Source organism: Carcharhinus amblyrhynchos, chromosome 9 (genome assembly GCF_965287045.1).
Source record: "Carcharhinus amblyrhynchos chromosome 9, sCarAmb.v2.hapA, whole genome shotgun sequence".
In the NCBI taxonomy this organism is placed as follows: Eukaryota; Metazoa; Chordata; class Chondrichthyes; order Carcharhiniformes; family Carcharhinidae; genus Carcharhinus; species Carcharhinus amblyrhynchos.
This window is the reverse complement of record NC_137332.1, coordinates 37942749-38058411: the sequence shown is the minus strand read 5'-3', so window position 1 is coordinate 38058411 and position 115663 is coordinate 37942749. Positions and strand designations below refer to the sequence as shown.

Sequence of the window (115663 nt, the reverse complement as noted above, 5' to 3'; positions counted from 1 at the left end):
GGTTGGCTTTTAATGATCCTCTGAAATGGTGTGGCAAGCCACTCGGTTCAAGGATAATTCCCCTCTAAAAGCTATGATTGAGCATGCTTCCATTTCTCACACTTGTATGGTGCTTTCCAAATCTGACCACTTGCTGTGTAAATATTTTCTCCTCATGTCTCTGGTTCTTCCGTCATTCAAATTTAAATGTGTCCTTTGGCTAGTGGGATCAGATGTGCTCTATCTTGACCTCTCATGATTTTGAATACCTCTTTTCAAATTTCTCTTCCTCCAGCAAAGAGAACACCTCCCTTCCCCCACAGGCCCACGCCTACAATCTATCCATATAACTGAAGTCCCTCATCCCTGGAGCCATTCTCATTTTTCCTGCATCCCTTCTAAAATCTTCACATTCTGAAGCGTGGTGCCCAGACTGGACAAATATTCAGTTGAAGTTGAACCAGTGTTCCATACGTGTTCATAATCTCCTTGCTTTTATACCCTCTGCCTCTATTTAAAAACCACTTCCTCAACGTGCCATCTTCAACAATTTGTGCACACATACCCCCATCTCGCAATTTGTGCATCTGCTTTAGAATTGTACCTTTTTTATTGCCTTCAGTTCTTTCTATCAAAATATACTACTTCACCTGTCTGCGCATTACATGTCATCTGCCATTTGCCTGCCCATTCCACCAATCTGTTGTCCTCTTGAAGCCTTATCGCTATCCTTAAAATTGAAGTACTTCCAAATTTTGTCATCTGCACATTTTGAAAGTGTGATCTATGCACCCAATTCCAGATATTAAAAAGAAGCAGTGGGAGTTCCTGATACAGCCCCTAAGGAAACCACACTTTATGCTGTTCCCCACTCTGGCAAAACAAACACTTGTCACTACTGTTTCCTGACAATCAGCTTCCAATTTCACATCCATGCTACTTAGTGTCCCTTTTATTTCACAGGCTTACTTTGCTAGCAGAACTCTTAGGTGGCAATTTATCAGTTGTTTTATACCCTCAACCTCTTACCTCATTAACAAAATCAATCTTGTTAAAATGGCCTGCCTCTAAGAAATCAGTGCTTTCTTTCCTTAATTAAGCAATGCTTGTCCAAGTGATAGTTTTGTCCCAGGCGATTGTTTCTAAAAGTTGTTCACACCATTAAAGTTAAAATGACCAGCCTGGAGTTGCTGGGCATCATTGTACCCATTTTTGAATAAGGACATAACATTTGCAATTCCTTGGTCCTCTGGCACTACTCGATGTTTGAGGAGCAGTCAACAGTTCTGGATAGTACCTATCTGTACCGCTTTCCTGATCTCATCCTGGTGACTTAGCTTAAATGTAGCCAGCTTTCATAGATTCACTGACTTCAGCATTTCCCTTGACAAAGACATGTAAAATATTCACTAAGTGCTTCAGGAGTGCCATCTTCCACCATATGTTTGGTGTCTCAGTTCCCCTACCTAACCTTACTTACCCTTTTATGATTTATAATGCAATAGAAGACGTTGTCAGTCTGTTCTCTCACTTTCCCTTTGCCTCATTGCAGAGGAAGAAGTAAAAAAGAACTTGCTATGTTGAGTCTGATTCTTGCTTTGTATCATCAGCCTGGCATCAATTGTACCAAGGTGTTCATTGCTTCATCTTGCTCTCCATCTCTTTATCCAGGTATTACCAGCTTGGGTTATTGTGGGAATATACCTCAGCTAATCTAAAACATTCTCATTTTTAAAGACAGTTCATTGTTATTGATTGGCCTGCCAGTTATTGATTGCAATTTACCGGTTCTCACTGATCTGTTCTCACTCCTCAGGAATCAACCCTTTTCCAATTAAAAGTGTTCCTGGTCTTTTTCCATAGCTACTATAAACCTTACAATGCTATGATCACTGTACCCTAAATGTTCCCCCACTGCAAGCAAAAATATATGGCTCATGGAGTTTTTCATTTGGCTTTCAAGTTGTACTGTATCTGGGCCATGTGATCAAGAGGACCCAGGAAATATTGAGGAGCAAGTGTCAGAAACTGAAGTGGGGAGACCCCAATATTTTATTCAGTGACCTTTGTCAGAGGACAACAAGAAGTGTTTCAAGATAAACTAAGGAGTGATGGTTGGATTGGAGGTGGGCTTTTTATGCTGTAGGAATGGAGTGTAGCTGCTCTGTGAAGAGAGGATGTGGACATGGAGGAGCATTGGGAGCAGTACACAGTTTTGTACATTTGTACAAAATGTAAATAACCCTTTGTCTCCTGTTTTCTTAGAAATATTTTCATTGATCTGGCAAGCGCATCAGTTGCTCTGATTTTGCTGATATATTGATGAATAATTGTTTCATCCTAATCCCCAACAAAGACAATATGAGAACAAGGGGTCGCAGTCTCAGGACACTGGGTAGGCCATTTAGTATTGAGATAAGGAGAAATCTCTTCACTGAGGGTGGTGAACCTGTGGACTTCTCTATCAGAGAAGGTGGAGGCCAAATATATTTAAGAAAGAGATGGATTTCTTGCCTCTAAAGGCATCAAGGGTATGGGAAAAGCATGGGAGTATGGCATTTGAGAGATTAGCTATCTTTTCCGTATTAGGATAATCACAGCCCCCCATTACAACTAATCTATAATTTGATACTGCTAATTCCACAGTAACTTTGTTTTGAGATTACCACTGTTGTGGAATTAACTTATCATTCAAATTTTAAACAGGCAAATTAAGGTGTTTCAGCTTCAGATTTTTTTATGGAAGTCTTTCATGGGGGAGGAAAATGATCATAATTAGAAGTGGAGGAAAGAGGAGAAACTCTGGTTGAAATTACAAGTTAGAAACATCAGAAAACTGGCAATCTGACTTGTTCGATAAAGAGAACAACTGCAGAGAGTGGAGGAAAATATCCTAACTTTGCAATGCGGAATACAATTGGCTTTTTATACATGTAGCAATGGTAGTGACAGAATAACTTCTTGTGATGTTGCATTCCTCTCTCTGATGGAAGAGGGTTTTATGTTGAGGCCACGCTAAGCACGCTTTGTCAGCAGGAGGGCACCATTTCTATTGGCTTGTCCCACCCTGTTTTTTCCAATAGTTCTGCTCTGGATGTCAGGGTTGCAGCTATCCCTGGCATTGAAGTCCCCTATAAGGATGTTTTTTTCCTTCTTTTTGATGACAGTGACCTTGAAGTCTTCAGAGTAAAACTTTTTAACATCTTTGAAGTCAGGGGCAGGAGCAAAAGTGCAGATGATGATGGCATATTGGTTACAGCTGAGCTGTGAACTGAAGCATCATGAATCTTTCATTTATACAACTGGCATTGTTTTGGCATTGTATTCAAGTTCCTACTGCAGATGGTACTAATTCTTCATTTCCACAAGATTTGGCTTTTGGACATTGTTGGAAGCCTGTACTTGACTCTGTTTAACATGGGGTCCTTGGGACTTTATCATTGTTCACACAATCTTGACTAATGTTATTAAAATGTCTGATTTCATGATGAATTTGTTTTGGCACTAAAACATTTAGGTTAGGATTGAAGTTTTGAAAATAAGATAATGGTAGCACCTTGTTTGAGAGTTTGGCAAACAAAGACTGAAGTAAATGTTTGTTTAATAAGGTCAAAATTAGAAGTTTGAAAACATGAATAACGGGTAACCTTTCTGAGTCTTGGCTTGGGTTGGCAACCCTCTAGGATTGGCCTGGAGTCTCCAAGAAGTGTAGATCAATCCTCAGGACATGGCTCTTTGCAACCCTAAAGAAATATCATCAGGACATCCAAGCAGTATTTCTTTTCCATTTTTTTAAAACATTTTCCTTAACCAGATACGAAATGTAAAAAATGGGAAATCAGGTTGTTTGGCCGACAGTAAAGCATCACCGAATTGGGTAATGAGTCCTTTTGCTTTCCAAGTGGCATTGAAAGGCAGTGTGTGCCAAAGATGGATGTTTTGGTAGACTAATAGCTGGAGCATGGGAGCAAATTATAAGAACATATAGGAATTAGGAGCAGAAGTAGGCAAATCAGTCCTTTGGGCCTGTTCTGTCATTTAATCAGGTCATAGCTGATCTGGCCTTAAATCCACATACCTGTTCCGTATCCCTTTAAACCATTTTTAAATCACGAATACATCTATCTCCTCCTTAAAAACATTTAATGATTCAGACTCCACTGCGCTATAGGACAGCAAGTTCCACAAATCCACCACCCTCTGTAAGAAACAGTTCCTCCTCATCTCAGTTTTAAATCTATCACCTCTCTACCTGTGACTTCTTGTTAAAGATTGCCCCACAAGGAGAAACATTTAGTCCAACTTGACTTATTAATCCCTTTTAGTATTTTATATATCTCAATCAGATCCACTCTCACCCTTTTAAACTTCAGCGAGAATAAACCCCAACTGTTTAATCTCTCCTCGTACATCAACCCTTGCATCCCCAGAATCAATCTGGTGAACAGCCTCTGAATTGCCCCCAATGCCACCACATCCTTCCTCAAGTCAGGTGATGAAACCTCCAGGAATGCAAGTATTCACAGTTGGCAACCCCAGTATTGGTAGAGATAAGGACCTAGACTTTCCAATCTGGAAAGAAATGCACACTTAGTTCCTATTTTGCTGAGTGATTTTCCAAAGGAGGATCATTTACATCTGATCTGGTGCTGAAAATCTTGTAGGGAGCAGCATATAGAACCTGTGTGAAGCCACATCGCCTTTCATGGTGCTAGCTGCTGTATTTGGCTGAGGAAAAAGTTTAAATATCCCGAAGTTGACAAAAGGGAAGGGAGTAGGGTGGCAACTAGATTGGGAGAGTTGGGTCAGATCGTGGGGGTAGCGTTTGGGTCAGAGGGCAGTGTGTGTAACTGAGGAGCCCATTGTATAATTAACCAGGTATTGGACCAGGTTTTTCTTCTGTTTAACATTCCCTGGGTAACTAAAGAGGTAAGTTTGAACTGTGAAATCTCCAACTCTAATTCAGAGTTGGAGACTTTTATGTTGGGCCCTGGGGAGCATGAAAATTGTCCATCAGAGGCAAACCTTCTGAGCAATTCCCACAGAGTCCTTCTATTAGGATTTCAAAGGAGCCCGAAACACAATTTCTGGGGTATATCTGTTCTTAGACCACTTAAAGATCAGAAGATTTGGACTAATATGCCTACAGCTGTCCTCAGAGGTGTAAATTATTCTTGTGAATCCCAGGTCAAAGAAAGGTTTGCAAGCAAATGGGAACCAAGGGAACATCCTTAAGTATCAATCAATTTTAAGATCAAGGACAAGTTTGGGAATTGATGCTAATTAACTGAAATCTTCATCTGGGATATGTGTTGCCATGGGAGTAGGTCGAATAGAGACCGTCTTCTGTTCTGAATGTTTGTTTTCCTCACAGAAACAGTCAATGTGGAAGGCTGTGAGAAGACTGTTATGCATTTGCCAGCAGTTAGAACATGGAGCAAAGAGGCTATTAGGAATCTGAGCGGTGTTTCTGATCTGGAGTCAATAAGCAGGAATTGAGAGTAGGGCTCTTGCTTGGAATGAGAAGTCTAAGTGAATGAGGAATTTAAATTGTTAGATCTGCCTAATAAAATTTGTGGACAGACCTGCAGTGGAATCTTTGCACGGAAAGAAAGGACTCTGGAAGTCTTAAGTACCAGACTGGGAAACTGAGTCGGTGAATTCCTGAGAACTGTGGCACACTTTGATTTGGCCCTGAGAGAGTAAAGGAACCCTTGAGATCCGTATAGAACACTGCCTTGTTGCTATTTTTGTGCTTAAATAATGATTTACGAAATAGTGTTAATAGTACTTTCGGGTAGAGGTCCGTAGGCAATTTAGGGAGTTGGGGTCCAAACTAAAGAGCAGGACCTCCAGGGTGGCACTCTCTGGATTGCTGCCCAGTACTAGCAGGGCAAAGAATGATGAGATCATGCAGTTGAATGCATGGTTGAGGGATTGGTGTAGGGTAGAGGGCTTTACTTTTGTGGATCACTGGGAGGTGTTTAGGAGAGAAGGGCAACTGTACAGGAGGGGTGGGGAAAATTTGAACGGGAGGGGAACTAGTGTCTTAGTGGGGAGGTTAGCTGGGGTGTTCAGGATTGGTTTAAACTAATAGGGAGGGGGGGTGAGGAGGTGGCTGGGAGAGAGTCGGGTGAAAGGAAAATTATCAGGGAGAAGGAGGTTCCGAGGGACACTTGTGGGTTGAACTGTGTCTGTTTCAATGCTAGGAGTGTGGCAGGGAAAACAGATGAGCTTAGGGCCTTGATGTTTGTGAGGCAGTTAGATGTGGTGGCTGTAACGGAGACGTGGTTACGGGAACGGCAGGACGGCAGTTGAATGTTTCTGGGTACAAGTGTTTTAGGTGTGACAGAGGAGGGTTGAAGAGAGGTGGAGGGGTGGCACTGTTAGTAAAGGAAAACATCACAGTAGTGCAGAGGGAGGACGATATGGAAGAGACAGGGATTGAGTCGCTGTGGGTGGAGTTGAGGAATAAAAAGGGAGAGATCACATTGCTAGGGGTGTACTATAGGCCACCCAACAGCCCGAGGTCGGTGGAGGAAGGCATTTGCAGGGGCATTTTGGACAGGTGCAGGAAGAATAGAGTGGTTGTAGTGGGTGACTTTAATCTTCCAGGAGTGAATTGGAGGGGGCCTAGAGCTGGGGGTATGGAGGGAGAGGAGTTTGTGAGATGTGTTTTGGAAGGGTCACTAGAGCAGTATGTAACTAGCCCGACTAGGGGAGGGGCTATACTTGATTTAGTGTCGGGTAATGAGCAGGGGCAGGTGGGGGAGGTAGAGATAGGCGAACATGTGGCTAACAGTGACCACAAGTCCGTCTACTTTAGGTTAAAAATGGAAAGGGATGAGTGCCGGCCGAACGGGAGTGTGCTGAACTGGGGAAAGGCGAGCTATAGCAGGATTAGGAGGGAGCTGCAGGACACTGATTGGGAGGGACTGTTAGCTGGCAAGTCCACAGTTGGCAAGTGGGAGGCTTTTAAGGGCAAAATGAAATGGTTGCAGGGGAGGTATGTTCCGGTTAAGCAGAAGGATGGGAAAGGTAGGATTAGAGAGCTGTGGATTACAGGGGGTATTGAAGACTTGGTCAGGAAGAAGAGGGAGGCGTATGTTAGGTCGAAACGACTGGGTACAGAGAGTGCGCTGGAGGAATATAGAGAGAGTAGGAGGGAGCTAAAAAGGGGAATTAGAAGGGCAAAGAGAGGGCATGAAATGGCTTTGGCTGGTACGATTAAGGAAAATCCAAAGGCATTTTATTCCTATATTAGAGGCAAGAGAGTAGTTAGAGGGAAAATTGGTCCTCTTAGGGACGAGAGTGGAGAGTTATGTATTGAGTCGGAGGGAATGGGGGAGCTCCTGAATGAATACTTTGCGTCGGTATTCACGAAGGAGAGGGGTTCGGAATCGTGCGGTCTCTTGAAGGGAGCTGAGGATCAGTTGCAGGAGATATCTATTACGAGGGAGGAAGTGCTAGGGCTTTTAGGTAGCGTAAGGACGGATAAAGCTCCGGGGCCTGATGGTATTTATCCCAGGCTGCTTAGGGAGGTGAAAGATGAAATTGCTGGGCCTCTGGTGCAAATCTTTGTCTCTTCTTTGGACACAGGTGAGGTCCCAGAGGACTAGAGGGTAGCAAATGTGGTACCGCTGTTCAAGAAAGGTAGTAGGGATAACCCTGGAAATTATAGACCAGTGAGTTTGACATCGGTGGTAGGGAAATTAATGGAAAAAATACTTAGGGGTAGGATGTATGAGCATTTGGAGCGTTGCGATCTGATTAGGGATACGCAACATGGTTTTGTTAGAGGGAGGTCTTGCCTTACAAATCTGGTGGAATTCTTTGAGGAGGTGACAAAAACGGTTGACGATGGAGAGCCGTTGATGTCATCTATATGGATTTCAGTAAGGCGTTTGACAAAGTCCCTCACGGTAGGCTGGTAGAAAAGGTTAAGGCGCATGGGATACGAGGCCAGGTAGCTAGGTGGATTGAGAACTGGCTGGGTAATAGGAGACAGAAGGTAGTTGTGGAGGGGACCTTGTCGGGCTGGAGGCCAGTGACCAATGGTGTGCCGCAGGGCTCAGTACTGGGACCTCTCCTCTTTGTAGTATACATAAATGACTTGGAAGAGAGCGTAGGTGGTGTGATCAGCAAGTTTGCTGATGACACCAAGATGGCAGGGTTGGCGGGTACAGAACTGGATTGTCAGGTGATACAACAGGATATAGATAGGTTGGTGCATTGGGCAGATAGGTGGCAGATGGAATTTAATCCTGACAAATGCGAGGTGATGCATTTTGGAAGGAATAATGCAGAGAGGAGCTATGTGATAAAAGGTAGACAGATTAGGAGTATAGACATACAGAGGGACCTGGGAGTGCAGGTTCACAAATCCATGAAGGTTGCGTCACAAGTTGAGAAGGTTGTTAGGAAGGCGTATGGAATGTTAGCCTTTATAGGAAGGGGTATAGAGTATAAAAGCTGCCGTCTGATGCTTCAGTTGTACAGAACGTTGGTTAGACCGCATTTGGAGTACTGCGTCCAGTTCTGGTCACCTTACTACCGGAAGGATATGGAGTCTCTGGAAAGGGTGCAGAGGAGGTTTACCAGGATGTTGCCTGGCATGGAGGGGCTGGGTTACGAGGAAAGGTTGGAGAAACTGGGACTATTCTCCTTGGAAAGACGGAGATTGAGGGGGGACATGATAGAGGTATATAAGATACTGAAGGGAATAGATAGAGTTAATAGTGAGAGACTGCTCCCTAGACTGGGTACAAACACGAGAGGTCATGATTTAAGGGTGAGGGGGGAGAGGTATAATTTGGAAGTGAGAGGAAGGTTCTTTACGCAGAGAGTTGTGGGGGTATGGAACGCGCTACCGAGTAGGGTGGTGGAGGCAGGAACGTTGGACTCGTTTAAGGTTCAGTTAGATAGACACATGAGTGAAACGAGGATGGAGGGTTATGGTAGGGGCTATTAAATAAGGTTAGAACCTCGGGAGACACCGGAAAAGCAGGCTTGTAAGATTAACGTTTTTGTCTTTTTATTCCGCAGGTGGAGGTCCACCTCGTGTCAAACGAGGGGCATGCACACGGTGGGTCGTGCGTGGGCTGCTCTTGGAAGTTCCGGGAGTGGCCTAGTACTTTGTGTCGGTGTGTGTGCTTGATCCTGGACCGGTAGACGAGCGCCGCAACAGCTCAGTGACTAGCACTGCTAGCTGTGCAGATACATGGATTTGGGCCTGTGTCTGTGGGAGTTTGCGCATTCTCCCTGTGGTTGCGTGGGTTTCCTCCGGGCGCTCCGGTTTCCTCCCACACCCCAAAGATGTGCTCTTAGGCTGATTGGTTTTACCAAATTGACACTATTCTCCCCTGAATCTGGCTAAGTTAGGGGTTCCATTCGTAGACATGCAGGGTAGAATAGGTGTAGGGTGATGTGGCGGTGCGGGCTCGTTGGGCCGAAGGGCCTGTTTCCTGTGCTGGGTTGTTCTTTGTACTTTGTACTTGCTTTGTTTAATTCTTGTACAATAACAGTTTTTGTTTACAGCATGAAATCTTGTGGTATGATCGTTTCAGTTAATAACTGTGAGTTTGAAGTTCTTTTTAAAAGTCAACGTTCTCCCCTGAGAACATAAGCAGAAGTCAAATTTTTGATGATGTGCCAAACCATGACATGTTGCATCTGCCTTCAGCTTTGCATCCAGTGAGATACACGATCTTCCTTCACATGCTCTGTTGTTGAGGACTCTGAACTCCAATTTGTCTGGCATCGTTCTGAACCTTGCCATCATGGGTGGATCTACCAGGAGCAAGGAGCTCCTATGGTATCACTCAAGGGTAAGAAGTCTGACAACACCAGGATTAAGTCCAACCAATTTATTTGATAGTAAACTCGCAAGCTTTCGGGATTTGCCCCTTCGTCAGGTGAATGGAGAGTTCTGGCCTCAGACAGAGCATATAACAGCACAGACAGTTTACAGATTACTGATAAGGATGCAAGTCTTTACACCTTACCTGCTATTCAAGTCTTAAAGTGGCCAGCAATGTGAGTGAAAGGAGCATTAAGCCCAGGTTAAAGAGATGTGTATTGTCTCCAGACATTCCAGTAAGTGAGGTTTAGCAAACCCAGCCAAGTCATGGGGGTTACAGATTATGTGACATGAACCCGAGATCCCTGAACAGTACTGTACTGTCTGGAGACAATACACATCTCTTTAACCTGGGCTTAATGTTCCTTCCACTCACATTGTTGGCCACTTTAAGACTTGAATAGCAGGTTATGTGTAAAGACTCGCATTCTACTCAGTAATCTGTAAACTGTCTGTGCTGTTACATGCTCTGTCTGAGGCCAGAACTCTCCATTCACCTGACGAAGGGGCAAACCCTGAAAGCTTGCGAATTTACTATCAAATAAATCAGTTGGATTTAAACCTGGTGTTGTCAGACTTCTTACTGTGTTTACCCCAGTCCAACGCTGGCATCTCCACATCATCACTCAAGGGATCTTGGAGACAAGTCTCTTCATGTCAAGGTGGCAGTCCCTGGCAATTAACATTCTGAATTATGTTATTCTTCAGGTCAGAGATCTAAGTGATGTCTTTGTCATTCAGTTCACATGGGGGACTGATGCCTGCTGGCAGATCATCAACTTGTTCAATCAGTGATGCATATCTACCTAGCACCAAACATTGTAAGGTGCACAAGTCCAAGAGGAAGGAGTAAATGTTTTGGTCCTAAAACAGCCCAGTTTGAAGGTGGGAATTCTATGTGCAACTCAAAATCAATCTGAAAAATCTTCAAACATCCCACTCTTAAATCCTAGTCTTCTGGAATTAAGTCAGCTGTGGTAAACTTCGATGTCCAGACATTGGGTTTGAGCATAATTGCTTCTAGGACTGGTTAGGCAAAAATGATGCTCAAATATGCAACCTCCTGGAACAAAAAACTACCATTTTTGCTTGACTGAGTAATCCAACGTTCTATCAATCAAGTCTGATGTCCAAAGAAAACGTGGTGGGCAGAGAGGGCCTGAGAGATCCAACATGATCATCATGATAGACAAAGCTTTTTCTGAAGGCCATCTATAGACCAAGGTCAAAAGAGTAAAATGCCCTTCATTCATGACGGCGCTTGTCCTATTGAGAATGGCAATGCCTTCTGCCAGTGCTGGAGTGAACATGTTCAGCAACTCAACTGTGAATCCACACTGCTCTCCAGGCTTTTCCCCAGAACCCTGTGGTAGAATCCATGGATAAACCACTATCAATGGGAGAGATGCAGCAAGCAATCAAACGTGAAAAGCAACAGTCTGTGGTCCTGGTGGTTTTCCAGCTGAAGTCTTCAAAGCTGCTGGAGCTTTGCTTTCTTCAAGACTCCTTGCATTAATTACTCCTATAGGTTTGGCAGGAAACATCTCCCCCTCTCACATGTCTTCAGGAATGTAACAATTGTGACTGCCTTCAAGAAGGGAATGAAATCTATAACCTATGAAAACAAGGGAGGTGTTTCCCTCTTGTCTACAGCAGAAAAAATTCTGACATGGATTCTCCAGAATTGTCTGCTTCCTGTGAGTGGGACAGTTCTCCCAGACACTGTGACTTTTGATTTTCCAAAGGAGATTGTGACTTAGTCTTTGTTGCCAGATAAATGAAAGAAAAACTTTAGGAATACCAGGAACACTTCATTGCATTAATTGACCTGACCAATAAGCATTTGTCTGAGTAAATTGTGAGGTTCTATGGACTGTGCTCCAAAGATTTGAATGTCTGAAATTTATCATAGCTGTCACTGCTTCATGATATGACTCCAGCGATCAGGAGTGGGAGATCTGAAATGGGCACCTACAAAATCTGAGTTTTAATTCATTTGTGGGACCAGGGGCATCGCTGATTGACTAGCATTTATTGCTCATCCCTAGTTGCCTGAGGGCAGTTGAGTGTCAACCATGTTGCTGTAGCTCTGGAGTCACATGTAGGCCAGATGAAGTAAGGACGGCAGATTTCCTTCCCTAATGGCCATTAGTGAACCAGATTGGATTTTCCAATAATTGACAGTGGTCATGGTCATCAGTAGATCCTTAATTCCAGATAAGAACATAAGAAATAGGAGCAGGAGTAGGCCATCTAGCCCTTCGAGCCTGCCCCGCCATTCAATAAGATCATGGCTGATCTGTTGTGGCTCAGTTCCACATTCCCGCCCTCTCCCCATAACCCTTAATCCCCTCTCTTATCAAAAACCCATCAACCCGCGTCTTAAAAATATTTAGCCTCCACCACTTCAACAGGCAGAGAATTCCAGAGATTCACCACCCTTTGAGTGAAGAAGTTCCTCCTCAACTCCGTTCTAAACCGCCCCCCCTTTATCTTGAGGCTGTGCCCCCTAGTTCTACTGTCCTTTCTGAGCGGGAAGAGTCTCTCCACCTCTATCCTATCCATCCCATTCATCATCTTATACGTCTCAATGAGATCTCCCCTCATGCTTCTAAACTCTAACGAGTACAAGCCTAGTTTATTCAGCCTCTCCTCATAGCTCAACCCCCTCAACTCTGGCATCAGCCTAGTAAACCTCCTCTGCACTCCCTCCAAGGCCAAAATATCCTTGCGTAAGTACGGCGCCCAAAACTGCACACACTACTCCAGCTGCGGCCTCACCAATGCCCTATATAGCTGCAGCAAGACCTCCCTACTTTTATATTCAATCCCCCTTGCTATGAAGGCCAGCATCCCATTAGCCTTCCTGACCACCTGCTGCACCTGCAAGCTGGGTTTTTGCGACTCATGCACAAGGACCCCGAGGTCCCTCTGCACCGCCTGCTGCAGTTTTTCTCCACGTAAGTAATAATCCTTCCTACCATTATTCCTACCAAAGTGTACCACCTCGCACTTGCCAACATTAAATTCCATTTGCCAGTTCCTGGCCCATTCGCCCAGCCTATGTAGATCCTTCTATAGACTCTCCACACCCTCTGCGCAATTTGCCGTTCCACCAATCTTGGTGTCATCAGCAAATTTCGACACCATACACTCGGCTCCCTCCTCCAGATCATCTATATATAATGGTAAATAGCTGAGGCCCCAGCACCAACCCCTGGGGCACTCCACTAGTCACCATCCGCCAATTCGAATAGCACCCATTGACCCCCACTCTCTGCCTCCTATTTGACAACCAATCCTCTATCCACACTAACACCCTACCCCCAACTCCATGTCCCCTGACCTTCTGCAATAACCTCTTGTGAGGAACCTTGTCAAACGCCTTCTGAAAATCAAGAAAGACCACATCCACCGGCTCTCCTCTATCCACCGCCCTAGACACATCCTCATAGAACTCCAGTAAATTTGTCAGACACGACTTCCCCTTAACGAAACCGTGCTATGTCTGCTCTATCAAGCAATTCTCCTCAAGATGCCTCGCTATTTCCTCCTTGATGACGGATTCTAACATTTTACCTACTTTTTATTGATTTTTTTATTGAATTCAAATCATGGAATCCCTATAGCGCACAAGGTCATCATTTAGCCTATCGAGTCTGCACCAACCACAATCCCGCCCTATTCCCATAACTCTCATTTACACTGATATTTTTCAAACCCTTGATTTGAACACACTTCTCCCAACTAGCTCAATGTTTTGATTGCAAATGAGTTAAAAGCTTATGCTTAAAAGCATGAGTTAAAAGGCTTATAGATAAACTGTTCCAACAAGAGTTCCATATTGTTGCCTTGCACTGGGGACCTGCTAAGGGGCTGTCATCATAACAATACTTTGCCTTAGTCTATTTGCTGCTCAGATCCTCATTTGTGCTTTTGTTATTTCCAGACTCAGCTATTCCAACTCTTGTCCACCCTCCCTTTTGCTACCCTTTATCTAATTCTGTTACTCCAAAACTCTGCTGCCCAATTTTATTCCTTACCAAGCCTAGCTCGGCCATTATCCTCCTGTTTCTGGTCTTGCTCCTCCCTATCCTGGTAACACTATACTTTGCCTACCACTACAATAGGTCCACAGCAGATGCCATCTCCCTGGTCTTGCACTTCAACCCTGAACACCTAGATAACAAGGACACCTATGTCAGACTCTTATTTACTGACTATAGCCCAGCCTTCAACAATATTATTCCCATGAAACTAATCTCCAAATCATGGCCTGGGCCTGGGCACCTCCCTCTGCTACTGGATTCTGAACTTCCTAACTCACAGACCACGATCAGTAATAGGATCATCCTCAACACTGGTGCCTCACAAGGCTGTGTTCTCAGCCTCCTACCATACTCTTTATATACCCATGACTGTGTGGCCAAATTCCCCTCCAATTCGATTTTCAAGTTTGCTGAAGATACCATTCTAATGCGTCAGATGTCAAACAATGATGAGACAGAGTGCAGGAATAAGATAGAAAATCTGGTGAACTAAAGTGCTGGCAGTCTCTCTCAATGTCAACAAAATGAAAGAGCTTGTCATCAACTTCAGGAAGTGTAAAGAAGATGCCTCTGTCTACGTCAATGGGGGTGAAGTAGAAAGGGTTGAGAGCTTCAAGTTTTTGGTGTCCATATCATCACAACATGTCGTGGTCCCCTCCATGTTGACACTATAGTTAAGAAAGCCCACTAACACCTCTACTTTCTCATAGGACCAAGGAAATTTGGCATGTCAGCTACAACTCTCACCAACTTTTACAGATGCACCATTGAAAGCATTCTTTCTGGTTGTATCACAGCTTGGTATGGTTCCTTATTTGCCCAAGATGCAAGAAATTACAGAAGTTCGTGAATGTAACCCAATCCAGCACACAGACCAGCCTACCATCCATTGAGTCTGTCTACACTTCCTGCTGCCTCAGCAAAGCAGCCAGCATAATTAAGGACCCCACACACCCCAGACGCTCTCTTCCACCTTCTTCCATCGGGAAAAAGATATAAAAGTCTGAGGTCAGGTACCAACCAACTCAAGAACAGCTTCTTCCCTGCTGCTGTCAGACTTTTGAATGTTCTTACCTTGCATTAAGTTGATCTTTCTCTACACCCTAGCTATGACTGCAACATTACATTCTGTGCTCTCTTGTTTCCTTCTCTATAAACGGTATGTTTTGTCTGTATAGTGTGCAAGAAACAATATTTTTCACTTTTAATACATATGACAATAATAAATCAAATCAAAATCAAATCAACATAGAAAATAGTTAGGCCATTTGGCCTTTCACCATGCAATATGATTATGGTTAATCATGCACTCTCAGTATCCCACTCCTTTCTGTTCATACTCCTTGATGCCTTTGGCCACAGGGGCCACGTCCACCTCTGTCTTGAACATATCTAATGAATTAGCCCCAACAGCTTTCTGTGGTAGAGAAGTCCATAGGTTCGCAACTCTGAGTGAAGAAATAGTTCCTCATCTCAATCCTGAATGACTTGCCCCTTATTTTTAGATTGTGACCCCTAGTTCTGGACTTCCCCAACATTGGGAACATTCTTCCTGCATCTAACCTGATCCAATCCCATCAGGATTTTATATGTTTCTATGAGACCCTCTCTCATTCTTTAAATTCCAGTGAATACAAGGCTCGCCGATCCAGCTTCTCGTTATATGTCAGTCTTGCCATTCCAGGAATCAGTCTGGTGAACCTTCACTAGACTCCCTCAATAGCAAGAATGTCCTTCCTCAGACTCAGAGACCAAAACTGCGCACAATACTCAAGGTGTGGCATCACCAAAACCCTATTTAACTGCAGCAAGACATCTTTACTCCTATATGCCAATCCTCTTGCTATGAAGACCAGCACGCCATTCCTCGCCACCTGCTGAACCTGTACACCAACCTTTCCTTCCTGTTTTTGCCACTGAAGTGCATAACCTCACATTTATTCACATTATGTTGCACTTGCCAAGTATTTGCCTGCTCAGCCAATCTGTCCAAGTCACCTTGCAGTTTCTTAGCCTGCAAATTTGGAGATATTGCATTCAATTCCTTCACCCAAATCATTAATGTATATTATGTATAGCTGGGGTCCCAGCACTGAACCTTGTAGTACCCCACTGCCTGCCACTCTGAAAAGGACTCATTTATTTCCACTCTTACTAACCAGTTCTTTATCCACATCAATGCATTACCCCTCAATACCATAAGCTTTAATTTTGCTCACTAATCTCTTGTCTGGGATTTTGTCAAACGCCTTTTGGGAATCCAGATACACAACATCCACTTGTTCCCCATGCCTACTCTACTGGTCACATCCTCAAAAAGTTCCAGAAGTTTTGTCAAGCACGATTTCCCTTTAGTGAATCCATGCTGACTTGGCCCAATCCTGTCACTACGCTCCAAATGCTATTATTGCATCCTTAATAATTGACTTCAGCTCTTCCCCACTACCAAAATAACCTCCTACTATCTTGAAAATTCTCCATTCTTCCACCCCTCCTAACCTCACTACTGGCATCTATGTCGTCAGTTGTCTGGACCTAGGTTCTGGAATTCTCTCCCTATACTTCTACATTTCTTTCTTTTAAGACCCAGCTTAAAAATTTAAAAAGTCATCATTTAGCTACCCACCCTGCACCCCCCCCCCCCCCCCCCCGGCCGGCAACACTGGAAATAGGAGTAGGTCACCAGATCCTTCAAACCTGCCCCACTATTCAATATGATCATGACTGATCTATATCTGCCTCACTACCTTTTCTGTGGCATTTTCCCGTAGCCCTCTATTCCACGAACTATCAAATATTTATCCACCTCCACTTTAAATACTTCTAATGATCCAGCTAACTCCAAGGAATACAAACCCAGACTATTTAGTTTCTCTTGACAGGACAGCCCTCTCATTCCCAAAAACTAGCCTGATGAATATCCATTCGACTGCCTCCAATGTAACTATATCCTTTTTAAGGTTAAAGGGACCAACGTTAGTAATCCAGATGAAGCTGCACGAGCAGCCTATTATATCACCTTTAGTTCAGTATCAATGTTTGGCTGATTACACTCTTGTGAAGTGCCTTGGGACATTCCCATATGTTAAAAGTGCTCTACAAAATGTAGGTAATTATATCAGGAAGTTTTACATATAAGCTATCTTCATGAATATGAAAATCAGGAACAACATAATTATACAACTAGCATTCTAAAACTTTTAATCATTAAACAATATGAAGACAGTCTTAATTTACTTAGTTCTGAATCCAGCAGAACATCAAATGAAGAGTCAAAATTCAAATATTTCAAGTATTAAACAAATTACAGCAAGAATACATAAGAACTTGGGAGCAGGAGTAGGCCATTTAGCCTTTCTGCCGTTCAGTAAAATCAAGGCTGATCTGGCTGCGGTCCCAACTCCACTTTATCTTCTGCTCAAACTCTCATTTCAGACTAGCGTGTTGTGCAAATTCAAACTTTGACTGTTCTTGCATAAGTCTGAACACAAGGTGAAACACTAAATATGAGGAGAGGGAAATGTATTACAGTGCAGAACAGAGGAAAGTCTGAATGTGTGAAGATAGAAATGATAGACGAAATTTTTCAATTTGTTAACATGTCCCAACACATTACTTTTTGACCAAAGCAAGATTTCATTTCACACAAAATCTAGATGTCCTTAAACAAAAAACTTCATTGTTTTAGGTTAATGAACAGTACAGTGTACCACGCTGTTAGCAGTTACAATTAAAGATGAAAAGCCAATAAGTACTTGCATTTAGTGTATTTGCATTGAGGGCTAATACTTGATCAATATAAGATGCAATAACAGTAACATTTTAGTGGTTGCTAACCCATCCCATGTCCTAGAATTGCCAGAGCACTATTGTGAACAATCCAGGAGAAAAAAATATACTATGTCTTTTCTTTGAAAAAGAGGTTTTTCATTTTATTTAAACACTTATTTATATGTTGTTTGGGGGGGGGAGGGTGGCAGGGATATTTGAATGGGACATGTGATGTAACCTCCAAAATATATTCATACTGAGTTGGCAACCCTAAGAATTGCTAGATCACAAAACTCTCCATAGGCTGGCAATCTTTTTCAGAAAGGGCAAAAGGTACATTCGAGAATCGGGGGGAAAAAAAATCAACTGGTATGTTCGACTATTTGAGATTGTGATTTTAATGTGATGTTTCAGCATGCAAAAATTGCTTTGCTTTCCATCAATGTTGCATTTGGCCTAAAGTGTTTGTTGCTGAAACTAGAAAATAAATTGAGGAAATTGTTTCTTTGCAAGACAGATGTCCTATTTATAAATATATAAAAAGGAAGAGGCTGGCTAGGATGAATGTTGGTCCCTTAGAGGATGAGAAGGGGGACTTAGTGGTAGGGGATAGGGATATGGCTGAGGTCCTGAATAACTTTTTTGTTTCTGTCTTCGCGGAGGAGGATGTGAATAATTTGCCGGGTGTTAGCGATGGAAAGGTGTTAGGACTGGAGGGTCTCAATGACATTACTGTTATTAGAGAGGAGGTGCTCGACAGACTGGAGGGAACTGATTGTGGACAAGTTGCCAGGACCGGATGGAATGCATCCGAGGGTTCTGAAAGAGATGGCGGAGGTGATAGTGGATGCCTTGGTGGTTATTTTCCAGACGTTGCTGGATTCCGGGGAAGTGCCGGAAAGCGGCTAATGTTATGCTGTTGTTTAAGAAGGGTGCCAGACAAAAGGCAGGGAATTATAGGCCGGTTAGTTTAATGTCTGTTGTAGGTAAAATGTTAGAATCCGTCATCAAGGAGGAAATAGCGAGGCATCTTCAGAGGAATTGCTTGATAGAGCAGACGCAGCACAGTTTCGTTAAGGGGAAGTCGTGCCTGACAAATTTACAGGAGTTCTATGAGGATGTGTCTAGGGTGGTGGATAGAGGAGAGCCGGTGGATGTGGTCTTTCTGGATTTTCAGAAGGCGTTTGACAAGGTACCTCGCAGGAGGTTATTGCAGAAGGTCAGGGGACATGGAGTTGGGGGTAGGGTGTTCGCGTGGATAGAGGATTGGTTGTCAAATAGGAGGCAGAGAGTGGGGGGTCAACGGGTGCTATTCGGATTGGCGGATGGTGACTAGTGGAGTGCCTCAGGGGTCGGTGCTGGGGCCTCAGCTATTTACCATTTATATAGATGATCTGGAAGAGGGAACCGAGTGTAGGGTGTCGAAATTTGCTGATGACATCAAGATTGGAGAAAAGGCAAATTGTGCGGAGGGTGTGGAGAGTCTGCAGAAGGATCTAGATAGGCTGGGCGAATGGGCCAGGAACTGGCAAATGGAATTTAATGTTGGCAAGTGCGAGGTGGTCCACTTTGGTAGGAAGGATTATTACTTATGTGGCGAAAAACTGCAGCACGCGACGGTGCAGAGGGACCTTGGGGTCCTTGTGCATGAGTCGCAAAAACCCAGCTTGCAGGTGCAGCAGGTGGTCAGGAAGGTGAATGGGATGCTGGCCTTCATAGCGAGGGGGATTGAATATAAAAGTAGGGAGGTCTTGCTGCGGCTGTATAGGGCATTGGTGAGGCCGCAGCTGGAGTACTGTGTGCAGTTTTGGGCGCCGTACTTAAGCAAGGATATTTTGGCCTTGGAGGGAGTGCAGAGGTTTACTAGGCTGATGCCGGAGTTGAGGGGGTTGAGCTATGAGGAGAGGCTGAATAAACTAGGCTTGTACTCGTTAGAGTTTAGAAGAAAGAGGGGAGATCTCATTGAGACGTATAAGATGATGAATGGGATGGATAGGATAGAGGTGGAGAGACTCTTCCCGCTCAGAAAGGACAGTAGGACTAGGGGGCACAGCCTCAAGATAAAGGGGGGGGGGGGGGCGGTTTAGAACGGAGTTGAGGAGGAACTTCTTCACTCAAAGGGTGGTGAATCTCTGGAATTCTCTGCCTGTTGAAGTGGTGGAGGCTACCTCGCTAAATATTTTTAAGACGCGGGTTGATGGGTTTTTGATAAGAGAGGGGATTAAGGGTTATGGGGAGAGGGCGGGAATGTGGAACTGAGCCACGACAGATCAGCCATGATCTTATTGAATGGTGGGGCAGGCTCGAAGAGCTGGATGGCCTACTCCTGCTCCTATTTCTTATGTTCTTATGTTCTCACTTTAACAAATACAAAAGCTCCATGCTTCAATTTCATTTGCAACGTAGACCAGTTCCAATTTTAAACAAAAATGAGCCTTGAAACCTTAGTTACTCAGAGCCAACTCTGGGCCTATTTACTTACAGTAGCATTGGCTTAGAAGATTTAGAGATTTCAAAAATCTCCTGTTGATTATTATGTCTGTCAGCTGAAGAAAAGTGGGAGCATGTGTTTAAATTATGCAGAAGTAGGAATTGATTGGATGTTAGGGGTGGTTCTTTCCCTTGAACCTGTGGAATGCACTGCTGGATGGTGCAGTGGGCACTAACCTTCAGTTGGGAGTTGGTCCAGTTCCCAACTGGAGCAGAGACCATATTATTCCAAAGTTGCATAGGTTTACAATTAACATAGACAGGAAGGAATTCCCCCAAATTGGTCCTGATTTTTTTTTTGTTAAACTCTCCTAGTTATTACATACTGTGGAGGTTGGAAAAGTGAGAAAACATTCATTATTTATTCATTAGATGGTGAAATAATTGGTAGCAGAGACTTAGCTGAGGAATAAAGAGAAATAAAATTGAATACAGTGCCTGTCTGTCATTTCCCAAATGTTATGAAGCAACCAAAGGCAGCAAATTTTACTGTTTTATTTTGTTAATGTCCCATATTTTTAGAGGAGGTAAATCTGAGTATGAAATTGATGGTATGACTATCGGGTTTATATTTTTCCCCATTGCCTTACCTCTCCCACTGACCCTTGTACTTAATGTATTTGCCTTTCTGAATGCAGTCACCAATGATTTCAGTGTCCACATTGATGCTAATCCAAATGACCTACTATACACATTGGATAGTTTTACATAAATGTATATAGCTAATGAGAAGGACAGAAAGTGTAGATTTAATTGTAAGTTACAATAAGTGTGGGCAGCATAGTTGTTAGCACTGCTGCTTCAGTGTTGGAGACCTAGGTACAATTCTGACCTTGAGTGGCTGTCTGCATGCATATTCTCCTCATATCTGCCTGGGTTTCCTCCAGTTTGCTCCCACAGTCCAAAGATGTGCCGGTTACATGGATTGGCCATGCTAAATTGCCCCTTAGTGACCCAGGATGTGTTAGGTTAGGGAAATTAGGCAAAGTAAATATGTGGGGTTACAGGGATAGGGCCTGGGTAAGAAGTTCTTTCAGAGAGTTGGTGCAGAGTCACTGGGCTGAATGGCTGCCTCCTGCACTGTTGGAATTCTAGGAAACGCCTGACATTAAATTATGCAAGTCAGCAATACTAAACGTGAACCAAGCTTTTAAGTATCATGTGAAATATTCTGTTAGAAACTAATTTTAAGAAAACTGAAAGCTGCCCCGTTCATGCATTTTTTTAAATCACTGTGTTCACAATTTCTTCAAATATGTCCAGTATGCCACAGTACTTAAATGCAGAATAAGTATAATATGTAACTGCACTTCAACTGGAGAATAACTGCTCGCTTAACAATTGTTTCTGCTTGAAATTGGTTACAGCATGTTAAGCCTATGTCTTTGTAATTGACAATAATGGAAACTGACGTGCTATTTTCCTAATTCAAGCAAGGGCAGTTTGTGGTGAGTGTGATCAATACATGGAGGTGAGTGGGTGGGGAATGGGGACTGGCGGGGTGGGGGTAGAAAAGAGAAATGTGTGACAACTGTGATTGTAGCTTTCATATACCTACTGTCTTGTGCAATTACATTTGCAGATGGAATTATGTATTTACATTTTTACAAAAACAAGTTTCTAAATTATGTAGATCACCAACACAATAATTAACAGTTTCCCTGAGACAGTGTAAGGCACAATGGTGTACATAAACCCTGTGACCCTGCATTCGGTGATTATGTACCACAGTAAATAACAACAGTGTACCTTTGAAAATGCTTACCAGGTCTGTCAGCATCTGTGGAGATAAAATTGAGTTAACATTTCAAGTTAAGTACAACTTCCAACTCTAAACATTAACTCTCTTTTTCAACAGACGTTGCCAGACCTGCTGAGTATTTCCAGTATATTGTTTTCACTACAGATTTCCAGCATCCACAGCATTCTGCTTTTGTTTTAGATTAGCAGTAGATGTGAGTATCAATATACCATTCTTCAAAAACTCTTGCTCATGTCATTGTAGCTCGTGGTTCTCTTGTTTCAATAATTTAAACGTCTTAAGCTTCAGAAGGCAATGAATGATTTCTATTTTGTGTATGTGATTTCACTTTCAGAAGAGCAGCTTGAATTCGAAAATGTGTCCTTGACTCCATAGAATAATTCTTGTAGTTTTGTCTGAAAGAGAGTAAGTAACCCAGTGTGAATTCTCCAAGAGATTATTGGTATTATCTGGATACATTTCCCTAAAGAGCAAGGACATGCACAAAATTATTTGAAATACTTTGAATCAAAACACTTATTTACACTGCTTCTCTATATGCACCCATTTTTGATAACTCTGGTATTTGTTGCTCTGTATTATGCTTAGAACTGTAACATAGAGGCAGCTGGGAAATAAACATTTGTGCTGAGTTTTCTTCCCAGTAGCTTCTGGCATTATGAATGTGGACAGGAGATATATTTCCTCCTCTTGGCGTCAGTGGGCAAACATGAATCCTAAGCTGAAATGTAACTTTAACTCCTTCATTCACAGCAAATGTAATTCAGTTTTTAACTAGGTGCTACGAAGATCATAAGAGGACTCCCAAGGAGCAATTTAAACTTATATTTACACAATCATATTAATGTGGCTTTTGGGTACACCTTTTACCATCTACCTCAATTTGGATAACTTTTAATTCAACTACACAATTTTAATTAATACAAATCCACTTTACCCTGATACAAATTTTGTGCTATAATCATCCTATAAGGTGATGCAATGCAGTTTACTTGCCAAGATTTCAACACACCTCCCAAATTCTTCCCCCAACAGTTGAGAGAACAATGAGCACATAAGAGCTCCATCATCTGCAAATTCCCATTCAAGCCAGACACCAACCCAACTTAGAAATACATACATAGATACTACACACTGCAGCTATTGTGGGCCAGTGGAGAGAGTATCAGTCAAGCAGACTGCATTTTCTTGACTGCTGTTATGAATCTTCAGCATTATTAGAGTTGCTCTAATCCAGGCAAGTGAATAGTATTTCATCAATGTGGACAAACTTTGGGGAGTCAGGAAGTGTGATTTGCCAAAGAATATCTAGCTTTTGACTTACTCTTGTAGTCACAATGTGGGTGGCTGCTCCAGTTAAAACTTCTTAACGGCTACGTCCTAATGCAGCCAAAAGCTTCCATTTGGCTCATGGAATTCAGATTTTCCCCACACAAATTATCTAGTCCAATCTTACAATCTTCATCATTCCCCCAACCTTTGTTTTGTTTCAAGGAAACAATATTAAATCTATAATCCTTTCTTAACAGCAAAGGTATATGGCAAACAATTCTAGATTCTAATCTCTTTGGGGTGGCACAGTGCACTGCTGCCTCAGTGCCAGGGATCCAGGTGCGATTCCCAGCTTGGGTCACTGTGTGGAGTCTGCACGTTCTCCCGGATTTCCTCTGGGTGCTCTGGTTTCCTCCCACAGTCTGAAAGACGTGCTGGTTAGGTACATTTGCCATGCTGAATTCTCCCTCAGTGCACCCCTACAGGTGCCAGAATGTGGCAACGAGGGGATTTTCACAGTAACTTCATTGCAGTGTTAATGCAAGCCTACTTGTGACACTAATAAACAAACAATTGCTTTTGTCACCATCTGAATTGTAGCAATTACTGTTTCCCTTCTGATTTTGAAAGCTCACCAGGTCACCCCTTAACTTTTTTTTAAGTCAACGTAGCCCAAAGGCTTTGCACAATTTTAACACCACATTTTGTTATGCTTGTAATGATTTACATGCAAAGCAATGCAAAATAATAAATACCATGAGCAATTTTAGCAATTGCTCAAATTACATGGCTCTTTGGTGCACAAGAAGTCCTGATGATATCCCATATTAACGATGACAAATCAATGTTACTAAATTCTTTGCTCAAGTCTGTCAGCCTTTTTATCTCTGTTTGGATCATAGGGTCTGTTTTAAAAACCTTTTTAACTCTGCCAGCCTTTTTAACTCTGTTTAGATCATAGGGTCATTTTCAAACACTCCACAGTCTTGATAGGCTCAAGTTGGAAGCTGATGGTTACCTTCATGACTGTGGTCTGTAGGAATTACTAAAGTGCCGGATGTCTGAGGACTAGCGGAATGGTACCATTTCAGCATTGGAGACCCCTGGAGCTAATACATTGGCTGTTAATTTGTGATTAAACAACCTCAATTATCAATATACCCCTCAAGCAACATGTACGTAACCAAAACTGCAATGTTTCATAGTTTCCTTGTGAACAAACTGCAATATGAAGGGTTACCAACATTAGGGTTGCTTCAGTGATACTTCCACAAATTGCCCTCCAAGCCACACAACACTCTGTCTTGAAATTATTCCTTCAATGTCACTGGGTCAAGAGCTGTGCCAGGTTGCTGCAACTTGGTTTAAGCAAGCCCATGGTGCCTGGTATTTGCAGCAATTAACACCAATATGTACTCTGACTCCTGCCTGGACAGGGCTGGATTTTTAGACTTTCGGGCTTGTCCTTTCTTTTCAGAACAATACAGGAAGCACAATGTAGTAACCCCTTCTAAGTGAGTTTTGATAATTCAAGGTCATTTTAGTAAGCTATAGTACCATATGTATACAGTCATGCAAGTCAGCAATTGTGAATATTACTGTCTTCTGTACACAATATGAAGCTTGGGTAAATCATCTGTTCTAATTCTGGAACACTTAACTTGCTTGCAACTTAGGCAGTAAACCTCAATCTGAAGAGTTGTGTATTATAGCAATTTCTCTCCCTCCCTCGTCCTTGCTGTCCCTCCCTCACCTCTGCTCTCCCTCCATTGCCCCTCTGGTACTCTTTGCTAGCTGGATGATTTCAACATTTGTGATTTAGCTTTTGTCTGCTAATAGTTTGGTTTTTTTGACTATTTAATTCATTCTCAATATAGTCATGTAATAGAGCAAAGTCACAGATCTTAGTAAATGAGCTAAAGAAGAATGAATTAATTTCCTTTTGTAGATTGTTCTAAAAAAGGCTTGTATACTTTCAGGTTTGTCAGCAGATGCCAAGATTTCATTTTCTCTTATAGGATTCTGGAAAATTCCCACAAACATTGAAATAGCTGGTTAATCTATTGCTGAGGAATAAATATTGGTCAAGAGACTCCCTACTCTTCTGTGGTCTGGCAGCATAATACTTAGTAATTCACAAGATTGAATTCATGATCTAGAGACAAATTCAAATGCTACTATAGCATCAGGGAACTTTAAATTTAATTATGCAATAACAAAAAAACTCACTTTCATAATTCCACTGTTAAACTACCAAGTTGTCAAAAGAAAATCTGATTCATGGATGTCTTATCATAAGTGGAGATTTTTGCTAATAATTGCACAATGTTCAGTACCCTTTGTGACACCTTAGATACTGAAGCAGCCCGTATCCAAATGCAGCAAGAGCTGGATAATATCTAGGCTACTAATGGAATTTTGTCAAAGTCAAGGATAATACAACTTTGGAAAAATAAACTTCTGCAACAGCTGAGATTCCAAGCTTTTAAACAGTGTGAGAATAGGAGACCTACTTTGCCTGCAATTTCATGCCAACAAATGTGCATTGTGAGATATGGTTTCCTTCGACCCTGTTGAGTCAGAATGTAGAATATGTGATATGAAGAGCATCAACAATATTTTCTGGATAAAGGACAACTCAGATGTTTTACTTTTATACTGGTTAAAAAACACAATTATTAGATTTTCTTACTTTGCTCTTTCCAGGAATGTTATTGCCTCATCATTTTTTCCTGTTTGCATGCAGAGGAGACCATGTTCAAGTAAAGCATTTGGAATTAAGTAATGGTCATATTTGATTATCTGCTCTCTGAAACAGAAAGTAACAACAAAATATAAATTAACTTAAAGAATAATGGAAAAAAGATATTGGATGAACTTGGATTAAAATCTGCTAGAATTAGCAATAATTCCACATTGCTTTCCTTTACAGATTCTCTACTCTTTTTAAGGAAGCAACACAGAATGGTATTGATACCGATGTTCTCTACATTAACGATCAGAGCTCATCTCTGGTAAAGCCAGAGATTTTGTTTTATTCATTCCAATGATTGGGGCTTCATTAGCTAGGCCAATATTTGTAGCCCATTGCCATTTGCCTTGGAGATGGTGGTGATGAGCTGCCTTTTTGAAGATGTCTCTTGTTTTGGCAGCAGTCTCTTTTCAAATAATGCTTTGAGATTTTCACATCCATTGACAGCTAAGGGAATGCAGAATTCCAATACCAAATCAGAGAAAATTACAGCATGGAAGAAGGACATCTGGCCTACTTTGTCCACACCAGTCATCAGGAAGCCAAGTAACTAATCTCGATTTCCTGATCTTGGTCTGTAGTCCTGGATATGCATCTGAAATGCTGTAATCTACAAGTATTTTTTAAATGCTATGAGGATTTCTGCCTCTATTGCCCTTTCACATACACTGAGTGAAAGAATTTCCCCTTCAAACTCCACTTATGCCTGCAACCTTTTATCCTAAATCCACGCTCTTGATTATAGGCCTCTCAAACAAGGGGGACAGGGTCTCCTATCCACTGTATGTAAACCTCATAATTTTATATATTTCAATTTTGTCTCCCCTCAGCCTCCTATGTTTCAAAGAAACAACCCTAGCTTATCCAATCATTCCTCAGAGCTAAAATTCTCCAGCTCAGGCAACATCGTTGTAAATCTCCTCTAGCCTTTCTGGTGCAAACGTCCAGAAATGCATGCGATTCCCCAGCTGTGGCCTGATCAGTGTTTTATACCACCTCAGCTTAATCTCCATGTTCCTAGGTTCTATGCCTTGGCTGATAAAGAAAGTTATTCTGTTTCCTTTCTTGATCACCTTATCTTCCTATCCTGCCACTTCCAGGGATCTGTTGGCAGGTGCTTCAATGTCTCTCTGTTCCTTTCTACTTCTCAGTAGCCGACCATTTCTTGTGTATTCCCTCGATTTGTTCAACCTTCCTAAATGAATCATCTCACGTTTTTCCAGACTGAACTCCATTTATCAAGTTCCTTCCACCTGGTTACTCCATTAATACCTACAATCCTGCAATCTACAGCTTTCTTCATCACAAACATGAACGGACAATATTTGCACCATCAGCAAATTTCTTAATCATAGCCATGATATTCAAGTCCAAATCATTGATTATATACCACAAAATGCAACAGAATGATCCTGGCCCTGAAAGAAAACCCTGGAAAAACAGTCTCAAAAAACACCCATCAGTTTTTACTGTTTGCTTTCTGCCTCTGAATCAATTTTGTATCCAACTTGGTCTTGGGTGTTTACTTTTCTGATCACTCTGCCATGTGAGGTCTTATGTGATGCTAGTATACCTTAAAGAAATGTGTTTTTAAAATCATGTTCTCTGCAACTATAACAGCTTTAGTTCTTTTTTTCATTGTTGCTGGGCTGTCTGGTTAGAAATCCTTTTATTGCTGCTTCAATGGGGTTTTGTTTATTTTTACTCTGCAATCTTTTATCATCCTGCATTCTGAGGGGGAAGATTGACTGACAAGTCAAAGTCAGGTGGTTCCTCCCCAGAAGAATTCGGGGATCTTCTTTCAGTTTTAGTTTAGAAGGAGGTGGACATCAAGCTGAAAAGAAGTGTTTCTCTCTCGCTCCCTGGTTTTTGAAATGTTGCTGTTAGCTGGAGTGAAAATTCTGCCATTGGTGGATTGCTAGTTAGTACCAACACCTCTCTCTCTCTCTCTTCCTGGTGTTTTGGGAAGTTGTTCTGACTTCAAGCTGGTCTATGCATATATCCAGAGGGTTGCTAGTAGTTACAACTCTGGAAGTCAGAGTTTCAATTAAGTTCCAGCATCATGTGAGTATTCGTATTTTCTGTGCTAAACTTGTGGCAAGGATTTCTTGTGTCGAGAAGTTTGTTTGTATCGAACACTTTGTGTACTTGTTCAGGTTTATACAATATCATGATTGTTTATTTCTTTGTTTGTAATTGGTAAAAGTTAATGTTAATTTTTTTTCTATACATGTTAACCGTATTCTTAAATAAACTTCGTTTAATAACAGCTCCCCAGTAGGTCAGCTGAATCATACCTGAAGTGAAGCATCTCATGTTCACCCTACCCAAATTTAAAGTGCAAAGCTTATGATCCAGGCGGACTTCATAAAACACGTCGGAGTTTCTGACCTGAACTATAACACTTATAAAAAGCCTTGCTGAAATCTGTACAGACTATATCAAATGCACCATCCTCTTTGACACTCCTCCTTACTTCCTCAAAAAAAAATCATGTTAATCGGACAGCATTCCCTCAATAAGTCTGAGCTGTCTTTGAATATTCTGTCTCTTTCCAAATGAACATTTAGCTTGTCCCTCAGAATTTTCTCTAATTTCCCATGGTCAAGTTTAGGCTCATTGGCGTGTAATTACTTAATCTATTATTTTCTAGATGATAATGCAATGTTAACTGTCCTCTAGTTCTTGTGCATCATGCCTCTTGTCAGAGGAGTATGGAAAATGATTTTCAGAGCCTACACGGTTTCTTCTCTGGCTTCCCTCAACTGCCTAAGGTACATTTCATTCAGGCCTGGAGACTTAGCCGATGTGAAAAATTTAAACACATTAATACTGCTCCTTTGTTAATTTCATCTAATATTTCACACACTTCCTTGGTTGTAATCTCTGCATTGAACCTTTCTTTTGTGAAAACAAATGCAAAGTATTTGTTAATAATCATACTCATGCCCTCCACCTCCACATACCTTAAATAGAAACATATAGACATAGAAAATAGGTGCAGGAGTAGACCATTCAGCCCTTCGAACTTGCACAATTATTTAATGTGATCATGGCTGATCACGCACTTTCAGTATCCCACTCCCGCTTTCTCTCCATACCTATTTATGGCCATTAATTGGCCTGACAAGTTTAATGGTCCTTTTGTTCTTTATTTATTTGTAAAAAAATCCAAGTGTTTTTCTTGATTTTAATTGTCAATATTTTTCATTCCCTCTCTAATTTTCTTTTAATTTCACACCTAAATTTTTATATCCATGAAGGTTTTCTGCAATATTGAGACATCCAATGCTGTCATAAGCTTTCCTAACAACAGTAGGGAAAATGTGTAAATTATAAATTAAGGTCTGTAAATTGTACTTACTTTGTATGAATCCAGCGGAAACACTGCTCTGCTTCCAAAAGTTTGTCCAAGTGCTTCAGACAAAGACCTTTGAGCAGCTTCACCAAACACTGGTCATCCACCAGAAACTCAGTTGCTGAAAATGAGAGAAGTAGTCAGAATTTATTTTTTAGTCACAAATGGATCTCTCATTATTTAACCAGTTTATCTTATGTGAAAGATGTGCACATCCTCCTCCTGATACCTCACTGGTATTAAATAGAGGTAGAATTTTCTGACCCTTCTTGCTAGCAGGATCTTTGTCTTGCTGAAACACCCCACAGTAGGTTCTCTGACAACTGGACAGGTGAGCCATGCCAAATGCCACTGGCAAGATCGGAAGATCCCACTGACGGACAAAATAAGCTGTGGACGGAGGGGACAGACCAGAAAACCCACCCTGTGTCATATTATCCAGAAAGGGTTACTTTATCATGTACCCTAACGATTTGTATACCTGTGTTTTTTATATGGAAACTTTAGGATCTTTGGAATATTCCAAGTGTTTCATAGCTGAACAATTACTTTCTGAAGTGCTGCTGCTGTTGTAATGAAGGAAAACCTGCAATCCAATTTCTGCAAAGCAAGGTCTCACTGATAGCAATGAGATAAAGGAAGAGATAATCTGTTTTTAATAAGGGCTTCGGTTGAAGGATGAATGCTGGATCAGACACCAGGGGAACTCTGATGCTCTTCTTCATATAGTGCCATGGAACTTTTACATCTGCCTGAGGGAGCAAACTGGGTTTGAACTTATTTCCTGAGCATCAGTGCAAGATTCCCTCTGTTCTATATAGTGTGCGCGCGCAGGATGCCACCACAATCTGAACCTCTGTGCAGCATAGAACAGGTTCTTCCCAAGAGAATACAAGTCTAAAAGCCAGTCGGCTTTGCCATTGCATATATAATAAAAATAATGAGGATGAATCATAAATCTTTCTGGCACAAGCAAAGACCAGAAGGGGAAATGACAGTTTAATCCAGTAGGTGTATGTAACATCATAGGACTGATCCAAGAATCATATGATTAACATAGTGTGGCAATGTTCTTTTAAATGTGTAATGATGATTGTTTATTTCCTCTGACAAAAACTTAATTTTACACAGCCTACTGTTGTTTATCAGTCTTGTCCTTCTTGTGTATCATTGTTTTTTTTTGCAAGTGCCAAACTGGTACTTCAAGAAACATTGCCAACATTGAGATTTTTTAATTAATGTGTGAATTCCATATTGTTGAGCTCTGATGGCAGATTGCATACTGATACATGAAACCAATTTCAGTGTACTCATTCCCTGTGTGTCGTTATAACAGCCTCACATTAAAACGTTATATATCCTTCTGTATCATTCCTGATGCATTTTCAAATAAATTTCATTGGCAATCTCACAATTGGCCACCTTATCTTTGGCAAACAATCTATTAAAAACCCTGGATTAAATGCAACTTCAGGCTTTTTACAGAATTTCTAGTGAAGTTAAGGAGAACCCTATAGATATTAACAGTACACAAAGTGTTGGAGCTATAACTACATTTTAAACTGGCTGGTGCATTCCCTTCAGTGCATCAGTCACATTTTTCTCATTTTCCATACCAACCATCCAGAAGGCTCCATGAAATTGCTAATTTAATGACATTTAAGAACATAAGAAATAGGAGAATATAAAAACATAAGAAATTTCTGCATAATTATTGATGCTTTTGTGCCTAGAATTTTTACGCTCACTGGGAACTGGGTAAGACAATAGGGCCATAACAACTGGCAAAGAAAACAAAGTTTAGATTAATTATTTGAATCTAGACCTTGCTGACAAGGCCATCACTACTTTCCCCTTTTGTGGGGTTCATAAAAACTAAATGACTTGCTAGGCCTCCTGAAAGGGCCATTCTTATTGGTCATGGCAGATAAGGGAAAGTTTCTGGTTGAGTTTTTGTAACTCTATGGCAGTTTTATAATTCTCTTTACTGTTGACAGCTGTTTTATTTCCAGATTTTTATAAGCAAATTCAAATTCTTCAACTGCCATGGTGGAATTTGAATTTGTATTCTCTGGCTTATTGGTCAAATCCTCTGGATGAGTTCAGGTTGTAGCACCGTTACAGTTCTGGAAAATGATAGTTTCCACAACCAGCCTGGATAGGTTTCAAATACAATTCCCAACGCAAAAAGCAGTGTTCTCAGGCATTGTGCTGTTCAGTCCCCAGAGAACAAAACTTAATTTCAGCCTTGTATTTGTGAAGGTATTGAGCCCTTGGTAAGTTGGCACCTGTGGGACTGATATAATTTGAAACATCAGACTCAGAACAGAGATTGACCTCTCTCCTAAGATTAGGAGGCGGTGGTGGCGTAGTGGATTAGTAGGCCGGAGACCCAGGCTTATATTCTGGATTCAAGAGTTCAAGTCCCACTAGCAATTTAAATTGAATTAATAATTTGGAATTGAACAGCTTGTCTCTATAATGGTGACCATGAAGCCATTGTTGTAAAAACACATCTGGTTCACTACTGCCTTCTCGGGAAGGAAACCTGTCATTGTTAACAGGGACCCAGGTTCCATTCCCAGCTTGGGTCACTCTCTGTATGGAGTTTGCAGATTCTCCCCATGTCTGCGTGGGCTTCCTCCGGGTGCTTCAGTTTCCTCCCACAGTCCAAAAATGTGCAATGCTACATTGCTCCTTAATGTTAGGGGGGGGATGTCAAGGGATTAGTGGGATAAATGTGTGCAGGGTTACGGGAATAGGGCTTGGTTAGGATTGTCGCTGGTGCAAGCTTGATGGGCCGAATGGACTCCTGCACAGTAAGAAGTTTCACAACACCAGGTTAAAGTCCAACAGGTTTATTTGGTAGCACAAGCCACTAGCTTTCAGAGCGCTGCCCCTTCATCAGGTAAGTCTACTTACCTGATGAAGGGGCAGCACTCCAAAAGCTAATGGAGTTCTGGCTAACCAGGAGATTCTGCACTCCTAACATCTGTCATAGGCGTATTGGAGGGAATTAGAAGCTGATAATCAACCTGTATATCTGCAACATAAACCCCATTTCCTTTCCCATCAAGTTCTGATGCAGAACTTGAACCTGGTGTTTCTGCCTCAGAGGCAAGGTCATTACCCACTGTGCCACAAAACTTCCCCTAACTCCCTCCTGCTTTTCCATCATTCTACAGGTTCATTATTTGCCTGATAAGAAGTTCAACAGGAGCTTCACATTGGACTAACCTGGGGCACTTTCAAGTGTCCTCTCCGCTTCATTAAGTGTCTCAAGCATACCTTCAGTCAGGTCTTGATGTTTCCCAATCACTGTATAACCATTCCAAATGTACATCATTTCCTGAAAATATATTAGCTAAATTACATTTCTTTTGCTGTTTTTACACTATGCAGGTGTTTCTTATGAAATATTTTTAACTAAAAATAAATAACATATTTAGACTTTTTATATGAAGCAAAGTTTCCCAAACCTTTCCGGCCATGGAACCTTTTTGACCTCCCAAGAACAACATTCTTACTGTGTTGAAGAGCCAAACCAGACAAAAAAAAAGATTGTTTTGCGCAAAAGGCTCAAACATACAAAAACCAAATTTATAGTATTATTTTCTATTTCTTTATGTATACATTTATTATAATTAAAATTATCTATTTCAAAACATACTTAGGTTCTCTCATGAATAAATGAAATTCTTTTTATCTTGTTTAATGGGAATCCTTTAGTTCAAATGGGAAGAGTGCTGCTGCTATGCTGGATTCTCATATTGGACACACTTTCTTCACCTCTTTCAAACACAGACTGATACACGCACATACTTGCAGATACTTTCCCTTCCCTTTCTCATAGACTTATCTTTCTGTCTCACACGTGATTACCCTTCTCTCTCTCTCTCTCTCTCTCACACACACACACACACACACACACACACACACACTCATCGCTCATACAAACACATGCACACGTGTATGTCAGAGATGAGACACACACACTCATCATATACTCATCTCACCTCACTCACACACCTCTTACACACAACCACCCCCTGCCCTGCCCCCCGCCCCCCCCCCCCCCCCCCCCCAATAACACATACACACGCTCCCCAAGGCAGGGTTCCCCTCTGAGGCCCCGCCTTCACCATCGCTCCCTTTCTGAGGCAGGGCTCCCTGTCCAAGGCCCCGCTATCACTATTGCTCTGCTGTCTACGCTCACCATGACCTCAATATTTGAGTTTTGTGGAGAAGTCAGCCTCTGATTGGGAAAGCTGTATAGATCAGCCTAGCTTCCTGCAGAACCCTTGGGAGACTCAGCTGACCCCAGTTAATGAATCCCTGATCTAAAGTAACATACATTGTCTGCCACAAGTGGAAAGAACATGTTTCATTTTTGCATGTACATTATCAAATTTGCAGTCAGTACCTGTGTGCAAACATCTTAATATTTCAACTCTGTTCTATAGATTTAATACCAATGTCATGGAGAACCTGAATTGCAGAAAATTCACAGTATGAGGAAGAGAACAATAGGTAATTAGGGATGAGCAACACATGCTAGTGATGTTCACATCTCACGAAAGGGAAAAAAAGGGGATGGAGGGAGATAATAAATTACAGTAGGATTTAACCAATGAAGGGAGTAAGTAGTTCTGTTCACAAAATGATTGCACCTATGATAAAATTTCATGATAAGAACAAAAGGTGAAAAAAAGGTACTAAGAATAGCAACTTTTTCTGAAAATAAGGTCCATTGCTATAAAATATACTCACCAGGGCAGGTACTGGGAGTTTTACAGGATTCGGTGAAAGATACCGTCGAGCCTTTCTGATTGCAAACTTTTCTGTCGGCAGAGACTTCCCAGCAATTTTCTGTTTCATACTTGGCACTTTTCTGGTATCAAAATCATGCGAGGTACAGATATGTTTAATACTTTCTGGCAAACAATATCACACAGCAAATACACATACTCAAAATCAGAATTCCCAAAGCAATACAGTCCCATGATACCTCCATAGTATACCATCATACCAATTCAGCAGAATGATAATGTATTAAGGATATTAATTTAATACAGTAATCATTTAGCACACCACTGGCCTGTTGAAGCAGCAACTCAAGATTTAGAGATGGTTGCACCACAGTTTTGAGAAATACTCTCTCCTTTAAGCAGGTACAGCCTCTCTATTGCCATACGCCTTGTAACTTCTGCTGCATCTAACTTACCATATTTTCCTTGAAGTGCAATGTTGTCTGCCCTAACCATTCCCCTTGGTAAAGGATTCCATGCTCCAAAAACCCATGTATAATGAAATTTCTCCAAACCACTCATTGCTTTACAGATCATTTTAAATTGGGGTGGCACTGTGGTTAGCACTGCTGCCTCACAGCACCAGGGACCTGGGTTCAACTCCCAGCTTGGGTCACTGTCTGTGTGAAGTTTGCACATTCTTCCCATGTCCACGTGGGTTTCCTCCCAAAGTCTGAAGGACATGCTAGTTAGGTGCATTGACCCGAACAGATGCTGGAGTGTGGCGACTAGGGAATTTCACAATAACTTCATTGCAGTGTTATCGTAAGTCTTACTTGTGACTAATAAAGAAACATTAAAAAAAACTTTACATTGCTGACACCATAGTGGTAACTTTTCTACCTATCAAAAATTGTCTTCATTTGGTTACCCCTGTTAACTCTCCACTTTGACCTTGCTGCTTCTCTGGTGATAATTCACATGTTTTGCGTCTCCTCATAACTATCATTTCTCATTCCCGATATGATCTTTGGTTAATCTATGCTGCTCAACTCTAAAGCTTTAAATGTCCTTTATGTAATGGATTACAGGAAATGGAATAAGTTACTATTTGTGATCTACCCAATATTTTGCCCAAATCCATCATTGTTTACTTACTCTTATAGTCTGAGTCCCTATTTATAAGGCCTGATGTTTAAATGCTTCTTTTAAAACCAACCTGCCCTCTTGCTTTCAGGGTATGATTTACTTGAACCGCTAGTCTCCGACTTTGCCAATCCTATCCTTAATTAGCTTTCATTCCCTGACCTCGCATCACACATCATTCACATTAAATTACATCTGGAACCTATCCATCTATTCTGCTAATCCACTTGTCTTCTTGATTGAGAAGAATTCTTCTCAATGTTTGCTTTAAAACCTGAATATCTGGCGCCAACTTTTAAATTGAAATTAGATTGATACATTTAATTTTCTATAGAGCTCTTACCTTGATTTTTCTTTTGCCATCATTGATACACAGTTATTCCAAAAGCTATGCCTATTTTTACTTTTTTGTCCTGATATTGAAGAGATTAGTTAAGTAAGATGTGCTGATGTAAAGATCCATTAAAATGTTGCCACCAGGGGGTAGCACTACACTGCAAGACTATTCCTCCTCAGTGATACGGTTCATGTTAATTGAAACGACCAGAACTGATTATTTAATCCATATGACTGTCTTCTGGGTTTTCTGCTATATTAGTATAACAGAATCAAAATTTAAGACGCAAGGCAATGAGGAACCAAAGTCCAAACATAAGCTTCAATGTTAGAATCCGTCATCAAGGAGGAAATAGCGAGGCATCTTGAGAGGAATTGCTTGATAGAGCAGACGCAGCACGGTTTCGTTAAAGGGAAGTCGTGTCTGACAAATTTACTGGAGTTCTATGAGGATGTGTCTAGGGCGGTGGATAGAGGAGAGCCGGTGGATGTGGTCTTTCTGGATTTTCAGAAGGCGTTTGACAAGGTACCTCACAAGAGGTTATTGCAGAAGGTCAGGGGACATGGAGTTGGGGGTAGGGTGTTAGCGTGGATAGAGGATTGGTTGTCAAATAGGAGGCAGAGAGTGTGGGTCAATGGGTGCTATTTGGATTGGCGGATGGTGACTAGTGGAGTGCCCCAGGGGTCGGTGCTGGGGCCTCAGCTATTTACCATTTATATAGATGATCTGGAGGAGGGAACCGAGTGTATGGTGTCGAAATTTGCTGATGACACCAAGATTGGTGGAACGGCAAATTGTGCGGAGGGTGTGAAGAGTCTACAGAAGGATCTAGATAGGCTGGGCGAATGGGCCAGGAAATGGCAAATGGAATTTAATGTTGGCAAGTGCGAGGTGGTCCACTTTGGTAGGAATAATGGTAGGAAGGATTATTACTTACGTGGCGAAAAACTGCAGCAGGCGACGGTGCAGAGGGACCTTGGGGTCCTTGTGCATGAGTCGCAAAAACCCAGCTTGCAGGTGCAGCAGGTGGTCAGGAAGGCGAATGGGATGCTGGCCTTCATAGCGAGGGGGATTGAATATAAAAGTAGGGAGGTCTTTCTGCGGCTGTATAGGGCATTGGTGAGGCCGCAGCTGGAGTACTGTGTGCAGTTTTGGGCGCCGTACTTACGCAAGGATATTTTGGCCTTGGAGGGAGTGCAGAGGAGGTTTACTAGGCTGATGCTGGAGTTGAGGGAGTTGAGCTATGAGGAGAGGCTGAATAAACTAGGCTTGTACTCGTTAGAGTTTAGAAGAATGAGGGGAGATCTCATTGAGACATATAAGATGATGAATGGGATGGATAGGATAGAGGTGGAGAGACTCTTCCCGCTCTGAAAGGATAGTAGGACTAGGGGGCACAGCCTCAAGATAAAGGGGGGGCGGTTTACAACGGAGTTGAGGAGGAACTTCTTCACTCAAAGGATGGTAAATCTCTGGAATTCTCTGCCCGTTGAAGTGGTGGAGGCTACCTCGCTAAATATTTTTAAGACGTGGGTTGATGGGTTTTTGATAAGAGAGGGGATTAAGGGTTATGGGGAGAGGGCGGGAATGTGGAACTGAGCCACGACAGATCAGCCATGATCTTATTGAATGGCGGGGCAGGCTCGAAGGGCTAGATGGCCTACTCCTGCTCCTATTTCTTATGTTCTCATGTTCTTATGTACCTGAATTTTGCTTTAAATCTATAGCATTTAAAATAAGACACACATACTTCAATTGCTTTGTAAGTATCTTTACAGCACAATGGATCGCTACCTTGCCTAGTTGTTAAACATGGGTAGTTCTGGTACATTAGGTAAACATGCACCTAAACTACTAGGGATTTCCACCCCCACCAAACAGAAAAGATTGGATCATCTAGACAGTACATTTGTGAAAAGGTCATTGTAAGACAAACTTACAGGAAACAGTTAAATCTTCCACATTCAGCTCAGGACCTGCCTGAGATATTCTGCAAACCTTTTCTAACAGCTCCCCAGTGATTCAGTGGGTTTACAGAAAACAACGGTCCCATATCTAATTGCCAGCCTGTACTGAGTCACCTGAACTCAGGCTGAACAGTAACAGGGGTGCTGCAACTTAAATCAGTTGATGACTAATGAAGGGGCAAATCAGCTAAGGTCAATCCTTAGCATTACTCTGCATTCCCCATTTGCCATAAGATTGTGGATTTGTGTGCCATTAGGTGAGGTCAGGATTTTGTAATCCCTACAGTGCAGAGGGAGGCCATTTGGCCCATCAAATCTACACTGACACTCTGACAGAGCATCTCTACCTAGGCCTTGTGCCACACATTTATCCTGCCAATCCCACTAACCTACATATCTTTGGACACGAGGAGGCAATTTAGCATGGCCAATCCACCTAACCTGCTCATCTTTGAACTGTGGGAGGAAATCCATGCAGACACGGGGAGAACATGCAAACTCCACACAGTCACCCAAGGCTAGAATTGAACCTGGGTTCCTGATTGCTTTTTTTATATTTAAGACAACAGTTTACAGATTCAGCTCTATTCTGCAAGCAGTCATAAGAACATAAGAAATAGGAGCAGGAGTAGGCCACCTAGCCCTTTTGAGCCTGCCCCGCCATTCAATAAGATCATGGCTGATCTGAAGTGGATCAGTTCCACTTTCCCGCTTTCTCCCCATAACCCTTAATTCCCTTGTCTATCTGAAATCTATCTACCCGTGACTTAAATATATTCAACAAGGTAGCCTCTACCACTTCAATGGGCAGAGAATTCCAGAGATTCACCACCCTTTGAGTGACAAAGTACCTCCTCAACTCCGTTCACAGTCGGTGTGTCTGGAAAAAATTTAGCTCAGATTCTGGGAGAACAGAATAATTGATATTTTAGCTATGTAGTATTTACATAGGATAGAGCTAATGGATGTTTATAGATGGAGATTTCCCCTTGGGTTTTGATTAAAGGAATGGAAAGTGGGTTCAGGTATGCAGGGTTACGTGATAATGTGGTTAATAGGAGGAGCTATAGCAGAGAAATAGCTTTTCAGTTCCAACTGGGGTTTGCTTGAAGACAGAGGTTTTCTGCAAGCTGCTGAAACTCATTTATTCTCTCTGAAAGCATCAAGACTGTCTACACTCATTACAACAAGTATATTTATAGTTGCTAACTGTATTTAAACTGGCTTTGAATCTGCAAGAAAAACGTTGCTTATTTAGAACTGAAACAGACATAAGTTAGAAATTAAGGTTGCTTCCTTCCATTTTAAATGTTTATAAGTTGCATCATTTGTTAAGAGTTATATTTAAACTGTGTTATGAAATAAAATTTGTTTCTATAATATAAGATCCCTAATTTGTCAGTGGAATGACTCCTGGGGTGACGTATCCTGTTCTTGCATTTAAGTCAAAAAGATAAATTTTTGGGGTCTAGTCTGGTGTCCTAATGTAACTTGGGGTTCTCCTCCAGGACACTAACATCAAAGGAGTTAATACCTTCAACATAGTTGAGAATGGGTAAAACAGGCTTCCTCCAAGTTGATGCTTTCCCGATAAGTATTAATGGATTAGTAATTACCACAGCACAGGCATTGGTGTAACCTGTTTCTAACAATACTTAAGGTTTGTATGTTACACAGTATTCCCAATTAAGAAATGTCATAAAAATATACATGTGTGTAAAATGTGACTATCTAGAATTATTTCTCAAAATCATTCAAGTCAATTTGTAGAAAGCTTATTCAAACATTTTGCAGTAAGAGCAGATCCTTGTGGCATGCAATACTGCAGTGTTTCTGTTCTATTTTAGTGTTCCTGCTCCTTTTCAAAATGGTTATTTTATAAAAGGAAAATACAGGCACTGAAACAGGAAACTGAAAAACACAAAATTTGAATCATCTAAACATTGATGATGATACATATCAGGAAATTAAAAGCATACAATGTCAGAAACACTTACATTTTTCAAGAATGGAAGTATTATCAAATTACAAAGAAAACAAGTGAAGAGAAGCATATTAATTCATTAAATGACCAACCTGAATAGCTCAATGTCATCATCCCCAAAAGGTTTGTAGTCCTCATCTTCAAGCATGCCAAGATATGCTGCTTTCATATACATATATGTTGACTGTGAAAAGGAAAGAAACAGATTAGGGCAACAGTCAAATTCAGCAATTTTAGATTTCTTCCAGTTCTGTTTCAACTTTTCCAGCATCCATTTCCTTAGTGATTTTTTTACATTCTAAAATGTGACAAATTATTTAATTCCACCAATAGGATCTTTCTTACTGACAATCAGAAATTATAAACAAATCGCCAATTTATAACATTAATAATACTAATGGAAATTGGTTTGGATGTCAGCTCGGCAATATCAATATTTTTCAGTCAAAGTGGGGACAATTCCATCTTTACAGTCAAAGTTATGTTTGAACTTAGCTGTAGGAGTCAGACACATTTTTCGCCGTAAACCTGCCATGTCTCTGACATTTTTAAATGCCAATTAAGGATATACAGGCTGAATTGATTTAACAACTGCTACTCTGAATTTAAACACCTTCATATTAAAATTCAGACATTTAAATGCTGATCATTGCTAGTATTATGAAGTTGCATATAGGTTAAAAATGTGGCATTTGACAAATGTAAATATTGAAAATAACTGTTAAAACCAAAAGAAGAAATCATATAGCATTGTCTCTTTTAAAAAGCATGTGTCTTTTTTGTGGATTTTAAATGGCAGCAGCAAGTTTGCAACATTTGTATCCAATGTAGCAGTCAGGGTTCCAACATAGCAAAACAGGCTTTTGAATTGAACCAATGAGTTTAAAGTAAGCACACAGGAGATATAGGACCAATGGAATTCAAATATGATTTTTGTTGACAGCCTCAAGCCAGTCAGGTCGCAGGAATACTGTGAAGTAAATCCAGGCATATAAACCTGAACAAAGGGAGATAACTGTCAGAGTAAGCTTGCCAGTTCTTTAGTCGGAAGGAGAGGCAACGCTCTCATATAGAATCCTTCAGTTTAATATATATCTCTTCAGAAGATCACCATCTAAACAGAAAGAGATACCAACATGGAAAGGGTGCCAGATGGAAGCATTAGAAGAAAGTTCATACTTCCAACAGATACCTGGTATTATACCATTTGAGTGTGACTACATTCCAAATGGATTTATTTCATTATTCCTGAATGAGTCTTGTAATATTCGAACAGCATTCTATTGAGGAGTTTATTCATTGTTTTAATAAGGTTGTCACCAGTTAAAAATAAAGACTGTTAATTGTTCATGATAGAGAGTGTCACAGCCTGCTTTAATTTACCAAAACCAGTAGCTTCCTACTATCTTACATACGTTTGTGTAAAATTACAATGTGAGGTATATCCCTTTGGGTGGTTCCAAAATCGTGCAGAGGGAAAAATCACCTCTGCATTGTAACACTGGACCAAGGCTTTTGCCATCTTGATGATCTTAATGTGTAACTATTGGGCTTTGATAGATTCTATGTTTATCATTTTGATACTTTGGGCATAACTTTTTTTAATCTTGCTGCATCTCCCTGGTTTCCCATTCTTTCTGCAAAGAAATAGTGGAATGAAGAAGAATATTGAAGTATGAGTGGCACAGTAGTTAGCACTGTTGCCTCAAAACATCAGGGACTCGGGTTCAGTTCCAGCCTCAGGTCACTGTCTGTGTGGAGTTTGCACATTCTCCCGTGTCTGAGTGGGTTTCCTCCAGGTGCTCCGGTTTCCTCCCACAGTCCAAAGATGTGCAGATTAGGTTGATTGGCTATGCTAAATTGACCCTAATGTTGGAGAGTAGGTGGGTAAACATTGCAACCCAGTTTTTTAGTTCATTTTAAGAGGAAAACATTTTATTTAAACACAGTTCCTTCCTGCCCTAATTCAGCCTAACTAAGAGTGCATAACTTCTGGTTTAAGATCAGAGGCTTCTAGCTAGCTGTTGGAGTGATATTAATCTCAAGAGTGCCACAGATATATTCACTATTCCAGGGAACAGGTAACCCACCATGTGTTAAGAAAACATTGCCCTGACCAGGATTTTTGTACTGTGTTCAGCAATGTTTTAAAACCCAATGGCAGATTATTTTTCCACTCTATCTATCTACTGGAAACACCAAGGCGTAAAATATTCTTGGAATAATGTTCTGAAACCCAATTCATCAGCCATCTTTCCTTCACCTTGAACTTTTTTTTTTAAGAAATGTCATTGACTGCAATTGGACACATCATCAATAAATGTCTATTCAGGAAATCTATCAAAAACACAAAACACAAGGATCAACGTTGACTTTAGTTAATATTTCTACAAGCGTGAATGAGAGATCTTAAAATTAATGCACAAGGTGATTTTCAACCAGTTCAAAGAAGCTGGTTTTGAATAGCGAAGGCAGTGGGTTAACAACTTCCTTACCCCATCCCCCACCCCCTTCGTACTTTGCATCAGTAAATAACAAAATAAAAAGGCTAAAATGAAGAACAGGAACAAAATGTGCTCAGTACAAACCACTGAAAATATTGCCGGAGGCAGATAACTTTGATCTTAGCTGGAGCAAGCTGGAACTCAACTGACATTGTTTTTAATTTCCAATAAATGCTACCTAGTATTTGCATGACTCACTGTACTTACATCTTCAGCTTTTATTATCATTGAATAATGGTTCTAAATATTCCACATGTACAAAGTGTACTGCAACAGACAAAAAACATTTTATCCCACTGTCAAACATGCCTGTAATTATCAGAACTGTACAAGAAAGCTACATGAGGGAGATCCTCATATTAGCCAATTCTTTACTATGTTAAAGTAGCCAGACCAGCATTATGAGTGTTGGATCGAACATTTTTCATGAGCACAAAGATGTTAAGAATGCCACTGGTTTGCTGTCTGAATCAGTGGATCAAATTGCAACTATTATCTGCACTACAATTATAGAGTACTTTATTCAAAGGTTTCCATTACGCAATACCTAATCTATCCATATAATGCTTAAAAAAGGTTTTCATTCTTGAGCAATTAAAGTAGTCCATGAAGCTTTACTTTACTCGTGTGAACAGTGTTTGAATCCAAATCTCACGCAGGAAACAAGGTGCTGCATACACCTAAAAACAAGACCCAGTTTCTAGGCGTCCTGGGGAACAGCTGGATGAGGAGAAAGTATCTGTTTTTCTCAGACAAGTACCACGTGCAGTTTCCCTCACCTTGGACCATGAGTTTTCTTTACATAGTAAATCTGCATAGAAATATGCCATTTTCCACTGACGTTTGAAAGTAAAGCACCACATTAACTCCCAGTAGCACATATGATGAAACTGCTTCCAGTGTTGCTGGGCCTCACAGCATTCCTCAAAGCGTAGAATAGCCTAGAGCATTTTTGAATACAAGTGTAAATAAATCGATCAAAATGAAGATGGACTTGAATGTGAGATAAATTTGAAAATCATATATCCTGCATTGTATTTCCTATATTAAAATGCTTTTTCTTTGCTCAAGATATAAAGCGCCTTATTAAAGAGCCAGGTATTAAACACCTGTTAGTAAACGCAGAAAAATAAATAAACCTTTTTATGCATTGAGTGATTAGGGTCTGGAATGTGTTATCTGGAAGTGTGGCCAAGGCACTTTCAAAAAGACCCTCAAAAGGGAATTAGGTAATTATCTAAAAAGATTAGCAGTGCAGTGTGGGGAAAAGGAGGGGAGTTAGCTACCACATGATGGGCTGAACAGTCTCCTTGTATTTTGTAAACATTTTATGATTCTATGGAAAGGGACTATTTTAACACTTTTCCCTTCACCCAACAGAAATGTTGGGACAGAGCAATTAAAATTGTTATGGGGGAGGTCTTGGAATGTCCATCATCCATTCTCATCTCATTCATAGAAGCCCTATAGTGCAGGAGAGGCCATTCGGCCCATCGAGCCTGCACCAAATCAACAATCCCACCAATCCCGATAACCCCATGCATTTAACCCGCTAATCCCTTTGACACTAAGGGGCAAGTCTGCATGGTCAATCAACCTAACAGGTACATTTTTGGAGTGTGGGAGTAAACCGGAGCACCCAGAGGCACAGGGAGAACATGCAGACTCCATACAGTCACCCAAGGCCGGAATTGAACCCAGGTCCCTGATGCTGTGAAGCAGCAGTACTAACCACTGTGCCATTTGCTTAGTTTCCACACTAAAGGCCTCCCAGCCACAGAAGCAGGAGCCTAATTTGAATGGAAAATTGTTTTCCAATTATGTTTTTCAGATGAAGAAAGACAGATGAATTCACATGTCCTCGAACAATGTATTCAGCTATATTAAAAACAAGATAAGGCAAAACATCCCAATCTACTGAGGCCAATTTATCATGTACTCACATATTCAAATAAATATGCTATACAAAGTAAAACAGATGCTGTGTTACGTCATTGTTGCTCTACTTCACAGAAAGCAAGAGCAATAGCACAATAATGTTTTCAATTAAAAATGCTACAATTGCACCTCTGGTACTATTGAAAGAACACTAATGTTGCAAAACAGAATAATACCGCAGTTCTAATGATCATACAGTTTCAAGTTTTATAAATTAGCCAAATCAAGATTGTTGCAATAAGACTGCATTGTTAAGGCCATCAACAGTTCCATTTAACAACTCATGGTAATTTCTATCTTTACATTACTGCCATGTAATCAAAATGAGATTTTGTCTATTTCATGCCTTTACTTACTACATCAATATTTCCTCTGATTTCTTCAATTCTTCCTGCAAAAAATAAGAAGATGGCACCCTGTAGGGGCATAGAAAATTTCAAATTAAAATCCATGTGTTACCGTTTGATAGCAAATGTTTAAAGTAAACATATTTATAAATCTTTCATAAAGTACCTTTGGATACCGTTTAAGAAAGGGGAGTAACAGTTGTTCTGCATCATCAACATCACCTTCTCCTGTCCCTGTTCAGAATTGCAAATTCAAGTCAGGATATTAAAGTTACACAAGTTATAATAACAATGACAACATTTGTTAAAATCATGATATTTCTTAATTTGAAAGCAGGGCTAAAATTGAAACATGTTAGTAAATACAGTTGTCATGTTATTTTTTATTTTTAAATGTTTTCCATACTCTCCTGCTCTCCATTGACCATCTTTCATTTAACATTCAAGGGTAACTTGTACGACTTTCTAATTCATATTTTGTAAAACAGCAGAATTCATTCTGTATTTACTGTAACAAAACCAAAAAAAACCTTGGCCACAAAATTCATTTCCACAGGTCTCTGGAGCTAGTGCTATGAAGTCAGAGAAGCTGAAAATAGTAAGTGCTGCCAGGTCACAAGCAAGGGCTTTGTGTGCTGAAAGGATGCAGTGGGCCAACAGTAATGTCAACTTTCTGTGTATTCAGCTGCATGAGGAACCCGAGGACAGGAAACCGTACCGGAAACTCAAAGTCTCCCACTCTATTAACATGCAGTTCATGTGTGACCATACACCAACATGAAGTCAGTGAATGCTTGCCATCAGCCACAATGCTGCCAGCCTGAGGTAGTCAGTCATTCTCAACATCTTTATGCCACCACGGCAAACCTGATTTCAGTCTATCAAGCAGGAATAGACCCTGTCCCCTAGTTTTTAAGTGATATTCACGCAAATGGCCTCTGCAGTGCACAGAGTGTGGGAGATTCTTCTCTGAACTTCCACTGAAAAAAAAACATTAATTACTCCAGTTTTCACACAAATTCAACACTTCAAATTTTTTTGGAAGAATTCCGGCCTTTATATCTAAACATGCGAATAAAAAATTTTCATTACATTATTTTAATAAATCCAGAACCATAAAATTGATGGGATCATGCAACTCGCTCTCCAAAAACCTAGATTTAATATTCTGTTCACTGATGTGTGTATGTCAGAGCTGTACACAGGACTATGTAATGACATCACTAGCTGCATGGGTCATCATGCTTCCCAATATCTGAAAAAATGGCTACATATTTATAGAGTCACATGAAGATTTCCGCTTCATCATATGACTGTCACACAGAAATGTCCCTGATTTACATTTTATCTTTATATACACTTGAAGTTTCTTGTGTTTGGATTGTTGGTTGTGTGCAAAAGACACTGATTTCCATAGAACAAGGACATTATCAATTGCCTCATTGTGGATATCAGTTTTCGTGCACACTGCAATACCATAGAAATACACAAAAAAAAGGAGGCAACATACCTTCCACCAGTCATCATCTTGGATTCTGTGGCCTCAGAAGCACCTGATCATAGAAACTCCCATCATTATTGCTTTCCCAAAGTTCCTCCTGCCCCCTGTACAGGTGAGATGCCTACATGCCATGGACATAGCTCTCTCTGTATGCACTCCCTAATGGAATGATCACTCTCATTAGTATTTAGAACTGAGTACTGGTTGGCATTCCTGCATTACCATCTTCACTCATCTCCACTCTTGATTGCACAACTTTATGCTGTGGAATCGCCACATTCAGAAATATACTATCCATATAACTCTCAGCCTCATAGGTGCCCAGGGTGACACCAGCTGCTACACAAGCTCCAAAGCCCAGCTGATGAAACTTTCAGCATATATGATTGTCCAGGACATGAGCGGAATCCTGAAGTTACCACACGGAACAGAACGTTCATTATGTGCATCAAGTGAGGCTGAGGTGTGCTGCCATGTCTTCATTTCAACTCTTCACTGACTCAACTGAAGATTTATATATAAATAATCACCAACCAGCTGCTTCTCTTATGCTACTATCACTTTATTGTATAGGCAAGTAAACAAAAAAAATTTCAACACGATAAATTTAAAATTTACCAAACAGAGAAACAAACTAAGTAATTAATTAAATTTCTTTGTTTAACCCACTGTCCTCAATTAGAGAAATGAAGACAACGATAATAGGTATCTATCCAGCACCTACCTGTTACCTGGTGATCTCAAGCCGTGATTTTTTTTGCTGAATATATACTGCTGCTGCTCAGCATCATGCTGTGTACATCCAGAACCCTGTCTCTCAATTTATTTACCACTGCAGTCACTGTTCCTTCTGCTGCTGCTACTCCAGCCCACGCTCTATGCAATCCCTTAGCCTCAATCTTCCAGGTGGCTTTGATTAGCTTATTGCTCCTACTCGGTGCCAGCGCAGTAGCTACATCATGGCTGCGACTTTCAGTGGAGGAGACTGCAGATGGCCTCACAACTTTGAATAGTCCTGAACCTTATTAAAGTTCTGGATTTGTACCACAATGTTGGCATAGACAGGAGCTGTTTGGGCTGACTAGCTGACAAGTAACATTCAAAGGCACGTTCTGAGTGACAGCAGTGGGACCTTGAATGCTGTCATCATAGTGCCACCGGTACTCCCCTGTCAGCAATCTGCTGGGAGGTTGCTGGACTGCAGCGAGAGCCTGCACAACAGTTTGAGCACCTGAGATCCACAGCCTTGATGTAGGCAGTCTGGATCTGCATGGCACTAAACATGAATGTCATGATCTCAGTTTGTGCTTCCACTTAGCACTGTATTGCTAACTGGCTTCTGCCTGGGCTAAAATGGAAGCCTAGGCTTTTGGTCACCAAATGCTGCATCATGGATGGGACAAATCCTGTGACCACTGCCACACTAGAAATAATTAGTTCCAAGCTGCTTGCAAAGCTCGTGCCAAGCAGAGCTGAGCTGCTCCATGCTCCTTGACAGCATTTCAGAGATCTGGCCAAGTTTCAGCTAATGAAGGATGGGGATGTTAAGCCACTGATAACTGGAAGTTGAAAGTAATTAAAATGTGTACAAGTTTCCAGTGGCTCAGATTTTGCTCGAGATGGACAACTTTACAAAGACTGCCTGGCAAGCCAGCCAATGCACCGAGCATCTCAATGAGAATGCTCCTCAGGGTTCTCCAGTACGCCACTCCCATCAAATTCCTCATCTGACTGCTCTGCAACAGAAAGGAACTGTAATCTCTTTCAACAGGACATGAACTGTCTTTTCACCCTGGCTGCAGCCACTTGTGCCTGATGATTCACTACCGGCAGACCTCAATTCTATCCTACGCTTGAAGACATGAGCAGTGCTCATATCTAAGCCTGTGGCTGTGACTGTCAGATCAAGTGAAGGTGCTTCTTTCTCAGAGCTCTCCGACAATTCTCTCACATTCCCATGAGGCTGCAGTGATGGGCCAGATGGCAGTTCTTTGGTATCAGAAAACATATATGGAAGGATGTTGAAGGAAAGGAATGTGGGCGGAAAGAATGAAGTCCATGTTCAAGTCATCTGCGGCTTTCACTTCACGACTAGTGCAACTCCCCTTTAAGAGGGGCACGCTGCCTTAAAACTGGTGGGCTAGCTGAAACATGCACTAGCCATGCATGCTGTTTGCTCCCCAGCTGAGCATGCAGTCAGCCAGCACTATGTTTGGTGTTGCATTGCACATTGAAATGAGGAGGTAACACGGAGTTTTCATGCTGCCTGCCTCAATGGGACCAGATGTGGGCGATTCATAGTTCATGATTCCCATGCCCAAAATTAAAAAAATACCTCAAGATGCTTCACACTTAATAACTGGTCAATGGGGAAAAATTAGGAAAGGTGCTCAAAGGGATGGGTTTTCAGAGCTTTTGTAAGGGAGAGTGGTGAAGAGACGGTGGGATTACAGGAGGGAAGTCCAGACAATCGGATCTAAGAGAATGAAGGTTCTGCCATCAGTGGAATGTTGAGGCAGAAGGATTGGAGGAGATTCCAAGGATATGTTTGAGCGAGGGCACAAAAAGATTTAAAGGCAAAGATTTAAAATTTACTGGAGGCTGGATACTATTTAACAAAGAGTAATAACCATCAACTTCATGATCTTCCTAGGTCAATGAGAGCAAGATGAGGCATTTCAAAGATCTGGCCAAGTTTCAGCTAGTGAAGGATGGGGATGTTAAGCCACTGATAACTGGAAGTTGCAAGTAATTGAAATGTGTACAAATTTCCAGTGGCTCAGATTTTGCTAGAGATGGACAACTTTACAAAGATTGCAGTAAATGTTCATAACACACAATGAAACAATTCACAACCAGCATAAAATCAGTAGCCTCCAAATATGCTTTGAGCAAACATAATTGGTTCATAGAATCCTATTTGATGTTTTCTATTTCTCATTCTCTAGTAGTTATAAAATGCAGTCAGAAAACACACTTTAAACAAAGGGGCAATGAATAGACACTCGGCTCTGTTACAGCTCATTTAATTATGTTGTTAGGATCATTGGAACCTCTCTCCTCTTAGGCTGCAGTTACACATGATATGATTTAGAGATAACTTCAAGCTTTCCTTTGTAACTAAACAGAGAGCTTAGATTATCAGTGACCTAATTTAGGTCCTCATCTGTCAATATCCCCATTTTAAGATCTACAGTAAATTTATCTTACAGCATTTTAAAGTTGGCATATCACAATTCTGAATGAAAACTTAGCTTTGGATTGCATCCTCATTTTTTTCTCCATCTGCTGCTGTGTTTCAGGGTGCAAAAGACCAAATTAATTGAGGAAAATTATAGCAAGCTGTCATCAATGACTCAGTGGTAGCACTCTTCCCCAAATCAGAAAGTTGTGGGTTCAGGGCCTGCTCCAGGAGTCGAGTGCAACATTGAAGGCTCACATTACAGTCCTCAGTGCAGCACTGTCAGAGATGCGCCTTTCAAAAGAAGCATTAAACTGAGATCCCATTAGCTTTTTCAGTGAAATGAAAAAAAACTCAAGGAAAAGTAGGGGCGTTATCTCCAGTGTGCTGAACAATTGCAAAAAAAACCCATAAAAAGTAAAAGCAGTAATAGGCCATTCGGCTCTTCGAGCCTGCTCCACCATTCATTTTCATCATTGCTAATCATCAAATTCAACATCCTGACCCCACCTTGCCCCCATATCCCTTCATCCCAACTCCTTGAAATCACAACATTTTAGCCTCATTAGCGAATTCCACAGATTAACTGCTCATTTGTCACATTGCTGTTTGTGGGAGCTCGTATATGAATTGTGGTTCCTTCACTGTGCCACTTTTTCCAAAACTTCCGTTGGCTGTGAAATGCTTTGCGACATTGGTGGTCATGAAAGGCATTACTTTTAACTTATTTAAATGCAAGCGATTTAAGTCTCTTTCGTTAAGGAATGAGGAAGAAAAATTGAATTTGCATCAACAGGTTGAATTATCGTATCCTTAGCACATTCCACGGCATTACACAACCAATGGATTATTTTCAAAGTTAAATCACTGTTGGTATGTATGGAAATACATGGCTGTCTTCAGCACAGCAAGGTCCCCACACACAGCAGCAATACTGAAACATTCAGATTCTTGACAGTCTTCACAGTTCTGCAATTTGATACTGGGTAGCATCCTCACATCTCAGTCAGGAGGCTGTGAATTCAACGTTAGGGATTTGAATGCATAATCTCAGCTGCAACTTAAATGACAATATTGTGGGAGCGCTGCATTGATAGAGGAGCTACTTTTAACTTCCTTCCACTATTCAAGGCAACGTAGGGCAGAATTTCAGTGATGGAGAACAATCGATGCTTGCCATCCCAAGTGTTGGTGCCTAACGTGCAGCTGCTGATTCTCAAACTCCCAGTGCCATTTATCACTCATTTGAGTGTTGATTGGCAGCAGGTGGGAATTCCCTCTTCCCTCGGTAGGAAATCCTGCATGTGAGAGCTGTTGGCCAATCAGATTGGGTGAATTGCTCTTCAACCCAGCCAAGCATAGCGCTGTAGGAGCCAGAAGCAGCACTGCAATGCTCTGCCTGAGACTGAGTCCCATGACCTGCAAAAAATTAAGCTCTGGGGGTCTCAGGGGCAGGAAGGTAGGGGATGCCTAGGGGTACATTGGGAGGGGGCAGCTGACAGCATCCCAACTCTGTAAAGGTCTTCATCTGAAACAGGAAAAATGTAAATGTCACTTTCCCATCCTAGCTCTGGTCAGCTTAAAAATGAGGCTGGGTTAAGCAGCCACTTAAGGGCTTAACAAGTGAATGGGTGGTTTCCTAACTGAAGGCCCTGCCCTGTCCATTCAACATTACACATCTGCCATCTCTCCCCCCCCCTCCTCCCCCACTCCCATCTCCAGCCACCCACAGTCCTCTCCATCCTAACCCACCAAGTGTCCTTATCCTGGAGAAAGGCCTACCACAGGCCTGTTAAGTATGGGCCCTTTCCAAAGGATATGACATGGGGATCTCAGAATCTCTCTGGCCGGCAGCTGAGACTCCCACCAACTCCACGGATTCCGCCCGTTATTAGGAAAATTGAAAATTTGTCTCAATTTTCAAAAAAAAATTGAAGTGTAAACAATACTCACCTAATACAAAACTCATGAATGTGTGATAACACAGAAGCAGCATGGTACAAAGCAGAGCCCTGAAGTTTTCAGTGGATGCACCTTCCTGAAGTTGTTCCAAACCATATTCCTGAAGACAAAGTAGCTCATCAGTAAAAGAGATTATATCCTCAGTGCATTGCTATTTTGTGACAATGTTTCAAAACTACTTACCACAGTTTTCTGATGTCATATTTCTTACATATTTTACAGAATTTGTTGTTCATCATTCCAAAAATATTGAATTGAACAGTGAAGTCACCATAATCCTAGATGACCACAAACTGCTTTCCATTTTGAGGGGGCAAGCTGACTGGTGGTGATTTAATCTGAGAATCATCATGTCTCAGGCAAGGGGCAAGGTTGAGAATGTAGGGCCTTCATGGATAATCTCTGCCAAAATGGGAATTGAACCCACATCACTGACATTGCTCTGCATCATGAACCAGCCGTCCAGACAACTGAACAGTATTGCAACAATGACTGCACTTTGATTGCAATTCATTGGCTGTAAACCATTTTGAGACGTCCTGAGATTGTTAAAGATGGTGTTAAAATATGACCCAATCTTGATTTTTGAATGAGCCTGCACTAATTGTAGTGCAATTACACATTGATAATCTTAAGAGCCTGAGCAGCCTTCAGACTGATTTTTGAGAAGGCACAGTGATGTGATCTGGTCACAGCTTAAATATGGTGCCATCTATTTTACTCAACAACAGGGCTCCGGAGAGTAATAGAAGCCTTGATGCTTTTCCTGTGTCCTGTGATATTCATTAATTTACAACCATTTAACTCAGTTTGCAGAGGTCCACATTAAATTTGAGATTTTCGTAGTCCTTCAACACAATGTGTTAATCCAGATACAAGAGATTAAATATATTCTCCTCTTCACTTCTGAAGACAAGTCGCGTTGGACTCAAACGTTAATTCTGTTTCTCTTTCCATAGTTGCTGCTAGATCTGCTTATTCCTGCACTTTGTTTTTATTTCAGATTTCCAGCATCCACAGTGTTTAGATTTTACTCAATGTTCTAGTTAAAATACTATGAATACGATATGTTTATTTTTTAATCAATATGCAATGGGCAACATTATTAAACCCATCAAGTGCAGTTTTACAATGCTTTTCTATCTCATGCATTTAACATTGTTGTGTGTGGTGTGTGAGAATATTTATTAATAAAATCAGTGCATCAGGATAACAATAATCCCAGCATTCACATTTAAATCCTTTACTGCTACCTCTTGATATAAGCTGGCTGATGGAAAATACATGAAAACACTGTTAATGTAAAACGTTTTTAAATTGGATTATTTGACAGATCAGACAGGTAACAGTCGTACAGAAATCTGGCAACTTGTAATAATGTTTATGAACAAAGAGCCAAATGTCTTTATTTGGCTCTTTCCTCAATTGAAATCCATCTTTTTTGTTTGTATTTATTTGCCTTGCCTTAAGAGATCAGGATGCTCGCACAGAGGTAGAAAACTGCGCTACCTGTGGAAGCCTCACTCGACTGGAGTCCAGGCTGTACCCATGTATCTCATTGGATCACCCTACCATCCATGTTGAATCTAACATTAGAGCAGAACTCTGGGAACTGTAGTCAATTTTATCCCATCCTGATTTGATCGGATCAAATCCATTTGATTTATAATTATCTTGCTTCCATGTTCCCCCCGGCATTGATTTATTTGCTTGTGCCCAGGCCCTTGTTGGCAACAGGCCCCAGAGTTTTGCTTCTTGTGCATCCTGCTCTCACAGACCCTGTTCAATAAGTGTTGTTAACAAGTTAACCATCAAATGTCACAAGGACAACCCACGCATGAACCCTGATTAAGTTAATTTGTAAACTGTGATTGCTTTTCAACTTTCCCATACTATATGTTGATTGAACAATGAAGTCTTAGAATTCACAGGACAAATTTTTTGAAAAATATTTAAAGGATTAGTTCTCACAGATGTACATATTAGAGACAGACATTAGCAAATCATTACATGGAAAAGCAGCTGACTATAAGCAAATAAGTGGAATTGTCACTGATCTTGTGCCTTTCATTAAATTATTTTGAGCTAAAACAAACAGTTGTGTGTGCAATATAACAACTCCATTTCAAGTTGAGTACATCGGTGTCAAAATGTATTTCAATACTAAACTCATCCTTATATAGCGATCCTGGAATAATATTGTTACTTGGAGGTGTACAAGAAAACTTATGTTTTGTCCTATATATCGGAGTGATTAGCCATTGTATTGGGATGTTATCAATGGTCACTCAATCTCAAATCCACCTTTTCTACCCTGATAATCTAAACTATGAAAGAAACAGTTGATTAATTTTTTGTGCCATATCATTTACATTTTTCAGTTTGAGTCATAAACAAAAATACTTTATTCTCTGGTACAGGTGTCAGAATTGGAGGATTAAACAATGAGGATCAGTGGCTGAAGCAAGTTTTCCAACAATCAAATTAATGCACCACCTTGGGGACTTTCTAGAACATTCTAGGGGAATTTCACAGTGGCTTCATTGCAATGTTAATGTAAGCCTTACTTGTGACTAATAAATAAACTTAAACAGCCTTCCAGGCTTAGCAAGCGAAAAGCATTTTTGTGGCATTGGAAAGAAAATGTTTGGAAATATAGGCTGAGATGGTTCATGGGTGAGAATCAAAAAAGATAGGCAAGTAGGATGGTACACAAATAATGAAGGGGGTACGGTTGTTACAGCAAATGGCCTCTGCTTGTATCTAGAAATTTTTTTTTTTTAAACATAATATTGGAACTTGTAAATAGTAGGGTTCAATTTCTAGCTGAGAAATTATTCCACATACAAGATAAGTAGTTTGTAAAGCCTCATTGCACATACTGAACTGGAAAAGTAATGTTACCCTGCAAAGTGGAAAAACTAATTCCTTCCTCCAGATCTTGGCTTTTGAATATTTATTCTTACCTTGTTTCCAGAAAATCCAACAAATTCTAAAAGTCGGAGAATCCTTGTTGGCAACAGGGATATTGTCTTGAAAGTTAAGAAAAAAAAATTTATGAACATTTCCATTGATCAACTGACATTATTAATCACCAAAAAAAATGAATGGGAAGAATTATGATAAAGTCGAAGACTGACAAAATTCACATACATTCCAATTTTGTAAGTTGGTATAAATAGGGTTTTGCTGGTCCATGGTATATGCTGAGAAGATGGGAAATTCTAAATTTTGCAACAGGAATCCTTCTCCCTAATTTGAATTGACAACGTGATAAACTTATCCAGGGATCTTGCCCTTCAGGACAACTGACCAAGGAACAGAAAAATCATCAACTTGATACAGAAATGGAATTAACCTCTCTACAGATGCTGCCAGACTTGTTGAATATTCACAGCATTTTCTTTTCAGATTTCCTGCATTCGCAACATTTTGGTTTTGAACAGGATTTTTTTGGTCTAAGATGGTTATCTATCAACATTAGAATTTCCTGCACCAAAACAAGAGCAAAACCTTATTTCCTTTAAAATTAGTTTAAAGAAGAAAAACGCTTATAACAACAGCTTTATTAGGAATTTCCTCTTTCAAATCAAATTGATTTCATTATTATTTTGTGCAGTGACAAAAGAATCCCTTCATGCTTCAGTCTTTGACTCAGAACAACCATTATTGTGAGCTCACAACTCTGCCAAACCTCTGATCTCAGCCAGGTTTGATTGGAATTAAGGCACTCTGTACAGGGCATTGTAAAATAATCTGCAAGATTGTGAGATTTTACAATACTCGACAAAGGCCAATTTCATCCCTGGTCACCTCCAGGTTGACCTTTCATTTCTGAGTTGTTACTGACAGACGCAACATTAACAGAAGGTGCAGTTTGTCTGCTCTTCAATAGAGAATAGTGGGAGGACAGCTAAAACAACTGTATAATCTACCTGAGTGAGAAGTCTCACAACACCAGGTTAAAGTCCAACAGGTTTATTTAGTAGCAAAAGTCACTAGCTTTCGGGCCTCTGACCCTTTTTGTCAGGTGAGTGGGGATTTCTGATCACAAACAGGGGATGTAAAGACACACTCAGTCTACAGAATACTTATTAGAATGCGAGTCTTTACAGCTAATCAAGTCTTAAAGGTGCAGACAATGTGAGTGGAGATAGCATTAAGCATAAGTTAAAGAGATGTGTATTGTCACCAGACAGGACAGTAAGTGAGATGTTGTAAGCCCAGGCAAGTCATGGGGGTTACAAATAGTGTGATGAACCCAAGATCCCAGTTGAGGCCATCCACACGTGTGTGGAACTTGGCTATCAGTTTCTGCTCAGCGACTCTGCACTGTCATGTGTCGTGAAGGTTGCCTTGGAGAACACTTACCCGAAGATCAGAGGCCGAATGCCAATGACCGCTGAAGTGTTTGCCAACGTGTTTAGGGTGGAAGCTGGAAAAGTGGAGCATTGTGAGGTTATCTGTGAGCTTGTGGTATAGTGAGGTGCTGACGTGACCATCCTTAATAGAGATGCATGTGTCCAAGGATGCAACCGATTCCAGAGAGTAGTCCATGGTGAGCCTGATGGTTGGATGGAACTTGATGTCATCATATAGTTGTTTCAGTGATTGTTCACCATGAGTTGAAAAGGAAGAAAATGTTATCGATGTATCTAGTGTATAGCATCGGTTGAAGGTCTTGTGCAGTGAAGAAGTCTTGTTCGAGCCTGTGCATGAAGATGTTGGCATATTGAGGTGCGAATTTGGTCCCCATGGCTGTTCCATGTGTCTGGAAGAAGAACTGGTTGGTGAACGTGAAGAAATTGTGGTGCAGGATGAAGCAGATGAGTTGTAAAATTGCATCTGGAAACTGGCAGCTGTTGGTGTTGAGTACTGAGGCAGTTGCAGCAATGCCGTCATTGTGGGGGATGCCGGTGTAGAGTGCCGAGACACCCATTGTGACGAGGAGTGCTCCTGGTTCTGCAAGCCCACAGATAACCTCATGATGCTCCACTTTTCCAGTTTCTACCCTAAACACGTTAAAGCAGCCATCCCCTACGGTCGAGCCCTCCGTATACACAGGATCTGCTCAGATGAGGAGGATCACAACAGACACCTCCAGACACTGAAAGATGCCCTCACAAGAACAGAATATGGCACTCGACTCATCGATCAACGGCTCCGACACGCCACAGCCAAAATTCGCACCGACCTCCTCAGAAGACAAACACGGGACACAGTAGACCCTTCGTTGTCCAGTACTCCCCCAGAGCAGAGAAGCTATGACATCTTCTCTGGAATCTTCAACATGTCATTGACGAAGATGAACATCTTGCCAAGGCCATCTCCACACCCCCTCTTCTTGCCTTCAAACAACCACACAACCTCAAACAAACCATAGTCCACAGCAACCTCTGCAAGATATGCCGGATCATCGACACGGATGCCATCATCTCCCATGAGAACACCATCCACCAGGTTCACGGTACATACTCTTGCAACTTGGCTAACATTGTCTATCTGATACGCTGCAGGAAAGGATGTCCCGAGGCATGGTACACTGCGGAGACCATGCAGACGCTACGACAATGGATGAATGAACACCACTCGACAATCACCAGGCAAGAATGTTTTCTTCCTGTTGGCGAACACTTCAGCGGCCACGGGCATTCGCCCTCTGATTTTCGGGTAAGTGTTCTCCAAGGCGGCCTTCACGATATGACAGCGCAGAATCACTGAGCAGAGACTGATAGCCAAGTTCCGCACACGAGGACGGCCTCAGCCGGGATCTTGGGTTCATGTCACACTATCTGTAACCCCCATGACTTGCCTGGGCTTGCAAAATCTCACTAACTGTCCTGTCTGAAGACAATACACATCTCTTTAACCTGTGCTTAATGTTATCTCCACTCATATTGGCTGCACCTTTAAGACTTGATGAGCTGTAAAAACTCACATCCTAAATCAGCATTCTGTAAACTGAGTGTGTGTCTTTACAACCCCTGTTTGTGATCAGAACTCTCCACTCACCTGATAAAGGGTCAGAGGCCCGAAAGCTAGTGGCTTTTGATACCAAATAAACCTATTGGACTTTAACCTGGTGTTGTGAGACTTCTTACTGTGTTTATCCCAGTCCAAAGCCAGCATCTCCACATCATAATTTACCTGATGTAGAGAGGAAAGGGTGAAGATAAACAAATTAATAGTGATATCGCATATGTTTTTACTCACTAGATTAAAAGCCCCAATTCCAAGTTGAACACCTCCTTCAAAATGGCTATAGTTCTCTCCTTTTGTGTAGTTGGATGACTGCACAATATTAAGTAGTTCCCTTTCAGAAACGAAACAAAGTGATTAGAGCACAGAGCTGAAGGAAATAACATTTCTTTAAGGACAGAAAACAACACAATAATCAAATATTTCCCACTGTTAAATGCTTATTTTAAAAATTTATATCTGACTTGATTTTTTTTTTCCAGATTTAATGTTGTAATTATTTGCATTGCAAGGCTCATTTTAGAATAATGTCAGCCTGGAGATTCCCTTCACCAAGCAGAGGATGTTTACCTGTTTTAATAGAGACCGTCACATTTCAAGATTAGGAGAAATTTCATATTCAGACTGCTGAGTTATTAGAGCCAGGCAAAAAGCCAAACTCTCATGATATCGTACATGTTTATTAAGTCCATAACTGGAATATTGGAGAAAGAAATGAGAAATAGTCAATGGAGGGGGTTGTTAGCACATTTGACAATGGTTTGAGCAGTTAATTTTGGATTGTTTTGTATTAGTATTTTTCCACAGAGAGATCTTTCTTGCAAGTGATCTGCAAGCTTTATAAGCCCAAATGCCCAGTTTATCTGTCACATTTAAGGGGACAAAGGGTCATCCAGACATTAGCTCTGTTCTCTCTCCACAGATGCTGTCAGAGCTGCTGAGATTTTACAGCATTTCCTGTTTTTATTTCATGTTCTGCAATAACTATTAGCTTTTACATTTAAGGGGATGCCTGGGCGGTCATCACTCCAGCACATCTCCACACAAGCTTCATAAATCGGAAGCTTGCAGGCTCCACTGAAGGGCCCTTAAATGTGAATAGTTAGATAGTAACTAGAGTGGGTCATTCAGCTCCTCAAGCCTGCCTCACTTTTTAATACCATGATTGATCTGTACCTCAACTCCATATCACTTAACAAAAATCTATTGGCCTCCGTCCTGGCATCCATAGTCTTTCAGGGGTGAAAACTGCAGAACCTCGAGGTGAAAATGTGCTCCTTGGTTGCACACCTAAATGGCCTGGGTCCAATTTTAAGACTAGATCCTTCATTCCTGATTCCCATCCCCTTGTACTTGATTCAATCTCAACAAATGATCTGAAGCAAGTCATGAACTATAATTGTAATAATCAATCATATAGCCACCATACCTTTTAATTGGTTCTATTAGTTATTCTTACAATGACAAAATATAAAATTCTCACCAAAAATTATCCAGCATGGCACACCAGAGTTCAGCCCAACTTACTTGTATGTCTGGTAGCTGTTTCTTATTTTGATGCTGCCTTTGATAAAACTAATCATGTTCTCATCCTGTAAAGAAAATGTTAATTGAAGTGAATTTGAAGTATTGCACATGATGTGGCTGTTAAGAAAGGTTACGATCTGGTTTGACTTCTTAATCTGGAGAACAAAAATGACTTTTGTTTTGAACAATGGAAGACGTTGTGTATTGAGGAAAGATCAGTGAGCAGCAGCATCAGAAACCTCATGAAAGATATTTCTAAAAATACATATTATAGACCTTACCAATAATACAAAAACAACAGAGTGCAGGCAATCAACAGTCCCTGCACCATTTCAGTGGCAAAGAACTGATATATGAATTTTAGAGAGAGTCAATGTAAGGCCATGGACATAGAAACAACAAATAGGACAACATTAAAAAAATGCCAAAAGATCATTTATTTTGACCTGTCAGAATTTATCCCTCAAAACATTCTAACTCTCCTCGCCGAATATACAACTGCATTTGATCACCAGTCTCTGGCCTGGATTTTCATCCTGGAGGAAGGTATGGAGGAGTTGGGGAAATTCCTGATTCAGCCAGCCTAACAAGGCAAAGTCTTCATTGCTGGGAGCTGGGCGAGAGCTGGAATCCGGTCATTCATCCCAGGAAGAAGTGAGAAGGTAACCACAGCAGCTGCCAGGTGCTGAGGCAGGTTGTTTTAAAGGTCTTTATCCAAATGCTCATCCAACCCCTCAAGCCTGTCATGTCCCCTATGTCAAGCACTGCCCACCTACCCAGCCTCTCAGGCCCCTCATTATGAATTCTTAACTGAGAGCCAGACATCTATTAAAATACAAGAACACCTGCTCCCCAAAACAGACCAAGGGAGTGGGTGGATGGCCTGAACTTGGCTTAAGGGGCATGAGGTGGATCTTTTGAATTTACCTTTTAAAAGGTTCCTTCCGACACACTAGGGTTTGCAAAGCTGCTAAGAAGGCATGAATCACAACTCTTTAAAATCCTGGCCCCGATTCCGTGGAAATTGCACAGGACTAGGACATGTCTCCCCCCACTGTGGGGCTGTCCAGGTCAGTAATGTCGGATGTGGGCTTCTGGCAGGAAGCAGCCTGCACGCTTTAAAGGCATTCCTGAAAATTGTACAGCACAGCAATGGTGTTGGGGATTTTTTTAAAAATTCTTTTAAAGTATGCACAAATCAACCTGTCTCAGGTGAAAATCCAGGCCTATATCTCTATTACACCATTGGGATATTTCTGGTATTTATTCAAAAGTAGAATTTTTATCTCTTCATTTTATTAGCCACTAACTCTACTATCTAGCTTTATTTTAAAATATTAAATTTGCATTATCCTCGCCAATTAATAAATCAGCAAGATTTTCCTTCAGCTATATCTTACCTTCAAGTGGAGACTGAGCTTTTTCACTGTTTCTCGTGGCTCACCTATTTTATGTTGCATATGTGTTGACTGAACAATTGCTGTATTGATTTACAAATGTCTACCTTGTGTGTATAATATTTATTTGGAATGTGGGTTGAATAAATCAATTTTGAAGATTGCACAAGTAAAAGGGTTTGGAATGTTGTGTATGTGGTGTCTGTTGCTTTAAGACAGGACAGCAGAAGTGAATCAGCTGATTTGAGGGACCAATTGGAACCAAGAGTGAGTGATCACACCGGAGAGAGAGAGATTCCTCTCTCAGGCATTTCACTTCTGGAATCGTGTTGTGAAGATGTAGAACTGGGCTCTGCTCTGGGGTAGCCTTTCTGCTGCAAAAACCTCCTGTGCCAAGTTTCCTTATCAGTGAATACCCTTCTCTTGATGAAACCATAACGGCCACAACATAACATTTATAATTGGAATAATTGTTAGTGTACTTTTCTGCACTCTTTCCAATGCACATTACTCTTGTGATTTTACAGGTTCATTTTTTTTAAAAGGTTTGGACAGGATGGGAACAAAAAAAAACATTTTTTTTTAGCTGCTGCCAAATGAAGTACTATAAAAGCACAGAATTGGGCTAACTGCCACAACCACGTTCGATCTATGAATTCTATGGCATAAATAATATACAGGATAGGATATTTTTCTTAATAAAACATACAACCAAATTAGCCAAAATTGCAGACTTTTTAAACATTTTCAATTCAGCCCAATTTTTAAAATTTTGAATCAGGCCTATTCATAAGAAATCTTCACATGGCTAATGCTATTCACAGGCTGTTTTTCTTTTTCATAGTGTATATACGCCAAATGGGAGAAAGAACTCAAGGGAAGGTGAATCCTCAGGGGCAATCAAGTGTATCTGAAGTTTGTGACCCCTCAGAAAACAAGTATCTCCATATGCCAGAGATTCAGATGCTATAGATCTGGCAGATTGTTCTTTCAGTTATCTCTGAAGGCACAGCAGGATTTTCTAGCCGTATTTGCCCCAAGTCCGGAAAATCCCACCCGAAGTCAACAGACCTTTTCATAGCTGGTATCCCGCCCGCTACGATTCCTGTGGCGGGTGGGATGAGAAAATTCCACTCAGTGTATCAGAGAATCAAGGAATCAAGGACGGATCCTTTGAGTGACTTCACTTGCTGATCAGCTAAACAAATACTTTGCATTTAGTTTCCCTAACAAAGGTGACGCCACAGGACAGGTCATTCAGCAAAGGTTGTTTAAATAATTGCAAGCAACAGTAACCCTTCCCCCCACCCCCATCTCACAGAAGAGATTTTAGCAAAATATTAAAACTGATCATGCTGCAGGACAAAACAACACACTTCCTAAATTGTTCAAGGATATCGACGAATTTACGTTTTAGCTCATTGCTTCCCGAGAACTAAATCTCACCTCTTTAAAGAGAAAAACATGGGCCTTGAAAATATAACCACTTGAAGTGGTGGCAAGGAAACTACTGGACAAAATTTTGTATGAAATGATAAATGATCACTTGGAAAATGTGGTAGAATCGCAGAATGAGAGAATCTCTACAGTATGATGATTAGCAATGCCAAACATTTACGAAGCAATGATCCTGCCACTACACTAACTTGGTGTAGGATACAGAATCTCTGAAGAATATGCAGAGGCAAGCAAATGAGTTGATGTCAAATTTAGAATCCTTAAGTATGAGAATAGACTATGGGAATTAAGGTGGTCTATTTGACAGAAATGCAGGCTTAGATGTGACCGAGATTTCATAAAACAATGCAGTTTATTTACAAGATTATTTGCAATGGATAGGGATGAAAGGGCTAAAGCTCATATTATAGAATTCATAGGCAAAGAGCTTAGATTCTAAGATGCATTTCTTTTTACAATGTGTTACTGGAAGAAATAAGACTAATGATAATATATTACTGCTACAGATTTTTAAAAGGGAATCTGACAAATTCCTAAAAAAAAGGATTTACATTTCTGGGGGTTTAAATGGTTAGTTAGCCTGGAATTGCCTTGATTAACTTCAGGGACAGAGAAGGAATTTCTTAGTTTTTCTTGAATTTTTGCCATTTCTTTCGCCCTTTCTTTTTACACACTGCAGGGTGATTGACCAGTGCGCAAGATTATGTAGTTTACAAGATAAAGCAAACTTGATGGTCCCAAATTGAGTTTCCTGATCCTTCGTCTTGTACTTTCAATTGTGTTTTAATACAGGAATAGATATACAGTTTAAGGATCAATTTAATTACAGGGAATGGTTCTGTAAAGAAAAGAAAACAACTTCAACTGAAATACATAATTTCAGCGACTATACATGATTTAATATTAATTGATTTGCAAGTAATAATGACAACTTTCCAATTCCCCAGACCAAAATACTGTTACCTGTAAGAAAGTGAGAGCAGCCCTCTGTAACAAACACTCAGCATAGCAGACTTCAGCATGCATCTCCTCTGTGTGCAGATCAAACATCCAGATGAGCTTTTGTTACTAAAACACTGCAGTACAACTTTATTCTTACTTTTTTTGAAGAAGGCTTAACACTTAATTTCAGACATGTTAACATATTCAGATGTTAAATCAAGGTTTACTTAATAGATTAATGAAAGAAACTTAAAAATTAAGAATTGATACATTGACATGCATTTCATTTCAACCATTTGCGGATATAAAGTGAAAAATTACAAAGCAAAAAATTACTGTTTACATTGTACTTCTCTCTCCCCAGACACCTTGCCTTGGCGACCATGGATTTCTTTGGCCCACAGTTATACTTGGTCATATACATGATTTGCAGATGCTGATGTTGGACTAGGGTGGACACAGTGAGAAGTCTCACAACACCAGGTTAAAGTCCAACAGATTCATTTGGAATCATAAGCTTTCAGAGCACTGCTCCTTCATCAGGTGAGTGGAGAGTTTCACAAACACGACATATATAGACAGAGCCACAATCACAAGATAATGGTTGGAATGCAAGTTTTTTCAGTAATCAAGTCTTTACAGGTACAGACAGTGCGAGTAGAGAGAGGGATAATCACAGATTGAACAGTTCAAATCTGAGAGAACGCCAGCCCAAACATCTGTCATGTAGGTAAGGCTGGAATTGAAGGTGTGCACCTGTGAATCCCAGAATGTGCGCAAGGGGCATGGGGGAAGACAGCATGTGCATGAGCAATGAGAAAAAGACAAAATCAGGAAATGACTTGTCGGAGCTCAGTGAAATTGTGGGAACATCAAAGAAAGTAGCTGAGAAGAGATTGTAATGATATGGTTTGCTGTTGCGGGGAGAGAGAGAGGAAATGTGGTGAGGCATCACAGTTAGTGGGGCCGAGTTCCTCATTTTCCCCCTGTACTGCGCACGCACACACATACAAACCACCCGCCCCCACACCCCATATCTAATAGCTATACTTAGAATAGGGAAAAACTAGGTGATCTGGAGAAGCCAGGGGGTTTTTGGTGTTCAGATTCAAAAGTTAATAAAAGCAGTGCTTAAAGTAGCTAAGGCCATGTGAAAACTAACAGTTTACAGCACTCACCTTTATAACTCACACATTAATAACAGCTGGGATTCATGTCAGATAATGATGGCAGATTGAAGGAAAGGGATACATTACAAAAAACTGCTGAGACATTAGTTGAAAGGCTTTGTGTACCCTTTCTAAAAGTGATGGAAAAGAAAGATAACTAGAACCAGTGAAGGTTGAAACCATAAATGACACTATACTAACCTTCAGTAAATTGTTCAGCAGCATGCCTATTCATCAGGCTGTTGATTGAGTCTGCAACAGTGGTCTTTTTCCTAAATCTAACAGGAGAGAGTAACAAACCCAGGTTACTATCCCGTGACTATGACAACGAAGGTCAATTTACAACTTTCCTTCATTCTCTAATTACGTGGAAGGTACAGGATTGTGCTGGGATACAGTTCCATGGACTTGGCCAAAATGTTAAGCACTAAAAGCAATATGTTTGAACATTTATTTGACACATTACAATACAAAGTTATTTGTTTTCTTCAATTGCTGATGCTTAATATTTTTATCTGATTTCTGTCATGTTGCCTTAAATCTGACCAGCATTGCTCTGAGGGATATTATTTTACATCTTAATGGTTCTGATAAACTCACAAAAAGTTATTGATTCATTGAGTGTAGCTTGTACAATTTAATAGGTTAACAGTTTGGACTGTCATCTGTGATGTACTACTGACCGATCTTTAAAATGCTAAATTAATTCTTGTGTAGGCTGTGGCTCAAAATGAAAAAAAAGAGATAGAACCATAGAACTATCAACAATCTATATTAATGACTTGGATACAGGGATAGAAGGTACAATAGCCAAATTTGGAGATGACGCTAAAATAAGTGGGATAGTAAGGTGCAATGAGGAAATAAGAAATTTACAAATGGATATAGATAGGCTAGGTGAGTGAGCCAAAATGCGGCAGATGGAGTTTAATGCGGGTAAGTGTGAGGTTAATAGTAGAAAGATTGCTATTCAATTGTAATAAATTTCTTGTATCCTTATTGAACTATATTAAATACAATGGCGTTAAAGTTTCACACGGTTTCCCATAACATCAGAAACCTCAGGAAAAAGGTTTAAATTCATCCTCCCCCTTGTCCCTATTTCTTGATCCGTGAAGTAGCTGATCAATTGCTGCACTGTGAAACATTTTCATGACATTCAAAACATTTGCAATGCGATTTGAAGCAGGAAGTTTATATCACTTTCATTTTCTCCTTCCCCCTTTCTCCAGTTCCATCCAGCTACATTCATATTTCAAATCTTTAAATCTCATAAAAATTCATGGTATCCCTGTTCCCAGATCCCCTAATTATCTGGAGGAATCCGGAATAAAAGGAATTGAAACAGCATTTAGTTATTCCCCAGTCCTTATGCACTGGGGAAAATGGAACTCAAATACCGACACTATCTTCCACAATGCCATTGATCAATCACAGTTCTGTATGTTTACTTATCATAAGCACTTCCAATTTTTCCTCCACTGATATTTCTGGTGAATGCTACATTTAATGTCCTCACACTGAGCTCAAATATTGAATGGAAGATTACAATATATAACAAATGATTGGGATGAACGACTGTGTGGTTGGTACTTGATTCTGCTTTTTGCGTTCATACTTTTAAAAGGTCAAACATGAGGGATTCTATCTAAGCAATGACAAAAAGCCATTGTCCCATATAAAATGGAGCAATATTGGAGTTATATTACATAATCTATATTATTTATCTCCACCTGTGAAATAGGCAAATGCTCATTATTATAAGCCTCCTACAGTATGCCACCCCATCCACCCCCACCTACAAGGCGTCATGCTATGTGAGCAGCACAGTGATGCACTGGTTAGTACTGCTGCCTCACAGCGCCAGGGACCTGGGTGACTGTGTGGAATTTGCACACTCTCTCCATGTCTGCCTGAGTTTCCTCTGCTGTTCTGGTTTCCTTTCACAGTCGAAAAATGTGCAGTTTAAGTAGATTGGCCATTTTAAATTGCCCCTTGGTGTTCAAAGATGCGCAAGTTAGGTGGATTATGATAAATGCACAGGGTTATGGGGAATTGGTACAGACCTGATGGGCCAAATGACCTGCACTGAAGAGATCCTATAACCTATAGGTTCTGCAGCCACAGCCTAATGTCCCCCCCTCCATCTCTGACCATCAACTTCTGGAACTTAAAAGCCTTCAGAATTTGGAAGGACAAATAAAGCAAAATTCACCAATAATTTACCCACTTCTTCATCCACTCCATATAGATGTTATGATGGCAGTGCATGGGAAGCCTCCAGTAAATCTTAGGGACCGTAGGGATATGGGGGTAGGGCCTGGGTGGGATTGTGGTCAGTGCAGACTCAATGGGCTGAAAGGCCTCTGTAGGATTTCTATAATGAAAACTCCTGGTGATTTTTTACTGATTTGCTAACTAGTGAAAACAGAGAACATAAACTGAGGATTATCGAAAGATACAATGAAGGTATAACTGCATACAGAGGGCCATTAAAAAGAAACCAGTCATATTTGACAAAGCAGCAATTTAAAAATGATGGGTGAAAGGCTCAGAGAAGTAGGATTTGTGTAGATGGCTCCAGCTGGAGAGCAAATCCAGGCAACTTCACCAAAAGAAAACACCAGCTCCCCTCTGTGCCTTTTCTCCCACAGCTAAAGCCTTGGTGTGCACACGGCACCTGTAGTAAGACTGAAGATTTTAAATATTTTGCAATTTTATATCATCTACAAGACATATTTTGCTGCTTCAGTTTTACAAGTGTAAATTTCAAGTAATTTTCATGAAAAGTAGGCTTTGCTGCATTTATCTTTACTGCGCTGCTCACATTGATAAATTTGTGAATCCTGTATGTTTTGGAGGGAGTGCAGAGGAGGTTTACTAGGCTGATACCGGAGCTGAGGGGGTTGAGCTATGAGGAGAGGCTGAATAAACTAGGCTTGTACTCGTTAGAGTTTAGAAGAATGAGGGGAGATCTCATTGAGACGTATAAGATGATGAATGGGATGGATAGGATAGAGGTGGAGAGACTCTTCCCGCTCAAAAAAGACAGTAGGACTAGGGGGCACAGCCTCAAGATAAAGGGGGGGCGGTTTAGAACGGAGTTGAGGAGGAACTTCTTCACTCAAAGGGTGGTGAATCTCTGGAATTCTCTGCCCGTTGAAGTGGTGGAGGCTGCCTCGCTAAATATTTTTAAGACGCGGGTTGATGGGTTTTTGATAAGAGAGGGGATTAAGGGTTATGGGGAGAGGGCGGGAAAGTGGAACTGAGCCACGACAGATCAGCCATGATCTTATTGAATGGCGGGGCAGGCTTGAAGGGCTAGATGGCCTACTCCTGCTCCTATTTCTTATGTTCTTATGTACTTGGTATCAAAACTATTAGATATCGCTGAGTAGAACTGGTCAGTTAGATTGTTACTGAACTTTATAGAAAAAAAAACAACTTGCTTTTGGCAGATTGTTTGGGCTTCTTTCATTGTGTTCCCAGCATTAATAATATCCTCAGGTTCAAAGGTCATCATAGCTTGCATTTCCAATATTGTGGCATAAGTCAGGGAATGGTACATGCTGTCTTTGGCTCTGTAAAACAATAGAGAAAAAGAACAAGTATATAGATACAGTCAATACTAATAACTATGGGCCTACAAAGGTCTAATACCTAAACATACCAATAAAATCTTTCATTACAGTACTTAAACAAATCCCGAACCATGGAATTGATGGAATCACGTGTTCGGCTCACCAAAAACCTCGATTTAATTTTCTGTTCACTGATGTGTATATCAGAACTGTGCACAGTACTATGTAATGACATACCTAGCTACACCAGTCACCATACTTCCCAATATCTGAAAATGGTTGCATATTTATAGAGTCACATGACAATTTTTGCATAATCATATGAGTGGTTGCACAGAAATGTCACCAATTTACATTTTATCCCTGTACACACCTAGCGAAAGTTTCTTCCATTTGGTTGAGCCATTGATTTCCATGGTACAAGGCCATAAATAACAAGACAATTGATAATGTCGCCCTACAATCCCATTGAAATGTGTGAAGAAACCAAACAATTTACATAAATAGATTGGAGAAGTTGGGACAGGACTGGACTGTTCTCCTTGAAGAGAAAGCTTTGGAGAGATTTGATAGAGGTATTCAAAATCATGAAGGATCTGGATTGAGTAAATAGGGAGAAATTATTTCCATTGTTAGGTTAGGGGAATTAGCGTTGTAAATGCTTGGGGTGACATGGATAGGCTTGGGTGGGATGCTCTTTTGGAGAGTCAGTGCAGACCCAATGGTCCAAATGGACTCCTTCTGGACTGTAGGAATTCTATGATTCTATTGGTGGATAGATTGAGAACCCAGGGCACAGATTTAAGGTAATTAGTAAAAGAAGCAATGGCAATATGAACAAAACTTTTATTTCACACAGCTAGTGGCCAGCATCTGGCATATCCTGCTTAGGAGAATGATGGAGACAAGTTCAATTCGTGCATTCAAGAGAGAATTGGATTATTATCTAAAAAGAACGCACTGGACTATTGGGATAAAAGAATGGGAGTGACCCTAGGTGAATTGCCCCTTCAGAGAAACAGCACAACACAATAGGCTGAACAGCCTTCTGTGATTCAAGAAAAGGAAGCACTGCATTCAGCATCCAACAGTAAGCCAGTACATCAGTACAACCAATTATACCTGTAATTAGTGATCTATATTTCAGTCAAACACCTCTCTTAGTCAATCTTAACTATAACTATGGCTCGTAGGAGAGAAGTCAGAAAATGTTCACATAAGAATTTTAAAGAAAATGACAAATAGCAATTAACTGCAAGATATAATTCATAAATCACACTCTAGAAGCACTTCTGGTCAGTCTGATTTGATAAAGAAAAGACCTGTGACTTATAAAGAACTCACATTTGTGTAACACCATTAATATCCTTGAGACATCTCTAACAGTTATCAACTGGTATGACAGCCTATTTGTAATCAGGAGCATCTCACAAAGGGCGAGGTGAACAACCAGTTAATTTATTTTGTTGGAAGGATGAATATTGACCAGGACACCAGAAACATTCTACCTTTGTACTTGGTAGGCAGTGGCATAGTGTTATTGGCACAGGACCTAGTACTCCAGAAATTAGTAACACAGGCACTCTGGGCACCCACATTTGAACCCTACCACAGCAGTGATTAAATTTGACTTCAACGAAAGGTCTTATGATGACCATGAAACCATTGGATTTTATAATGATGGACAGTCTGGTTCAATGTCCTTTGAAGGAGGAAGCCTGCCATCCTTACCTAACCAGCCTACATGTGACTCTTTCCTGCCCTCTGAAATGGCCAAACAAGCCACTCAAATCAAGGGAAATTAGGGATGGGCAACAAATACTGGCCCAGCCCAGTGACATCCACAGCCCATGAATGAATAAAAAAAAGTGCCACAATATCTTTTACATTCATGTATTTAGGGTCTCAGACTCCAACAGTTCAGTTTCTATAAAGTTTTTTGTAGATCTTAGAAGGGCAGTGATACCCCTAATTCCCACTGGAGTCAGCTCTTCTCTGAATTATGTAGACATCCTACCCACAAAACTGCACCTCAATGCTGCATCTGAGTGGAAGCTGCAACTAATAGTCGCCACTGAAAAGTCTCTGCAATGGAGACACATCACTCAAACAATGAACAGCATAACAAAGAATACAATGCTGATGATCACCTGTATTTAAAATAATACATCTGAATTTGACCTTGACTGGATTAGATCATTGATAAATAGCCTGATGTATATAACTGTCAGCACCAACACAGGCCATTCAGCACAACTGGTCCATGCTGATGTTTTCCGCTCTACATGAGTCTCATTCCACCCCTCTTCATATAACCCTATCAGCATAACTTTATATTCCTTTCTCCCCCGTGTATTTTATCTAGCTTTTAAATGCATGTTAATTATTCCTAGTACATGGATGCTTGGTGGCTGTTCAACAAACACATTTGCCAGCTGATTTGATTGACTTTTTCCAGTTATATGTCCTGTGAAGCTGAAAGAATATAAGTCATTCGCCCAATATACAATTGAGAGCTTGTTTTTAAGAAATTCATTCACAGGATGCGGGTACTGATGGCAAGACCAGCATCTGTTGGCCACCCATACTTCCTCTTGAGAGCATGGTGTAAGGTCACATTCTTGAGCCTCTGCAGATGTTTGGTGTAGATACACCTAGTGTTGCTAAGGAAGGAGTTCCAGGATTTGGACTCAGGAACAATATAAGAACAAAGATTAAGTTCCAAATCAGGATGGTGTAAAATTTGGAGGAAAGCCTGCAGCTGATGGAATTCCAATGCATCAGAGTCAGAGAATCATGGAGTTTACAGAATGGAAACAGGCCCTTCGGCCCAACTTGTCCATGCTACCCTATTTTTTAAAAAACCCTAAGCTAGTTCCAATTGCCCACATCTGGCCCATATCCCTCTACATCCATCTTACCCATGTAACTGTCTAATTGTCTTTTAAAAGACAAAATTGTACCCACCTCTACAACTACCTCTGGCAGCTTGTTCCAGACACTCACCACCCTGTGAAAAAATTGCCCCTCTGGACCCTTTTGTATCTCTCCCCTCTCACCTTAAACCTATGCCCTCTAGTTTTAGACTTCCCTACCTTTGGGAAAACATATTGACTAGCTGCTCTTGTCCTTCTAAGTAATGGATGTAGTGGATTTGGTGCAGGTCTTGGTGAGTTGGTGCAGCAGTGCAAATAGCAGCCATGGTGAGATGGGGGTGGAAGGGATGAATGTTGAAGGTAACTGAGGGTGGTGAATCACAGCTGATGCAGAAAAAAAACACTCAAAAACTAGTTTGAGATGGCATCCGCAATGATGAAATTTTTTAAAAAACTGATGGGACAAAATCCTAAATTTAAGAAAGAGACAGTTTAAAAGATTTTTTTAAAAAGGTACCTGGATCTGCACCTTAACTGTTGTAAGCTACAGGGGTAGGGGCCAGGTGCAAGAAGGTGGGATTAGAAAGGGCACCTGTGTCCTTGGGCTGGCACAGACAAAATGGGCCGAATGTCCTCCTTCTGTGCTATAACCTTTCTACGGTTCTAAAATCAATCACTCCTTTCAATTCATTACATATTTTTTATCTCTTTGGAATATTTTGTTACTTATTTTAACAATGAAGGTAACAATCCATAGTAGCTCATTGGTTTGTTTAAAGATTTCCCCTGTCACTGTAAGGTGGGGGTAGCATGCAGCTTTTTAATAGTACCCCACGCTCACAGTTTTAGTAATCTAGTCTGAGGATGAATAGGGGAGAAAGTTGCAAGAAAGATTTATTTTTTAAAAAAAACTTGTTCAAAGACTCTAAACGTGGAAGGACTCTTGTCTCCCCTATCTGCACAAATATTGTTTAAGTTAGTGCATGTGAACTTCTGAAAGGAAAATACTCTAAAGAATGACAGCACAGTTTTCTTGCAAACATAGAATTTAGCACAAGCTGTCCAAATGCCATCCTCATTTCTTGCGCCTTTGAGAAGCAAATGTAATTTGTACGGTTACATTTCACAAAGAGAAATCTTTCATAGCTGGCACATTGAGAACATTGGTGACTCAGAACAACATCACACAATGCTATGCAAGAGTATTGTGACAAAGCTGCTACTTTCATTTCTGTGCTAGAGTCCAGGGTGTGTGGTTGGAAAGGGTGAGTGTGTCCCATAACAGTGTGAAACATGCACCAATTTAACTCTGTTTTAATTGAGGGCCCTCTCTGAACCCAGAAGAGTTACTGACAAGAGAGACTGACAAGTGAGGGAGGGAATGCAGGCAGCAACGGGCCATTGCAGGGGATTAGGTGGAATAGTCCCGGACAGTCAGTATCAAGTGGGTTCGTGGAATTCTGAAAGGAAAGCCTATGGCTGCAGACGTCTGTAGTTTCCTCATGCAGTCCAGCAAAGTGCACCAGCTCTTGGAACCACTGGAAGGAAAGCAGTTGAAATAAACCAAATTCAAATTAATGTTTTGCATGTCAAAAATATAAGCTTAACCAACAAGTGAAACAGTCAAACAAAGCTGCACACATCATCACATGTGACTGTTACAATACTACACTTCAATCCTCCTCATCCTTCTCAACTTCTTTGTAGCGTTTGACATTATCAATCACGCCACTTTCTTCTAAATCTTCTCCTTTGTTTTCTAACCGTCCTTTCCTGCTTCAGAGATGAAATAGCTCAAAATCATTTCATAGTGTAGAGTTATAACCCTAATCAGAAGAATATGACTACATATAAGGTATGTGCATGTGGCTAAGTCCTGCTGTGGAGTTTAATTTGGACACATGTCCCGATAGTGGTGACTAACAAAACTTTGTGGAGTTGAATTGATCCTTTTGAAACCAGTCTTTAATAATTGAAAATCTACAGCAGTCACCTAAAATCTATTCTTCAAAACATTCAGGTAGCAGCTTGGCTTTCTCAAACAAGTTATTTTCTGTATGAATAGTTTAACAGTTCTCATAAGCAGACAGCATCTCTCATGAATTGAGCTCTGCATGCTTTTTTCTTTGTAAGTATGAGATTTGGTGTCATTCATTTGGTTGGGCTTGAGCATTTGGAATGTATGAAATTCTGCAAGCAAGTTAGCCTAATTGAAGTCCAATACTCATTCCATGTTACGAATTGGCATTTATGTTGGCTTTCTCCGATGTTAGATGCCAAATAAACAATGAACCTGGGTTACTGCATTTGTCACAATATTTCACAGAACTAAACATAAAGCAAAACTCAATACAGAACAAGTTGTAACTTAAAAGCAAAAAATACTGGAAATAAGTAGGCCTAACAGCATTGACAGAGTTAGAGACAAAGTTAACTTTTCAAGATGATGACTTTTCTTGAGGATTTGACGACAGATACTGCATTGAAAACTGAAATATCTTTTCCAAATGCTGCAATGTGTTAAGACAAGATGCTAGATATTCAGACAGCGATGGCAAGAATCCAAGGTCCTCAAATCTACTGTTCACTCAGATATTGAGCTATAAATTCTCAGGAAAGATCACTGAGCTGAAAAACTACTGCTTCTCTCCAACGATTCTCCCTGACTTACTGAACATTTCCAGCATTTTCTTTTTATATTCCAGGTTTGCAGCATCTGCGGTATTTTGCCTTTGGAATTTGCAGTAGTGTACGTACAAATTGAATTACTTTTTCTTCAAGAATTTTGACAAAGTTACAACAACAGATTTGTTTAAACAGAGTCTCAGCTAATATACAAGCAGCTGTTTGCAGAATTTCATACATTCCAATTGCTCAAACTGAACCAAATGAATGACCACCAAATTTCATACTTATACACTGGATTCCTTTGTTGAAGAACAACCTCTTTGAAGATGGTCCTTACCAAAGACAAAATCTTAATTATCCAACATCTGAATAAACAGGAAAAGGGCCATGGATTCCTGTCTACTCTCCTTGATTGTCTTGCATTTTTATCAGCATGTCTCAACAAATGACAGCATTGGAAAACATATTTTAAATTGTCAATGCAATATTCATCAAATCTTAAACTGGATTCAAATAAAGCATTAGTTATGACAGGGTCTAAGAATTGTCGTTGCCTTTAACACCTTTTAACGAGAGTTCACTGATGGCCTGTCAAAGTTGGAACAGTCAGGCTGACAAATGTTGCATAGTGTAACATTCTACTTTCCAAAGACAGCCTTTATTTAAATAATTCATGAACAAACAACCCTATAGCATGGCAGTCAAAACATCTCAACTTACCATTTGAACTTTGCAAATGAGCACTGCTAAATCAAGATTACTGTTCATAACCAAATGAAAAAGATGAAAAGTTTTCAAACTACCATTATCAAAGTTAATGTTCAGAATTAAGATGGGCCTTTCCATCTTTGCTCAGGCTTTACAAATGATAATTATGTACTTGTGTTGTCGTCTTCCTCACAAAACAACTATGACCTCAAAATGATATACTTCTCAAGTAATATCTTATATTTCCCGCAATCATGGAAATTGCACCAGAGAAGGCAATTGTTTGGGCTATTGCACCTAATTTGTGCTTAACCAGAGCTAACAACTCTAACCAAGATTATAAGATCACACCATGGTGCCAGTCAAATTAACCCATACCATGTCTACCAATTCCTTACCCTAACAGGGTACCAACTGCAACCTAACCAATGCTTCGTACAAACTTGATACCATTTCCTCTGATGCCCTTCCATGCAAAACAGGTCTTGTGGTCCAGTGGTAGCATCTCCACATTTAAGCAAGAAGCTCCTGAGATCTCAGTCCTGGACTTGATGGCTACAGATGTGTTCATAATGTGGCCAACCAGGTTGATCATCAACTTGTAAATTATTTCAACATATGCCAATGGCGAGTGGTAAGAGTGGGAGGGATTCCTGGTGAGTCATGTCAGAAAAGGACATTGGAGCCTCTACCAGCACTATCCATATCTCCATAGTTCAGCAACGTGCACATAGCCATAGCAATTTGGACTTCTTGGGGAGCCAGTTGGCTAAATTGGCTGGATGACCAGCTTGGATCAGGTTTGTGCCAAGAACATGGGTTTCAATTCCCTGTTATAGCTGGAGTAGATTTGGGACCCACCTCATCATCCTAAGCATGGTAAAGGTCATGGTGCTATTGGACCTGCCTTGGGAGATATGTACAATCCAGAATCTCACTAATCTTGTTATGCCCTTTCCTCCACACTCCAGTCTTTAAAATTATATTTGGATTCGGATACCTAAATCTCCAAGTTCCTGTATTCTGATAAGAATCCCCTCATTGACCATTCTTCTTTTCATATTGTACTACTTCAAATTTCTCTACATTGAAATACATCTGTTACTCCTTCATTAGTTAATTGTTCCTCAGCAGCTGTGGTTTATTTTTATTTGTTCATAGGATATAAACATCACTGGCAAGGCCAATATTTATTGCCCTCGAGAAGGTGGCATTGAGCCACCATCTTGAACAATGTATTTTATATATACTTAGCCTTTAATAAAAAGTCCCAACGCACTCAACGGAGCACTATAAAAGAAAACACAACACTGAGTTCCTCAAAGAGGTATTAGGTCAGATGACCAAAAGCTTGATCAAAGGAATAGGTTTTATAAAGTGTCTAAAGGAAGGAACACAGGATAGAGACATGCAGGGCAAACGTCTTGAGCTTAGGCTCTATACAACTGAGAGCACAGAATAAAATTGAGAATGCATGAGAGGCCAGAATTAGAAGACTGCAGCTTTCGCAGAGAGTTGTGGGGCTGGAGCAGATTACAGAGAAAGAGAAGTATGAGACCATGAAATCGAGGATGAGAATTTTAACTTCAAGACGTTGCTTGACCAGGAACCAATGTAAATCAGTGAGCAACAGGGTCATGGGAAACAGTAATGACAAGGGCAGCAGCGTTTCAGATGAGTTCAAGACTTAGAGGAAAGAGTGTGGGAGACCAGTCAGGAGAACAGATCAACAGATGAGCTGAGATGGGGCAAAGTCAGGTTTTGTTATTAAAGGTAGAAATAGACTGTTTTCGTGATGGTATGAAAATGAGGTTAGATGCTATCTCAAGGTCAAACGTGACACCAATAGAGCAATAAATTGATTTAAACTCAAACGGTTGCCAGGAAGAGGAATGGCTTTGGTAGTTAGGGAACAGAGTTTTGCATAGCGACTGAAAACATTGCCTTCAGTCTTCCCAAAATTGAATTGGAGGAAATTTCTGCGCTTCCAGTTAAGGATGTTGGATGAAGAATCTAACAACTTAGCCATAATGAAGAATGCAAGAAATTGGCGTGAAAGAGAGCTGGGTTCTGTCGACATGCATATGAAAATTAATGTTAGAGCAACAGGGATCCAAGTTGGATCCTACTCTTGGGTGACTGTGCATATGGAGTTTGCATGTTCTTCAAGTGTCTTTGTGGGTTTTCTCCAGGTGCTCCGGTTTGCCCCCACATTCAAAGATGTGCAGATTAGGTAGCCATGCTAAACTGCCCCTTAGTGTTCAAAGATGCATAGGTTGCGTGGATTATATAAAAGCGTGGGGTTACGGAGATATGGGAGGTGGGGCTGGATAAAAATGCTCTTTCAGAGAGTTGTTACAGATTCAATGGCCTGAACAGCCTTCTTCTGCACTGTAGGGATTCTAGGAACACGGCTAGTTCTGGAGCACAAGTCTTCAGTATCACTGCCGGAATTTTGTTAGCGTCCATAGCCATTGCAATATCCTATATCTATATCAGTCTATATCTCCCTGTAATTTACTGTATTCATATTCACAGCTCGCCATGCCCTCCAATGCAAATTTCAATATCCTTCCTCATGTTTATGCCCATATTATTTATATAAATGCAAAACAAGAGAGTTTCTGAACAGGTTTCTGAGCATGCCATGAACTATGACCCGTCGATTTGAAATCATTTATATCTATTTGCTCTTTGGTTTCTGACACTGAGCCACACAGCTGTGTATTTCAACGTTCACCACAATTTTTGATGCTTCCTTGACACTTTAACTAGTGCCTTCAAAAAAAAATCACAAATACAAATCCCTCAGCTTCCTTTCATCTATGTTCCAATTTGCTGAAAGAATTCAATTAGTCTAGTAACATACATACCACGATTAATCCAGAAATATCAATAGGAAGAACAAACAAACTTTAGTGCTTGTACCACAACTGGAAACTATCCTGGATGCATTCTGGCAGTCCCTTTTAATTTTGCCTACAAACTATCATTATATCTCAGTTCAGCTTCAATTCAAATTCCCTATATTTACAACATTGTTACTATCACAAAGACCTACAAGTCTCACCTGTAACTTCTTTCATACTATTCAGTGATGTCTCAAATATCACCCTGACAATAACATAGAAGTTCCATTATGCCCTAACACTATCCTGCCAGATTCCATCTGTGCACCACCACCATACTTTGTGGTTAAAATGCTGTTGTTACTTAATGAGGCCACAAGTCCTAGTTTTCTTTCCTTATCTCTCCTGAAAATTCTATACAGTGGTTGAAGCCAAGCTTTTGTGAAGGCTACAATATCATATCCCCCTACTCTAATAAATGCTTCTGACTACCAAAACATTATTTTATAATATCTAAACACCAAACTCCTGACATTCATACTCATCAGTATTCTTTTCCCATTTTCTTCTCTTTTTGCTTCCTTCAGTATGTTTCACTGTAACATCTGTTCTATTTATTTTAAGATATATCTCACCTACCTTCTTTTAACTTCCTATTTTGGACTAGTTCTTCAGTCATATTTCTTACTCTTAACTAGTATCTTGCTAGGTCTAAACTCTGCCCCTTCTATATTTGATACATAGAGAAATTTAGCCCATAGGACGGGAGTCTGGGAATTTTAACTTGCAGGATGGGTGTGTTGGACTTTTAGATTGCAGGGTGGTTGGGTTGTGGGTAGGCATGAAGGTAAAAATTTTGAAACTCTTAACCCCAGACTGGTTTTAAGAGAGGCCGATTATCAAACCACACTCTGGATGCAGGCAGATCAGTCATTAATGTTTAAGTAGGCTGCCTGGGAGCATTATAATTCAATTCTTTTATTTTTAATGCATGGATTTCTTACACCATATTACAGGAAGTGAGAAGGGCCAGATCCAGGAAGTAAATGTCTTTATTACATTATTTACAAGCCAAGAGGTACAGGGCTGTTACCCTAGGCCCAACAAGTTTACCGCCCCACAGTCATGCCCAAGAAATCAGCTGAGCATTCTCAACGAACAACGATGCCAGACCTCCTGCCATTCCCCACCCCCAGCAATACCCGATTCATTCCGATCCCCAGGTCTGTATCCCCTCCAGTATCCCCTCCCAACAATGTGTGTATCCACGTGATATCCAACCCCTCCAATGAAATCAGGCACCTTCCGCGCCCCAGCAATGTCAGACTTAGCTGACATCTGTTACCTGGCTGCTTCCCAGCCTAACACAGCCTGTCATTCTGACTGGTTGTCAGGCAGAAAATTGCTGAAAAAAATTTAAAAGACATCCTGCTGGTGAGTCTTCCCACATTACAGTATTTCTCACAAAATACACAAAAAAAAATTCTCAGATACTAAGGATGTCTGAAAAATGTAGAGAATATGTTGTGATGTATACAATCTAAGGTATACATCACAAGATTTCTTAAAAGCCTGCAGCTTTTTTTTCCCTCTTGTTAGAAATGACAAGGCATTCATCTATTTTTTTCAATGCGCTTATGGGATGCAAGTGTCACTGATGAGGCCAGCAATTATTGCCCTCACTAATCACCTTTGAGAAGTGAACCTTGCTTGTTCACCTCCAGTCTATTCCTGGCAATAAGTATCAAGGCATAGTGCCATTCACACTGCAACGTCAATAACTATGAGATTTCATTTCACATTTTTAAAGAAAAGTTGACTCTCAACACCCATGATATTGAGAACTATAATGCACCAGGAATGTCAGGAAATAATCTCATGGAGGGGTTCAGATGACACTTGTAAACTACAATTCTCCATTAGAAATCAGTGCATTGTAATCATTCAGTACATCTTATCTTGAATGCACCTATCTTGCATTAAGTTGATCTTTCTCTATACCCTAGCTATGACTGTAATACTACATTCTGCACTCATGTCCCTCTCTGAACGATATGCTTTGTCTGTATAACATGCACTGCCCCTTCATCAGGTAAGTGGGAGTTCTATTCACAAACAGGACGTATAAAGACACAACTCAATTTATAAAATAATGGTTGGAATGCAAGTCTTTACAGATAATCAAGTCTTAAAGGTACAGATGATGTGAGTGGAGAGAGGGTTAAGCACAGGTTAAACAGATGAGTATTGTCTCCAGCCAGGACAGTTAGTGAGATTTTGCAAGTCCAGGTAAGTCGAGGGGGTTACAGAAGTGTGATATAAACCCAAGATCTCGGTTGAGGCTGTTCTCATGTGTGGGGAACTTGGCTATCAGTCTCTGCTCAGTGACTCTGTGTTGTCATGTGTCGTGAAGGCCGCCTTGGAGAACGCTTACCCGAAGCTCAGAGGCCGAATGCCCGTGACCGCTGAAGTGTTCCCCAGCAGGAAGAGAACACTCTTCCCTGGTGATTGTCAAGCGGTGTTCATTCATCCATTGTCGTAGCGGCTGCATGGTCTCCCCAATGTATTATGCCTCAGGGCATCCTTTCCTGCAGTACATCAGGTAGACAACTGATTGATTCTGTTGTAGACAACATTTGTCTACCTGATATGCTGCAGGAAAGGATGTTGATTACCTGTAAAGACTTGCATTCCAACCATTATTTTGTAAATTGAGTTTGTGTCTCTATATGTCCTGTTTGTGAACAGAACTCCCGCCTACCTGATAAAGGGGCAGTGCTCCGAAAGCTAGAGGCTAGTGCTACCAAATAAACCTGTTGGACTTTAATCTGGTGTTGTGAGACTACTTACTGTATATAAAGATAGGCTGAGAAACAGTGATTAGAGGTGTAGGACAATAAGTTTGAGATTAATATGAAGATAAAAGCAAATTACTGTGGTTGCTGGAATCTGAAACAGAAACAGAAAATGCTTGAAAATCTCAGCAGGTCTAAAGACATCTGAGGAGACAGAATAGAGCCAACGTTTTGAGTCTGGATCCTTCTGGTCTTCCAGACATGAAATGTTGGCTCTATTCTCTCTCCACATATGCTGTCAGACCTGCTGAGATTTTCCAGCATTTTGTGCCGTTGTTGTTGAAATTAATAGTGCTCATCTTACTTGCCTGTTTCCTTTAACACTCTCTTACTTATAACAGAAGAAACCTATTCTGGATCTCTCCATTCCTGAAACGATGTTATCATTTACAATGTAAAGCTTTATATGACAGCAAATGATGTTAACAGATGCAACAAAACAAGACAGGTTTGCATCCTGGCAAATATTCGCTTTGTAAATTTATTCTCCAAAGACCTTGATTAATCACATTTATGCTTCAATTAACTTTTCTGTGCGTCACATAATATTTCCTTAAAACATCGAAACAATAACAACAAAGTTTCTTGATAGGTAGCACTGATTATTACTGGGAAGATAATACAGTAATTTAATTGATGAGAGAATGCAGTTTAACAATGATACTGGTCTTTATTGTCTTGCTAACTAACTGATAGTAATGGAAGTGCCTTTCTGTAATATGATGCTTAGTCAATGTCACACTTGTTTCTCAGATGCCTGTGCAAGGAGTTCAAGATCTGAAGTGCAAGCTCCCAAAATGTGCCATTGAGTGGGAGGCTGGCACACCCTTCAATGAGACAAGTATGCATGTAGCTATAGGAATCAAACACAAAGTCTTTAACAATCACACAGTTGTGCATTGTTATTTTCATACGTGCAACTTGACATATTCTAATTTGTTTTATAATTTTTTGTACCCAAACTTTCCTCTCTGCAGTTAGTAATATATTGTTTTAGCTACATTTTAAATGATGAGGGTAAACTCAAAAAATAAAACCAAGTCAGAAAGTAGTTTCAAGCAGGCTGAGAGAATCGTTACAAGTAAAAGCTGAAATGACACATGGTTTACACTGCAGTTAGTTTTCAGGCCACAACAAATCCCACTACCCAGCACGCAATACAAATCCCAATCGCTCTGGGAACTGGCAAAATATGCATTACAATCTTCTCAAATACTGAAGATGTCTGACAAAAGTAAGAGAATTTATCATAAAGTACCATCTAAGGTATACATCACAAGGTTTCTTAAAAGGATGCAACTATTTTGTCCTTCCCATGACAATTCACTCTTCTTTTTAATGCACTCATGGGATGTGTCACTGGCAAGGCCAGCATTTGTTGCCCATCGCTAATTGCCGTCAAGAAGTGAACACCTTTCTTATTACAGGATTGTTCTCTTTACTCAGCCAGGTGAAATTATTTCATGAGACTGGAATTAGAATTCGTAAATCATTCACTCACCCAACCTACTGACAATTTCCTTATCGAAAAAAAGGAAAGGAGCTAAACACAATGACAGATGCCGCCACCCTTTAGGGACGTACAGAACAAACATGAAGAATGCAGTGATGCAATTTTTTTAACACCTGAAGCGTAACATGCATTCCTTTCTATTTTATCCAAATAAACAAATATTGATATGTTGGTTTAGAGTCAAATTGCTGCAACTTAAAATATGAAAACAGAGAAAACATTGCAACATACATATCTGGCACAGAGGAGGCCATCCTGCCCAACATGTCTGTGCCAGCTACACAGTCTAATCCCATTTTCCAGATCTTGGGTCATTGCTCTGTAAGTTACCATATTTCAAGTATATATTCAAATTATTCAAGAGGGCAGAAACCTCTACCACTCTTTCCAGCAGTAAGTTCCAGGTCCTCCTGGATGAAAGCAAATTCTCAACTCCTCTCCAATTCTTTTGCTGATTAAAGTTTATCCCCTGTCCCTGGTTATTGTCCTCTCTGCCAAGGGAAATGTGTTTTTCCCATCTTATAGGCCCCTCAGAATTCTGTACTTTTCAATTGCCTGTGGTCCAAAGAAAATAATCCCGACTTATCCAATATTTCCTGATAGCTATATTTCTGTTCCTTCCCCCAAGAATTAATATGTAGATGTTACTGAGGCGGGGGAACATGGAAAAGTGCAGAGAAAAAGCAAGAATTAAAGTTTTGAATTAGCGGAAGGCAAATTTTGCAGGAAAGAGAAGGGATTTTGCTGAAGTGGACTGGACAGGAACATAGGAACAAGGGGGAGAAGTCGGCAAGTTCAGCCCTTTGAGCCTGCTCCGACATTCAATCAGATCATGGCTAATCTCTCCCTGGTCTCAAGTCCACCTCCCCGCCTGTTCTCCATAGCCCCTTATCACTTTTTAAAATTAGAAATATATCTATCGCCTTTTTGAAACCATTCAACAATTCAGACTCCACACTGCTACGGGGCAACCAGTTCCGCAAATTCGCCACCCTCTGCGAGAAGTAGTTCCTCTTTATTTCGGTTTTAAATCTACTATCTCTCAACCTATAAATGTGAGCTCTTATTTAAGATAGCCCCATAAGAGGAAACATTTGACCTACATTTACTTTATCAACCTATTAAAATTTTATAAACTTTGATCAGATCCCCTCTCATCCTTCCAAACTCCAGCAAGTATAAGCCCAAACTGTTTAATCTCTCCTCATACATCAACCATTTCTCACTGCTGCCTCACAGTTTCCAGGACCTGGGTTCAATTCTGGCCTTGAGTGACTGTCTGTGTGGAGTTAGCACATTCTCCCTGTGTCTACATGGGATTAATCAGTGGAAAACTAGTGGGGAGCATTAAAAAGTGAAATTCAGAATGTACAAAATAGACATGTTCCCCACAAAAATAAGAGTGGTACTGCCAAATTTAGATACTCCTCCCCTAATGTCTAGAAGAATACAGGGTGAGATCAAACAGAAAAAGTGCATGATAGGCACAAAGAACTAAGCAATGCAGATAGTCTAGATGAATATAGAAAGTTCACGCACAAAGTGAAAAAGGAAACAAGGAAATTAAAGAGAGGGCATGAAAGAAAGATTAGCAAGTAGAGGTAAAGAAAATCCAAAGATGTTTTAACCAAAAGGTAAAAGGTTATTTAAGGAAAAAGTGGGACCCATCAGAGATAAAGCTGGAAGCTTGCGTGCAGAGTTTACGGGAAGAGTTTTAAGTGAATATTTTGTCTGTGTTTACAAAGGAAAGTGACAATGCAGTTTTAGGAGTCTAGGAGGAACACTGTCAGAGAGAGAAGAACGATTCAAAGGTTTGAAATGCTTGAAAGTTGGTAAGTCGCCAGGGCCAGATGGACTGCTTTCAAGGCTACTGAAGGAGGACAGGGAGGAGATAGCAGAAGCTATAATTTTCCAATCCTCACTAGGTAGAGGGGAGGTACTGGAGGACTGGAGAAATGCAAATGCTGTTCCACTGTTTAAAAACAGATTGAAGGAAATGCTGAACAATTATAGGCCAATTAGTAGAATCAATCCCGAATGATAGGATTAAGTGTCACGTAGAAAGGTCTGAACTAGTCAGGAATGGTCAGCATGGATTTGTTAAAGGAAGGTCTTGCCTCACAAACTTGATTGATTTTTTGAGGAAGTGACAAGAAGGGTTGAAGGTGGTAGTGCAGTGGATTATAGCAAGGTGTTTGACAATAATCCTCATGGCAGATTGCTACATTACCCTGTATCCCATGACCAAACTAGACAAAAAGTTTGCTTAGTAACAGGAAACAAAGAATCATGGTTCATGGATACCCTTGAGAATGGAAAGTTGTTTCAAGCGGTGTTCCACAAAGGTCAGTGTGGGGACTTTTGTGTTTGTGTTATATATTAATGACTTGGACGTGAACATGGGGGGCATGATTGAAAAATCTGCAGATAACAAAAAAATTGACCAAGTAGTGAATAGTATAGATGATAGCTGTAATCTACAAAATGATATCAATGGGCTGGTGGAGTGGATGGTAAAATGGCAGATGGATTTTAACATAAAGAAGAGTGAGGTAATACATTTAGGGAGATCAAATGGTTACAAGGAATACACAATAAATGGGAATATACAAAGGGGGTAGATGAAGCAAGAGATCTTGGTGTACATAGGTCCCTAAAGGCAGCAGTTCAAGTAGACAAGGTTATAAAGAAGGCATTTGGAATGCTCTCTTTCATTGGTAGTGGTATAGAATATAAAAGGATATAATGTTGGAATTGTGTAAAGCTCTGGTGAGGCCAGAACTGGAGTATTGTATGCATTCTGGTCATCATATTACAGGAAGGACTTAATTGCTCTGGAGAGAATGTGCAGGGGAGGTTTACAAGAATATTGCCAGAGCTAGAAAAGTGTAGCCAAGAGCACTGATTGGATAGGTTAGAGCTATTTTCCTTGGAACAAAGACCAAGGGGTGACTTGATAGAGTTGTACCAAATTATGAGGGGAAGTGACAGACTGGACAGGATAAAATTGTTTCCCCTCATGAAGTATTCGAGAACCATGGGACATAGATTCAAGATAAGTGGCAGTAGGTATAGAAGAACTTTTTTTTTAAAATCGTAGAGGGTGGTGGGTGCTGGCATTTGTTTCCTGCATTGGTGGCGGATGCAGCGACCCTAAACACTTTTTAAAAGGATCTGTACTTTAAGTGCTGTGAGCTACAGGGCTATGGGCCAGATGCAAGAAGATGGGATTAGACACCTAGGTGTCCTCAAGTTGGCATGGACAAGATGGGTCAAGTGGCCTCTTTCTCTGCTGTAACTTTTCCATGGTTCTCTATTTTTCAAAACTGAGCCTGTGTCAAAGTATAATTTTTAATACAAATAAGGCAGTTCACAAAATGGATTTGTGAAAACATTTTCAGTTGAAACATTTCCAGTTTACGTTTTGTTCTGCCTCTATTTTTAATCACAGTGCATTTAACAGAAATTGATGGGAAACACATTATCAAATTCTTCCGATTATCAAGTTACCAACAGTCTCATGCAGTATAGTATTTCTTAAATTTTCATATAAGAATACAACTTTTACACAAGACAAAATGAATGTTGTATAAGAATTAATCAGTGAACAATTAAATTGCCACAGCTTCACAACAACTTGAAGAACACTGGAAATTCAACAAATGGTAGTTTAGCATCTGCATTTTTTTCCCCCTTGTCGTTAAGAACATTTATATGCAGTTCCTTTGAATGAAGTGTCAAGCACACAAACTTATCTTCAATTCTGCTAACCAGCCATCTGTCACAACATCAATCCATTTTTCTCATTAAAAGTTGTGGTATTTTCATTAAATATAAATGTGATGGTATAAAATTGGTGAATTTTAAATCGAAGTGCACGTTAATAGTGTCCTGAATGTTCATACATCTATAAATATGCCTGACTTTTCATTCAATTAATATTTCTTGAATGTCAATTGTTGGAATGTGCACGTACAGGTAAATTTCTTAAACTTTGATTTGCCAATTGCCAACCACACAAAAAGTACACAGAAGGACAATTAGCAGTAGCATCACAAAGTGTAGCTTTTTACCTGTGAGCAGCAAATATCTGGTTTTTCGGCTTTTTTTCTGCATATTTCCCTGAGAACATCAACTCATTCTGAGGTCCAATTCTAAGAGTGCCAACAACTCTTTGGTACTTTAATAAAGTGACTGTTCTTCAGATGAGTGTCAATGAGCTATTCAGCCCTGAGTGGAAATCGCAGCTTAAACTGGCCCTGTCCCCACCAAATATCTACGTTATTCAGTCAGGATCACACCAAGTAGCAAGCAAAAGCAAAACCACTTGCTTTTTGTTCCCCTCATTGGTCCAAACTGCAAAAATAACAAACTGAAATCTCTTAATGGACTGGTCAAAACAGCTAGCTTAACAAAACCAAGGATTGAACCTGCAGCAGTGGTGGACTTCTTTGCTATTATGAGACCATGTGTTCAGCTCCTTCTATTGCTTTGCCATCACTTTGAGCCCACCAAGCCAAACTTCTCCAAAGGCTCTTCCCCACCTTTCCTCCTTTTCAAATCTGCCATCATCACCACTCTCCTCAGAAAACTCATCCTTGACCCTCATGTCCCCACTCCAATCCAAAGTCCTTGATTCAAAGTCCTTCATTTTCAAAGTTCCTGGGCCAGGAACTGGCAAATGGAATTTAATGTTGGCAAGTGCGAGGTGGTCCACTTTGGTAGGAATAATGGTAGGAAGGATTATTACTTACGTGGCGACAAACTGCAGCAGGCGACGGTGCAGAGGGACCTCGGGGTCCTTGTGCATGAGTCACAAAAACCCAGCTTGCAGGTGCAGCAGGTGGTCAGGAAGGCAAATGGGATGCTGGCCTTCATAGCGAGGGGGATTGAATATAAAAGTAGGGAGGTCTTGCTGCGGCTGTATAGGGCATTGGTGAGGCCGCAGCTGGAGTACTGTGTGCAGTTTTGGGCGCCGTACTTACACAAGGATATTTTGGCCTTGGAGGGAGTGCAGAGGAGGTTTACTAGGCTGATGCTGGAGTTGAGGGGGTTGAGCTATGAGGAGAGGCTGAATAAACTAGGCTTGTACTCATTAGAGTTTAGAAGAATGAGGGGAGATCTCATTGAGACATATAAGATGATGAATGGGATGGATAGGATAGAGGTGGAGAGACTCTTCCCGCTCAGAAAGGACAGTAGGACTAGGGGGCACAGCCTCATGATAAAGGGGGGGCGGTTTAGAACGGAGTTGAGGAAGAACTTCTTCACTCAAAGGGTGGTGAATCTCTGGAATTCTCTGCCCATTGAAGTGGTGGAGGCTGCCTCGCTAAATATTTTTAAGACGCGGGTTGATGGGTTTTTGATAAGAGAGGGGATTAAGGGTTATGGGGAGAGGGCGGGAATGTGGAACTGAGCCACGACAGATCAGCCATGATCTTATTGAATGGCGGGGCAGGCTCGAAGGGCTAGATGGCCTACTCCTGCTCCTATTTCCTATGTTCTTATGAATGGGCTATTGCCTCCTGAATGCTTGCTGATCTTTACCATAACTTCATATTTGGACACCTGCAACCAGGTTCCCACTTTTGCCGCAACATATAATGTCCATTCCAAAAGTTGCAGATTACGTGCGATTACCATAATAAATAATCCCTCCTTAACCTTCTTGACCTGTCTGTGGCTACTGATGCATTTCATCACCCCATTCTCTCCAATGGCTCTCTTCTGTTCAGCTGGGTGGAACAGCACTCACCAGGATTCATTCTTACCTATCCAGTTACAACAGCGGATTCTCATCCAGCTTCCAACTGTTACCGCTTGAATTTACCCAAGGACCTATCTTTGATCCCCTCCTTTTTCTCATCTACATGTTGCCCCTCCAACAAAAATGCAACAGCACCAACCACATGTGCATTTACAGCACCCAACTCTACCTCCCATCACCTGTCTTGACCCTTCCACTGTTCATATTTTCTCACAATTCTTACCTGACATCCAATACTGAAGGAGCAGAAATCCAACTAAATATTGGGAAAATACAAACTTTTGTCATAGAACCATAGTGTCATTTATGGCATAGGAGGAGGTCATTTGGCCTATCAAGTCCATGCCAGCTCACCTCAGAGCAATCCAGTTAGTCACACTTACACATTCAGGCTCTGTATCCCTATTGTCTTCAGTTCCTACCACAAACTCCATCACAATGAAATACAAAAATTAGGAATAGGAGTAAGCCATTTGGCACTTCGAGCCTGCTCCACAGTTCATTATGATCATGGCTGATCATCCAACTCAGTAAGCTGTGTGAAAGAGACTGTTCAGCCCATCAAGTCTGCACTGGCTCTCTGACAGAGTATCTTACCCAGGCCTTCTCCTCCACCCTATCCCTGTAACCTCAATGTTTTGGCCTCATCTGTCTTATGTGGTAGAGAATTCCACAGGCTGATCACTCTCTGGGTGAAGAAATTTCTCCTCACCTCAATCCTAAATGGCTTATCCCATATCTTCAGAACGTGACCTAGTTCTGGACTCCCCATAATTGGGAACATCCTTCCTGCATCTACCCTATCTGGTCCTATTAGAATCATATAGGTTTCTATGAGATACCCTTTCATTCTCCTAAACTCCAGCAAATATAACCTTAACTGACTCAATCTCTCCTCATATGTTAGTCCACCAACCCAGGAATCAGTCCGGTAAGCCTCTGTTGCACTCCCTCTATAGCAACATTCTTCCTCAGATAAGGAGACCAAAACAGCACACAATATTTCAGGTGCAGTCTCACCAAGGCCCTGAATAATTGTAGCAAGACATCCCTGTTCCATTTCTCTAATCCCCTCGCTATGAAGACCAATATACCATTTGCCTTCTTCACCATCTGTTCACGTGCATGCTTACCTTCAGGGACTGGTGTAAGAAGACAAACACATCTCATTGCACGTTTGCTTCTCTCCAAGTATAGCCATTCAGATAATAATCTGCCTTTCTGTTTTTGCTACCAAAGTGGATAACCTTGCAATTATCCACATTATAATTGCAACTGCCATGCATTTGCCCACTCATCAACTTGTTCAAATCACAGTGAAGCATCTCTGCATTCTCCTCACTCTCACACCCAGCGTTGTGTCATCTGCAAATGTGGAGATATTGGGAGCAATTTTCCTACAATTGCAGAGTACTAGATCAGGTGTGAAAAATTGTGTGAAACTTGCTAGCTTCACAGTTGCCTTTTCTCGCCTGACTTAATAGCACCCAGTGTAATTTCAAAGTGTTGGGGAGAAACACAAAGCCAGCCAAAGGGGTGGGGCCTAAACACACCAGCAAAGCTGGGATTTGGTGTCCCGTTCTCAAAGTTAAATTTAAGGCCCTCCACAGAGATCAGAACCATCCCCATGCTTTCCCCCCCTCCCCCGCCCACCAAGCAAGAATCAGGCATTGGGGCATTCCCCCATCCCTCCACAATATCAACCTTCGATTACCCCTTCACCACAACGCCAACATACCACTTACAGAATTTAACGGCCATTAAGGGATTTGCACTTGCAGCTAACAGGGCGACTAGATCGCAGCCACTATATTTTGTTCCCTCATCTAAATCATTAATGTACATTGTCAAGCATTGAATCTATCCAACAGAGCACCTTTCCCATGCCCACCCCCTGCCCTATCCCTATAACCCTATGCATTTATCTGCTAATCTCCCTAACCTACATGTCAAAGAGGCAATTTAGCGTGGTCAATCCACCACGCCAGCATATCTTTGGACTGTGAAAGGAAACTGCAGCACCTGGATGAAAGGCACACAGACATGGAGAGAATGTGCAAAATCCACACAGATAGTCATCCAAGACCAGAATAGAACCTGGGTCCCTGGTGCTGTAAGGCAGTAGTGCTAACCACTGTGCCACCATGTCGCTGGGGTCCTGGCATTGATCTCTGCTGTACCCCACTAGTCTACTGCCTGCCACCCGAAGACAGACCCATTTATTCCTATTCTTTGCCTCCTGTCTGCCAGCCAGTTTTCTATCCATCTCAATGTACTACCCCAATTTCCAAACGCTTTAATTTTACACACTAATCTCTTAAATGGGACTTTTTAGAAAGCATTCTGAAAGTCCAAATAAACCACATTCCCTGATCAATTCCATTAATTACATTCTAGAGGAATTCCATGAAATTTGTTAAGCATGATTTCACTTTCATAAATCCATGCTGATTCCATCCAATCCTGTCACTGTTTTCCAACTACTCTGCTATTAAATCTTTCGTAACGAACTCCAGCATTTTCCCCACTACTGATGTCAGGCTGATTGGTCTATAAATTCTGTTTTCTCTCTACCTCCTTTTTAAATAGTGGGGTTACTTTAGCTATCCTCTAAACTGCAGGAACGGTTCCAGAGTCTGTAGAGTCTTGGAAGACGACACGAATGCATTCACTATTTCTAGGGCCACGTCCCAAAGAACCCTGGGATGTAGATTATCAGGCCTTGCGGATTAATTGGTCTTCAATCCCAATTTCCAGAGCACCATTTCCCTACTAATATTGATTTCCTTCAGTTCCTCCCTCTCATTAGACTCTGTGATCCTGTAAATTTCTAGTAGGTACATAACTACCGACCTCATTCCTCTCCCTTCCAACTAACTGAGGATGGGCCAGAATATTAACAATCTCGGCATTCTAAATGATACCAAACATATATCAGCACCTTCATTAAAACTGCCCACCTCCACCGCCATAATTTTGCCCATCCCTGCACTTGTCTTGAGTCACTTACTGCTGAAACTTTCATCCATGCCTTCATTACCTGTAGGCTGGTCTGTTCAAATGTGCTCCTTGCCCGATTCCCATTTTTATCCTCCATAAACTGAACTCATCCAAAACTCTTGTTGCCCATATCCTAATTCAAACCAATTCCTGTTTACTCACACCACCCTGTGCTTGTTGGCCTATCCTGATTCCTGGCCCAGCTATCACCTTGATTTTTAAATTTTCATCCATGTTTTCAAATCCCTTCATGACCTCAGCCCTATTGCTGTAACCTTCATCAGTCCTACAACACTTCAAGGTTTTTGTACTCCTCCAATTCTGGTCTCTTGTGACATCCCCAATTTTAACCCAACATTGACACCTGTGTGAAGCCTCCAATTTCCTTCTATAACCTCGCCATCATTTTTTCGTTCAAGACTCTTGACAAAAATTACTACTTTGTCATATCCTAGCACTCCAGTAAAATGGCTTGGAATGTTTTACTATGCTATATAAATGCAAGATGTTGTTGCTGCCACGTAGGAGTCACAAAACAAGATTATGTATTTCTCACCTGATACAGCAATCCTCAGGGGAACTTGGCTTTTCAACTTCTTAAATAAAACAATTTAGAAAATTTGATTAAAGTTGTAAACATTACTCACTTTGAGCGAAGTGTGGTCAGAGCTTCTTCAAATCTGTTGCTAAGAAACAGGTCTAGGGCTGCCACACACTCATCCAAAGAAACCTTCAAGTCTGCTTTAGGTGACCTGCTTAAAAGGAATTTTAAGAAATAACTAAAAATGTGAACAATGCAATATATTTGTAAATAAATACTGCATCTATTTTGGAATTATGACTATGAAAGAAGTGCTGCCATGTTTGATATTTGAAGCTTACAACTAAATTACATTTTATAACATCCCCTGATATTGGCTGCTACTTTATTATATGATGGAATAGTTAAATTTTCACAATCCATTATTTTGGAGTCATTCTGAAAAAGTGAGTCAGCTTTCTAATATGCTTCTGCAGGTTTCCCTAAAAATGTCCCTCAAGCACAGGTTTGACACAATTTCCCTGGAACTGTATATGTTGGCTGGCATTCGACCACTTCCACTGAAGGTGGGAGTGCACAGGCTAGAAGAGAAGCCAACGTGAAAAGATCTCTCGAGGACCCAGAGAGAGAAAGCCCAGGTTCTCCCACTTGGCACTGGAGGTCACTGAGGCTCCAGGACAATGCTGCAAGAGTTCCTCAAGGTAGTGAGTTAGGCTCGGCCATTTTTAGCTGCTGCATCAATGACATGACTTCCAACTTAAAGGCAGAAGTTGGACATTTGCTGATGATTACACAGTGCCACCATATATGTGAAATCACTGAGACCACCTATTCCCATATCCATAACACACCTGACTTCACTCCTGTCTCAACATCTACAGCAGAAACCCTCATTTATGTATTTGTTACCTCAAGACTTAACTACTGCAATACACTTTTGGCTGGTCTCCCCATTTTATCTACTGCAAACTTAAGGTCATCTAAAACTTTGTGACTTACCTCATACTAATTCAAATCACTGCCTGGTCTTACTCCTCCCCATCTCTATAATCTCCTCCAGCTCAACAATCATCTGAGATATCTGCATCCCTCAAATGTGAGCTTCATGTGTATCTCCAATTTTAATCGCACCACCACTGGCAGCCATGCATCCAGCTGCTTAAGTCCCAAGCTCTGGAATACCCTCTACATCTCAACCTTGCTTTCATCCTTTAAAACCTCTCTCTTTGACAAAAGTTTTGGTCATCTGACCTAATATCTCCTTATATAGGTCAATGTCACATTTCATTTTATAATGCTATGAAATACTTAGGCACATTTATCACATTAACAGCACCTTAGAAAGTTGTTGTTTAATACCATTCAACACCCCTCAGATACTGAAGCAGTCCGTGTCCATATGCAGCAAGGCCTGGGCAACATTTAAGCTTGGGCTGATAAATGGCAAGTAACATTTGTGACATCCAAGTGCCCGATAATGGCCATCTCCAACAGAAGAGACCCAATTCCCATCAACATTCAATGGATTACCATTGCAAATCTCCCACCATCAACATCACTGGTCAGAAACATTACTGTACCATATAAATACTGTAGCTACAAGTCTAGGTCAGGGACTGGGAATTCTGACTCCCCAAGTCTGTCCACCATTTGAAAGGCACAAGCCAGGAGTATGATGGAATAATTTCCACTTGCTTGGATGAGTGCAGCTAGAAGTTTGACACCTTTCAAAGAAAAGGAGCCCATTTGATCAACACCTCATCTGCCATCTTAAATATTCCATTCCATTTCTTACTATCTACATGTTGCACCGCAGCAACTTGCCAAGGCTCCTCTGAAGCATCTTCCAAACCCACAACCTCTGCCATTTAGAAAGACAAGGGCAGCAAATACCTAGGAATACCACCAACTCCAAGTTTCCCTCCAAGTCACACATCATCCAGACTTGGAACTATATTGCTGTCCCTTTGCTGTCACTGGGTCAAAATGCTGGAATTCCCTCCCTAACAGCACACCACATTGACTGCAGCAGTTCAAGACAGCAGCTCACCATCATCTGCTTTAGACTAAACATGCATGGGCAAAAAATGCTGGACTTGCCAATGACAATGTGGTCTTCTTGAATACATTTGATAAAGTCCATCATTGGAGATTTTTAGCTGAAGCTGAACTCATGGATTTGAAGGCAAATTATTGACATTAGGAAAATGGCTAAATGTGAAGAGACAGACTAGAGACAATAAACAGGGATTCTAATTGGCAGAATGTAACTAGTAGTGTCCCACAAATATCTGTGTTGAAGCCTCAGCTATTCACCACATGAATGTGATGATGTAATATAAAGCCGAATATGAAAATTTGATGATATGAAGATAGCTGGTACTGTAAGCAGTGTAGATGGCAGTATAAAATTACAAAGAGAAATTGTTTGATTAATTGAATTGGCAGAACTGTGATACATAGATTTCAATAAAGGCAAATGTGAGATCATCCACTTTTGACCTAAAAAGGATAGATCAGGGTACTTTATAAATGGTGAAAAGATAGAAATGATGAAGAACCAAAAAGACTTGGAGGTCTAAATATATAAATCATTAAATATTTGGATCAGATACAGATAATAAGTTAATGGACTGTTGGTCCTTTGGGGATACAGTGATGTATTGTCACTGGACTAGCAATCCAGATACCCAGGGTAATTCTCTGGGGACCCTGGTTCCAATCCCACTATGGCAGATGCTGAACTTTGAATTCAATAAAAATCTGGAATTAAATGACTAATAACAGCCATAATCCATTGTTAATCATCATAAAAACCCATCAGGATCACCAATATCCTTTAGGGAAAGAAATCTGCCCTTCTTACCTGGTCTGGCCTACATGTGACTCCAGTCCCACAGCAATGTGGTTGTCTCTTAACTGCCCTCAGGAATGGGCAATAAATGCTGGCCCAACCAGTGACGCCCAAATCCCGTGAATGAATGAAGAAAATGTGTATGATTCAAATACAAGCAACAAGAAGGTTTGCTCCAGACATACAAAGCGCTGGGTGGATTACACTTAGAATACTATTAGCATTTCTCAGAACTAAATCTTAGGAAAGGGGAAATGCAGGTTTATCAGAATGATCCCCTGATTCTAAGGTTTAAATTACAGGGAGATATTAGACCAATTAGGGTATCAGTTCCTGGAAGTTTAAGGGGTGATCTGATGAAAATTTTTAAGATATTAAACGGAATAGATAGAACCATAGAAAACAGGAGAAGGAGGAGGCCATTCAGCTCTTCAAGTCTGCTCCACCATTCATTACGACCATGGTTGATCAAACTCAATGGCTTGATTCTATCTTTCTTCCCGCCCTTGTGATCTTTTGATCCCCATTCACCCCAAGAGCTATATCTAACTCCTTCTTGAAAACATACAATGCTTTCGTCTCAACTGCCTACTGTGGTTGTGAATTTCAGAGGCTTACCACCCGCTGGGTGAAGAAATTTCTCCTCATCTCAATCCCAAAGGTTTACCCCTTATAGTTAAACTATGGTCCCTGATTCTGGGCTCCCCCACCATTGGGAACATCCTTCCTGCATCCACAATGAATGGCCCTGTTAGAATTTTATGTTTCTATGAGGTCCCTCCTCATTCTTCTGAACTTCAGCGAATATAATCCTAACTGACTCAATCTCTCTTCATGCATCAATCCCACCATCCCAGGAATCAGTAAGATAGGAGAAACCATTTCCATTGGTTTGAGGTCCAGGAATAGGAAGCATTGTTGAAATATTGGAGCCAAACACAGTTTTAAATTTAACAATTGATCCAGCTGTTGCTGTCTGCAGAAAAATTGAGATTGAAAGATTTTTGTCATCAAAGATATGGAAGAATGGGAGGAAGAGGTGGGTATGTGGAATTAGATCACATATTAGCCACAATTTCACTGAAGGGGGAAGAACAGGCTCAATGGATTAAAAAGCCTATTCTTGTTTCTAAACTGGCATTGCAGTTGAGATCTCATTCTGGTGACTTTAGCACCTCAAGCAACTGGAGGGAAATGTTCCCAATGTACATTTGGAGCAAAAAACTTGACTATGATGATTTTAAGAAATCAGTTTAAATTTTTGAATAGCTTAGTCCTATCTAATTTATATTACATTCCAACTTTAAAAACTGACAAATAGCTTTGATATGGGTAAACAACTAGCAATAACTAGCAGCTCTGACGAAGGGTCATCCAGACTGGAAACATTTAGCTCTATTCTCTCTCCACAGGTGCTGTCTGGCCTGCTGAGTTTTTCCAGCATTTTCTGTTTTTGTAGCAATAAACAACTCAAATGATAGTTGAAAAGTGCAGAGGAAAATGGGCTTGCTGAGTTTAGAAGCAGGTACTTCTAACTTGCCATCACATGTACCAGATGGGAAAAGGCAAAATGAGGTTATGAAGCTAGACAATCCTTTGGAGAAACATCAGTGCTGAAGGTACAAAATTCAGACTTCAGGGAGGTTTGAGGTTATAGTCAGCATTTTAGATTTATTTGTGGGATTTGGGTGTTGCTGTCAATGCCCATCCCTAATTGCCTTTGATACAATGATGATGAACCAGCTTGTTGCATTGCTGCTGCCTATGTCGCCTAGGTACACCCACAGTATTGATAGGTATGGAATTCCAGGATTTTAACCCAGCCACAGTGAAAGAAAGACAATATAGCTCCAAGTCAGGGGATGATGTGTGACATGGAGAGAAATTGCAGGTGATAGTGTTGTCATTCATGTATCTGCTGCCGTTGCTCTTCTAGGCAGTAGATGTTGCAGGTTTGGAAGTTTCTGTTAAAGAAGTGCATTTTGTAGATGCTACACATATGATTGGATGGGTGCCAATCAAGCACACTGCTGTCTACTGGAGGGTGTTGACCTTTTTGGGTATTGTTGAGGCTGCACTCAGCTCAGAAAGTGGAGACCCTTGACTTGTGCCTTGTAGATGCAAGAAAGGATCACAACTATCTTCCTTTGTGCTAGATAACATCCAACCTGTGGAGATTTCTCCCTCTGTCCCTACTGACTTCAATTTTACTAGCGTTGTTTAATGCTACACTCAGATAAATGTTGTCTTCATGTCACGGACAGCCTTCTTTACCTCAGCTGTGGGTTTAATTTTTTTTTGCCCACACACAGCCCTGGCATGACAAAGACTGAGCACCAGTAAGTAGGTCACTTCTGAATAAGTGCCACTTGATAGCACTGTCAACAACAACTTTCACCACCTTGCTGATTATTGGAAGTAGACTAATAAACAAGTAATTGGTCACACTGGGTTTGTTCTGCTTTTTGAGGACATGGAATATCTGAGCAATCTTCTATTTTGTTCACTAGGCAACAATGATGTAGTTGTATTGGAACGACTTGAGTTATGAAGCATAACTCTTCCATAAAATGATACAGATATTAAGAGGACCCATAGCTTTCACGGTAACCAGTGTACTCATCCATTTCTTGATATCAGGAGGACTGATTTGAATTTGCTGAAAACCGACATCTGTGATGGTGAGGACTTCAGGAGGAGGCCAAGATGACACTTGGCACTTCTGGGCTGAAGATAGTTGAAAAGACTTCAGCCTTGTCTTTTTTTCAATGATATACTGTATCTGCCATCATTGAGAATTGTGATGCTGGGTGTAGCCTCCACAACATTAGTTGTTTAATTGTCCACCACCATCATTCATGACTGATTGTGGCATGCATGCAGAGCACTGATTTGGTCTGCTGGTTATGGGATCTCTTTGCTTTACCTATTAGTGTGTCTGCTGTTACCATGCATGTGGTGCTGCATTGTAGCTTCACCAAGTTGACTCCTTATTTTCAGGTACTTCTGTTTCTGTCTTGGGCTGGCCTTTCTAGATTCCTCATAAAACAAGGGTTGATCCTATGTCTTAATGGTAATAGCAGAATGAGAAATTTACAGGGCCATCATTGTTACAGATTTGAGAGAATAATATAATTCTGCCTCTGAAACCAAACTAATTTATTCAGCCCATTTAATGATTTAAGGAAGCAAATTTTAGAGAGTTTAATACAACTTTGCAGAATTCAGTTTCTTTACTAGAATTTAACATCGGATAAAGGTGCCCAACTGAAACCTAAAGAAACTAAAGCAAAATACTGCAGATGCTGAAAATCTAAAATAAAAACTGAAAATGCTGTAAATACGTAGTACGTCTGACAGCATATGTGGAGAAAAATAACAGTCAATGTTTCAGGTCTGTGGCCCTTTCAATGGTCATCTAAGAAAAGCATGCTTGGTGATAGGTCTAATTTGTTTACAGTAACAAACTCCTGTATAACTGTGCAAATGTATAAAAAAAGAAGTGACAACATATCCACAAACGCCAGGTGCTGAGTGAATCTCAGTCTGTGTCCCAACATGTTCATGGAGCCACATCTCATTTCTGCACCACCCACAGTGTGGTCTCTACTGTAACAACCTATTCCACTCGCAGTATAGCTCATGTTATTAAGTTAAAAGAGAAAGGCAGTCATATTACCCACCTTTCTTATTAACCACTGGTTTGCAACGATAGACATGTCATCCTAAATAATCGTACACATTCCTGTGGACTTCGCTGACTCAAAACTCATCTTCCAGGTGACTTTGCCTGTCTGTCTGGAAAACATTCTGGAATGTGAACTGATTACCTCTAGGGTTTGAATGCTGATTGATAGCTTAACATGCAAAAGATTGATGCGCATGTTAATAGGTTAAGAAGCAGATATGATTATTTATCAGTACTTATTCACAGAATCTGGGTAGTAATTATAATTATTAGTGCAAAAAGAAACTTAAAAAATTCTTCAGCCTCTCAACGACAAAACAGATGTTTTTCCGAAAATGTTTTTTTTTGAGTTCTCAATTGCTCTCAAGAATGATTTTTTTTAGATCTCCCATGATGTTCATTATGGTGAGCTTTGAATCTCTCATTATCCAGGACCTTCCACAAAGCCACAGTTATTGTGGGATTGCCATTCTGCTCAGACAGTTGCACGCCGAGATGGTGCTATGCATGTCTTGCCAGGTCTTCCTCACTCAGCTTTTCCAGAATTGAGGAGTGCACTGTCTATTGGAGAACTCTGTCACAGCAGGGTGAGGCAGGGCAAACCCTCTGTTATGACACTAGGTGCCACATGGTAAGTTTAAATGTCCAGTGTGAATCGGCAAATGGGTAAGTGGATGAAGGAGTGATGGGTGAGGAGGCTGGTGGGTAGGAGGACTATTCACATCAGTTTGGGCAGAGTGGTCAGGTCAGCCTTGAAATCTCTCTGCCCAGTGATTTTATTTTTGTACATGATGCCACGGATGATCTTTTGCCCATTTTCTTTTTCCCCCTTCAATCTCCACCATTACTTCTCCCATCTCGCTACGTACACGTTTACCCTGTCTTCTGTCTGTCTCTCTCTCTCTCATATCCTCAAATCACAACTTCTTTCCATACTCCAATGAATGTTTTCACCAAAAATAACTACAAGTTTGCATAAAATATATTTAAATGGTTAATTTGGCCAAAGAAAAAACAAAGCTGAAGCAATGCCTGCAGCTTGGAGGGACCTGTAGTGCTGGGGGTGGGGGAGAATTGGAGAGAAGGTACAGGGGCTTGTGGAAGTTATATTTATTTTATGTTTATTAGCCAAGTAAGTCAATTGAGAACAAATTTTCATTTACAATGAATTCATTGTGACTGGATCATAGCCCTGTAACGCCCTGCCTAATGGCACTGTAGGATACTTTCGCTACGCAGACTTGAACAGACCAGCAAGGCAGTTTGCCAACACCATCTCAGTGGCAATTAGGGATGGACATCAAATGCTGGCCTTGCTAACAACTTGCACATTCTATGAATGTATAGAGAGAAAATAATGAAGAAGCAGCAGAAGGGACATGAAGAGCCATACATGGGGCAGGCAGCTGGAGACAAAAATAATATATGACTCTATTGACCAGAATAGCCTGGGTGTTCAGGAAATGGCAGAAAGAGAAGAGAAAGCTTTTGGTTGGCTAGTGATGTTTAGTTGAGGTGCTGGAATGGTCAGTAAGGGGAAGATCTGCCAGGTAAATGGACCTTAAACCAGGAATGACTGGTAATACAGAAAAAAAGCAGTGGGACCCAGGTACTTCAAGAGATCCTCAGCAGGAAAACTCTTGGCACCAGGAAAATGGGGGTCACTGCAGAAAGATGTGGTAGGGTTAGGTCCAAGTAAGCTGTAGAAGAACAGAGTATGTAGCACTATCAGCTAAAGTTTTGGGGCCTGCACTGCAAGATGAGTAATGTAAGTACATTGGATTTTAAATAAGCTTGATAGCAACTATTACCCCATCACTACAATTTACACAGACATTACTGAAATGTAAATATTTTACAGATATTAGGCCATGGGAACACTATCTTTGAATTCCCTTTTCCTCTCTAACTAATGTAAACACTGATTTTCTCATGTGTCACTGGTACCCCGAAGGTTAAAATGCTACCTGCAACGGTTGTAGGTTAACTTCCTATTTGCCTCACAATGCTGGACCTGACAACAAGTGTTAGTGCAAAAACATTACTATTCTGTACAAATGAAATCTTCTAGGAACCACTTTAATGGGTTGCTTCTCACCATTTCTAGCATAGTCTTGCAAGTCTTAAAATTCAGTGAATTTCAGTAATGCAAATAATGCAATCACAGCAAATCCATTACTAGCATCTTGTAGGATCTTTGTTGTGAAAATTCACAATCTTATTCAATTTGCATCTAGCTGCAAACATTTGGACCACATTAAGCAGGAATTATTTTGGGGTCTGTTAATGCAGATATCTACTGCTTGTTCAGTGCACAGCCCAAGGGCCTGTGTGCCGAACCTTCTTTCTGAAATGCACTCATTGGCCCCTTGACAAAGAAAAAAAATGGAAATGTGGCCCCCTTAAGCAAAAGGATTGAACAAACCTGGATTAGAAGCACACCCAAATTCACACAATGGGACATGGGTGTCTGATTCTCAACACAAGTCAGAAAAATATTTGGTTTCCGATGTTGTTTTGTCCGGGTAAATTGCTGCCAATAGAAAATCAGTGTTTCACAGACGAATCTGTTGTTATCGCCACCAGGTTCACATCAATTTAAAAAAAAGGCTTGCATTTATATAGCATCTTTAATGGGTTCAGGGCATCCCAGAAAATTTTATACCCAATGAAGTACTTTTGCAGTGTAGTCACTGTTAAAATTTTAGGAAATGTAACTGCCAATTTGTGCACAGCAAGTTCCCATAAACAGAAAGTAATCTGTTTCAGTGATGTTGGTTGAGGCATAAATATTGGCTAGGACACCAGTTCTTTAAAATTGTGCGCATGGCATTTTTTGCTTCCATTACAGAAGACATATTTAGACTGTCCCTTTAATATCTCACCCAAAAAATAGCAACTCCAACACTCCTTCAGCACTGTACTGAAGGGTCAATTTAGATTTTATACTCATTCTCTGGAGTGAAACTTGAATTCAGAACTTTCTGATGCAGAGGGGAAAGTGAGCCTTAGTTGAGACCTGCTGAATTGTGAATATGAAACATACTGTATAGACTCCATCACTCATCACTATCAGGACCTTTCGCTCAAAATTGGACAGATAGTAAGAGTTCCTCTCTCCCTAGTACTATGATGCTCTGGGTCCTTGGGCTTATTGGTCTCCATTTTCCAGATTTGAACTCCTCTTCATGTCTGGTACACACTCTCAATCAGTTTTCTTCCTCATTTTCATTTTAACATCATACCTTCATTGCCCATTAACTCTTCTGTGTGCAATATGTATTCCATTCATTCACCATCAAAATCCTACTGTTTAGGATTCTTTGTACACATCAGCCATGATCTGATTGAATGGCAGCACAGGCTGAGGACATACTGGCTTACTTTATTTCCTACAGAGGAATGCTGAACATGGTGACTTTGAATCAGCTGCATGCTGATTTTGAAGCAGAAATACAGATCACAGGTCTGAACACAAATGATGTGTATGTACTTCATTACTACCTACACAGAGATTACACCCTATGCAAATCAGGTGAAAGAAGGAATTGTTCAATAGAGAGGCAGCCTTGTGGCCTGTCAGCACTTTAAACTATCTTTCCAATTACTACAGATATTTCGGTTTCAAGGATATCCAATGTCTCTTGAAAGTTACTATTAAAATTACTCCCACTATCATGAAAGCTACCATTGAATCAATACGATCTAACAGCTTTACAATAAGGGAGCAGGGGTTAAGTTTGTGTGCAAGATGGTACTAAGTTATCATCTAATAAAAGCATTTCCCTGTTGTCATAAGGATCGTGTAACTTGTCATCTCACTATGTTTACTTTAACTTTGTAAAGCACCCAGCAATCCAATTACAGATTTCACCAACAGAACCTGAAATTAAGTTGGATAGAATATTTTAAACTACGTTATTTCATAGCTTAGGCTAAGGTGAAATACTGATGGTTATATGTCAATTACTTGTGATGCTACCAACTTGGTGATTAATTAAGAATATTGACAATATTATCATTTATTGGCTTAAGTGCAATGTTTCCCATGGCAAATTGGCACCAGTGCATTGATTATGCCTGGTGACAGCAATGCATTTAAACTAATATTTATACCATTAACAGCACTCATAGGATTCTCAGCCCACACCAACTACCATATTGAATCTTTGTGAAATGCACCAGTTTCAGTCCAGTAGATCATTAAATCCTTTGCAATTTGTAATAAGTGAATTGATGCAATACCTTGCAAATTTCTAGTATGAAGATAGAAGCATAATTTCATCAAATCAACATTGAACAGGCTCCCTAGGGGAGCAATAGAAGTAGATGGTATTGCTTCAATAAGTCCAAACATGACAATTTCTTTCAAAAATTGTTATTTTGGGAGAAATTAGTAACGCAGTACATAAGTAATGATACAAAGTTAAGTGTGATATGCTTGGAAGGAAATTGTGACTTTGAACATGTAGTTTCCAAAACTTTCCACCACTGGACCTAAGAGTGTTCCTCACATTATAGGGTGGCACAGTGACAAGCATTGCTGTCTCACAGCGCCACATCAATTCTGGCCTTGGGTCACTGTCTGTGTGGAGTTTGCACATTCTTCCTGTGTCTACATGGGTTTCCTCTGGGTCCCCACAGTCCAAAGGTGTGTGGGTTAGGCTCATTGGCCTTGCTAAATTGCCTCTTGGTGTCAGGGGGACCAGCTAGTGTAAATGCATGGGGCTAGGTGGGATTGTGGTTGGTACAGACTCGATGGGTCAAATGGATTCTACGATTTTATATTTGGGTCTTTTGTTGACAAAATAGTAGACATTCATTGTTATTATTTGTCAAACCTCCATTATTGTTCTATCATGTGACTATCCACATGGTAGATGAAGTAGAAGAGTCCTTAATTTTCCTTTGTCTGAGAATTCCTATGCTGCCATGTTGTGAATCTGTAGGCTTCGTTCAAACAGAAGACTAATGTGTAAAGAATTTCACATCCGTCAGCAGATTTAAAATGCCAGAATCTGATGGATATACATCCTCCCCAGACTCACTGTGTCATTCTGTGTACCCTAGTCATCCATTAGACTGCACAGTAGTATCACCATAACATCTATCAACTTCACCCCTGTCTCGGCTCATCTGCTACTGGAATTCTCATGCTTATCTTTGGTACCTGTAGCCTTGACAATTTTAATGCACTCCATGCCAGCCTCCCACATTCCACTCTCTGTGAATTTATTAGCTAAAACTCTACTGCCCATGTCCTCACGTGCACTAAGACCAGTTTGTTTATTGCACTGTGTTCACCAAACTACCCTGGCACCAAGTTAAGTAGGCCTCATTCTTGTTTACAGGTCGCTCCCGGTCTTGCTCCTTCTTGTCGCTTTAATTTCTTCCAGCCCAGCAACCCTTCAAGATATTTGTGTTCCTCTAATTCTAGTCTCTTGACCATTTCCAATTCTGATTGCTCCATCACTGTCAGCCATGCCTTCAGCTACTTAATCCCTAAACTCTGGAATTTCATCTCATTTTCCTCCTTGAAAACAGTATTAAATCACTACTTTTTTTGTCCAAACATTTGATCAGCTGCTCTAAGATCTCTTACATGGCCCGGTATCCCTGTGAAGTGCCTTGCGATGCACAAATACTTGCTGTAATCCATTATATAATGATGACATATATGTCAAAATTAACCAAAGTATATGATGAGAGGTATTTGGCTGATTCTAACCATGTGATTCTTAGCTAAAAATAAGAGATAAAATGTTTTCGGAACACCTTTATATAATTTTATGATTGAGAACTGAATCTAACTTTCGGAAGTAAAGCAACGTATGAAGGTAATTTAACAATGGGAGTATCTATGGAACAGCCATTGTTAAGCTGCATAAAAAATGAAAAGAAGCACTCAAAACAAAAGGTACTGGAGTAGAAAAACTGACAATTCTAATAACACAAAGAAGGAACTAATAGAGATAAATTGGGAAGAAAAACCAGCAGCTAAAATGGTGAACAAACAATGGGGGAAATTGTTTAACAGGAGGTGACAGGTTTATAAACTAGATCTAATCCTAAAAGAACGAGTGCTGCCAAGCTGAATTTCTTGATCAGTAGGAACATTAAAAACTTAAGCAAGGCATTAACAAATTTAAATCTGATAGAAAATCAAGTGAAGTATAGAAGGGTAGGGAAAAAAGAATCAGATCATAGAACCCTACAGTGCAGAGGGCCATTCAGCCCAACGAATCTGCACTAACAATAATCCCACCCCACACATTTACCCCACTGATCCCTCTAACCTACACATCCCAGGACATTAAGGGGCAATTTTGCGTGGTCAATCAACCTAACCTGCACATCTTTGGACTGTGGGAGGAAATCCAGAGCACCTGGAGGAAACCCACGCAGCCACAGGGAGAGTGTGCAAACTCCACACAGACAGTGACCCAATACAGGAATCAAACCCAGGTTCGTGGAGCTATGAGGCAGCAGTACTAAACACTGTGCCAGCCCTGGGCTAAAGGAAGTATGTACGATAAGTTAACATCAAGTAAATTGTAAAGGAATGTATGAAACAAAAGGTGGTGTAAAATAAGCGAAAGAATAGATTTTTTTTAAAAATGCTCTCGCCTGAAGACAAAGAGGTGACAGACACACACTTTTTGAAAAACAGAAATGTGAATATGGGTACAAAGGACTAGAGGAAACTAAGGAGGATCACTAAAACACAAACACTGGAAAGGTAACATGTCTTGGCTGTTTACATTCCAGAATATCGACGAAATGAGAGCGGAAATAAGAACATTAAAAAACTCGGTTCTTTTACTTTTTTTCCCTGCAATACACAGATAAATTATTTAAGGACCAGTTTTATGTTGAACAAATGCACCTTCATACCGAAGGGGACGCAGTGTGAGCGAACACAGATGTGAGTGATATACTGAGACAAAGCTGAGATTCTGTTCAGTACTAACCTCATGTCAGCCTTACTCTTCTGCTTCCACAGCGATGTGAAGTTCATGAATGCGGACATCGAGTCAGATAGAAGTAGGGTCCAATTTCTCCCAACCGGGATCAGGAAAAAGTTACACCGAGTTGGGGTTTAAAGCTTCGGGTGATTCCTTCCCCGGTGATTCTGTGCCTGAAGTGAGAGCGATGCCAGAAAATGTTGTCTTCATTCCAGAGGCGCGCCACTCCCAGAAGCTGCCTTGCAGCCAGTCAGATCCCACCCTCGCCAAAGGGCCGCGCTAATTCCTTCATTCAGCAGCTGAAAACTTTCCAGACAGAAATCTCTTCTGGATGATCGACTAAATAATTTTTTTAAAGATTCAAAACTCTGAAGAAGTCGGTGCTCCGACCTTGGGACGAAACCAGTTTAATATCCTGCTGGGATTAATAATACGGGAGGATTGTTTTGACTTAAGGCCACAAGGAGTAGTTAGTGCCGCCTTTCAGGGGAAGCTGAATAACTGCCCGAGAGAGAAAGGAATCGTTTACAGGCTTCACTGAAACCAGGTGGGAGGAAGTTAGGTGACGTACAAATATAGGCGTAGACCTGTTGGGCCAAATGGTATGTTCTTGTCCGTATTTGCTTTGTAAAATGTGTCCGACAATGATCAGACATCACGCTTTCATTTTTGTTTGCTGTGCCGTTGATTGACTGTTATATTGAACTTTAAACAAATCCTGCCTTTTAGATGCTGAGGCTGGGTAGACAGACACTTAAACTCAAAAATTTCACAAGAAGTTGAAAACCATTGCCCAAATCCAACAAAGAACAAGTATTAATTATCATAAAATTATCATAGCATCAACCTGAGATTAGTGACAAATCTCTTCACGCTTGTGGCTGAACAGACATTACAGTAATGACTACACTTAAAGAAAGTACTCCACCGGCTATAAAAGTCATTAAAGATACTGTATAAATGCGAGCTCGATCATTCAGTTAGTTGGCGTTGGGTTCGGAGATTCTAACTTTATCTCGTTGTTGGCTGGGTCACAACATTTAAATCGGTTTTACAGTAAACAGTATTTTGGATGACTTATTAAAGGTCTATTTTGTTTCATCAGACGTCACTTGCACTCCAACTGCTGACGATCTCCACCCCAGCAACTGCCCTGCAGCGACCTGACACTGTTTCAGTCCACCATATCAGGGTAGATTTCCTGCTGCCTACTAGTCTTACCAGTTCTGTAATTTTAAAAATAAATCTAAAACTTGTTTGACACAACTAGGGAAATGACGACCTGCTGCTCTTGTGAGGTCATTGAACTTCTTTGTACATTGAAGTCAGGCCCTGGAAACAATACTGTTAGCACTGATTATCATCTCAATCACCCATGTCCAGGCCTATCTATGCAAACTTAAGGATCCTTCCACTCGATCAAACAATTGTCAACTTTTAAAAGTAGTCCATTCCATTAAAGTCAGACTTTAGCATGACATTGTTTGCATTACATACTTCACCAGCCAAACTCCATCTAGGTTTCAGTTAATGTTGCTGTTGAACTGACCGTGGGGTGGTGCGCAGTGATCCATGAGGATACAGCAAGGGCTGCTGTATCATGGGAGTGATGTTCCTGGACCAGCTATTCGGATACCTGGATTAATGATCCAGAGAAATGGTGTCTATGAAACTATCAGAATGTCATAAAAAACATTGGGTTCACAAAAGCCCTTTTGGGAACAAAATCCATCTTTTGCAAAAATTCTGTAGATGCGGGGCTTTTGACAGACAAATCTAGCAACAGCCTGACATGAAAGCAAAATACAGTGGATGCTGAAAATCTGAAATAAAAACAAAAAATGCCAGATTATCTCAGCAACCTGGCTGCATTTGTGGAGAGAGAAAAACACCATTATTGTTTCGAGCCCATGGTATACTTCTACAGAACATCCTGACATAATTACACTCATCAAACCATACCTTTCAACCAACCACTGGTTTTACACCAGAAGTGGTTGCACATTGGTTTAATATTTGGGAGATAGTGGATCTGGGTGTTCTCAACATTGATTCTGGAGCAATGTTCCCCCATATTTCCCTTCATTGTGCATTAATGTGCCATGTGGCTTCTTTAAGATGCCTATTCAGCCACACATGCATATAACTCACAGGGCTCACCTTGAGTGTGGAGTGCTTGTCATTGCATGGTAATTCTGAATTGCTGAACATCCGCCTGATAATTACCATCTACAACCCTCGTATGAATCAGTACAATAAGAGTTGGACAATATCCTAATTATTACTGGGCTAATAAGTGGCAAGTACCATCTCTGCTACACAAGTACTAGGCAGTGAACATCGCCAACGAGAGAGAATCCAAATATCTTCCCTTGACATTCAATGGCTTTATCATCATCATATCCCCTACCATTAACATTCAGAAATCACTGTTGTTCTGAGATCACTGTTGTCCAGAACCTTAACGGCAGGGGAGCTTGCAGGTCATGGTTTTCCCATGTGTCTGCTGTCCTCTTTTTTGATGGTAGTGGTCGTGGGTTTGAAAGATGCATGTTGGTGAGCTCCTGGAGTGGATCTTATAGATAGTACACACTGCTGCTTCATGCATCAGTGGTGGAAGGAGTGAAAGTATGTAGATAGGATGCCAATCAAGTGAGCTGTTTTATCCTGGATTGTGTTAAGCTGATATTGTGCAGTTATTGGAACTGCATTCATCCAGGCAAGCGGAAAGCATCCAACACACTCCTAACTTGTATCTTGTAGATAGTGAGCAGGGCTTGGGGAGTCAGGGGGTGAGTTACTCACCAAGGGGTTCTTAGCCTCTGACCTTTTCTTGTAGCCATAGTATTTACATGGCTACTCCAGTTCAGTTTCTAGTCAGTAGTCATCCTAGGCTGTTGACAATGGGGGATTCAGCAATGGTAATTCCACCGAATGTCAAGGGGTGATGGTTAAATTGTCTCTTGTTGGAGATTGTCATTGCCTGGCACCTTGTGGTGTGAATGTTACTAGTCACTTGTCAGCCCAAGCCTGGATATTGTCCAGGACTTACTGCATTTAGACACGGACTGCTTCAGTATTTGAGGAGTCACGAATGGTGCTGCCCATTGTGCGGTCATCTGCAAACATCCCCATTTCTGACCTTATGATGGAATGAAGACTGTTGGTGATGCAGCTGAAGATGGTTGGGCCTCAAACACTACCAAGGAACTCCTGCAACTGAGATGATTGCCCTCCAGTAAGCACAACCATCTTTCTTTATGCTGGATATGATTCTAACAAGTGGAGGGTTTTCCCTCTATTTTTCATTGACTCCAGTTTTGCTAGGGGTTCTTAATGCCATGCTTGGTCAGATATCAAGTGCAGTCATCCCACTTCACCTTTGGAATTCAGCTCAAGTGCTGTTGAAGAAGTCTTGGTGAGTTGCTGCAGTGCATCTTGTAAATTGTACGCACCTTGCTGATAAAAACTAACCAGCCACCTATATATACTGTGGCTACAAGAGCAGTTCAGAGGTTGGGTATTCTGCAACAAGTAACTCCACTCCTGACTCCCCAAAGCCTTTCTACCATCTAAAAAGTACAAGTGAGACTAATGAAATACTCTCCACTTGTTTGGATGAGTGAAGCTCCAGCAACACTCAGGAAGCTGAACATCAAGTGGGCAAAGTAGCCCACTTGACTGGTTCCCCCCATCCACCATCTAAACATTCACTCCCTCCACCACTGGCACACTGTAGCTGCAGAGTACACCACCTACAAGATACGCTGCAGCAACTTGCCATGGCTTCTTTGAAAGCAACTGCCAAACCCAAAGCACTGCGACATGGAAGAACAAGGTCAGGAGGTTTGTGAGAATATCACCATCTCCAGGTTCCCCTCCAAATCACACACTTTCCAGATTTGGATAGAAACATCACTCCTTCATTGTCAGTGAATCCAAATCCAAATTCCCTACTTAACATCATTGTGGGAGTATCTACACCACAGACTGCAGTGGTTAAGCAAGCTCCTCACCATCTTTCTCAAGAGCAATTAGGGATTGGCAATAAACGCTGGCCTTGCCACACCCATAAGTAAACAAAATAAAAAACAAGATATTAATGGGTAGGGAAAGAGTGTAATGGAGATACAGATCAATGCTATTCCACCTTATACACAATGAATTTTAGTAAATGTATACAGGCTACATGAACCATTGCAAATAATCAATGTTTTTACACAGCAAGTGGTTAAGATCAGGAATGCACTACCTGACAGTTAGTGGAGGTAGATTAAATAATTGCTTTTGAAATAGAATTGGTTAATTACCTGAAGAGAAAAAGTTTAAAGGGTGGGGGGTGCTGGATTTTGCTGCATTGTTCCTGTAGAGTTTTGGCACAGAATCTATGATTTTTCTCAACTGAGTGCATGGAACCTTTCACTCTACCACCAGAAATAATATTCATTTCAAAAGGTTTTCAAATTCTGATAATAATGTCCGGTACCATTCGAAGATGGAAATCAGTTCACTTTGTTGCACATTTGCAATAATTCTGTTTATTTTAACAAACCATCATTAATAATTGATCTCTACAGGTAAACTGTTTAAGGCTGTTACTGCCATACACAGATGAATCACATCACAAGTGACTTTTAATTAATTTAGACATGTGTAAACAGAAAAAACATGTTAGGAAATTAAACATAACACCACTTGTAAAATATGACATACAACCTTCCAATGAAATAGATGAAAAGTTTATTTCTCCAAGGAAATATTTCTATTGCATAGAAGAAAGATTCATCATAAAATCATGAGAAGACTAGGCCACTTAGTCCCTTAAGCCTGTTCCACCATTCAATGAGTTCATAGTTGATCTGATTGATTTGATTATGGTCTTAACGCCATCTTCCCATGAGACTTACGTAACTCTTAAATCTCAGCCTTGAATATATTTAATAACCTAGCTCCCATTGCTCACTGTGAAAGAAGTCCAAAGACTAAAGACACTCTGAGAATATTAATTCCCCTAGTCTTAAATTGTGACACCTAGTTCTGGTTCCCCCACAAGAGGAAATATCATTGCAGCATCTAGTCTGTCAAGTTTGCTCAGAATCTTGTGATTCAGTAAAATCACCTCTCATTCTTCAAAGTTCCAATGAGTAGAGGCCCAAACTTCACAACCTTTTCTCATAAAACATCCCAGGAATCAGAATGGTAAACCTTCTCAGAACTGCTTAGGTAAGTAAGGAGACCGGAACTCTACATAATACATGAGTTGCCATCTCACCAAGGCTGTGTACAGCTGTAGCAAGATGACCTTACTTTCTGTCCACCTTGCAATAAAGGCCAACATTTCATTTGCCTTCCTAATTACCTACTGTACTAGCATGCTAATATTTTGTGATTCATATCCACACATCCATCTGTATTGCAACATTCTGCAACCACTTTCTCTCTCTAATCAAATGTACTATGCTAGCAGGAAAAGATGCTGACCATTTTTTCAGTAAATCACCATAACTATCCCACAACAGGGAACAATTTCTAAACTAAACCCAAATTGTTAGGTAATCTACAGCATTCTGTTGCAACATGTTGACATTATCAAAGGTCTTCATATACAAGCTGTAAGGCATCATTGTGTACTTCAAGGATAAAGACAGGCAAATTGGGCACGCAAGTCCTCAGTTCCCTAAAAGTGGCAACACAGGTATCTAAGGTGCTTTAAAAGGGAAATGGTATGCATGCCTTCATCGGCCAGGGCAAGAATTGGGAAATCATGTTGCAGCTATATAAAACCTTGGTTAGGCCGCATTTGAAGTATTGCGTGCAGTTCTGGTTGCCACATTTAGAAGGATGTGGAAGCTTTGGAGATGGTGAAAAAGAAGTTCACCAGGATGTTGCCTAGTCTCAAGGGTATTGACTATGAGGAGAGGTGGAATAAACTGAGATTGTTTTCACTGGAAAGACAGAGGCTGAGGGGGGATCTGATAGAAGTCTACAAAATTATGAGAGGCATTGACAGGGTGGATAGTCAGAGGTTTTTTCCCAGGGTGCAAGTGTCAGTTACAAGGGGGCTCAGGTTCAAGCTGAGAGGGAGTTTAAGGGAGATGTATGAGGGAAGTTTTTCACACAGTGTGTTGGGTGCCTGGAACCCGCTGCCAGAGGAGGTAGTGGAAGCAGGCACATTAGAAACATTTAAGAGGCCTCTAGATGGGTACATGAATAGGGAGAATAGAGGGGTACAGACCGAGTAAGGGCAGAAAGTTTTTTTTGTAGTTTAGTTAGGGCATCATAATTGGCATGAGTTTTGAGAGCCAAAGGGCCTGTTCCTGTTCTGTACTTTTCTTTGAACTCTTTGAAGACCATCAACACCAAACTTACAACACCTGACATGCCAGAGGTGACATAGCTGTAGAAATTCACCAAACACCAACAATGACAATATGAACTGTTGGGTCTGTGGACATCTATGTCAATCCTGCAATAGACTCTTTAGTCAAGAGAGGACCCACAGGAAATGATGAAATCCTTTATATATTGGATATAAACAACAGCATCTACCATGAATCAACAATTTAAGCTAACCAATTATGACTCTAAATAAATTATTGCAGTGGGATACGAAGGTAGAATGATCTGCAGGGAGAATATAACCACAATCAGTAACAAAATACTATTCAAAGGAAGACCCGGAAAAAGCACAGATTACGACAAAAACATAATGAACAGTTATTTTTGTGTGTATCGATAGACATAGAAGCCAGCATCGAGGCAGCATTTTTTTGTGTATCGACAGTCATAGAAGCCAGCATCGAGGCAGCATTTGACTAAGTACAGTGCCAAGGACACTTAGCCATCCTGCAATGGGAAGACTATTAGCTCTTTATGGATGGACTCAATTAAGATGGAATGAATGAACTCCTTCATCCATATCTATCTTGTGATCTTGAGTTAACAAATTGAAACACTGACCTTCTCTAAAAAGCTTCCTGATATGGATGTAAGAAGATTACAGATTTTTTGGCACATTACCAATTTTAAATAATTCTGAAACATTTACTGAAACTGATAAATTTCTGACTTTTAAAAGAATTGCATCTGTAAAAAGATACAACAACTTTAAAACTAGTGACCAAATAATACATTGATTGCTAACAAAAAAAGAGAGCTGAAAGATAATCTTTTTCTGGTAAAATTCTAAATAGGTCTCATGTGACATTAAGATCACAAGATCTCAATGTGACCTGTGTCGCAGACAAGGGAGTGATTTCGGACAATTTCCATTTTTATTCCACCTCTCGACTGATGGCAAAAAGATGTATTTTTGAGAAAGTGCTTATTTTGAGAAACAGTGACCCCTTGAACACTTTGACTTTCTTACAAATTTAAAACAAAATAAAGGATAAACATTTATTTTTAACAACATTTGAAATGTAAACACAACAAAACCCACTCCACAGTCACATAAGGTACACACGTACAACACAATGATTTCAAAAGATGTAACACGAACTTAGATTACTAAAAGGTTAAAAAAGAAACAGGTCACTTCCTTAAACATTCCTTAAGACAATGGTTGAAACATTGCAGATCTGAAGGATTCTGTCTTGGTTCAAGACAATAGATGTTTGACGTTTCTGGCTTTTTCAGTTGACATTGTTATCAGGTTCTTGTAGTTCAGGTTATAATCCTGCGGGTAAGGTGAATTAGCATCCCCCACTCCCCTGCCGCTTCACTGCCTGAGATGTCTTTCCAAGGTAGGATTTTTTCCTTTTGCTGGATTAAATCTCTCCCTCTGAGACACTGGCTCCAAACTATCTACCCTGGCCTGTACTTGTGAACTAATAAGGCATTTCCTATCATGGGCCAGTTTCAATCATATGACAACAGTTTTGATGTTTATCATTGTCTACACAATGGAAGGTATTTGCTATCTAATTATTATTCCAGTTATAATTAGTTGGCAAAATGACTTTATTTGAAATTCTCTTTTCATGGGGCCAGCAAGCCTGGCAGTCATTGTCATTTTAAATCTCTTCAATTGAAATGAAGAGGCATAGGTAAGGCAATTTGCATTTTAAGTAATTTCTCAGATATATATTCAGATATGTCAGTCCCTGACTGTAAAAAAGCCACAAAAGACAATCATCCATTTTGTTACTGTAAATTGTCCACAGTTAATGCTCCTTTAAAAAGCATCCATCCTCCTAATAAGTTTTATAGGCATATGATATGACCATGACATCTGATAAGATAGGCTATTGAAGAACATAAAATTATTTTAATTTATCCCCACAAGGTTTCAAGGCAATCCCAAAGTGGCCTCACTTTGCAAATTCTTTACAAATTTATACCATATCTAAGCCAAAATAAAATTCTAATTTGTTGAATATTTTGGAATTATGTCAAAAATGTACTATTATTTATAACATACTATTTATAGGAATATAATTTTGAATCTTAATTTTTCAGTTTAAAAACATGTACAAATCAAACGATTACTATGGATCTGCCAGTCTTTGGCTATGATAGGACAAATCCCATGTATTTGCTAGTATCCTCTTCTTCTCCCCAGAGAAGCTGTGTGAGGCACCAGATCTTACCATGTAGAGGAGCCAGAATACAAATCTCCAACAAAAATAAGAATTGAACGTTGGAGGGAAACTTTGAACTTTGGAAAATTGGAGGGTTGCCTGTTATGTTCAAGTACTATTTATCAGTAGTGTCACTTTCTGTCTGCTCTTCAGAATTGAAATGATAGGAAGGTCTTTCTCTCTAGGGCACTGATCATTCAAAAAGATCTCATACTGTTATTTACATCTCTAATCAAATCTCATGCTCAGTGAATTGAGCACTATTTGTAGTTTTCATCATGTTCCCATAAACTGAGGTGGGTCACAGAAGGTAAGAACATTAGGTAGTATTAAAAAATCCATTTTAGATTAAAAATTCAGTTTGTAAGACAGTTGTGAAGGACATAATAGGATTAAACCATTCAACCCTTCAAGCCTGTTCCACCATTTAAAATCGATTATCAATTCATTTACCCCTCTACTGCACGTTCCTTGATAGGTTTAGCTAACAAATATTTATCAATCTAGATCTTGAAACTTTCAGTTGACCTCTTTGCCCAGAAATCCAGATTTCCACTACCCATTTTGTGTGAAGATCTGCTTCCCAATTTCATTCCTAAACAGCCTCTCTCTCATTTTGAGATGAAGCTCTTCTGTGTTCATTCCGCCAAAGGAGATAGTTTCCTCGGATCTACAGCATTGATCCTTTTTATCATTTTACAAAGTATGTTTAGTACGTAAGTCAGGCACAGTCCAAATGACCATAGGCTGGTGACTGGTGGTGATTTATTCTGAGGGTCACCATGCCTCAGGAGAAGGGCAAAACTGAGACGGCAGAGCCTTCATGAATAACCTCAGCCAGTACAATAATTAAACCCAGGCTTTTGGCATCGCTCTGCACCACGAACCACCTGTCCAGTCGACTGAACTAAACTTTTCATCTAGTTTCCCAAAATACCTTAGCCAACTCACTCCTATACCAATGTAATTTGCTTTGTGGGAGTTAAGACCTTAGTTTTGGACTTAACTAAATCACTTTCAAACTCATTATAAAATTATATCAGATGTTTTATGGTAACTCTTGGTTGCTTCTGCTACATGACTATTAATTGATCCTTTCTCTTTGCACAATACTGGATCTAAGTAGGCTGCTCCCCAATCGGTTCCTCTACAAAAGATTTAGAAACTACCTTGAATACATCTTATGAACTTATCCCCCATGCCAATACTACTTAGTGATTATTGTACAAGGACAACAAAATCACTTTTCGGAATCTGATGGCAAGTTTTTTGGAACATACCTAAACACTAAATGGTCTTCATGGGTGGTATAACTGGGGTAGCAAAGATAGTTGAACATCAAGGAACACAGTGGTAAGCAGTGCTGCCACACATGCAAGGGACCTGGTTCAATTCTGTCCTTGGGTGACTGTCTGTGTGGAGTTCGCACATTCTCCCTGCGTCTGCTTGGGTTCCTTCCAAGTGTTTGGTTTCCTCCCACAGTCCAAAGATGTGCAGGCTAGGTTGAGTAGCTATGCTAAATTGCTCTTTAGAGTATCAAGATGTGTAGGTTAGATGGCCTAGCCACGGGAAGTATGTGAGGTTACAGGGATAGGACAGGGGAGAGGGCCTGGGTAAGATACTGTCAGAGAGTTGGTGCAGAGTAGATGGGCCGAATGACCTCCTTCTGCACTGTCGGTATTCTATGAAAGATCTATGAATTCTTTGTATAGCTTTTAATGCCCTTACAGTTCATCTATATTACTACCTTTAGGTCATTATAAATAAGTGAAGATAAGTGAAGGCTGTAAATCTCCGACACACTGATTCCACCAAAACAGAAAGGAATACCGAATAGAAAAAATTAATGTAAATGGAGATAAAAATAACAATGTAGCACATGATGTGTGGCCTATTGATAGGGCATAAAAGCAAGAACATTGCAATATAAAGTTGAGAAGATTACAGTCAATCATATCTCTAATTTTCCTTAAATATTAATTGCTCTCCTTTCTCCTCAAGGCCCTGGTTCATCCTGGGATAAATTTTCATTGCACTCTTCTGCATCTTCTTCAAGTTGCTGAGGCAGGTACTGTTGGCACCAAGTTTGATGGTATCAATATTGGAGTTGTCAGATGCCACATATGCACATTCTGGCAGGTTTGCTAAACAGTGATCAGGAATACTGAGCACTGTCACTAATTAATGCACCCTTGCTGCCACCAGAGCTGAGATCAACCACCTCACGCAGACTACGAGCAGAAGCATAAAAATCTATTAAAAAAATCATAACTTACAAACTGAAAATGGTGGACATAGTTAGGTCAGACAGCATCTGTGAAGACAGAAACAGAGTTAATATTCCTTTTCTTAGAACTGGAACAGGTGAGTGATGTACCAGGTTTCAAGCAAGTATAGAGACAAGAGAAGATTGAAAGGCTAGGGGGAGCTAAAGAGAAGATCTGCGATAGGGTAAAAGACAGAAGATATTAAATCACAGACGCTATGATGGTGCAAGGCAAAAGGGAAAGACAATGGGACAAGGAACAAGTGACATGCTTATAGAAGATGTAAACAGGAAAGAGCAGAAGGGTAGAAGGAAATCAGTATGTAGGAGATCCACAGCCTTCACTTATTTATGATGACCATAATACAGGTAACCTGTGTACAAGAATGCTAAAGCTACAAAAAGAATGTTTAACCATCTTTGCTACTTCAGTTATACCAGCCATGAAAGCCATTTCTTGTCTAGGTATGTTCCAAAAAAACTTGCCACCTGATTCTGGAAAGGAATTTGGTTGTCCATGTACAATAATCACTAAGTAATAATAGTGTGAAGGATAAGTTCACTAAGTGTATATAAGGTAGGTTCCATGTCGAGGAACCAGCTTGGGAGCAGGCTACAAGAGCAGAGAATGCTAGAAAATCTCAGCAGGTCTGACAGCAACTGTGGAGAGAGAGCAGAATCATTCTCTCTACATCGATGCTGTCAGACCTGCTGAGATTTTCCAGCATTTTCTGTTTTTGTTTCTGATTACAGCATCCACAGTAATTTGTTTTTATGTTAGGGAGCAGGCTATTTTGAAGCAAGCATTGCTCATAGAGAAATGATTAATTAATAGTCTTAAGGCAAGAGAGGAGTTACCAATAATATGATTTATAAAAATGAGTTTGCAAGTTATTGTGTTTTGAAACTAACTTTCAATTCCAGATTTTTATTAATTAGCTCCACCAGCTGCCAAAATGAGATTTGAACCCATACAACCACACCACCCCCCCCTCCCTGTGGTATTAGCCAGGGCATCTAGAATGCCTAGTCCACCATGTTATCACTATGTCACGGTCTTCCCATAATAAATGAACATGTTCCACAAATTGGTCACCCAAGCTGCAATTGATCTCCCCAACTCAGAGGAGACTACAATATGAGCAGGGGACAAAGTATATTAAATTGAAAGTAGAACAAGCATAACGCTGTTTTGCCTTTGGAGTCTTGGATGGTAAGGGAGGAGATAAAAGGGCTGTGTTGTACTTGCTACGCTGACTAGGGATGGTGTAATGAGAAGGGGTGGAGACTTTGGTTATTCTCCAATCCTGAGTCATCCCCAATGTTGTTCCATTGTTTAAGAAGGGCAGCAGGAAATTATAGCCAGATGAGCTTTACATCAGTGGTAGGGAAATTATTGGAAAAAATTCTTAGGGACAGGATTTATCTACATTTGGAAACAAACGGACTTATTAGTGAAAGTCAGTATGGTTTCGTGAAGGGGAAGTTGTGTCTCACTAATTTTGAGGTTTTTTGAGGAAGTGATGAAGATGATAGATGAGGGAAAGTCAGTGGATGTTGTATACATGGACTTCATTAAAGCCTTTGACAAAGTACCACATGGTAGACTGA

General features: G+C 40.6%; 1 protein-coding gene across 2 annotated transcripts; it reads right to left on the bottom strand.

Annotated features, from left to right (window-relative positions):
• Positions 1-20010: 20010 nt before the first annotated feature.
• On the bottom strand, positions 20011-103735 carry ttc39a (tetratricopeptide repeat domain 39A). 2 transcript variants are annotated; one of them, XM_080195482.1, is made up of 18 exons: positions 103211-103735; positions 89804-89911; positions 66829-66960; positions 63581-63657; positions 62232-62299; positions 58414-58478; positions 57121-57220; positions 53874-53939; positions 50899-51007; positions 44430-44497; positions 44273-44332; positions 42758-42919; positions 39567-39658; positions 34063-34183; positions 32530-32641; positions 29299-29413; positions 25875-25991; positions 20011-22305 (listed from the first exon to the last, which is right to left on the bottom strand). In XM_080195482.1, exons 1-18 carry the CDS (start codon positions 103267-103269, stop codon positions 22188-22190), a joined length of 1749 nt encoding a protein of 582 aa, XP_080051608.1. In that variant the 5' UTR covers positions 103270-103735; the 3' UTR covers positions 20011-22187. The 2 variants fall into 2 exon arrangements, with proteins under 2 accessions (XP_080051608.1, XP_080051609.1); XM_080195483.1 differs by having other exon boundaries at positions 89804-89908.
• Between the last annotated feature and the right edge of the window lie 11928 nt (positions 103736-115663).

Bases quoted from the DNA above. Each gene is read 5' to 3' on its own strand.
- ttc39a (XM_080195482.1), bottom strand. From the start codon at position 103,269: ATGTCCGCATTCATGAACTTCACATCGCTGTGGAAGCAGAAGAGTAAG. The intron at 63,658-66,828 runs GCAAGTTGTTTT...CTCTCCTGTTAG, and splicing joins GCCCAAACAATCTGCCAAAA to ATTTAGGAAAAAGACCACTG. The intron at 42,920-44,272 runs GTAAGTAAAGGC...AAAATGCTCTAG, and splicing joins TCAGAGGAAATATTGATGTA to GCTATTCTACGCTTTGAGGA.